The 142,260-nt window shown below is 31.3% G+C and overlaps 7 protein-coding genes, 1 long non-coding RNA gene and 5 pseudogenes across 15 annotated transcripts in view; 8 read left to right on the forward strand and 5 right to left on the reverse strand.

The window, feature by feature from the left end:
- The window catches only part of LOC114170665 (GDSL esterase/lipase EXL1-like), a 1,613-nt gene extending 89 nt beyond the window's left edge, over nt 1-1,524 (reverse strand). The window contains exons 1-5 of the mRNA XM_028056190.2: nt 1,244-1,524; nt 1,000-1,130; nt 659-892; nt 306-561; nt 1-186 (exon numbers count right to left, since the gene is read on the reverse strand). The exon at nt 1-186 is cut by the window's left edge and continues 89 nt beyond it. Of these exons, the coding sequence (XP_027911991.1) occupies nt 1-186; nt 306-561; nt 659-892; nt 1,000-1,130; nt 1,244-1,520 (1,084 nt within the window). The 5' untranslated portion in view covers nt 1,521-1,524. The remainder of the gene's footprint in view (nt 187-305; nt 562-658; nt 893-999; nt 1,131-1,243) is intronic.
- Nucleotides 1,525-7,586: 6,062 nt separating this feature from the next.
- On the forward strand, nt 7,587-19,339 carry LOC114168990 (uncharacterized). Of its 2 annotated transcripts, XR_003600800.2 has the most exons (5): nt 7,587-7,851; nt 8,711-8,784; nt 8,993-9,281; nt 11,192-11,285; nt 11,380-19,339. It is a non-coding gene; the product is annotated as an uncharacterized LOC114168990 (long non-coding RNA). The 2 variants fall into 2 exon arrangements; XR_003600798.2 differs by lacking the exon at nt 8,993-9,281 and having other exon boundaries at nt 7,617-7,851; nt 11,380-19,338.
- Nucleotides 19,340-23,089: 3,750 nt separating this feature from the next.
- On the forward strand, nt 23,090-32,693 carry LOC114169833 (pentatricopeptide repeat-containing protein At3g29230 pseudogene; annotated as a pseudogene). 3 transcript variants are annotated; one of them, XR_014986305.1, is made up of 5 exons: nt 25,084-25,494; nt 25,584-25,760; nt 26,124-26,246; nt 26,479-26,662; nt 26,958-32,693. The product of XR_014986305.1 is annotated as a pentatricopeptide repeat-containing protein At3g29230 pseudogene, transcript variant X1 (transcript). The 3 variants fall into 3 exon arrangements; XR_014986306.1 differs by lacking the exon at nt 26,958-32,693 and having other exon boundaries at nt 23,090-25,494; nt 26,479-26,917; XR_014986307.1 differs by lacking the exons at nt 25,584-25,760; nt 26,124-26,246; nt 26,479-26,662; nt 26,958-32,693 and having other exon boundaries at nt 23,090-25,280; nt 25,433-25,458.
- A 6,269-nt stretch (nt 32,694-38,962) lies between these two features.
- Nucleotides 38,963-42,732, forward strand: LOC114170448 (alcohol-forming fatty acyl-CoA reductase-like). Its single transcript, XM_028055920.2, has 10 exons — nt 38,963-39,054; nt 39,145-39,248; nt 39,316-39,518; nt 40,439-40,518; nt 40,878-41,070; nt 41,179-41,340; nt 41,432-41,513; nt 41,605-41,877; nt 41,988-42,115; nt 42,202-42,732. The coding sequence occupies exons 1-10, from the start codon at nt 38,976-38,978 to the stop codon at nt 42,359-42,361; spliced, it is 1,464 nt and encodes a 487-aa protein (XP_027911721.1). The 5' UTR covers nt 38,963-38,975; the 3' UTR covers nt 42,362-42,732.
- A 3,175-nt stretch (nt 42,733-45,907) lies between these two features.
- On the forward strand, nt 45,908-63,825 carry LOC114168302 (fatty acyl-CoA reductase 1-like). Its single transcript, XM_085669252.1, has 8 exons — nt 45,908-46,142; nt 46,363-46,526; nt 56,197-56,472; nt 62,441-62,602; nt 62,695-62,776; nt 62,868-63,140; nt 63,251-63,378; nt 63,465-63,825. Exons 1-8 carry the CDS (start codon nt 46,026-46,028, stop codon nt 63,622-63,624), a joined length of 1,362 nt encoding a protein of 453 aa, XP_085525378.1. The 5' UTR covers nt 45,908-46,025; the 3' UTR covers nt 63,625-63,825.
- Nucleotides 50,035-55,064, forward strand: LOC114170351 (putative disease resistance protein RGA3; annotated as a pseudogene).
- A 5,648-nt stretch (nt 63,826-69,473) lies between the features above and the next one.
- On the reverse strand, nt 69,474-79,724 carry LOC114169589 (T-complex protein 1 subunit beta-like; annotated as a pseudogene). Its single transcript, XR_014986274.1, has 12 exons — nt 79,598-79,724; nt 78,834-78,864; nt 78,688-78,744; nt 78,461-78,526; nt 78,251-78,362; nt 77,234-77,362; nt 72,935-73,006; nt 72,650-72,765; nt 71,941-72,017; nt 71,172-71,657; nt 70,358-70,673; nt 69,474-69,910 (listed from the first exon to the last, which is right to left on the reverse strand). The product of XR_014986274.1 is annotated as a T-complex protein 1 subunit beta-like (transcript).
- LOC114169588 (pentatricopeptide repeat-containing protein At3g29230 pseudogene) lies at nt 74,175-76,647 on the reverse strand (annotated as a pseudogene).
- A 28,342-nt stretch (nt 79,725-108,066) lies between the features above and the next one.
- LOC114170463 (large ribosomal subunit protein uL2my, C-terminal part-like) lies at nt 108,067-110,295 on the forward strand. The gene is made up of 3 exons (XM_028055947.2): nt 108,067-108,382; nt 108,854-108,948; nt 109,599-110,295. Exons 2-3 carry the CDS (start codon nt 108,870-108,872, stop codon nt 110,114-110,116), a joined length of 597 nt encoding a protein of 198 aa, XP_027911748.1. The 5' UTR covers nt 108,067-108,382; nt 108,854-108,869; the 3' UTR covers nt 110,117-110,295.
- On the reverse strand, nt 109,920-116,469 carry LOC114170462 (epoxide hydrolase 2-like). Of its 3 annotated transcripts, none has more exons than XR_014986591.1 (8): nt 116,162-116,469; nt 115,859-116,073; nt 112,501-112,662; nt 112,178-112,413; nt 111,754-111,958; nt 111,051-111,143; nt 110,757-110,962; nt 109,920-110,194 (listed from the first exon to the last, which is right to left on the reverse strand). XR_014986591.1 is itself a non-coding variant. In XM_028055944.2 (6 exons), the coding sequence occupies exons 2-6, from the start codon at nt 116,229-116,231 to the stop codon at nt 111,709-111,711; spliced, it is 933 nt and encodes a 310-aa protein (XP_027911745.1). In that variant the 5' UTR covers nt 116,232-116,249; nt 116,386-116,436; the 3' UTR covers nt 111,256-111,708. The 3 variants fall into 3 exon arrangements, 1 of the variants encoding a protein (XP_027911745.1); XR_014986590.1 differs by having other exon boundaries at nt 111,051-111,163; XM_028055944.2 differs by lacking the exons at nt 109,920-110,194; nt 110,757-110,962; nt 111,051-111,143 and having other exon boundaries at nt 111,256-111,958; nt 116,162-116,249; nt 116,386-116,436.
- A 2,560-nt stretch (nt 116,470-119,029) lies between these two features.
- On the reverse strand, nt 119,030-119,485 carry LOC146881870 (uncharacterized). Its single transcript, XM_085669384.1, has one exon. It carries the CDS (start codon nt 119,483-119,485, stop codon nt 119,030-119,032), a length of 456 nt encoding a protein of 151 aa, XP_085525510.1.
- A 597-nt stretch (nt 119,486-120,082) lies between these two features.
- Nucleotides 120,083-122,845, forward strand: LOC146881871 (serine/threonine-protein phosphatase 7 long form homolog; annotated as a pseudogene).
- A 6,137-nt stretch (nt 122,846-128,982) lies between these two features.
- Nucleotides 128,983-135,870, forward strand: LOC114170352 (GDSL esterase/lipase At5g42170-like). The gene is made up of 5 exons (XM_028055829.1): nt 128,983-129,259; nt 129,358-129,488; nt 129,594-129,818; nt 135,187-135,442; nt 135,680-135,870. Exons 1-5 carry the CDS (start codon nt 128,983-128,985, stop codon nt 135,868-135,870), a joined length of 1,080 nt encoding a protein of 359 aa, XP_027911630.1.
- The last annotated feature ends 6,390 nt before the right edge of the window (nt 135,871-142,260 follow it).

Raw genomic sequence — 142,260 nt, forward strand, 5'->3', positions numbered from 1 at the left:
AGAATTTATTGATGTTTCTATCAAACACCTCAGAAGAAATTATATTATATGCCTTTTCCGTAGGATGGAAACTGTCCCAAAATATGTAGTTTGACCTGTTTGAACATATCTGGGAAAGAAAATTACACAGACCGCCTACTTCAAAATATCCTGTGCCACAACATCCTTTATCTGCTACTTCAAAACCTAAACCACCAAACACATTCACAATGAGTAATAAGTTAGACAAACCAAAATGTACTAATTAATAAATAGTTAATGGGATTTTACTACTCGTATATAGTATGGTAGATGTGTTTGATTACCATATTTAGTGGCATTTTGAACCATATCCGATAATATTTTGTAAATATCAAGGTAGACAAGTTTAGCATCAGTAAAATTTTTTCCAAGGATATCTATTTGAGATGATAACTTGTTGTTGAAGAGCATTGCAGCCTGGTTTTCAAGATCTGAACATGTCCTGTTAAATCCTCCTCTCAGTGTTCTTTGAGAGGGCAGACACCCTAAATTTGGCAAACCAACTATTCCAATCCTTCTAGCTCCAAGTTCATAAAGATCCTGCATTTCATTCATTTTATGCAAATGTAAATGAAATAAGTTTTGATGATACAAGTTTAGATTAAATTGTTGATCTCGGTAGGTGGTTCACACATACTTCCAAGAATTCTTTAGCTTTTGAAACCATTAAATCTGTGTAAGTTGAAATATTATACTGTAGTCGCCTAAATGGTAATAAAAAGAAAGTATTGGTAATATCATTGCTTCCTGAGGACAAGATGTATATGCTTTTCGATATAATTGTTGTTGTTGTGTTTTCTCCAACCATGTCTTGTATCTTGGTTTTGTATTCCTTGAATTTGTCTAGTTGATCTGATAATGATAGCACTAACTAAGGTAACATATGACAGAAAAAAAAAAAGGTATAGTCAGCGTTAAGAGATATGAAGAGGAGAATGAAAATATATTGGAAGGTTTTAGGTGGGAATAGTTATTTACTGCTATATTATTAGTTAGAGGATCATATCCACTAGCACCAGATGCAAAGCTTACACCTGTGAGAAGATCTTCACGTTTCAAATTTGGATCAAGATACGGAGGCAAAAGCTTCTTGATTTTTAGTTCTGCAGCTGAAAAAGACCAAAGAGAGAAAATTTGTTAAGGAAATTATTAGAACATTTTCATTCTATTACGCATATATATAATGGTAAAAGAATTAAAGAGTAAGGAGTTTTGTTTTTACCAAGGAAGTCTGAAGGGATTAAACCATTGCTGAACCTCCCAGTCGGTTGATTTCCTCCACCAAAATCTTCACCATATGGTGGAAAATTACATTTGAAGAAGGTCTCAATGTAGTCATTGTTACCTGTATCTAAGATGGAGTCCCCAAACACAAACAGTGCTGGAACACTTTCATTGTTTGGTAAACTCACAACACTAACAAGAGATATAATAATAGTTGAAAATGACCAAAGAATGGCTAAAAACAATTGAGAAAAAGGTACTTCACAGAAAAACATTGTGTTTCTATGATCGTATTTTGAATATTTAGCTTTCGTTTGATCATTATATAGAAAACAATCATCTTTAAAAGGTAACAAAATATACTATAGTTAATTGACATAGTATGTTACAGAATTGGTAACTTGAATATATAATATATTTAATAAATTTTTCTTTTAACAAATTTGATGGATGTTAAAATTATTTTATTTTAAATATAGTGTTTAAAATTCCATTTTAACGTCTTAAAATTAATAAAATAGGACACTTCGTCATATATTCAAATATAATAATTGAGTGTATATTAATAGAGTCTTACAAAAGATAGGATTATAAAAATATAACATTTATACGAACAAACTAGAACCAGCAATATACTAAAATGCTATGTGTCATTCTTCTTGCAAAAAGTTGCGGGTACTTTCTGGTGCTCAACTTCCTGGAACTAAAATACTCCAAATCTGCAATGTTAAGATGGTGTTCAGTGTTGTCCTATTTTTGGTCAGCACTAAAACATTTGCAAATCACGACGTTCAACAATACAAACCGGCACTCAATGGTCTATAGCTAAAATACTCTCAAACTTGTACAACGACACTAGAGCTTAGCACTAATTTACCATCGTTCAGAGTTGTATCATATATCAACAAATGAAAATATGTGATTTGAGAAAATGGGACATGTTCAATTGATCAATTTAGTACCCCTCTCTTAATGTTTTGATAAAAAATAATTTTAAAACATTAGGTTCTTAGAAGATAGAGAAAAGTGGTTTCTAGATAAATTATGTGTTTTAAACAATAAACTTATTTATAACAAAACTATTTATACTAAAATTTTTATATATTCTATTTTTATATATTTTATAGATGTTAAAAATATGTTAATTTGATAAACATGAGTTTTTATAAATATTTAATAATTTTATTTAATACGACTCTATTTTTTATTTAACAAATATGAAATTTTTTAAATTTAATTTTTTAACGAAATTGATCGATATAAAAATTTATCCATTTTAAATATATTCTATGTTTATTAAAATAGATTAATTTGATGAACAGAATTTTGCTTAAACATTTAATAATTTTATTTAATTTCACTATATATTTTTATCAATGTACATTTTGAATTTTTAACAAATACTTCGTTAATATTTAATAATTTTTTATCTCTTTTATCCCATCACATATGTCTGTGCAGGTGATAATATCAACACTGAAGTACCCATGAATGTTCTTCCTTAAGTAAAAATGGAGCTACACAGGGTGGCACATGCATTACAAAGATAAAGTGGAAGATAGAAATTACGTGAGATCGTAGAACACGAAACTGTAAAATTGAAAAGAACAATATATAAGAACAAAGAGGCCCTTCAATATTCGGTGTGCTCAGTGATCTTTGTTTAGACCACTTGTTCTGTTATTGCTTTCTTTTCTTATAAAGTGAAAAACGACGAACAATGCATGAATAATAAGCTAACAAATTGAGTTAATCAATGTCAATAAAAGAAAAGCATGACATCTCCAAGAATGATTGCGAATATCATACCCAAACCCATTTTCCAGAAACAATCATATTTTAACAACTTTCTTTGACGTGATATTTTATAAGTAATTTTAAAATATACAAAAATAAAAAAATGAGAAATTATTTGAAAAATGTTATCTTAAATTATAAAAAAAATTGTTAAAATTTAGTGTTAAAAAATCATTTCTTATACAAATATATAATAAGTGATATCGTTTTGGCTCTATGAAACGGAAATATAATAAGTGAGTTAAATAAATACGATTATAAATTTCTTATATTATAATTTTGAATTTTGAACTGAAAGTGATATTAATTTTTTGATGTGGATTGTTGAATTCAGATCATATCTAAGTAATCTCTTTAGTGAACCTTTCAAACAAATCTATTATTATATTCACATATATATTATAAATTAATTTTAGTTTTATTTTATATAACATTTCCAACATATTTCTTTCGGAATGAGATATAAACATCTTATATATAAACTAAATATTCGTAACCGATTTAATAATAATAACTTTATATGTTTATAATAAGTCTTACTAAATTAAACTCTATAATATAATGAGAAATTTAATTTAAATCTAATTCATCTTCACATATAAAACGAAAATAAAAATATAAAAATGTAAGAATTCTCTTCAGCTATATATTTTAGATTAAGTTTGTCTCAAATCGAAGTTAAAATATTCAATTGAGAAGCCAAAAGTGATTTGAATTATTAGCCTTAGAACTTTTAAAAAGAGTAGGGTTTTTACATGTAAAATTCTAGGGATTAATGTTGATGGGTTTTGCAGTTTTTGCATACATGGCTGACCAACCATCTCAAACAATTTAATAATCACGTTTTTTCTTTTTCTGGTTTCATCCTAACTTTTTGTCTCCATTACATTAAATTGTTGTTTTTTCCTCAAGCGAACATAAATGTACTATTTCAAAACTTGATTGTCTTTCTAATGAAAGAAAAAACTGAGAATAAATTCTGAATTTGAGAATATGTTCAAGAAAAAAAATGAGAATAAATTCTGAATTTGAGAATATGTTCAAGAGGAAGAATATATATATATATATATATATATATATATATATATATATATATATATATATATATATATATATATATATATATATATATATATCGTACCGTATGGCCCATCGGACAATCGATGTCCAAAGTAATTTGTATAATCTAGTAAAAGTTTAACAAAATGAGTCAACACGAGTCATCGATCGCTGGTCCTCATGATACACTTTTGAGCGGCACACAATAACTTCCTTGGAAATTAATTGCTCCTGAAGAGGTACGAGCATGTAGAACATATTACTAAAAAAATTAGTAATCAATTTGAGTGACCAAAAGTTATTAGTGACTATACTGACCAATTTAAATACTAATTTAAAAAATAAAAAATTATTGGTTAGTAAAATAGTCACTATTATAAATAAAAAATTATAATTGGTCATTAATTAATTAGAGACCAATTTAGAAACTAAGTCATTTTGGTAACCAAAACCTAGGTAGCTAATTTTTAGTGGCCAATTTTCTTTGGTAGTCAAAACTATGGTAGCTAATTTTAAAGACCAATTTAGTGATCAATTATATTTTTTTATTCATAATAGTGACTACTTTAGTAACTAATAATTTTTTACTTTGTGAATTGGTATAAAAATTGGTCACTACAGTGACTAACAACTTTTGGTCACTAAAATTGGTTACTAATGAAACATTTTCTTGTAGTGTATCATGTTAAAGTGAGGATTGGTTTGGCGTATCAACGAACGTTTCAACAGCCTCAACGACATCACATGACTGGTTCTCCAACCGTTTGGGGTCCAATTGTTGATCATATGAAAATGTGTGTCAATGAGCGATCAGCTGCCTCAGCGACATCACGTGATCGATTCTCCAGCCATTCAGGGCCCAATTGTTGATCATATGAAAATATGTGTTAATGAGTGATCAATTGCCTGAGTGTGCGTCGCGCGAACAATTCGACGGTTAATCAAGTTACAATGTTGGATATATGTAGATATGTTAGACAACGATGTTCGACGTGTAACACTGTATGACATAAAAAATAAACAGGTCCATTGACAATTAAAATTAAACAAGTCAGTAATCATGTTTTAAAAATAATTAGGCCTTGATTAGGTCAATCCTAATCAAATCCCTACATTAAAAACTATAAAAAAAAGTCAAAGGTAAGGTTGTTGAAACTTTTATCTCGCATCTACTACAACATTAATTGTTATTGCCGATTGAACTATTAATGATTTAAGTATTGAAGACCCTTACACCAATATATATATATATATATATATATATATATATATATATATATATATATATATATATATATATATATATATATTTAATAAATTTATCTTTTAACAAATTTGATCGATGTTAAATTTAATTTATTTTAAATGTATTCTATCTTTAGTAAAAATGATAAAAATATGTTAATTTTATAAAATATTTAATAATTTTCTTTTATATGACTCTATTTAATAATATTCTTTTATATGAAATTTTATAAATTTAATTTTTTAAAAATGTATCAATATTAAAAATCATTCATTTTAAATATTCTATATTAGTAAAATGTTAAAAATAGTTTAGTTTGATAAACAGAAATTTTCTTTAATATTTAATAACTTTATTTAATTTCACTATATATGTTTATCAATTTAGATTCAGATGAATTTCTAACAAATACTTCATTAATATTTAATTATTTTTATCTCTTTTATCCCATCAGATCTGTCTCTCTGCAGGTGATAATATCAGCACTGAAAATGTTTAGTAAAATGATAATATCTTAAAGAAATTGATCAATATTGAAAGTAATTCATTTTAAATACATTATATGTTTAATAAAATGATAAACGTATATTAATTTAATAAACACAGCCTTTTTAGATACTGAATAATCTTATTTAATTTTACTGTACTTTTAAACTTAACAAATATAACGTTTAATAAAGTTAATTTTTAGCGAAATTGATCGATATTAAAATTAGTTCATTTTAAATATATTCTATTTTTTAGTGAAATGTTAGAAGTATATTAATTTATTAAACCAAACTTTTTAAATATTTAATAATTTTAGTAAGATTTTAAAAATATATTACATTTTATTTTAGTTTCAAATTTAAAAATAATTTATATAATTTTTCAAATTTAATATTGTTTTATTTATTAGATCTCAATGTGGAACTTTAGCTTGATTCTGCTTATTAAAGTAAAAATTGGAACTTAAAAATATTCATCCATAGTTAACATTTTTTTTAGGTTAAAATACTCCGTTGGTCCTCGTTTTTGTTACAGAATCTCAATTTGGTCCTCGTATTTTTATTAGTCTCAATAAGGTCCTCATTTTTGTAAATTAGTATCAATTAGGTCCTTTCCGTTAGTAGAGAAGTAACACCGTTAAGTGGGTGCCACGTGTCAGCTTCTCATTTTTTTGAATTTTTAAAATTTTTTTTTTATTTTTTTTTTTTATTTTTATTTTTTTTAAAATTTTTTTTTAAATTTTTTTAAAAAAAATATTTATGCCACGTGTCAAGTTTGTAGTGTGCCACGTGTCAATCTAATATGGTGACACATGTCAAATTATTGTATGAATCTCAATTTGGTTATTGTATTTGATTAATATATTAATATTATATGTATATTAATTTATTTTTTCATGTCAAGTAATTTATTTTAATTTCATCATCTCTTACTTCTTAACTCTTAACTAAGGACACCATTAATCTTAAATTTTTTTCTTTTCAGTTTTTTTTAAGCAGTTCTTAGGCGGAAAAATTGTAAGTTCCTTATCATGGTTAAAAACTCGTTAAAAATAAAAGAATTGAGTTTAAAACGCTGAAGTTATAATTATTAACATCTAAAAATCATCACCGAAACTTCATTAAGACTAAAACTCACTGTTTTCTTTCAAAGAGAATAATGTTGAATTTGGATCTTTTACATATTTTTTTAGTGTTGTTTTTCTATTCTGTCAAAATAATATTAATTTTAATATTTTAAATATAATTTTTAATCTATTAAAATTAATATACTTTTAAAACACGATAAGAAACAAATTAAAAATTCAACTGAAAATATGGTTCAAAAAATTAGAATGATGATGAAATTATATTTTTACTTTCATATTTTTTGTTCTTAAAAGAAACTTGGTTAATCCAAGTTTTCATAGGATTTGATTGAGTTATTGGACAATGAAAAGTGTGTTGCGCAAATTATTCCTCTAATGATATGTTATTATTTAGTAATCGTCATCAATAGTATTAATCTATTATGTGTATATAAAGTTAACTAATTAACGTTTTTCTTTCCTTGTACATGAAAGTGATTTATAAGAATTGACACCTTAAGAAACTTGGTTGTTTCTCTCAAGCAATATTTGGCTGTTTAAGAAACGTGTTCTATCCATTTTAATTTATTTATAATTTAACACTACAAAAATAAGTAATTTTATCGGAGGTTATTTAGTTGAGGTTTTAATAACCTCTGGTAAGAAATACATGTACCAGAGGTTTTAGAAACCCTCTTAAAATATCAGAGGTTTTTTTAAGAACCCCCATGAAATTTGGATCTTCTTTTATTTCTTTCATTTTTCTCCTCTTTTATCATTTTTAGTTAAATAACTTTGCCTTTCCTGTTACCTCTTTTTCATCGTGTTAACCTATGAGGAAGAAAATTCAGGCTTCTCGTGCGTCACCACCGTGCCTCCACCATGCCTTCGCGTGTGTGCCTCCATTGTGCCTCCATTATGCCTTCACCATTCTTGTTTGAAGTTCAAGGTAATGAACTACACATAGCAAAAACATACGAGAGTTCAAATTTTCTTTTTCCATTTTTTTCTTTCTTTGAAGCTGCTCCAAAAGATCAGATTCTACTAAGGAAGCTAGGTGCCTTGGATATTCTTCGAGTCTCATTGTAAATAATGCATTTCTTAAGTTCAATTTTGATTTTAATTATTCTCTTTATCTTTATTCATGATTCATTACTTCTCCACTGATCAATTCTTCTTTCTTTGTTTTTCTCATCTAAATTGACTTTGATTCACTTGATTTGATTGACTATAAAATTTCTTGCATTTCAACACTGGATTTGACAGTTAATTTCGTTCATGATAGTTTTTCTCGTTAATTTTAGGTTTTAAATTTTCGAATTCAGAGTTTTACTCAATCTTTTTCTTCATTTTAGTTTCTATACACAATTTATGTTAATAAAAACTATTTTACATCACCAATTCATTCATTGAGCCATTCCATAGCAAAATACGAAGCATGCCTTGCACATTCACACATAAACACTTCACTGTCAAATACCAAACCAATACTGATAAGCAAAATTAGTTTCTGTACATGAATAGTTTAGTTTTTTTCTTTCATGAAAACATCTGAGTATGCTTGACTACTGATTGCAATTTGCATAAGAATTTGATCTACATATCAAGGTTAATTAACATTTAATGCAACCCATAACCAAAAGTATGAAGTAAATTATTCATTTGATCATGGTAGAGTATGGCTCTCTATATGTTTTAGGCATAGATGTTGAACTACACATATCCTGCTTCACTTTGTTTTAGTCATTCCCAATCCTAAGAGCAAAAGTTCCTTTAAATCTAGTTTTTAATATTTTTCTTGTGCACAGAACAATTGGTTTGATCTGTTTTGAGCAAGGTTGTAGAGGAGTTTGACAAGTGAACAACAAGCCAAGGTGAAAAGGTATGACAATTTAATTACTCATAATTTCCTTAGTTTTTAGATAATCGACCTGTCCTGTTATAAGTGTCCTGTTATAAGTTTAGTATATTCCTAGTTGTACTGGTTCTTACTTAAGTTGACTTTGTTGGCAAGTTGTTCTTGATTTTCTTCACTATCTTGTAACTTCCTAAGCAAAAGTAACTTTGATTGATCTTGTTTCTCAAAGCAGTGGGTCTATTGTGGCAGATAAAAGGTAACATAACTAGTGTTTAACATATTCAAGGATCTTCATGAAACTTAAATAGCTATAATTCTTATAACCACACATTTTTCGATTAGAAGAAGAAGAAGATTCATGTGGTAACGAAAAAGAAGATGGAATTCATAAAAGTCAAGTTAATGTTATGGTATAAAAAGAAGAGGATCACATTCATAAAAATCTAGCTGCTAATGATGAATCGCAAAGGCAACTTCTAAAGCAGAAAATGCTCTTTGATGAAAAGCAAAGAGAAATTGAGGTAAAGAATCAATGATGATACTTGCTACATTTAATCTTTGCAATTTCTTAATACAATAGTTAATATCTCATTTATTATGTTATGCTTGCAATTTTCTGAGATGCTTGTTTCCTGCCTCCTATATTAATTTTAGGTGTATAATCACTGAACATTTTAGGCATTAGTTACACTTTATTTACAGAAGAAACTATACTGCTACTTATCCTCCTGATGGATAAATTAATTTTTCTTATACTAGTTATATTTTGTTTATTTGAGTTGCATTAGCCATTGCATGATTATGCAGAAGGGACAAGCTAATACCACTCTTGAATTCGTAGAACAGTGAGAGAGAAGGGAGTAATATGGAATAAAACAATTTAGGAATTGTTATTAATATGAGCATCGAGAAAGAATACAAGAACTCTTCTCCAATCTACAATCAATTAATATATATCGTTAAAAGGAGGACGAGTTTCCCACTGAACCTGGAATCTTACCTGTGAGATTTCCATTTGAGATCACAAGAGGTAGGGAAGACGAGGTAGTACACGATTTTCTACTTCACTTGTCTGTGTAATATTTAAACCTTTATAGCTGTAATCCTTATCACTAGATATTTACTGATAGCTTCTGTAGTGGGAGTTTTTTCATAAATTTCTCTTGCAAGATTCTAGAGAGAATAAGGGAGCAATATAGAAGATCTAATGTAGTAGAATATCCATTGGGAAGATGACTTGATTGCCTTTTATAGTATCTAATGGGTCTTGTGCATCTGCTACTTGAACAATAGAATTATAGAAAAAAAAGGCAAGTATTACTATAATTTGACACAACATTCTTATGGTGAATATACTTTGAAACCTAAATGTAACTAGCAATTCTGCAAGGTGGAGGTCCAAAATCTAATCTATTTTCCTTGTATGTAGTCAACATGCACAAAACAAAATGAAATCCATAAACTTGTATACAAAATTTGAATGTAAGTATAAGGAATATTACTGTTTATTCTGATTGTTTGATACTTTATCATTCCATTGTTTCAATAAATGCCTAGGAAAAGATGAGTGCCTTCTATTAATCAACATGCATAGAAAACATGTGGTGCCCTCATGGGATTCCCTTCGAATTAGGTGAGATTGTCACACCTCTTCCCATCATTGTGATATTATGTAAAACATAATGGTAAAAAAATAGTGTAAACCCCTCACCCTTGCCCTCTCATTTTCACAAGCATGCAACATTAATGGACTTCCTTTGCAGTGCAAAAGTTTGCATCTGTTACACTCACAAGCTTTAACATCTCCAACACTAGGGGCAGTTTCAGCCACTTAAACTCCCAATGGTTGGAATTCTACCATTTCATTTAGGATCAATTCATTCTCCCCTGAATGCCAACTTTAGGTTTTTATGTTTTTCTTGTATTTTTTTTCTTCTAATTGTAGAGTAATTTTTTTTAATCATAAATGAATTTGGGAAACTGTGACTTGGTAGCAGAGTCGTGTTTTTGGGGAAGTCTGATTCTAATAATGAAAGTTGTGTTTCTCGATCTCTAATTTTTTAAATAATATCACATATAAAAGAGAGAAAGAGTAAAACAAACATATTTAAGTCACAATAAATAAAAATAATGAAAATTTATTAACTTTTAAATAATTAATTAAGTTTAAACTTCTAGTAAATTTAAGTACTTTTACTTGAATCTTAAATAAATTCTTTTTATTAAGTATTCAAACTTTTTATATTTTTTAACAGATTTTTTTAATTAAGCCAATATATTTAATTTTTGTGTTAACTATATTTTGTTTAATTATTTGTTTTCTCATATTAAAAATATAATATTTTATAGTTAATATAAAGTAATATTGAAGTTAGTCTAAAATCATGCAAGTCTCTGTTTTGGGTATAACATTATCTTATGTTGGAAATAGGTCCAGTGAATTTCACCCAGACACGAGAAGAGTAAGGCGTGAAGGATCCTACATTTATGAGGAGTTTATGCCAACTGGAGAGACAAATGTTAAGGTTTGGCAGTTTTTAGATTTATGTTGCTTTTTATTCTTTGTTTGAAAAATCATTATCAAGTTCCTAGACTAATGCAATTATCATTTAATTGCAGAGTTGTTACTTAAAATGAAGGAAGATGAACTAAACTCAATTATTGTTGAAATGAGACAGCATTAGGAGTTTCAAACCCCAGACAGGACAGTAGTGGGGGTTTTAAACCCCATGCAGTAGTGGGGGTTTCAAAAACCCCAGATAGTAATAGGGGTTCGAAAATCCTGGGGAGTTATGAGGGTTCCAGAAACCTTAGGCAGTAGTGGGGGTTCCAGAAACCCCAGGCAGTAGTGGGGGTTTTGAAAACCCCCGATAAGTTGTGCTTTTCCAGGGGTTGATAAAAACCCCTGCTAATCTGTTAGCCACGCTGGTTCTTCCGGAGAAATTCCAAACCCCTGGTAAAACCATTAGTGGAGGTTAAAACCCCCAGAAATGCCAAATATAACCCCACTAAAATTAATTTTTTTTGTAGTGTAAGATAGTATATACTTGTAAGAAAATTATTAGTTAAATAAATTACTATTTTGTTATGAAAAATAAAAAGATAATAAATAATAATATTTTTTATACTTAATGATAATTATGCAAAGAAATAAAATTTTATTTCAAAACTCATTGTAGTACATTCGAATACAAGGAGTCAATATACTATATCGTTTAAAATTCAAGAAGGTTTAAGTTGAATAATAAATTAACTAATAAGTTAGAATCATTTTAGTTTTGTCGATAAGTATCAAGCAAGACCGAAAAGTATCAAATAAGGTTAATAAATACGGACAAGACTAAAAAGCACGAGGTAAGGATGAGAAGTGTAACATCCCGACCAGATATTACGGATTTAAATAATAATATAAAATAAGAAAATAAAATCACATTTATTATAAATCCATTTCCCAAAAACGCAGGAAATTTCAAATAATTTATTTCATAATAAAGATAACTCTAAGTTCAAATCTTCTCAAAATTCAATGAAATACCAAAACAGTATCATAATAGATTACATCTTTATTCCAAAACCATAAATGATAAAACTCTATAAAATTGTTCCCATGAGTTTTTCCCGCTCCGCTGCTAAGCCTTACCAGATCCACCTGCAACATCATCTGCTCCCGTGTACCGCGTACACGATCATCGCCAAACACAAGCAGATAGGGTGAGCTAACAAAATAAACATATATATATATATATATATATATATATATATATATATATATATATATGGCACAAATATACCAATCACACAATCACACCAAAGGAATTCCATCCTTTGATATCACATCACATGGCCACCACCATGTTATTTGTGTTCTACATCTTCTAGTGAGTACCTCAAGGTGTCTTGCTGCCATACCTATCGGCCACAACCGATAGAGCACGTGCGGGAAACCATGCTACGAATCATACACCGTAACTCCAGGTGGAGTTCCCATATACGAACATAATCCGTAACATCCCAAGACTACCAAACTCGTCAGTCAACTATTGAAGAGGGTAATCTATCTTGACCCATCCGTACTGGCCACAACCAGCACACTCACACCGGCAACACTCGCCAACCCGAGCTCAACTCAAGGGTTCCTCGTGTTCATCCGCCATCTCGTGCTCAACTCGAGGGATGCCATTCCGAGCTCAACTCGAGGAATGCCACGTGCTTAACCCCTATCCCGAGCTCAACTCAAGGGATACGTTTTGAGCTCAACTCAAGGAACACCAGCAAGCCAACCTTTAAGATATCCTAGAAGCCTCGTAGATCACGCACATCATAGCAAGCATAACACCAATCTGCTGCAGCAAAATCGCCTGGCAGGGGACATGTACCGCCAGGCGCTGCCGCTTCTAGATCGCCTGGCGGGGGACACGTACTGTAACATCCCTAAGGAATATTATGAATTTTTAATAAATAAAAATAGAAAAGAAGATTAAATACCTCATATAGTAAAATATCATTTCCCAAAAACATGGGAAATATAAACAAAAATTATAACTGTAACATAATACAAATGTTCACAATTATTCTATTACAAAATTTACCAAAGTTCAACATAATTAAAGTTACATCAAAATCTTAAAACAAAAACAATGATTTCAAAAGCCCAGGTAGCCCCTGCTCTCCGCCTCTAGACATCTCCTGGCCCACCTGTCAAATCATCTGCTCCCGGATAACGAGTTATCCGATCATCGCCACACACACACAAAAAGGGTGAGCTATGCACAATATATAAAAAAAATACATGAATATAAATATGTTCCCCAACCCAAAATAACATAACTAAAATTCTCATACTTTTCAAATCACCCAGCCATGACCTTATAGTCCTTCATGAGTCATATGCATGAACTAGGCCTTGGGACTTCACTGTGCTCCCACGAAACTAACTCATTCGTGGTCCAACCCTATGAGCCTAACCCGCTTATAGTTCTGCCCTACAGAATCCTCATCTGTAGTAAAACATCCAAGTCTTCTCAACTTAGACCCTGGCACGCACGCAATCACCATACTAAGGACTCCTCGCCCAATAGTAGCTGACGGGAACATAACAGTTCCTTGCCCATCGTGCGCCCGACACATGTAATCACCATACTAAGGACTCCTCACCCATTAGTAGCCGACGGGAACTCAACCAGTTCCATGCCCATCATGTGTCCAACCACCAAGCACATCCCAGACCCCTATTGGACTTAGTCCTTCAAGCCCAAACGCCACACCACATGCATATAATTCCTCTACTTAGGATAAAGTAGCCAAATCACACCCACAAGCAAATACAACATGACAAAATCGCATAAACTCACTTAAGCCAGGGACACTCACCCAAGCTAAGCCCTCAGTCTCGCTTGGGCTAGCTCACCTCGCCCAAGCGAGCTCAAAATAGTAGCATCAACACGTCATCTCGCTTAGGCGAGATCCTGTCGCCTGGGCGAGCCACACATTCGCCCAAAACCACACCAAAACCTCGCCTAGACGAGTATTCAACAAAACACACAAGAACACACTTCGAGAACTCGCTTAGGCGAGCCACTCTCGCCTAGGCAAGAGTGTCTGTCGCTCAAAACTCAAAACCTCTCGCTTGGGCGAGATATTGCGCTCAAAACTCCCAGGTTCTCCTCGCGACCTCGCTTAGGCGAGTGCCTCTCGCCTGAGCGAGTGACCTTGTCGCTCAACCCTTTTCCTGGTCGCCTAGGCGAGAACCACGAACCAGGACCCAATGTGAGACTCTGCAACTCTCGCTTAGGCGAGGTGGACCCGCTTGGGCGAGACTTGCAGGTTTTCGAGTCTGTTTTACGCACTCAAATCACCCAACTTTGCCCAATTTGCACCACCAACAATACCAAAACACCATTAACACATTACCAAGCACAAATAATGGCCACAATCATCTGAACATGTCCTATATCATCCATTCATATTACCCAACTCGAGATTAAATCATCTCTACCCATTCCATACCAAAACCCTCCCTCTAATCACAAAAAAATGCATAGCAAGGCTTTGCACACAATCTCAACCAATCAAATTCTGAATCACAGCACATACCACACGAGTTCCATGACATACAATTTATCCAATGCATACACCTAAAATAACAGCACGAAAATTAGGATAAGCTCCCCTAACCTGGAAATAGTGATCAAAATTGAGAAAGACAGGACCCTTGATTCACAATTTCCTTCTTGCTTTAGCCCTTGCACACCCAAAACTCAACTCACACTCTCAATCCCGTGCTCCTCTCTATACCAGTTCACCATACTGCCAAAACCCTTCCTTTTACCTAAATTTTAGCTTTTATAGGTGCCTTTAAGATGGGTTTTAAAAATAAAACGAAATTGGGCTTAGTGTGGGTTTTAATTCCTCTTCAATGTTAATTATTTGGTGGTTTTCCAACCCTCTTGGCTGCCCCATTAGGTTCTCTCTACCTTTCCACATTCATTCCAAACTAAGTTTAGTAAAAATAAAGGTTAAGTTCTGTCTACCAAGGTTTGAACTCGTGACCCTCCACTCACAATGCCAAAGCACAATACACTCCAATCAATATAAGTTTACATTACCAATTCCATACTCATACATATTATTAAAAATAATTGGCATACATAGGACTCGAACCCAAGTCCTCTCACACAATAAAAGTACTCTTAACCACTTGAGCTAGCACTTTTCCACATCATATTAAATAATAATTAATGCCATAAAGGCACTTTCTACCCTCATTTATTACTTAATTAATTATTTAATTAATTAATTTTTACGGGTCTTACACGTACCACCAAGCGCTAAGCGCCTTAGTCTTCTCTACCACTGCACCTATCGCCTGACGGGACTTCCTCTGTTGCCATGTGCCACGTGCCTTAGTATTTACCGAACTGCAGGCTCCGCCTGGCGCACCCCACCTTACCGCCAGGCGCCATCGTGATTCAGAACCCCCTTGTTTCTATGTTGTCGCTTGGCGGGTCGATCACCACCGCCAGGCGCTACACCAGTACTTGCACAGTACTGGTTTTAGTTCAGGTTCAAGCACACTTCACACAGGTTGTTCTCATTTGCTCACATTCTAGAGTACACCTAATGAAAAGCATTGCCTTCTATAATGTTCCAAGCCTCGTAGCACCTCACATGTGCATTCATCCTCTAGTCATATAAACCATCCCAAGCATGCTTAAACAAAATATAAGCAGCAACACTCTAACAATTTTAAGCACATGATCTTATGCACCAATGCAATTTAATATGGACACCCATGCCTTCACCAAACCAATTCTCCACATGTGACTAACCCAAAGGAACATTCAAATTGATAGAGACATACCATATAACCCAATCATGCTTCATTAGAAGTTACTTGAACTTATCAAGAGGTTATTCATGCATTTTAACGACTCCAAAATCAGCAATATTGAGTAACGTATATCTCTAGCTACTGACCTCGAAATCAATCTCCACCGTTCAAAGTGAAGAACCACATGTTATGGACCACCTGTCAAAATTTCACCTAAATCAGACGGTTAACAAACCGAGAAATGTAGTTTTACGAAAACTGCATGAACTAGAAGAACATGGTAGCGCCTAGCGCCCAGAAGTGAGGATGTGGCGCATGGAGGGACTAAAATATCGCCCGACGTGTGCGCAAAAAGTACGAAAAACAACATTTTTCGTGAACAGAACACCACGTGCATCGCCTGGTATGGCGCCTGGTGGCCAAATGGGTGCCGCCAAGTGGTTCCTGCACCTGAGAACCTTACCCCCTTCACAACAACTCTGATTTCCATCAATTTCTGACTCCATAGGATACGAACCCAGTTATTAGGACTACAGTTCATTCATAACACTTTCCATTCACGAATTCATTCACATTTTCCCCTTAGATTGCTACCACTATAGAAATTCCCAATTATGAAACCCTAAAATGTGAGTATGTCTCATTCCCTCAATTTTTATGCTTATCACGCCCCAAATTTCACAAGTTTTCACTTCGATTTGGTTAATTAATAATCTTATTACACTTCCTACTAGTCCAAATCTGCCCAGAATCCAGAAAAACATCAAAATCAAGCCTCATGGCTCCCGTCGCCTGGCGGTTCAATCAATACCGCCAAGCCCTTCATAAAAAAACTCAAATTGGGTTGAACAACAAGCGTCGCCTGGCGGTCCCATTCGTGCCGCCAGGCGGTTGCCCTTCGCAACCCAGAAATGCAGTTGAAATGGTATGAGTCGCCATCACCTGCCAGGCGGTTTTTGGAAAAATTCCAGAAACACGATTCTCAAGCAATGCAAGGGATAAATCATACATGATGAGTTATAAATCATGCAATTATTCATAGAACTACAATTAAACGTGGTATAACTCCCCTAACTCTCTAATCATTTTGTTTCCTCTGAATTCGTGTTCCTTACAACACTCTAATTTTCCAGTCTAAAAAACCCTTCCAATTGATTTAGTTTGCCTTTTTATTATGGTCCTTAATTGTGGTTAATGGCCAAAAACGAAAATGGCATTAAAATGAATGTAATTACCATTCAAATTCCATTATGAGTTGTTTTTCAGTCACTTTTGCCTGCTCTTTGGCTAGCTAGGGTTCCTATGCCCCTTCACCTTCATGCCACAAGAAATTTTGGCAAAAAGGAAGCTTAAAATGGTTTTACCAAGGTTTGAACCCATGATCATGCTAATACCAACTCAATACACAACCATTTAACCAATTCATGTTTCGTGATGATTAATATAATTCTATGATTATATTATCACTCAACATGATCAAGCATATTATCAAAAATAATAATAACTTAAATAACACACAAATGACATACATAGGACTTGAACCCAAGCCCTCACACATAATTAAGTACCTTCAACCACTTGAGCTAGTACTTTTCCACATCATAACAATCCGCATTAAATCCCTTTAAGGCTCCTACTACCCCGCATTTATTAAATAATTATTTAAATTTCTCGGGTCTTATAAGAAGTAAGTAAGGTCGGAAAGCACCACCTTACTGACAAGTAACAAGTAAGTTGGACGAAGCTTAAAAATATCAAGCAAGAACGAGAAGTGCAACTCTTATCAATAAGTACTAGGCAAAGCTAAGAACACCTCAACACAATGTTTAAAATTATAATAAACATCATAAATGAGCTTTATTATTTTAAAACACATTATCTATCTATAAACTATTTTTTAGAGTTCCTTGACTTCTTTCTTGGAGTTCTCATCTTCTGTTTATTTGTTTGAAGATCGGAGACCGCTAGGGTGATCCTCTTCCTTTTTGTTTGATTAGTTTATTCAATCATGTTAGTTGAATTTCTGCTCGTTTTCCTGTGGGTCTTCTCTGTTCTGGCTCGCATGTGACTCTCCTTTGGTTGCATTTGAGGTTTAAACCCTCCTTATGAGTCTTTGTTAGTAAGTGATCATAATGGCAGGTCCTGATCGTTTTTGTGTCGTTCTTAGATATAAATAGAGCATCGTGGGGAGCTAAGGTGTTTTGATGTTCTTAGAGTTGTTTGAGTCTGCTTAATCATTTTGCCAGGTGAGGGGAATAATTCGTCTTGGTTTTTAATAAACATGTGTTGCATGTTGTAAATCGATCCATGAAATTGGTTGAATTTTTGTGGTGTGTGATTATGAACCTTGGGTACCAAGATTAGGGTGGAAATGTGCTATTTTTGCTCAAGCAAGAGGAATCTCACTTAGGTGACAATAGCCTAGAATTCCACTTTACTCTTTGTTCGAGTTGTCCTTCAAGCGACAACTCGCTCAAGCGATAGGCTTCTCGCTCAGGCGATAAAGCCATTGTGACTTATTTTGCTTCTGTAAAATTTTAGCTAAAGTGAAAATTTTGTCGCTCAAGTGATAGCGTTTGTTGCACAGACGATAATGCTCTAGAGTTTATTCTAGTTTTTGTATAAAATGTCGCTCAGGCGATAGGATCTCGCCCAAGTGAAACCCTGGTTGTTTTAATTTTTTATTTTCCAACGTGATTGAATGTGATATTACTATAATATGAGGTATGACTTATGTATGATTGATTTTGGTATACTGAGACTTGACTTGATATGTATTTGTATAATATGAAAATATGATTATACATGATTGTGAAAATATTATTGTGAAATTGTGATGATAATGTGTTTGTTAATATATACGAGCATTGTATGTGTTTAACGTAATTCCATGAGTCTTATGAGAAGATTTTATGGTGGTGTTATTTTAGTCTATGCATTCTAATGATCATTCATACTCAAATAGAGTATAATGAGTCATGTGGTGAGAGTATGAGAAGGTCCTAGTCTATGACATGATAATGACCTTAGATAATGATGGATTAACGTTGTGTGTGGTACGGTGAAACCCATTGACAATTAATTAAGAAGTTATAAATAGTAAGTGTGGATTATAGATGATATAAAACTTGAATTACGACAATTAAAAATGTCGTAGTATAATTCGAATAATGACAGTTCAAACTGACGCTTTTCACATTGAATTTGTTTCCCACTAATTAAATTATGACGATTTTAGCCGCCTTATTTTACATCCCAAAATTGCCATTTTATACATTGCAAAATATGGCAGTGTGCGCGACAGTTAAATTAAAACAACCACATTTTGCTTTATGGCAACACGAATTACGAAGGTTTTTGAAACAACTACAAACGTAAATTACGGCGGTCAAAACCGTCACATTATACAAAAATAACCACCACAATTTACACAATTTTTTTAGTGAAATTTTTTTATTGTTTGTACCCTTAAATGACTGTATTAATATATTTTAATTTTGTTAACCTACCTTTGAATATTATTATGAAATATCTTATTTTATTAGTTTTTTACCATTAAAATGGAATGTTATAAATATAAATTTAAAGGTAAATACTATTATTATTATTATTTTTTAATTTTTTTTACATGAGATCCGAGTATGTGACGAGTGAATCAATTATGTGGTTACGATGAGAGAGGGGGAATCGATTCTGTTCAAATATTTGAATTTTTTTTAAATGAGAGCATCACTTCTCTCATTCTTATAATTCATTTCCAACCCTAATCTTCATCACTTTTGTCCTTCGAAACCTTCTCCCATAAACCATTGGCACTCCTCCAATACTTATCTCACCAACAATAGGTTCACCGATTGCAAGCTCATAGATACATTACAATTAGAGGATCAAATAAATAATGTTATCTACTTGATGTAGTTTTTCTTTTATCTTCTCACTTTTGTGGGTAATCCTAAGAATAGTTACTTGCAAATTCACTTATTCAAACAACATTGACACTGATCTCCCATCCAAATATAACACGAGTGTTGAAACATTATTGCAAATACCTCCACATTCGATAACATGACCTTCAAAATCCATTAAGATATAGCGGCCAAGACTTTCAAATACATAAACCAAACCCAGAGTCCAAGACTTTCAAAATTGTGAAGTGATCGTGAACAAAAAAATTTTCAAATACCAAGATTAACCATTGTAAAAACAATTTTAACTTTTCAAAAATATTTTTTAAATGAATATACATATTACGTCCATAAATTTAAAAAATTAAGTATCCAGTAAGAAAGTATTGGAGTTGGAAAATAATTTAGATTCTGCTACTATAAAAGAATGACAAAATAAACTGCATTTTTTTTAAAATCACTTATTCACTTAAAAACTTCCGTGACTTATTACATGATTTGATCTTTGTAAGTCATAATAATATCGTATAGTCAATATTTATATCTCAATTTTGTAAAAAAAATATTAGTTTTTTCATTTGTTTATTGCTGCAACCTGTAATGAGTAAGTTAGTCATTTATTTCTGCACCCTGTAATCTCAATCTGTATCCACGTGAGTTGTCTTTGTTTTTTTCCTATGCACTCATTTCTTTCATTCTTCCTTGAATTTTGTTTCTGGCACAATGTCGGATGAAGGGGTTAGTTTCCGTAACTATTTTTGTGTTTGTTATTGTATATATTCATTTTAAAAGATATTTGAATTTTTTATAATTTTAAATTTATTTTAAACTTTGTATACATTTTATATTATATAATTTAATTTTGTTTATTTTATAACGTGAAATTAGAAATTTGATTTTGTGTTTTTAAATGTTCATTACAAAATATAAATTTATATGTATCGAATTATACATTCTAAAACATAAATTTACTTATGTTTAATGTTCTATACTATGCAAAACGCCTCTCAATTACATTGGGAATTGAAACTAAAAATTCCAAACTACATAATGCAATTTAATTTTAAATGAGATTGTACATTCTATAATATCTTCAGATTGTAAATTCTACAACTTAAAAAAAATAAATAAAAAATAAAAGGTAAAATTGTAAGTTTAAAATGTATTGTGGAATGCAGGATGAAAATATGAAAGTTCATGAAAGTGTTAGTTAGAAAATGGGCTTTGTCAACAAAAATGGGCCTATCTGAATCATTTCAGCATTTTCTTCCTGCACCCCACAAAAGTTGTAATTCCCAAACTATTTTTACTACAATTAAAATAAAAATCATTAAATATCATTATTCTTTATACTTTCCATAGTGGGTGTTGTCTCAACTAGCCATGCAAGGGGAAAGGAGACGCAAAGGTAAAATGGAATATTTGAATTTAGGGGGTGCGGGGACAAAAAATGGGGGTGCATGAAGAACAGCCCATTTCAGCAATTTATAAACATCTCTATTCAATTGGTCAAGATGACAGAAAGAACATTTATTTTGAAATCCATTCAAAACTGTTCCACCTATTACCTTTAAAACAATATTATTGAAAAAAAAATAATAAAACTCTACATTTATAATCCCTTCACGCCCACAAGTTTTAACCTTTTCTTCTACTCTTGATTCTTTCTTCAACCTGTATCAAACATATCCAACAATTACGGCACGTGAATGCTTCTATTAGGAAGTTTCACTGGAAAATAATTATGGTTGAATACATTTATTATAAGGAATTGATTTGAAGAAGATTTTTTTTTCTTAAAAAGGTATTTTCAGGTCAATTGGAGAAATAATAGACTTGAATATATATATATATATATATATATATATATATATATATATATATATATATTGATTTGACAGAATTGTTGAGTTTTGATGGTTCTTTTTTTAGTAGCAGATGAAAATTGTTTTTAAAAGTATTTTTTACAATACAAATGCCTTTGTTAGACGGATCAGTTGACAACATAAAAATGGGTTATTTTTTAAAAAGTATTAATAATTTTAAAACTATTTATTAGTTTTTAATAACAATTATAAAAATAAAGAAAACTTCATTAAATATATTTATTTAAAAGAAAATCAAATATTAGATATACAAATGAATTAATAAATTATTAAACAATCTTCACAAATCCACTCATACCTCATTCATCTCATATTATACTTTCTTTTCCAAAACTACTTTTCTACATGTCTTCATAAATTACTAAATCAACTATTCATGGTCCTAACAAATCAACTACTTTTATATGAAAATTTCATATTGTAATTTAAGGATACGGTGATGGTGGAACCTGGAAGTGTAGGAACTATTATTTGCTACATATAGTGTTGGAGTGACAATCCATGAAGTACCCAAAGAAATACGAATACGGATAAGACACAGACACGATAATATATATAAATTAAAAAAATATAAGACACAAAACACGACAAAATATACATATATATATATATATATATATATATATATATATTTTATCAGATTATATTTTATGATCTAATAAATATTAAAACAAACAATTATAAAAGAAACAAAATCTAAAAAAGACTTCTATAGTAAAAATTTATATATAACAATTACGAATCATAGTCTAAATAAATAAAAATTAATATTTATATAAAAAATAGTCTATCAAGTATATTTTATAATCTAATAAAAATCAAGATAAATAATTATAAAAAAGAACAAAATTTAACAAAAAAAAAACTTTTGTAACAGAAATATATATATATATATATATATATATATATATATATGTTAATTATATAATCACATAAATTAATATAATAAAAATTAAATTATTTAAACATTAAAATAAAAAATGTCACAAATTAAAATTAATTATAATATAATATATTATATACTTTTAAAAAATATTAAATTATTGATTATTTAGTGTTATGTTATATTTTTAATTTTAATATCGTTATTGTAAAACAAAATTTAAAATTTATTTGTGTTTCTTAAGTAAAAGTTTAATTTATTTTTCAGTACTCGTATCCAATATAATTTTGGAAGTATTTTCATAAAAACTCTTTCTCTTTCCTTACTTTCCTCTTTCAGCAATCCTATTTCTCTTTGCAAAGCTTCGAGCGTCACTCTCGAAAATGGGGTTTAGAGAAACGGCCGCGTCTTGTTACCGCGTCCAATAACTGGGCCGTGTCTGGACCAGAGAAGAGTGTTCGACACCGGAAGCGCCGTCTCTGATCCGTGTCGGAGCTTCCTATGGCAATGCAAATGCAAGTTCCGGTGGGAGGGAGAGTGCCCACATGGTTTTCTCGCCGGAGATTACTGGAAGAGAAGCTCTGCTACCTCCACAAGTGCACCAACCTCAACCATGTCAACCAAATCCTTGCCCAAATTCTCAAAGCTAATCTCCATCGTGACCTCTTCGTCGCTCCCAAACTCATCGCCGCCTTCTCCGTCTGCCGCGACCTCACTGCCGCCGTCAACGTCTTCAACCAGCTCCCCCACCCCAACGTCCACCTCTACAACTGCATCATCAGAGCTAACACCAACAACCATTCACACCCCTCTTTACCCTTCAACGCTTTCCTCCAAATGCAAAAAAACGGTCTCTTCCCTGATAACTTCACCTACCCTTCTCTCCTTAAGGCTTGTATCGACTCTTCCTCGCTCCCCTTGGTCCGAATGATTCATGCCCATGTTGAAAAATTCGGTCTTTACGAGGATATTTTCGTGCCCAATTCACTCATTGATTCGTACTCCAGGTGCGGGAGTTCCGGGCTTGATGCGGCCATGAGCTTGTTTTTGGCCATGGAGGAAAGGGATGTGGTCACTTGGAACTCCATGATTGGTGGGTTGGTCCGATGTGGGGAATTGGAGTGTGCGTGCAAGCTGTTTGATGAAATGCCTGAAAGGGATATGGTTAGTTGGAACACGATGTTGGATGGGTACACCAAGGCGGGGGAGATGGAGAAGGCATTTGAGCTGTTTGAGAGAATGCCTGAGAGGAATGTTGTTTCATGGTCGACTATGGTTTGTAGGTATAGTAAGGTTGGTGACATGGACATGGCAAGGGTGCTGTTTGATAGGTGTCCGGGGAAGAATGTGGTGCTTTGGACGACGATAATAGCGGGGTATGCAGAGAAGGGGAATGCGAGGGAGGCGAGGGAGTTATATGGGAAAATGGAGGAGGCTGGATTGAGGCCTGATCATGGGTTTTTGTTTAGTATTTTGGCGGCCTGTGCTGAATCTGGAATGCTTGAGTTAGGGAGGAGAATTCACAAGTCTGTGAAGAAGTGGAGGTTTAGATGTAGCGGTAAGGTGTTGAATGCGTTTATTGATATGTACGCCAAGTGTGGTTGTTTGAATGCTGCATCTGAAGTCTTTATTGGAATGATGGCGAAGAGAGATGTGGTGTCTTGGAATTCCATGATCCAGGGGTTTGCCATGCACGGACATGGCAAGAAAGCGCTTGAGCTTTTCTCTAGAATGGTAGACGAAGGTTTTGAGCCAGATAGATGTACATTTATTGGCCTCTTGTGTGCTTACACCCATGCAGGACTTGTTAACGAAGGGCGCAAATGCTTTTACTCAATGGAGAAAGTGTACGAGATCCTTCCTGAAATTGAACATTATGGTTGCATGGTGGACCTTCTTGAACGTGGGGGACACCTAGAAGAAGCTTTCACGCTTGTGCGCAGCATGCCTATGAAACCAAATGCCATTATATTGGGTACTCTTTTGAATGCTTGTCGGATGCATAATGATGTAGATCTTGCAAGAGCGGTGTGTGAACAACTGTTTAAGTTGGAGCCATCAGATGCTGGGAATTACTCCCTTCTGTCAAATATTTATGCTCAAGCAGGATATTGGATGAATATGGCCAATGTAAGGTTACAAATGAAGAACACAGGAAGGCAAAAGCCTTCAGGGGCTAGTTTCATAGAGGTAGAGGAAGAAGTGCACGAATTTACTGTATTTGATCAGTCACACCCTAAATCTGATGATATATATCGGATGATTGATAGATTGGTTGAGGACCTCCAGCAGGTTGGATTTGTTCCAATGATACACCAATAGAGGCTAATGAAATCATTGGTTGCATTAGCATGCACAGCACAACTGATTTGATGCTTCAAGAAATGTATATGATTTTTTAGTCGCGCTCAGCACTTTGCTTGTTTGCCAAAAACGAGTATACAAATCGTGTTATTGGTTGCAACCACTGGTTCTGCAACACAGGCCAATTATTTGTGTACTTGTGAGACATAGAGGTCGGTTGTGGGTTATTATGATTTTCGTTTTTTCATTTCTTGTTACTGATATCTACTTTTCTTCATTTCTCTGATATAACTTACATGTTCATGAAAGTGAATGACACTATTATTACCTATTTTCTCATATGTTTACTATGAAGATTAATCAGGAATTCTTGTTCGATCTTGTTTCCTATCCCACTATCGATGTTGACAAATGATAGATGTAGAGGTTGTTGTTTGTACCTATCATTATACTTGTTTCCTATCCCACTATCACTCATTGTTATAGCTAATGCATACCACTTCTAAAATTTTCAGATCTATAATCTTTGTATAGAAGAAAGTTATGATCCTGCTCACTTTTATGGACGTGTGGAAGCATACCCCTTTGATGATAACCATGTGCCATCTCTTCAAATGATCAGAGATTTCTGTGAAAGTGTGGATTCATGGCTGTCAAGTGACCCCAAAAATATTGTTGTTATTCATTGCATGGTATGAGAGGTCACACTTCTTGTTAGAATATTTTGTAAATTCCAAATAGGATTTAGAATTCATCACATTAAATTTTGGGGAAATAAATAACTCAATAAATATCATAGTATGCTACAAATGGGATTAAGTTGTTATGAATTTCACTTCATCTTCAGAATGAAACCTTCACTTATCTAAATTAGTTTTAAAGTTGTTTGACAGTTTGCCACAAATGGACGTAAGTTCTTATGGATGATTCCAAGATTAATTAGTTTGCTACAAAGAAGAGAATTCTTTAGATGTTAAATTTAAGAGTAAAATACTATCTCCTCTAGCTCATCGAACTATAACTAGTTACATTTTTTTCTTATTTGTATTCTTTAGTATTATGCAGCAGGAAAAGGTAGAACTGGATTAATGGTGTGTGCATACTTAACTTATTGTGGCATGTCAGCAGATGAGGCTCTTCAACTGTATGCGGATAGACGAACAACCAATAATGAAGGAGTAAGTTAAATTAGGTATAGTTCCAACAATTTTAAAAGTAAATCTATCTTCACTAACAAAAGTTTTTGCTAATGTTTTTATCATTTTCAAAAAAGCAATGACTATCCACTAATGGTAAACTGATAAGAAATGAAATGGTTCTGAAAGTGAAAATAATATGTACTTTCTTTCAACTCAAGGAAATTAATCAAAGAATTAAGTTCATTAAATGTTATTGCCTATGTGGGATCAGGTATCAATACCAAGTCGTGGCATATTGGGATAGTCTACTTTCTAATTGTGTTCCAAGAGGAATTGGAAAAGGAACACCACAAATGAAGTTGCCTCAACCGTCTAGCTGAGAATTGCGGCGAATCAGGCTTTATGATACAGTCAACATTGACACTATATTCTTTGTCATCTCAGAGCTACAAGAGGCTAGTTCACCACTATCTATGATGCAACAATGTTTGGAATACTGAATTATCTTTCTAGAATGGTTTATAAAGGACACATTATATTTATTTTCTTGTTGGCATGCTAATTTGGATTATTTACACGTTAATAGTTTGATTTAGGTTGGAATACTTGTACAAAACTGGTAATTGAGCTAATTATTAGTATTTCCCAACACATCTGTAGGATATATGAACATCCCTAAATAATGTATTAGATATAAGACTTGGTTTTTATACTCATCAAGATGGGTTTCCATGTTGTTTTCTGATGCAGGGAAGCACAAATTTAGAATCTATCCAGATTATAAAGAAACCTGGAGGCTCACTGAAGGATTCATTCTTAGATGAAGGGTAATATTGCTGAAAAGTTGGACTATTTTGCAGTTTGCAAATAGGAATTCTTCAACTTGTTGTTGAATCCTTATTGTCTTTTTATATCGAGTTGCACAAGCTGTTTCCAAGAAACTTGTGCAGAGTCGTTGATAGATATGGTATTGTGTACAAAAGGAGGGCCAAACAGACAGTTGAAACAGTTAGAAACAGTTAGGAATGTAAACTGTAACAGACCTATATAAGTCTGTTAAGGGTCTAGGTGTTTTTTTAAGTCTGTTTTCCGTTTACAGAATTGTGGGAAGGGCTGAGAGAGGGTCTCTCAGAGCTTGGTGCAAAGTGTGTGTAAGAATCAAGTTCTTGGGATTTTCTCCCTGTCACTGCAGTGGGAGATATACCCATATTCAATAAAACAGGTTGTTAGCTAAAGTCCAGCAATTACCAATCCTATCAATTGGTATCTAAAGCTGGGATCTTGACACTGTGGTCGCAACGTCACCTGGGTATGGTGAATACAAGAATGGAGGCAAGATTGGATGGATTGGAAAAGTTGCTCCAAGAAATGGCGCAAGATCGTGATAAAACTGATAATGAGAATCATGATCGCTTTCAACGCATTGAAGACTTGCTGCGAGGGGTTTCGGGGCTGGTGGAGAAGATATCTTTGGGAGAGCCAACAGGGCAGTCATCCTCAACAGGGCATTTTCGTCCTCATGATCGTCAGAAGGAGGAAACAGATATGGGGTTGTGTCCGTCGCGCTGGAGGAAACTGGATATTCCAGTTTTTGTGGGGGAGGAGGCCTATGGCTGGACAAATCGTTTAGAACGATATTTTCGATTGAAGGCTGTGACGGAGGAGGAAAAAATGCAGGCGATAATGGTAGCGTTGGAAGGGAAAGCTCTCAACTGGTTTTAGTGGTGGGAAACTTGTCATCAGAACCCTTCTTGGGAAGAGTTTAAAGTAGCAGTGGTTAGAAGGTTCCAGCCAACCATGTTACGGAACCCTTTTGAAATCTTGATAGGCTTAAGTCAGAATGGAACGGTTGATGAGTATATTGAGCAGTTTGAGATGTATGCAGGATTCTTGAAGGGAATTGAGCAAGAATACTTGGTGGGGATCTTCTTGAATGGTCTGAAAGATGACATTAAGGCAGAAGTCAAATTGTATGACCCTGCTACGCTGGCAGATTTAATGCTTAAAGCCCAAATGGTGGAGGAGAAGATTCGCGTGCATTCGAAGGCAGGTTATTCATCTCTGAATAGGTCTACCACTACCTCCAAACCTTATATAGTGACAAGAAGTTTTTCCAGGGAGCCAACAACCTCAGGAAGTTCTGTCAATTTCAATGACGGAAAAGGGAAATCGGGGGAGACTACTAGTATTGCCAGTAACACATCGGGAGGGCAACGTCTTAGAGGAGCACCCTTTAGGAAATTGTCTGAGGTTGAGTTACAAGACAAGATCAAGAGAGGCCTTTGTTTTCGGTGTGATGAGAAGTATGGCCCTAACCACATTTGCAAAACCAAACAGCTCCACATGTTGTTGTTAACAGAGGAAGAAATGACGGGATTAGAGGGTGTTCAAGACAAACCTGAGGCCAATGATGAAATGGGGGCTGCAAAGGGGCAAGTTTTGCAACTCTCCTTGTGCACCATGGTTGGGATCACTACAAAGAAGTCCTGGAAGTTATGGGGTAGTATTGGGTCTGAACGAGTAGTGGTGTTGCTGGATTGTGGTGCATCCCACAACTTTATTTCCTCCAGCCTTATTTCTAGATGTGGGCTGCAACAGGAAGACACACCTCTATTCGTGGTGGAAGTTGGTGATGGCCACAAGGTACGGTGCCAAGGTAAATGCCAAGGATTTTTATTGGATTTACAGGGGTTCCAGGTTCAACAACAATTTTTCGTCTTTGATTTGAGTGGGGCATACATTGTGTTGGGGCTGGAATGGCTGGCTAACCTTGGGGAGGTCAAGGCAGATTTTGGTCAGTTAAAATTAACCATCAGGAAGGGTGATACAGAGAGGCTTATCACAGGAGATCCAACTTTATCAAAATCGCAGTCTTCCTTGAAGACTCTGCTGCACGAATGGCGAAACGAAGGATCGTGTTATCTGCTGAAATTGGGAGAAGAAAAGGAGGGCAACCACACTCTAGATATCCCTGCTACATTGCTTCCAATTTTAGAGCTCCACGAGACAGTTTTTCAAGAGCCTATAGGCTTACCCCCTAGCCGCAATCATGATCATGCTATTCACCTCCAGCAGGGAGCCACAATCCCTAACCTCAGACCCTACAAATACTCCCATCAGCAGAAAAATGAAATTGAGACCTTGGTACAAGAGATGCTTCATGCTGGGATTATTAGACCTAGCATCAGTCCGTATTCAAGCCCCATAATTTTGGTTCGAAAGAAGGATGGGGGGTGGCGATTTTGTATCGACTATCGGGCTTTGAACAAAATTACCATCCCTAATAAATTCCCAATCCCTGTAATTGAGGAATTATTGGATGAATTAGTTGGGGCTGTGCTCTTTTCGAAATTAGATTTGAAATCCGGGTATCACCAAATTTTGATGAGGAAATGTGATGTTGAGAAGACTGCCTTCCGAACTCATGAAGGCCATTACGAATTCCTAGTCATGCCCTTTGGGTTGACTAATGCACCAGCTACATTCCAATCCCTAATGAATGACATTCTCAAGCCCTATCTACGGAAATCAGTGCTGGTTTTCTTCAATGATATTTTGGTTTACAGCCCCACCTTAGAGCAGCATGCAACTCATTTGACAGAAGTTTTGCAGGTGCTGCAACGTCATCAATTGCGATTGAATAAAAAAAATGCAGTTTTGGGCAAGCTAGTTTGGAATATTTGGGCCATATTATTTCTAGTAAATGGGTAGCAGCAAATCCTCAAAATGTTGAGGCTATGCAAACGTGGCCTGTCCCTAAGAATCCTACGTCTTTGAGGGGATTCTTGGGTCTCACAGGGTACTATCGGCGTTTTGTGCAAGGATATGGGAGCATTGCTAAACCTCTAACCAAATTATTAACCAAGGAAGGGTTTCTTTGGACAGCAGAAGCTCAACAAGCTTTTGAGACACTAAAACAGGCTATCACTCAACTGCCTATCTTAACAGTTCCAGATTTTTCCAAGACTTTTACTGTTGAAATAGACGCCTCTAGTAAAGGCTTGGGCGTTGTCTTGTTACAGGAGGGAAAACCCCTGGCCTTTTGGAGCCAAGCTCTGTCTGAAAGAAGCCAGAACAAATTTGTATATGAAAGGGAACTTATGGCGGTGGTTCAAGCCATACATAAATGGAAGCATTATTTGATGGGAAGTCACTTCATAGTAGTTACAGATAAAAAAAGCTTGCGATTTCTCAATGACCAGCGGCTATTAACGGAGGAACAGTTCAAATGGGCCTCGAAATTAATTGGGTTTGATTTCGAAATCACTTACAGACCAGGAAAGGAAAATACAGTGGCAGATGCGTTATCAAGAAAGGGGCATTTCCTCGCTTTATCCAGCTTTCATATTGATGAGTGGGAAGCCTGAAAAAAGGAAGTTCACCAAGATTCTAATCTTACCTCCTTAATCCAGGATCTTATGGTAAATTCGAAGGCTCACCCTGGATATGAATGGACGAAAAACAGATTGTTTTATCAAGGGAAATTGGTGTTACCAAAGCTTTATTCCCGCATCCCTCTTATTATTAAGGATCTGCATGAATCCCCGTTTGGTGGCCATAGCGGCTATTTCAGAACGTTGAAAAGGATAGCAGGTGTGGTATATTGGGATGGTATGTGGAAGGATATCAAAAACTTTGTCATGCAATGTGAGATCTGTCAACGTAATAAAGCAGAAACCTTGGCTCCTGCAGGGTTACTCCAACCTCTACCTATTCCCACGCTTGTGTGGTCGGACATCTCAATGGACTTCATAGGAGGGTTACCTAAGGCACAAGGGAAAGATACCATTTTCGTGGTGGTCGATAGATTGACCAAATATGCACATTTTCCCCCCTTTCTTATCCTTACACAGCAGCAAAGGTGGCTCACGTATTTCTTAAAGAAGTGGTCAAGCTTCATGGGTTTCCTTCCACCATTGTATCTGATCGCGATCAACTTTTTTTAAGCAACTTTTGGCGTGAATTGTTTCGACAGGCAGGGACAAAGCTGAAGTTTAGTACAGCCTACCACCCACAAACGGATGGCCAGACCGAGGTAGTGAACCGTTGCTTGGAAACGTACCTTCGTTGCATGACGGGGACGCAACCTAAACAATGGCCCAAGTGGCTACCTTGGGCAGAATTTTGGTTCAACACCAATTACAATGCTTCCTCACGAATGACTCCTTTTAAAGCTCTCTACGGACGTGACCCCCTACTTCTAAAAGGGACTACAATTCCTTCTAAAGTTGCTAGTGTAAATCAGCTACAACAAGAATGGGATGATATGCTTCAGGAACTCAAAGCTAACCTCTGTAAAGCCCAGGATCAGAATCGGGTTCAGGCCAATAAACATCGTAGAATGGTGGAATATCAGGTAGGGGATTGGGTCTATCTAAAGTTGCAGACCTATAGGCTTCGGTCCTTGGCTAAGCGACCCAATGAAAAGCTTTGTCCTCGTTTTTATGGGCCCTATCAGGTGCTTACTCGTGTGGGTCAGGTCGCTTACCAACTGGACTTACCTCCCCATAGCAGAATACATCCTGTATTCCATGTCTCGTTATTAAAGAAGGCTGTTACACCACTTGCAGTGCCTCAGTCCTTGCCTCCAGTTTTGGCTGACGACTATGTGTTGGAAGTTGGTCCTGAGCACTTGTTGGACGTTAAGCGTACGTCCCAGGGAGATCTCGAAGTTTTAATTCAGTGGAAGGATCTTCCACCCTCAGACAACAGTTGGGAATTAGCTGAGTGCATTTCTAGGGAGTTCCCCGAATTTCACCTTGAGGACAAGGTGAAACTCCATGGAGGGGGTAATGATAGATATGGTATTGTGTACAAAAGGAGGGCCAAACAGACAGTTGAAACAGTTAGAAACAGTTAGGAATGTAAAATGTAACAGACCTATATAAGTTTGTTAAGGGTCTAGGTGTTTTTTTAAGTCTGTTTTCCGTTTACAGAATTGTGGGAAGGGCTGAGAGAGGGTCTCTCAGAGCTTGGTGCAAAGTGTGTGTAAGAATCAAGTTCTTGGGATTTTCTCCCTGTCACTGCAGTGGGAGATATACCCATATTCAATAAAACAGGTTGTTAGCTAAAGTCCAGCAATTACCAATCCTATCAATTGGTATCTAGAGCTGGGATCTTGGCACTGTGGTCGCAACGTCACCTGGTATGGTGAATACAAGAATGGAGGCAAGATTGGATGGATTGGAAAAGTTGCTCCAAGAAATGGCGCAAGATCGTGATAAAACTGATAATGAGAATCATGATCGCTTTCAACGCATTGAAGACTTGCTGCGAGGGGTTTCGGGGCTGGTGGAGAAGATATCTTTGGGAGAGCCAACAGGGCAGTCATCCTCAACAGGGCATTTTCGTCCTCATGATCGTCAGATTGGTGGATAAATTTTGCGTAATTTATTCCTGCCCTGTACTTATTGTTAATTATGTTATTTGAATTTAAGAACACTCTTTCGAAGATATCAAGATTTTTCCTTTAACTTGCATCATACACACCCACTGCTTACAAAAAAAATTATAGACAATATTTATTCTGTTCTGCGAGTTAGTTAGTTCTATTAAAAACTGGTTTCAAATTTGCTTAGCGAGTTAATTACTACTATTAAAAAGAGACATGAATGACTTTTTTGTTGTAGTGATTTCATCGAATGCGCAATGCTACAGAAAACAGAGTAACCTTTCATGAAAGGTTGGGTGAGTTTTCCGGTGGACATTCCAAACAAAATGTGTCGCTGTAAATGTATATTTTATTTTCTGGTATATATATATATATATATATATATATATATATATATATATATATTTTTTTTTTTTCTTGTGAAAAATAGATAATAACGTCCTTGAACGGAAAATCTAATAGATTTGCGAAAAGTCATTGTTTTTGCAATTGCAAAAGTGAAGGAAGTGTTGGACAACCGGTTGAAAATCGCCTTTGAGGGTGGTGTGCGACGTTACTTTTTCTTCTCTGCATTGTTCCTTTGTTTTATGGTTTCCCTCATTACTTCTTTCATTTCCATACTCATCCCCATTCCCACCCTCATCTTCGATATTGTTTAAATCATTAAAATACTCAGTTTTTTAAATAACATTGTAGACACACTACTCACTTTCTATTCTTTATTTGTTCTAATTCTTTGAGTTGTTATGAAATTTATTTAGATCTAAGATACTTATCTTATTATAACATTTTTCAATTATGTTCAAATGATGTATGTCCATAAAATATTTTGTATGTCTCACATTTGAATAATTATTCTCTTTCTTAATTTTTTTCTTTATTGTCTGTGTATTTTTTTTACATAAGAATGTTTAACTCTCAATTTAAATGTTCAATAACATAAACCTTTCATTTAATAGTTAATATAAAAAATTTATCTTCTTTATTATTTTATTATTAATTATTTGTTTTATTTGAAGAACCCTTTTGTTCCACTAAGACAATTTTTGTTATCCCTCTTTTAACCATAAGCTGTGATACCTGAACTCAACCACATAAAGCATTGACACTACTCTCAATCCAAAACCTTAAGACAATGGGTTGATGGGTCTTTATCCTTATATAGTGCTCTACTTTCTCATCTCTAGCCAATGTGAGACTTAGACTCACACTTTAATTCCTAACTGTTGATATTTGAATTTTTTTTTAGATCATAAGATATATTTTATATCATACTCACAAATATACATTTGTTTTCTTTTGTGTGATTTCATTTAATGATCTATCCAATTATTTCTAAGATACATTTGACAATTTCTTTTAATATTTTTATTTGTTATTTATTTTTATCTTGTAAATTACAATTTTGATATTTTTTATATAACTATTTTTAATTTTTAACTCATTATCATAATGTAATTTTATCAATATAATTGTGTAAATAAGTTTTATTTGCTATAATATAATAATTTAATGTAATTGCTATGAATTTGTTTTCAACATATATTCATATATTGAAGTTCAAAAGATGAAACATCTATATTAAATTTTAACTATTATTAGTTTAATCTTTATTCTTTGTGTGATTTTGATCAAGTGATGTATAAAGGGACATTTATTTATTCTTTAAATTTATATATTTGTTTTTTTTTAAATATTTTTAAATTTTATCTACTAAATTTTATTCATATTTGTAAATTTAATAAATCTTTTGATTCTCATAAAATTTTATTTGTTTTTTGAATTTGAAATATATATAACTATAATTTCTTCTCAAATATTTGATATTAAAAAAATAAGAATATTCTTATTTTAATACTGAATATATGATAATATTATGTTTTTTTACATATATATTTTTTTTATAACAATTATATAATTGATATTGAAATATTAAAAAAATAAGTACGATTACATATATATATATATATATATATATATATTACTTGACGAAAATAAAAAAAAAATTGATATTTGTTAAATTTTAATATAAAAATGTAAATGATATTTTTGTTTGAAAACGAGGATTGAAGAACGAAAATTGTCCCGTCCGTATGCCATCCGTATCCGCCGCTTGTATAAAGTAGCGTATGAAATTAAATAAAAAATGTTTAACACAATGCTAAAACTGAACAAGGTAGCGTCACGCAGTGAGAGTTTTAGTGACCACAATTAGGTAAGATGTTAGGCTCGCAAAGGTGATGGATATCCAATTTTTTTGACTTCACTTTATAATGATGACATTGAAACAACTCTTATCACCTCCTTCACACTTTAATATGTGTTTTTGTGATTTTTATATTGTCATATAATTTTTAAATTAATTTATATTTCATTTTGTTGTAATTAAAACAAGTATTTTTTTTTTAATTTAGATTTGGTAATAAACTTAAACAGAATATAATTCTTATTTTATTTTTAAGCAGCAGTTACTTTAATAAAATTAACATGTAAAAATAACTATTCTATAATGGAGTAAAAGATACAAAAATCTTAAAAAGATTAAACTAAACTCAAATTATAAAGAAAAAAGTAAATCAAATCTATTTATAGAAAAGGACATTTAATAAAAGTTAGCCCTCCCAAAATATATTTTCCATAGATAGCCATATCACTGAACTGTCCACTACATTTTGAGATATCCCAATAAACTAAAACTTTTAAGTCTCCTCCATATATGTCTTCGGCAACCACACCAACAAAAGTGTTGCATGGTTTCTGCACAACCCATTACCACACAATCATTTAAGCTCTCAAAAAGAAAAAAAAGGACATACATGCAACCATAATTGCCACATATCAATCCGCAAATACTCTCACAAAAATGTAATAATTCTCATTTGAATAAGAAAAAACATAGGTACCTAATTTTTGATTTCGCCCTCAAAGAATAACTCAATAATTTTCCTTAAACATCCGAGTAACCCAATACAAAAAAAAAAAATCAAAATTATCAATGGACAAAATCTGATGGTAATCAGCTGTCAATAAATTAAAATTATCAATAATATTTCAAAAAAAAAAACATTTCTTAATAAAATGTTTATCGATGAATAAAACAATTTATCAATATTTACCAATAATTACAAATTCATCGATAATTATTTGTTAGTAGATATCCACCTACAATTATTGACAGATTTTGACCATTAATATAATCTTTCAGTAAATATCATGATCAAGTTATTCTTCTTTCTCTCTCTTCCTTTATTTTCTTCTTCTACCTTTACCTCTTCTTCCTCTTCTTCTTCCTACTTTTCATGTTCTTTCTCTTCTTGTTTCCTCTTCCTCTTTTTCTTTTTATTTTTATTTCTCTCACTCATCTCCAATTAATTTATAAACATATTTTCTTTGATTTGTTGAAAAATTTGGAGCCTATTTTACTATTAGATTATCAATAAATTTTAAAAGAATCCAATTACTCAAAAAATTTAAAAAAAATAAGTAATTGATAGATTTACCAATAAATTTTTAAAAAAAATCCAAATATCGACGGATTGACCACGAAATGGTCAATCCAAAATAGAAACCTTGATGCTCATTTTACCAACGAAAAAATTCATTGGTAACAAAAATTATAATTCACTATCAATTTTTACCAATGGATTCATTAGCGAAAAAAGTTTTATCTATAATTAAAATTCTAAAATTTACTGGTAAATTCTGTTTTATTGACGATTTTGTTTGTCAATAGAATCTTGTCGATAGTTAAGCAAATTCTTGTAGTGACTTTTACAAATATCATAACATGTCATTAGTCTAGGTATTTTCTTGTTTTTCATCAATGATTTAATTAGTAATAGTCTCCTCCAAATTATTTCAACTAATAATGGGTATGTCTATACAAATACCTTAAAGATAAAGAAATAATATATATATATATATATATATATATATATATATATAGGAATTGAATTGATATATCTTGAGATTGTCATTATTTATACGATCTCTAGTGAGTTTTTAACTAGGTTGGACCATGTGATCGTTAATTCTTTATTAGTTGTTTTATAACGTCATCAATGACCTAAGTATAGATTAATATGTAAACAAAATTTTCAAGTTTAAAGTTTATTATCGAGTAGATTTTTGTAGATCAAGATGTTTAGAGACTTCTGGTCATACAGATGTTGTCTGTAAAAAAAGACAACTAGTGATCGACCTTAGTTACCAAAAACTAAAGTCACAATGAGTGACCAAACAAGTGACTAATTTATTTTATACTAGTCATTGGTATGTGTTGGGAATCCAAGTGGGTCTAAGTCCCACATTGAGTAAAAATGAAAAAGTAGAGCACTATATAAGAATAAAGACCTTAAAACATTAAGGCATTGAGTTTATGTGTTAAGAGTGGTGTCAATTCCTTATTGGACTCATGTGTCATTAATGTTGTATCTCGCTAGTGATCCTTTCTCGAAAGACCAAACAATGGTATCAGAGCCGATGGTTAGTCTTGGTGACCGGCCATATGAATGCAGTATGGTTCCTATATCGAAAATCTCCCTGTCCCCTTATACATTCTGTTCCACCCGCTATCTCGGGCCACCATCGGACCACCTATTTCTAGTTCCACGCACGAGATGAATATACATCTGCGTGAGGAGTGTGTTGGAAGTTCCACATTGATCAGAGATAAGCCAATTTAATAATATATAAGTGGGGTGCAAATCTCACCTTATAAACTAGTTTTGTGGGGTTGAGTTAGGCTTAAAGCTCACTTCTAACAATTTTTTTTACACTCTCCGTTAACAATGCATATGTCGATAAACGTTTGAAGCTTATGTTTGAATTATTATATTGTTTGACACATTTTAACTTAAATATTAATTTAGAATATTATTTAATACTAAAAAAATTATCATTGAATTAGGAGGACTATATTATTATTTTTAAAATTTGAGATCAAAATATAGATTAAAAACAAATTTTAATTTCAAATTTTAATTTAGGAACTATTAAGCTCTAAAAAATATTTATTGAAAAAAATTGGATAACCCATATGCAAACTATTTCACTGCTTCAACTTATCTCCATACCGCCAGCTGTCAGCACAGTTAATGCATGCTACGTTGATGACCAAGACAAGACTTTAATGCATTTCGACGGCATTAACCATCTTTTCTATTTTTGTCAGTAAGCTTTCATTTCACACCGATCGATATGTTGATGTTTTCATATTATAGAAAAATTCAAGAAAAACATATAAGCATAATAATATTTATTTATATATAATTTTACTAAATATCTTCATGTATCATTTTGGTATTAATGTGTTGCTAATAACTTGTTCAATCCATTATATAATAACCAATTAATTAATTTTATTAGAAGTTCTACGTCGACTAAAAATAAAATCAATTCATAATATATAAATAGGTACAATCTTCATCTTATAAACTGATTTTGTGAGATTAAGTTAGACTTAAAATCCACTTTTAACATATTAGATTATTAAAAAGTTAATTAGTTTATCCAATAATCTTAAATTTCTATATTTTTATAAAAATTATTCCAGAAACATTTATATTGGAGGATTTTAAAAGCTGCTACACCTTCAGTTTCTAATAAGACACAAACGTTTTTCTCAAATAAACAATACAACCAAGGAAAAAGATTTTTTCACACTCTCTTTTAAATCTACATTCACTTGACAATTGATTTTATAATAAAATATTATATTAACATAATAAAAATAAATAAAAATAAAAGATTATATGAAATAATAATATATAAAACTAAAAGTTGAGTGTAAGAGAAAAAAATGTTGAAGTCAAAGAAAAATCACCCTACAATCAATCCAAGATATTTTGTGTATTGCCTACTTTCCAATATATATAGTTAACGCATTTATGATGAATAAAAGTGTTAACTAATACTGTCCGCGTCGATTAAATAATTTTTGTGTCAAATCGAAGGACCTTAAACCTTATAAGTTCCAAAATATTTTAGTAGCTTTTGTACACTACTTATTTTTTAAATAGAAAAAGTGTTAAAAAAATACAGAACTCAAAATAATATATATATATATATATATATATATATATATATATATATATATAATATAATAAACACTTAATTAATATCTCTAAATTTTGTATTTTTTCCATATCATAAATTTATATTATGACGTGAAAAAAGAGATAAAAGAAATAATAGATATTAATTAGATGTTTATTATATACATATATACATGATTCTTAAAATAATTCCTATACACGTGACAATGTTTACCAAACCCTAACCCTGCGTTTTCGCTATTTGGATTCTTTTCTCTCTCTCTATATATAGATAGTTATGGCAATTGGCAAAACCATGAGAAAGCTATACAACACTCTTCAATGGAGTTTGGAAGTGTTCACAACTTTCTAGACGGCAAAACCATTTTAGTTACGGGTGCAACGGGATTCCTTGCGAAACGTATTTCTTATTCTAACTTGTAACATATTTTGTAGAACACAGAATTTAATATTTGTTCAGTATGATTAATCTTTGTTAGTGTTGGTGCAGTTTTGGTGGAGAAGATATTAAGGGTTCAACCAAACATAAAAAAGTTATACCTTCTTCTAAGAGCAGAAAATTCAGAAGAAGCTAGAAAACGGCTGCAGGATGAGGTAGTCATCAAATACTTAACTTATGTTTATTTGTAATCATAACTTAACCTAAGCACATATGTAACAGGTTCTGTCGAAGAAGTTGTTCAGGGTGCTACGAGGTATGTGGGGTGCAGATTTTGTCTCCTTCATATCTCAGAAACTGTTGGCTGTTGGTTGCGATGTTTCTGTTGAGAACTTGGGAATTAAAGACACAAAGCTCAGAGAAATGTTGTTGGCGGAGACGGACATCATAGTAAATGCTGCTGCTACTACCTATTTCTATGAGAGGTTAATTATTATTAATAACATAATTTAGTCATGCGAAACTGATTAGTAATTCATTCTACATCGTCAAATAAAGGATTAAATATGTTTTTTGTTCTTAATTTTAAGTCAAATTTAGAATTAGTCACTTTTCAAGACTTAGATCAAATTTAGTCTCAAAACTTTAGAAATACGTGAATTTAATCTTTTTAATCAAATTGTATTAAGTTGAATCGACGTTGCAAAAGCGTTTCACGATGTTATTTTAATTTTTTATACTATTTAACACATTTTCGTTTCAATATTAGCTAGGAAACATGTTTGAAACGTTAAATAAATTTAACAAATTTTGGTTAAAAGAACTAAATCAATACAATTTCTAAAAGTGAAGACTAAATTGGTCTAATATTTCAAAATAGACTGATAATAATTTTCATTATTAAAAGTTAAGGGAGAAAATCATATTTAACCCCAAAGAAAATATACTTAATTGTAAGACTTAAGTGAAAAAGGGATGTTTGTTCTAAAAATAGATTAAGTGTCTTACAGTGACCTATTTTATAATTGTCCTATACGGTAATTAATACAATGAACTAAAATATGAATTTAAGACATAATTATTATTATCAGTAAAATTAATCATTTTTCTTTTTATAATAAATTGAAAATTTTATTTAATAAACAAAAACGGTAGGAGTAAAACATAAAACGTAAAATAAAAAAAAATCTTAAGAATTTTTTTCTTAACATGTTTATTATTATTCATTAAACTAATTAATTTTTTAATTAGATGAATTCTATAATCGGTCTATAAACAGAAAAGGAATAGGAGTAAAACAAACGAAGAATAAACATGAATAGAATTTGATTTGATGATTTATATGATTATAAAGAAAGAAAATGATTTTCATTATATGTATATTACTTGATTTTTTTCCCCACAGATTGGATGTTGCGACGGGGATTAATACGATGGGTGCTCTTAATATTGTGAACTTCGCCGAGAACTGCAGTATAACAATGAGTAAAAATGTTATTTGATATTATTTGACGATTATTTGACAATTTGTATAAGGATAAAATAGTCTTGACAAAAGTTAACTTTTATATTTTTAGAAGAAAGTGAAAGTAAGTAGTTATGCGAGGTAATGTCCAATGGTAGTAAAAAAAATATATATCAAAATACCAGTATACTAAAAATAAACTTGAAAAAACGTTGGTGATATTAAAAGAATATGTTTATTGATGGGTCTATTTTTCAATAGGATTCAACAGAGAAATTATATGTATGTGTGACTTCATATAACTAAAATCTCAAGGTATTGAATTATTTCTAACATTTATCTTATGGCACATTAACTAAACATTCATTTTTCTTTTCAGCTTATATATGCGGTGAGCGAAAAGGACTTGTGGCAGAGGAGCCTTTTGCTATGGGCGAGACCCTAAATGGGTCCTCAAAATTAGACATCAACATAGAAAAACTGTTAACTGAAGAAAAATTGAAGGAACTTGAGGCAGAAAATGCCAGTGAAAAAACAATCACATCGGTTATGAAAAACCTTGGAACTATAAGGTGATATGTGGAAGTCAAGTAAAAAGTTAATTCATTATTTTTCCTGTATTTTTGAAACCCTAAAATTTTACTCTTATATATGTTTGGCAATGGTACATTTGAATTTAGGTCAAATTTACATGGATGGCCAAATGTGTATGCATTTACAAAAGCAATGGGGGAAATGATTTTGTTGAAGATGAAAGGTGATATACCATTGATCATTGCACGCCCCACCATAATACTCAGCACTCACTCTGAACCATTTCCCGGTTGGATTGAAGGTGTGAGGTATGTGTTTCCAAGAATTATGAGAATGTTTTGGAAAATTAACACATAAAAGAGATAAAGGTGATGAGGATTTTTAATGACGTGAATGCAGAACTGTGGACCTCTTTGTTGTGATGTACGGCAAAGGAAAATTAGGGAGAAGCGTTGGTCGTCGGAGTACAATTATAGACGCGGCAAGTTATCAATTTATTCATTTTTTTTCTTTTTCTCTCATCTTTTTTTATATTAAAATGGAAGAATAAATTGAAATAATTATGCATGCAGATACCAGCAGACATGGTGATAAACTCCATGATAGTAGCACTGGAAGCTTGTTCAAAGAGTTGTTCAAAGACATTGATTTATCATATTGGTTCTTCACTCAGAAATCCATTCAGAATTTCTGATCTTGAGGACTTGGCCCATCAATACTTTACAAAACATCCTTTGACAGACATGTTTGGAAAACCAGTGGCTTGTTCCAAGAAAGTTTCGTGGATGTCTAGTGTGAGTTCATTTCACAGATACATCAACATTCGATACATGCTACCTCTCAAGGTTTGCACTTCAATGGAAATTAAAGCACACATAGTTTTACCTTATATATTCTGGTGTTTTTTCAGATTGAGTCAATTTTTTGTTTCTTATTTTGGTGCTCTACTTTGAAGGGATTAAACGTGATGAACAAAGTGTGCTGCTACAGTCACGAGGCTTTTTACAGTGAAAGTAAACTGAAAGTGAAAAAGATGATGGGAATAATGAGACTTTATAAACCTTATCTCCTCTTTGAGGGAATGTAAGTAGAAAACACTCCAAAATTGATGTTCCAACATCGGTTTTATGTATATATGATATTGTTTTTGTGGATCTTCAATGACACAGCTTCGATGACAAGAACGCAGAAAATTTAAGGATGACAAAAATGAAGGCAAAAGATGACGATGATGTTGGAAGATTTAACTTCGATCCCACAACTATTGATTGGACTCATTATGTGTTAAACGCTCACATTCCTGGACTTGTGAAGTATGGTGTCAAGTAATTAAGGTATAATAAATTTGTAACAGAATAAATATAGGTGGCAACCTAGCTCTTCCATTGCTGAAACTTAACATAGAAGAAAAAAAAAAGGTTAACAAAATTTCAGAATTTCCATAGAGGCTGTGTTTGTTACGCAGTTTCTTTTTCATAACTGCTATGATAAGATTTACTGTCAATAATTCGATATAGAAGGAAAACAACAGATGACATTGTTGGTGCTAGACATCTACAGCACAAGCCTCATTCAAGGTTGTGGTTTTAGAGATATGTTCCACTACCAAGAGTTAACCTAAATGTTTGTGCTAGCAAGATGTACTTGAATCGTAATATATAATATATGATTAATTAGTTGTTATGTTGTTTAGTTTTTTATCTACTTGTTTTAGGACTTATTATTTTAATTTTCTAATCCTAAATTAACACAACATGTCAAATCTGCTTTCTATAAAAGCGTTTCTAATAATTTCTAATTTAATTTTTGTTGGTCCATTATTTTCTTGAGCATTGAGTTTAGTTATTTGACGGTTGAATCATAAGATGAATGACATTTCTGTTGGAATTCGAAGTAGATTTAAGTGTGAGCCTAAATTTTATAAGGAATGAAAATGAAGCGACAATGTTTTGCAAACATTTTTTTGCTTCTTTCTTTCTAAAAACTAAAATCTTAGTATTCCAACTGTTACAAAGTTGCTTTTAATATGTATACCTATTTTAACATTACATGAGATGAAATTTTTCATATGCACTTGTTGTTCGAATCTAATTGAAAGTCATTCGAGAAATTTGAAATATTTTTTAAAATTTGACTAATAGATAATTTATATTAATATATACTAGTATAAACACAGACGCTATCGCATTTGTGTGTACGTATTATTATAATGTTATTAAGTTAATAAACAAAATAAAATTATATTTATCAAAAATAAAGTAAAATGTATAAAAAAAATATGAGAAAATAACTGTTGATAAATAGAAAAAAAATATAAAGATAAGTAAATAATTTTGTAAAAACTTGTAAAAGTAACCGTTAATATTTAAAAATTTTAAAAATAATTATATTATAAAGGGTAAAGTTAAAATTATGAAATGTAAAGAGGGAATCCTATTTATATAGTTAACCGTTAATATTTAAAAATTTAACAAATAATTATATTATAAAGAGTAAAGTTAGAATTATGAAATATGTACACACAATAAGGAATCCTCTTTATATAGTTATAGATTAAAAATATAAATAATTTTCTATTAGTATTATATAAAATATATATTTTTATAATATTCCGTAAAAAATTACATAAATATAAACTATATATAAATCTTATAAAGAAATTATTTTATCTTTTATCAAATAATAATTATTTACTTATTAGTCACGACGTTAGTACGTTGTGGATACGTGCTGACACGTTAATTTATTAAGCTGTAACAAACATGAGGAGTATTTTCATTAACAATATTATTATACTGATTAACACAGGCTAGACTAATTATTTTGGACAGTTATTTTTACGTCAATTTCCGCTAATATTACTTTGACACACATTATAACTGGACAACATACGGTAATAATAAAATAGCCATAAAAAAGTAAATTTATCTATATGTAAAGAAAAAGATAGTGAAAAATAGTCAGATAAAATTAAATGCGTCCAAAAAAGTTTTGTAAAATTTGGTTGGCGAAAGTATCATTACTCATTATTTTATTACTATCCGATTAATAAGGCTTCTCTTTCAAATATCAATTATTCCCACATTTATATTTTTTTCGGATTAATATCAATAAATTTTTACATCTACTTTATATTTATGATTTATTTTTTATTTTCTATAAATACAAAATTATACTTTTTTAATACTATATATTATTCATGAAATTGGATTGTCAGGTAGTTGGTGTCAAAAAAAATCAAATTCCTTTTTTTCTAGTGTCGCTATTTGTAACAAATGAAGTATTAAAGCAGGTAAACATTATTTTATTTTATTTTTGTAACTCAAAAATCATTATTTTCTCAAAGGAATACAAACATTGTTATAAGTTGTGTTGGATGGTGTTTGAGTGTTGCTTGTAAAGATGACGAATGGACGTGTGAGCATGAATATTATTTGAATTCATCCTAATTTTAATAATCTTTATATTGACATAAACAATGGATAATATACAATTAAAAAATTGGGTATGAGATTACTATAATGATAAAAAATAATTTATTATTATAGTTATTATTATAAATAAAAAATTAAAAATACTACTCTATAAATTAAAAATTATTGGTATTCAAAATAATTATTATTATAAATAAAAAATTAATTAGTTTGTGAATTATAATTTAAATTAGTCACTAATTACCAAAATTTTGAATATTAAAGAAATCAATTTCTAAATTGGTCATTAGCTATTATGGTTTTGACTAACAAAATTATTAATTTTTATATTGGTCACTGTTATCTAAATTAGTCCATATGATAACCAATTATTTTTTGTCTCTAAGATTAATTAATATTTAAGATTTATCTTATAGTAGGCAAGATAAATATATACACATTGACCTCATTCCATACCCATCCAATACTCGTTTCTTCTCGTTTTAAATTACTAAATAATTCCTTTAGTTTATAGGATAATCTAAAAATTTATATGAAATTTATGTGTTCTTTAGCTTATAAACTTACTTTAAAGTTACACACGGGATTGTTACACTTTTCTATGACTATTGACATCTATCCGATTATGTAATCCTTTCTTATTCCTATGTTGTATGGAATCCATTATCATTGGATAATACAATAATATAAAGAATTTCACTTCACATCCAAATTTATTCTTTACGTACATTACACCTATTTGCTGTAATTTTTTTTTTCTTAAAATAAATTATTTTATTAATATCTGAAAAAATAAAGAGAAGAGTAAAGACACCATTATATATATATATAATATATATATATATATATATATATATATATATATATATATATATATATATATATATATATATATATATATATATATATATATATATATATATATATATATATATATATATATATACTCATGTTTTATGAGAGGAAGATGAAACAAAAATTTTATATCTATTAAATATGAAACAAAAGACGAAAGGTAAATTTTTACTTTAAAAATATGAATATAGTAAAACCCACACCTTCGTTATCATTCCTGTTGCTCTTCTATTTTTTTTTTACATTAATTTGTTGGAAATATGCATCGAGTGATCGAAGACTTGAGTAAATAAATTTTAAAAGAATTAATGGTAGGGTAATCTCTAGAAAAAAAAAAAAGAGTTGAATTCATCTCTATTCTTTACGTTTCCAGAACATTTTCAAGAATAATCCGAAAATTATTTTTAAAATGGTCATAATTGATATTATTGTTATTCAGAGCACTCACTTGTAGAAAATCAAATTTTAGTATCTTGCATTACAATAAAATGACGACAATTGAAAAAAATAAAAAATTATATAATATTTAAAACCAACGGTAACTTTACCTCTACTCTACCTATATTATTTAACATTCATTTCGTAATTTTATAAGCGTTTCGAATTTCAGGATTTCCTATAGTCACTCTTTCCTTTTTCTCCATTTCTTCATCGATCTTTATTCGCTCGTCGAAACAGAAACACTGATTCGTGATTCACTGTGTATGACGAGCGTTTCAGAGCTATTCCACACCAGAAGTCATCGATTGGGACGAAATGCTATCGATCTAGGGTTCCACACAAAACTCCAAGCCGCCGATTCTTTCCGCCGTCGCCACCACGTGCGTCGCCTCCGTCACCACCTGTTATATTCATTTTCTTTTTTGTTTTTTCCATATTCCACATATCCGTTACTGCAATTGAAAGTTGAAATTCCTGAAGATTTGTATGCATAGTATCGGTTGAATGTTGAATTGTTATTAGGAGCGGAAAGTTGATATGATATTAGTGTTGTGGCTGTGACGGTTAGATTTTTTATGAGGTGATTTTTGTGGTCATTAGGAGAATGCATCTAATAGAGTCGGTGGGAGGTATCGACGGTCTTTCGCAAATGATAGCGTTATTTCTGAAGAAAATTTAAGAGGCAGTCTTGGAGCGAGTACCGGTGAGAGGCTACCCGTGGGTTTTGTTCTTGCTTTAAAAGGGGAACCTCAGTCTAGAAACAGGTGTGCTTTTACTTCTGTGTATGTTAACATATTATCTACATTATGTTATTGCCCCCACATTATCATGTAACCTTGTTAGCATCCTTTTCGTCTATTTACTGATATGTATATTGGATGACATTGTATTAGTCTGTCTTCATTAATCGTGGTCATGATTTTACTTGTTAATTGAGTTCTATTATCCTCGTGATACTAAGATCAAGTTAAATTCTTTGTTGAGATGCTTATTCCTTTACCAAACATTGTCTGATTATTTAATATTGATAAGTGTTACTATGATGTTAATGTGACACTTCTTTCTTGATGTCGTTGCTTAAATGTCCAGTTAACAACCTTTGGGCATACATTGACTTATTTCCTTTGATGAAAAACAATCATTTGGATGTTGAAATAACCATGACCAAGGGTGACACTCTTCACCAAAGGAAATTTGCTTACAACCATTTGGTTGCAATATGATATTTTTATCCAAAGAGGGATTGAATGTTGGTTTTGGAGACCTTTATTGAATTTACGAAATTCAAATGTATTTTTTGTCTAATTTAATTTTGAGGTGGGTTATTACTTCAAATTTTGATATTCGATATTGGTCAAAAAATCAAATGGAATTGGGTTACGTGGGTATCCTAAGTTCAATTGACTTGATGTGGTTTTCAATTTTTATTTTTTGTAAATTTTGCATGTTGTATGTAAAAGTTGTCCCTTTGAAACATTTCATGAATTCTTTATTATTGATCACAAGTAACAATTGTGTCTCTAATTCTGAAAGTCGTTTAACTTGGTTTGATATTCTGTCTCCAATTTTTGAAAGCTCTATAATATTCCTTTTATTCGGAATGCAAATTTCATATGCTTTGCTCATAATTCAGTTTCGAGATGAATGGTTTATTCTATTTATGACAATTTCTTGAGGTTGAATGATATTGAGAGATTACAATTGGAATATTGGATGTGAAATTTGGGTGTGCAACCACATTGAGAGATTACAATTGGAATATTGGATGTGTAATTTGGGTGTGCAACCACATTGAGACAGAGGAAGCAAAATTCGAAATATGTAATCATAGTCAAGATAAAGTATGAGTTTATCTGAGTTAAACTTTGAATCATTTTGCAAGATGAAAATGCTCAATTATCACAAGAAACAATGATGGTTTGTGAGTTTAATTTCATGGGAAATTGTCAAATTAAAATTTGGTTTTATATTGAATTTATGACCAACATAAATTGTTATTGATTTTTGTATGGAGTTGACATCTTACAAATATATTGTTTTATTCGCTCTTGTCAAATCTGAGTTCAAATTGTGGCTCCAATTTTGAAAACCCTATAAGTTAAGTTGGGCGCTTACCCTAAATGGAATTGTTGAATAACACTTTGTTTTCTTGGTTCACAGTGCAAATTTCATAAGGGTATATTTTGAGTTGTCCCACCAGGATTTATCGAATCGCAGTTTGATTTTCTTGGTTCATTGTTGAAATTCCATATGGGTATATTTTTAGTTGTCCCGTAAAACAAATTATCAAAGTGCACTTTGACTGTCTTTGTTCACATGAGAAAATTTTGAGTTGCCTCCTTGTATTCGGATTGCTGATGAATTCTTTAGCTATCTTTTGATGCATTGTTGGCCCAAAGTGGAATGATTCTGAATTATAATCTTCATATTTATTGACTTTGTAAATACGAGTTACATTGGCATTCGAAATATAGTTGATAGAATTTGAATAATTTTGAAAATTTTGGATGACTATATCTAAGTTGACCCTTATAATCTGATAATATGACATTTCTATCCAATAAGGGATATACAGTTGGTTTTCGCCCCTTTATTGGATTTGAATTCATATTTTTTTTCTGTCTAGTTTAATTGAGTTGAGTTTGTACTTCAACTTTTGATTATTGGTATTGGTTAAAAAGGCATATGAAATTTGGTTAGGTGGGTATCTAAGTTGACCCTTTGAAATGTTTCATCAAACTTTTGGTATTGATCAAGGGTAACAATTGTGCCTCTAGTTTTGATAGTCCAATAACTTGAGTTGGTGTAGTCTTCCAATTTTGAGAGTCCTACAACTTGGTTTGATATTGTGCCTCCAATTTTTGAAAACCTTAAAAAGTGCTTTTATTTGCAATGCAAATTTTAGATGCTAATATTTTATTTGTTGCTCATAATTCAGTAGTGAGATGAATGCTTTATTTTATTTATGACTATTTCTTAAGTTGAAATGATATTGAGAGATTACAATTGGAATATTGGATGTTTAATTTGGGTGTGCAACCACATTGAGACTGCGGAGCAAAATTCAAAATATGTATTCATGGTCAGGATAAGGTTTAAGTATATCCGAGTTAACATTTTGAATTATTATGCAAGATAAAAATGTTTAGTTATCACAAGAAACAATAATGGTTTGAGAGCCTAATTTCATGTGGAATTGTCAGATTACAATTTAGTTTAATATTGAATTTATGGCAAATATATATTGTTATTGATCTTTGTATGGATTTGACATGTTATAGATATATTGTTTAATTTGCTCCTAGAATTTGAGTTGAAATTGCGGTTCGAATTTTGAAAGTCTTATGACTTAAGTTGGGCATACACCTTAAATGGAACTATCGAATAATACTTTGTTTTTTTGATTCACAGTGCAATTTTCATAAGGATATATTTTGAGTTGTCCCACTTCAAATTATTGAATCACACTTTGGTTTTCTAGTTCATTGGGTAAATTCCATATGGATATATTTTTAGCTGTCCTGTCATGAAAAGAATTATCAAAGTGTGCTTTGACTGTCTTTGTTCAGATGAGAAAATTTTAAGATGTTATTCAGATTGCTGATGAACTCTTTAGCTATCTTTTGCTGCGTTGTAGGCCAAAAGTGGAATGTTTCCAGATTATAATCTTACTTCATATTTATTCATTTTTGTAAATATGAGTTACGTATGCATTCTAAATGTAGTTGACAGTTTTTGAATATTTTTGAAAATTTTGTATGAATATATTTAAGGTGTCCCTTATAATATAGTAATAGGATATTTTTATTCAAATGAGGGATAAAATGTTGGTTTTGTCCCTTTAATTGAATTTACTTGATTCAATTTTTTTTTCTATCTAGTTTAATTGAGATGAGCTTGTACTTCAACTTTTCATATTTGGTATTGGTCAAAAAGTCTTTGGTGTTTGGGTTGATGATCATGGCCGAATCATTTCTCTTCAGCATCGTCGATTCACTCATAGCAAAGCTTGTGTCTCAGCTCTATGAAGAAGCTTCTTGGGTGATGGGTTTGTACCACCATCTACAAGAGTTTACAAGAACTCTCTCATTAGTCAAAGTTGTGTTGTTGGATGCTGAGCAAAAGCAAGAGCACAACCATGAGCTGCGGGAATGGCTGAAGCAGCTCAAACGTGTCTTCTCCGATGCCCAAGATGTGCTCGATGAATTTGAGTGCCAAACGCTGCAAAATTAAGTTGTCAAAGCTCACGGTACCACCAAAACCAAGGTTGGTCAATTCTTCTTAAGCTCTAATCCACTTGTTTTTCGTTACAAAATGGCCCAACAAATTAAAGATATCAGCAACAGACTAGACAAGGTTGCAGCTGATAGGCATAAGTTTGGTCTTCAAACAATTGATGTTGACACACGTGTTGTGCATCGAAGAGAGATGACACACTCCCATGTGAGTGTTTCAGATGTGATTGGAAGGGAACATGACAAAGAAGATATCATACATCTTTTGCTGCAGCATTAGTGTTGATAAAAGTCCCCCTATTATCCCTATTGTGGGAATGGGAGGTTTGGGAAAAACCACACTTGCAAAGTTTGTGTTTAATGATGCCAGGATAAACGAGTGCTTCCCATTAAAGATGTGGGAGTGTGTTTCAGAAAACTTTGACATTAAGCAAATGGTTGTTAGAATTATCAATTCTGCTAACGATTCTGCTTCACACTCTCATGCTCCTGGTTTCCAAAAGAATTTGAACATACTAGACATGGAGCAGCTGCAAAATCAATTGAGAAACAAACTTGTTGGTGAAAAGTTCTTACTTGTCTTGGACGATGTATGGAATGAAGACCGTGTTAAATGGGTTGAGTTGAGGGCTTTAATATAAGTAGGTGTTGTTGTAGGAAGTGCATTTCTAGTGACCACTCGTAATCACTCCATTGCATCCTTGATGGGCACGATTTCCTCTCACATTTTACAAGGTCTTTCTTTGGTGGATTCGGTGCTTCTGTTTGTCAAATGGGCATTTAAAGAAGGAGAGAGGAAAATTATCCTCATTTGATAAATATTGGCATAGATATTCTGAAAAACTGCAGAGGGGTTCCTTTGGCAGTGAGAACTATAGGGAGTTTATTATTTTCCAAATTTGAAGCAAATGAGTGAGAGACAGTGAAATTTGGAATTTACCACAGAAAAAGAAGATATTTTACCTACACTCAAATTAAGTTATGATCTTATGCCATCCTATTTGAGGCAATGCTTTGCTTTGTTTTCCCTTTACCCAAAGGATTACGAATTCATTAATGTTCCTGCTAAGTACAAATATACTTGCTAACACTTGATATATAGGAGATATAGGAGCCAATGAACCTTCAAATGCACATGTCCACCTTACTTCAATATCCAAGTCCGCGAGCCGAAATATCCCCTTCCGATGGTAAGTCCTGCTGGTGGCGGAGCCTCCAAAGTCACTTTGACGCTCAAGTCAGTGTCAGGACAATAAATGATAGTAATAGTAAAAAATAGCGTGATCCTCGTACCTCGTGAATAGTGCCTTTTATAGTACTTTAATGGGCCTAACCCTATGGACCTAGGGTTTGCCGTATTTAGTTGGTTTTAGGTTTTATTAACTATGTTTAATTAGTTTAATTCTCCTTTTACCATTCTATCTTCCAGCACGGATTCGTATAATCCTCACTACTATATATCCGAAACATTCTCTGCTCCTGTGCCGAACTCACTTCAACTCTCTCTTTAGCTGATCACCGTATTGTAACCTCTTTGCTTGTTTCCACGTTGCCTATTTATGTAACTAGCGCTCACCATGAAGGTTCCTGTGCTGGAATATACCCGAACTAGCTAACTGGAGTATACTCGGACTAGTTTTATTAATGCGTCAGGTCTACAATCTACACTGCTTACTTTGCTCAAAAGGCTGGAGTGTACTCTGCTTTTTAGGCAGCAGCCTATTTAGTGGTTTAGAGCACCTTTTTGCCTATCACGTACAATTAATTTTGAGTTAGCTACTCTTTGGGGTGCACTCGGACTCCTTGAGTCTCTGAAAAAGAATATGACACAAGAAGATGTTGTTAATCAGTATTTCTATGAACTACAGTCAAGATCTTTTATTCAAGATTTTGTGAGCTATGGGGCAATTTATACATTAAAAATACATGATTTGGTGCATGATCTAGCCTTGTTTGTTGCAAAAGATGAGTGTCTACTTATAAATTCCCACATTCAAAGTATACCTGAGAGTATTCGTCATCTGTCATTTGTCGAGAACGATTTGGATGACAAATCAATCAGTTCAAAATCAGTAGGTGTGAGAACCATTCTCTTTCCTAAGGATGGTGTTGGTGCCAAGAGTGAAGCTTTCTTTACATTGGTTTCAAGGTACAAATACTTGCGTATTTTGGATTTAAGTCATTCTTCAGTTGAAACTTTGCCTTATTTCATTGGGAAGTTAAAACATTTGAGATCTCTCTGTCTTTATAATAATAAGAAAATCAGGGGACTCCTTGATTCTATTTGTGAGCTTCAAAGTTTGCAAGTGTTGGACCTTGGTGGATGCATGGAGCTAGAAGCATTACCCAAAGGATTAAGAAAATTGATCAGTCATCGAGATTTTTCCATAACCACACAGCAAGCTGTTTTGCCCGAGAATGACATTGCAAACTTGAGCTCTCTTCAGTATTTGACTATTCATTGTTGTGATAATGTGGAGTCTTTATTCTTAGGGATAGAACTTCCTTATGTGAAAGCATTGAACGTTAGTAGCTGTAAGAGGCTAGAAGCTTTGCCACTTGACAGTAAGCATTTTCCTGCATTAAAGACGTTGTGGATTGGGAACTGTGACCAATTGGAATTGTCTAAGGGTCATGAAGACCAGAAGTTCATCTTAAAGTTAAAAGCAATAGTATTTGCTTCAATGCTACAGATAGAGACATTGCCTCATTGCGCTTCAAGGATCTATTAAAACACTACTATCCTTGAGACTAGAACACTGCCACAATCTTGAGGTGCTTCCTGATTGGCTACCAATGGTAACTTGTCTGAAAGCACTTGACATCAAAGATTGCTCGAAGTTGCGTTCTCTTCCAGATGGCATCAATTGCCTCACTGCCCTTGAACGTTTACAAATCATAAACTGTCCTGAATTATTCAGAAAATTTACGCTGTAAGCAGTGTTATTAAATTTCGGCCATGGCGGTGCCATGGCGGAAACCGGTAACGATTTCCAGGCCTTCTGCCACAACAAGGCTGAGGCGAATCTGTTTTTTCATGGCGGCTCATGGCGGCCGCTTTTGGCATGGCGGGTGGCGGTGACACAACGGTTGTGGCGAAAAATTCGGTCCCAAAAGCAAAAACCATGACCGAACAGAAGGGAAGAATGGTGAAGAATGGTGGCAGAAGAATGATGGCGACAACAATGTGGGAGGATGAAGAAGATAAGTAGAAACCCTAACTTATACTTCTTAATAAATTGGGCCTGACCCATTAAAATACAAACCTCTTCTGATTTCTTACAATTCACTCTCACTTTTACCCTATTTTATTATTTCACTTACTTACTGCAGCCACAGAGCAGTAAAATTTATTTACCCTAAAACTTTCCTACTTTTCTTTTACCCAAAAGTTCAAAACACATTATTCCTTCCCCTGCAGCCACCACCCCCAGTTGCTGTCATCGTCGGCCGCCGTCAGTTCCCACCACCGGCCGCCACCCCCGGCGGTGGCCACTGCCAATTTTTTTTTTTTTTTCATTTTTTTTCTATTTCTCTACTTTCACTATAATTATTTTACGAATAATATACCTATTTACCAACAATGGCCGATGATCATGATACTTCTAGAACATTTCATAGAAGTGACATTTGTTGGAAACCTTATAAGTGAATGAATCAAATTTAAATGCAAATTCGTAGGTGTTAATGATTTAAATTACAATACTATTATATATTTATACATTTAAAATATGTAATCTAAAAAATTAATCTTTTTAATTATTTTTATTTTATTTTTTTTTTTAAAACGGGCCAGGACGGGCTGGCCCGTACTTTGGCCCCGTCAAGTTGACGGGCTGGACGGGACGAGCCAGAACGGGCTGACGGGTTGAAATCTTCAACCCAGCCCGTTCCTTTTAGCACGGGCTGATGGACTGGCTCGTTGGGCCCAACCCGTTTTGCCACCCCTACATGGATCGCACTATGGGTGATTGCTTGATGTAGACCATGATGATGACATCTCTTCTATGTTACTCTTGCCTATTTTTTTCTAGTATAGAAATTTAGATTTCAATGAATGGACGGTTCATTTTAGAGCCTCCTTGTCACTTATAGTTTCTAAATCTCTTAATCTTGTGAATCTTATACTTTATGATCCGTCTTTCATTTTATTGGGAATTTAAGTTTGAGTCTAAGTTCCACAACAAGTAGAAATAAGAAAGTTGAATACCTTATAAGAAAAAAGATCATAAGTTCATTTTCTTTTGGTTTTGAGTTAAAAGTAGTATCAATCTCTTATATGGATTAGACTTAGATCACATTTATATAATCTTTTCCTAATGAATTTTCTCTTGAAAAAAAAGAAAACATCAATGGTATAAGAACCGGTCTAGGAAAATGGAATTATAAATTTTAGAGTTTTAAGCTGTTGCAATTGCATGTAGGTTAGAACCTCAATATGGGATATGAAAGAGAAATTTAAGTTACCAATCCAAAAACAGGTATATAAAATTAGAATCTTGTGGTGATAAATGTTATTAAATGAAGCAAATCACCATGAGCAATTCCGATTGGATAGCATACACTTTAATTCAGTGTTTACTCATGTATGCTTCTCTAGCATTTTGTAATTGCAAAAACAAAGTACAAAGCCAGAGGTAACGGAGAAAAGCATGAGCAGGAGTAGTTATATATGTTATATTTCCCATGACGCTTATGTCTCTTTTTTTCACATATGAAGAAAATTGTTTATAATTGTATCTAATTGATTTCATCCCCTTTATTGTCAAGCCTGTTAGAGCCTGTTAATGAATTAAATTTTGAATAACTAGAAATATAGTTATAGATGAATACATCTCAAACATTCACTTGTCACTCAAGTATAATTCAATTCATATAAAACAGAGTTTTGCTATTGAAAAGTTTGGTTTGCTTCTAAATTATCATTGTTGGCATTTTAAAACTTCTTTCTTATTAAAAAATACTTTTGCCATATCAGCTAGAAAAGGTGAAAATTATATTCATGATTTAATTACTTAATTATTTTTCTTTTCAAATGATATATCCTACTGTGTTGATATTTATATCTTTCAGAAATATGTTATAATAAGAGATACCAATTTGGACAATCCGTTATAGCAAGTGTTTTCATATCAGTGTTGTTAACCTATCTGGAAACGTTTCGACATTGGGGCTTTGTTCTTCATGGTACTTCCACATTTCCAACTCCAAATTACTGCAGGCATGAACAATCAAACTTTCTAATTTAGGACAATTTTTCCATCCAGCAACAAAGACTTAAGACTCTGAGAGTTCGAAACGCCCAATGTTTTAAGAACAGGGAATTCCTACTTGTATTTCTGTGATTAATAATATCTTAGTTTGATGTTGAGAGATCTTGAATAGCAAATTATGTTAGGGGAAAGATTTCTCCATTATACTTAGGGGAATGAAAAATCAGAAGAAACACAAAATTAGTTCCTCCACAAGTTAAAATTAGTTTATGCATTATCTAGTTTACAGAAGTTGTTTCCTATTTGCTTTTTCAAAATCTGACTTTTAATTCGTATATGATCTGATTTTAGCTCAATCATTGTTTTAAGGTTTTCGGGTGGTGGTATTTTGGTTTCTTATATGAATTTGTTTATGACTTAATGTAAAAGGAACTCACCTTTGAAGTTTTTTCCATCGAAGAACCATAGAAAATCTACTTTTATCCTGGTTTTGATTAGCATATGAGCACGAACTATTAGTGAGATCATGACTGAACTTCACCATTCACATGATATATTTCTTTACACTAAGGTAAATCCCATTCTTCAACGATATATGTTACTTTTTTCCATTTTCAAAATTTGTTGCCATTATTAAAAATACAACTTTAATTTATAGGCAAGTTTTAGTCCAACATGGCTATAGTATGGTCAAGTCCAAACCCTATCTGTATATGATTGATTAAATTTTATTTTCTTAAAAGAATAGATTGATTAAATTTTATTTTCTTAAAAGAATAGACTTATTATTGTTTGGTGTAAGACAATGACACTGCAAAATATCTTTTCTCGACTCTAGTCAACAATGTAAGACGTGTAATCCCTCAAAGGTCAAAAACAGTTTCCATCGACTTAACCTCTTCAAAAATTTCAAACACTGATTGTCCAGAAAATCTCTTCCACCGTTGTGATTTCTTGATAACCATGGCTGAATTACTCCTCTTCAGCATCGCAGAATCACTCATAGCAAAGCTTGCTTCTTGGACATACGATGAAACTTCACACGTGCTGAGGTTATACCACCATCTGCAAGAGGTTTCACAAACTCTCTTGTTAGTCAAGGCTGTGCTGTTAGATGCCGAGGAGAAGCAACAGGAGAATTATGAGCTACGGGAATGGCTGAGGCAGATCAAACATGTCTTCTCTGATGCCAAAAATATGTTGGATGAATTTGAGTGCGAAACATTGCGAAAACAAGTTGTCCAAGCTCATGGAAGCACCAGGTAGCACATTTCTTCTCAAGTTATAATCCTCTTGTTTTTCATTATAGAATGACTCAACAGATCAAAACAATCAAGAAGAGATTGGACAAGGTTGCAGCAGACAAACATAAGTTTGGTCTTGAAAGAATTGATGTTGATAGACGTTTTGTACATAGGAAGGACATGACATGACATACTCCTACGTTATCGATTCGGATATTAGACAACATGACATGATCCTTCATAGTTGAAACGTAAGAAGGAAACAACAGGGTGCTGGCAAAAGGACGTGAAAGCAGAATGATGATCAGAGAGAATCGTTACATAGCATGAAGTACTAGAGGAACAAAGTTCCTTATATACAGAAAAGGAAAAAGAGTAACAGCGGGAAAAACAAAAAAGCTGATTATTAGAATCTAAAACAAACAAAACAGAATTTTAAAATAGATTCTAAGACCCCCTACAAGTTGGCAATATATAGAGATTGCCAAGCTTGGAGTTGAGCTACGTGAAGATTCCAGGAGGAGAGCCTTCGTCATAATGTCGACAAGCTGATGGTTGGTCCTGACAAGGAGGAGTTTGACCAAGCCTTGCTGAATCTTTTCTCTTATAGTGTGACAATCGATTCTATGTGCTTAGTACGCTCATGGAAAACAGGGTTATTGGCAATTTTGATGGCAGAAGTGTTGTCACAGTAAATAGTTGTAGGTTGTGGCATTATGATATTCAGATCGTGCAGCATATGAGTAAGCCACTGAACTTCACACACAGTTTGTGCTAAAGCCCGATACTCTGCTTTAGAGGAGCTCCTAGATATAGTGGCCTATTTCTTTGATTTCCATGCTATGAGGGTGTTCTCGAGATAGACCAAAAATCATGTTACCGATCATCATGTGTCAGTGCATCCAGCCCAGGCTGAATCACTACAAGATTTGAGATGAATATCACTCTTTGCATCAAGAAAAATCCCTTGTCTGATGGACCCATTTAGATAACGAAGGATTCTGAACACAACTTGATGATGGTTCGTAGTTGGTGCAGAGACATATTGACTAAGATGATTGACAACATAAGTGATGTCGAGCCTTGTGTTGGTCAAGTAGATGAGTTTCCCAATGAGTCTACGATAAGCTGTGGGATTAGGAAGGACTTCACCATCTGCATGATACTTGATAGAAAAATTCATAGGAGTGCTCAGGGAGAGAAATTTAACGTGCCAGTTTCAAACAAGTCAATAGTGTATTTTCTTTGAGAGAGAATTATTCCTTTATTGCCTCGGGCAATTTCAAAGCCAAGAAAGTAGTTCAGATTTCCAAAATTCTTTATTTTAAATCATTGATCAAGCAAAGCAGTTATCTTGATTTTTATGAATGAACTAGGAAGGATCAGTAGATGATTGTTTAAAGTTGTGACTAAGAAGAAAAGATGATAGTTGAGCATACCACTGACGACTAGCTTGTCGTAGGCTATATAGAGACTTGTGTAAAAGACATACCTGCTAAGGATCTGTTTTTGTCATTCCAGGAGGCATATCCATATATATAGTTTCATCTAACTCACCATGCAAGAACGCATTATTGACGTCAAGCTGGATTAATTGCTAATTTTTAATGGCAGCCACAACAAGAATCATTTGTACTGTTGTAAGTCTGGCCACATGCGCAAAGGTGTCAAGAAAGTCCATCCCTTCAAGTTGAGTGAATCCTTTTGCGACTAAGCGGGCTTTATATCTCTTTATAGAACCATCACCTTTATGTTTTAACTTGTAGACCCATTTATAGCCTATAGAGGAGCAGTTGGTAGGGAGTTTGACTAACGTCCATGTCTTGTTTTGTTCAAGAGCTTTTAACTTTGTATCCATGGCAGCTCTCCAATTGGAGTCTTGAACAACCTTGTTGAAGGATTTTGGCTCATTGTGACTATCAATGCTGAGGGTGACCTGTTGGAAATGAGTAGACAATCTAGATAGAGAAACATATGATTGGATGGGGTATTTTGAAGACTTGACACAAGCTAAATCTGTACGATAATCTTTCAAATATGTAAGAACACTTTTAGTTCTGTGAAATCTTCTATGACCAATGTCAATAGTACTAGATTGTTCAGAGTTGTTACCTTGGTTACTGATTTCAGAATGTGCAGAATTATTAGCTTGTTCACTAATATCAGACTGTTCAATTCCAGAAACAGTATCATTATATGCATTATCAGGCTGATCAAAAGTAGACTTGTATGATTGATTAACAGGAAAACATATATCAGTTTTGCTAACAACAGAATCATCAATGTTAGTGCAGCTAGGAAAAACATCTTCATAGAACAAGACATTACGAGACACTTTGATGTCATGATGTTTCAAATCAAACACTATGTACCCTTTTGTACTAGACGGGAAACCAAGAAAAATGCCAGTTTTTGCACGGGGATCAAACTTAGAACGCTTAGCAGATATGGTTTGCATATAGAACATACATCCAAAGATTTTAAGATTTTTAAAATTATAAGAATCATCATATAATTTTTCATAGGGAGTAGAATTTTGGAGAAAGGGAGTAGGGGTTATATTAATCAAGAAAGCAGCATGTGTGAGGGCATAAGACCAAAAATGTGTTGATATTTTAGATTGAAAAAGTAAAGCCCTAGTTACATTGAGCAAGTGTTGGTGCTTTCTCTCGGCAATCCCATTCTGTTCGGGAGTCTCTACATAGTTGGTTTGATGTATAATGCCCTTAGAGCTAAAGAACTCATTCATTTTAAATTCATGGCCATTGTCACTCCTAATCACTTTCACTTTGGTTTCAAACTGATTTTCAACAAAGTTAATGAAATTAGTGAGATGTGTTGTGGTTTCAGATTTATTATGCATGAGGTATATCCAAGAAAACTTACTAAAATCATCAATGACATTTAAGAAATAGCGATGTCCATGTAAAAAAGGAGTGGGTGCAGGACCCCATATGTCAACTTGAATGAGATTAAAACATTTATCAGCACGAGATTGACTATTGGAAAAAGAAAGTTTCTTTTGTTTTGCCATATGGCATACATCACAGTGTTCATTTCTGATATCTATATAACCATGTTTACTTTTCAATATATGTAACCTTTGGTCAGATAAGTGGCCAAGCCTTCTGTGCCACGTATTACTACACGTAGAATTAACAGAATTCTTGAAATCATACAAAATGTATAGTCCTTCATGGAAGCTAATTGAACCAATCATCTTTTTGCTCACTTGGTCCTGAATGAGGCAGCCAAAGTTAGTGAAAATAACATGTACTTGAGAATCTGCTATTAACTTTAAAATAGATATCAAGTTATAGTTGAAATCGAGTATAAAGAGAACATTATGCAGCATAATACCATTATTCAACTTTATATCTCCTTTGTGAGTGGCATTAATACAAATACCATTGGGAAGGTTTATTTTGACATGGTTAATCCTTTTATACGAAGCAAAGGTGTCAAGATTTATGGCAACATGATTTGTAGCCCCTGAATCTAGAATCCATTTCTCATTATTGTGAAAGAAACTACTACAATTAAAGATATTACCTGGTTTAACAACGTTAGAAGAAATGCTACTGATGTGACTTTGTTTATGGGTGATGTTATCAAAATCACCCCAGGTTTGATCAAAGCCATCAAAGCTTGATACTACTGTTGAGTAAATTTCACCTCCTGGTCATCTTCATCATTCTTGAGTTCATTGGATTTGGCTTTAGCACTAAAGGTTTTATGACCGACAGGTGGGAATCCATGCTTCCTATAACAAACATCCACATTGTGGCCATTTTTGCCACAATAGGTGCAGACACACTTTCCTCCTTTATTATTAGGAAAACCATTCTTCTTGTAACTAACAGACTCAATATGACCCCTTTTCCCGCAAAAAGAACATGTTACTGAAGTATTGGCAGCGGCGACAATCTTATTTTCTTGATTACTAATCACATGATTCCCAAACAATTGTCTTTCTTGCTGCATCACATAGGAAAAAGTTTTCGAAATAGGGGGTAAAGGATTCATTAATAGAACATGTGATTTGATATTACCGTACTGCTCATTCAAGTACTGCTCATTCAAGCCTCTTAGGAACTGCATCGCATGATATTCAGATTTCCTTTGGGTGATTAATTCTGAAACCTTGCAAAGATCTTTGCAGCTACAAAAAATTGGATCTGGACGGAAGTTCTCAAGTTCATCCCAGATGACCCTTAATTTTGTGCAATACTCACTAAAAATTTGGTCCCCTTGTTTTAGCTGTGACGCGTCTGATTAGAGGTCTAAAATACGGAGTAGATCACCTTGAAAGAACCGAACCTTGAGATCTTTCCATATCTCTTCAGCGTTCTCAATCCACATAATATATTGCCTAATTTGTGGTGAAACAGAGTGCATAAGCCAAGAAACGACCATATTGTTGCATCTTATCCAGGCATTATGTGAAGTTTTTCTGGTTCAACAGACGAACTGTAGTTTGTTCTTTGCACTCAGGGCTGTCAACATAGACCTGCTCCACGAATGGTAATTTCCAGGATCTAATACAGGTGACACGAGCAACCGCTGGACTTTCTCCAGGATGTAAGTATAGGTGACTTTCACTGGTGATAGACATCTTTTCAAAATTCTCTTCTTTAGTCATGACGGAGGAAGGAGAAGACAATACAGTGAAAGAAAAAGGAAAAGAACAACAAGAAAGGTGAAAGAATCAGAGTAAGCAAACCAGGCGCAGCAGAGCTCTTCAATCGAAGAGCTCTGATACCATGTTAGACAACATGATCCTTCATAGTTGAAAGGTAAGAAGACAGCAGGGTGCTGGCAAAAGGACGTGAGAGCAAAATGATGATAAGAGAGCACGAAAGCATAAACGAATGTGAAGACTTCTATTGTTAGTGTAAGATAAATGGTTACGGAGCATGAAGTCCCAGAGGAACGAAGTTCCTTATATACAGAAAAGGAAAAAGAGTAGAGTGGGAAAAACAAAAACTGATTATCAGAATCTAAAACAAACAAAACAGAATTTTAAAAATGATTCTAAGAGGATGTCATAGGAAGGAATCAAGATAAAGAAAATATTATACAGCTTTTGGTGCAATAGAATCCGAATAATAATGAAAAAATGAAAAAAAGGCTCTCTGTCATCCCCATTGTGGGGATTAGAGGCTTGGGAAAGACCACACTAGCAAAGATTGTGTTCAATGATACGAGGATACCTGAGTTGTTCCTATTGAAGATGTGGGTTTGTGTTTCTGCTCACCAACAAAATTTAGACAAAGTAGATATGGGGTACAGATTTTGTCTCCTTCATATCTCAGAACCTGTTGGCTGTTGGTTGCGATGTTTCTGTTGAGAACTTGGGAATTAAAGACACAAAGCTCAGAGAAATGTTGTTGGCGGAGACGGACATCATAGTAAATGCTGCTGCTACTACCTATTTTTATGAGAGGTTAATTATCATTATATAATTATATATATGGTAAGGAAAGAAAATAATCTTCATTACGTATATTATATTTGTTTTTTTCCTACAGATTGGATGTTGCGATGGGGATTAATACGATGGGTGCTCTTAATGTTCTGAACTTCGCCAAGAACTGTTGTAAATTACAAATGCTTCTTCATGTATCTACTGGTACGTGTAATAATAAACTTGCAAAACCTTTGATGATACTATTAAACTAAACTTTAATTTGTTGTTTAAGCTTACGTATGTGGCGAGGGAAAAGGACTTGTCGCAGAGGAACCTTTTGAAATGGGTCCTCAAGATTAGACGTCAACTTAGAAAAACTGTTAACTGAAGAAAAATTGAAGGAACTTGAGGCAGAAAATGCCAGTGAAAAAACAATCACATCAGTTATGAAAAACCTTGGAACTATAAGGTGATAGGTGGAATTCAAGTAAAAAGTTATTTCATTTTTCCTGTATTTTGGAAACCCTAAAATTTTGATCTTATATATGTTTGGCAATGTTGTAAATTTGAATTTAGGTCAAATTTACACGGATGGCCAAATGTGTATACATTTACAAAAGCAATGGGGGAAATGATTTTGTTGAAGATGAAAGGTGATATACCATTGATCATTGCACGCCCCACCATAATACTCAACACTCACTCTGAACCATTTCCTGGTTGGATCGAAGGTGTGAGGTATGTGTTTCGAAGAATTATGAGAATGTTTTGGAAAAATTAACACATAAAAGAGATAAAGGTGATGAGGATTTTTAATGACGTGAATGCAGAACTATGGACCTTCTTGTTGTGATGTACGGTAAAGGAAAATTAAGAAGAAGCGTTGGTCGTCGGAGTACAATTATAGAAGCGGCAAGTTATCAATTTATTCTTTTTCTTTTTCTTTTTCTCTCATCATTTTTATTTGAAACCGAAGAATAAATTGAAATAATTATGCATGCAGATACCAGCAGACATGGTGATAAACTCAATGATAGTAGCACTGGAAGCTTGTTCAAAGAGTTGTTCAAAGACATTGATTTATCATATTGGTTCTTCACTCAGAAATCCATTCAGAATTTCTGATCTTGAGGACTTGGCCCATCAATACTTTACAAAACATCCTTTGACAGACATGTTTGGAAAACCAGTGGCTTGTTCCAAGAAAGTTTCGTGGATGTCTAGTGTGAGTTCATTTCACAGATACATCAACATTCGATACATGCTACCTCTCAAGGTTTGCATTTCAATGGAAATTAAAGCACACATAGTTTTACCTTATATATTCTGGTGTTTTTTCAGATTGAGTCAATTTTTTGTTTCTTATTTTGGTGCTCTACTTTGAAGAGACTAAAGGTGATGAACAAAGTGTGCTGCTACGGTCACAAGGCCTATTACAATGAAAGTAAACGGAAAGTGAAAAAGATGATGGGAATAATGAGATTTTATGAACCTTTTCTCCTCTTTGAGGGAATGTAAGTAGAAAATACTCTAAAATTGATGTTCTAACTTCGGTTTTATGAATATATGATATTGTTTTTGTGGATCTTCAATGACACAGCTTCGATGACAAGAACGCAGAAAATTTAAGGATGACAAAAATGAAGGCAAAAGATGACGATGATGTTGGAAGATTTAACTTTGATCCCACAACCATTGATTGGACTCACTACGTGTTAAACGTTCACATTCCTGGACTTGTGAAGTATGCTGTCAAGTAATTGACCTGTAATAAATCTGTAATAGAATAAAGGTTGATGGAACTTGGAAAATAAAAATAAATAAAATTCAGAAAGAATAATTGAGCTAAAATAAATTTGTAATAGCTACCCTAATAAATGTTTGTGCTAGATGTACTCGAATCCTCTATCAGTAATATTTTCCTCGTCATCAAGTTCTTCATTTGTTTTCCCAACGATTAATTACTCCTCTCATCTTTATCTATAATAATCTATGACAATATATAAAGGGATTTTTCTTTTTGTATCCACTTTTCAAAATATCGATTATACCCTTTAAATATAATAAGTTATTAAATTTTTAAAAATTGATCGTTACTTTTACAAACTTTTTATAAAATCATATGACTCTGCTTCTTCTTTTCTTCTTTATTTATCAATGGTTATTCTTTTATCTGTTCTGATATATTTCACTTTATTTTTAATAAATATATTTTTAATATATATATTAACTTAATAACATTATAATATTATTATCTACTAATATAATATCATGTATATTTAAAAAATTATACACATAGACGCGATAGCGTCTGTATTACGCTAGTAATATATAAAGAGAATTCTCTCTTTTGTATCCACAATTTATAATACCTATTCTACCTTTTACAATATAATTATTTACTAAATTTTTTAAAATTAATGATTATTTTGAGAATGAGAAAATAGAGAAATAAAAACTATTTAGAAAATATCACCTAAAACTGTAAGAGAAAGTTGTCAAAATTTAATAATCAATAAATTATTTTCCCTATTTTAATTTTCTAAGCCTGAATTACCCCCGAGACGTCAAATCCTCCTTCCATAAAAGGCATTTCTAATAATTTTTAATTTAGTGTTTGTTAATTTCTAACGTAAAACCCACTTTTTTTTCTCGTCTTTATCAATTATTTGATGTTTGAACATGAATAACGTCTCATCAATTATCTTTCAGTACAAAAGTTGTTTTAATATGACACTTTTTAAAGTAATCACTTCTTAAATTATAATACGATAGTTATTAAACCATCATATGTTCTTTAGTCATCTTTTAAATACACACTTAAAAAAAATAAAATTGATATCACAAATGTCATAATCGGTTGAAAACTGATGAAATTCATCGATAACTTGTAATTTTTGAAGGATTATCGACGACATTTAATTCATTGATAATTTATCCGTTTGTAAAATTTTTTTATCAAATGTATAAAGTCTTTCGATAATTATCGATGATATATAAAATGTCAACAATTTGATATTATTGATGGATATTTTTATCGGTATTATAACACATTGATTTGTAAAATTATAGACACAAAAATATGTTAATAAATTGTACACTTTAACATGCGTAGAAAATTCATTGTTAATCGGAAAATATGCAACAAGTACATGTGTTTTATTCTCTGCACCTAAATAAACCTGCCAATATTTGTATACAAATAGAAGACAACCCCAAGACAAACTTGTAAATATTTCTAACCATACAGAGACATGCAATACTTGTCGTATATTAATTTACAGCATCGTTTTTTGAATTGAACTTTTCTCATGGTTGTTCTTTGTTCAAAGTGGGTTTTTTTTTTTATTTGAGGATCAATTTTAACTTTAATTTATAAAAAAGGGTCTGTCTAATTTTTTTTCGAAACAGGGTCAAGTTGTCAGGATGAAAAACGATATTAAAGGTGAAATTGTCCTCCATCCAGCCGATTTTATTCTTTTTTTTTTAAAAAACAAAGTTGTTAGAGGAAAGATCAATTTTTGTTCATGTGAACAGTGAAGTCGTCTTCACAGATGATGACTTCACTTTTAGGTTTTTTTTAACAATAAGTGGTAAAAAAATTGGAATAAAAATAAACATTAATATAGTTTAACATTATTATGTAATTTTTATTATGTCATTTTTATTATCTAATATTTTTAATTAAATTAATTTATTGTACCAATAAAAAATAATTACCAAAAAAATAAATATAATTTGTACTGTTAACAAAATTTTAAAAAAATAATGAGGACGGACCCTATTTTAGGGGTATCACTAGGGAGAACAAACACCAATGAGACTTGAGTCCAACCACATAAGGAATTGACACCACTCTCAACCCAAAATCTTAAGGCAATGTGATGTGGGACTTAATTCTTATATAGTGTTCTACTTTCTCATTTCTATCCAATATGGGACTTAGACTCACACTTAGATTCCTAACAAAAACAACCCAAAAATACAAAAAAAGCCTTCAAAGTACGTACTCACTTTAAGTCCAAAAATTTAGGGTTAAAATACTCCGTTGGTCCTCGTTTTTGTTGTAGAATCTCAATTTGGTCCTCGTATTTTTATTAGTCTCAATAAGGTCCTCATTTTTGTAAATTAGTATCAATTAGGTCATTTCCGTTAGTAGATAACTAACACCGTTAAGTAGGTGCCACGTGTCAGCTCCTCGTTTTTTTAATTTTTTTTAATTTTTTTTTAAATTTTTTAAATTTTTTTTATTTTTTTTTTAATTTTTTTAAAAAATATTTATGCCACGTGTCACTTTTGTAGTGTGCCACGTGTCAATCTAATATGGTGACACGTGTCAAATTAATGTATGAATCTCAATTTGGTCCTCATATTTGTTAAATTGATTTGATTTAAGTCCCAATTTTTTTTTAAAAATTTCAATTTTAGGCACTCCAAATTTAGACCAAATTTTACTTTTATATAATGTGATGATTATTTTTATTAAAATTGATATTTTTATTAAATATTTTAATAATATTAATTATATTTAATATTAAAATTTTAAATATATTTATTTTAATTTTTTATAAAATTATTTTAAAATTTTACATTTGAATTTATAAAATTGTTATTTTTAAGCCAACTCTAAAATATTGTTAATATTGAATATTATACAAATATTCCGAATATAAATTTATTAATCTATATATTTATAACTTTAAAATAAAATTTAAATAAAGTTTAATGTAAAATATAAATTTAAATAAATTAAATGTTGTTAAAAATATGTAATAGAAATATCACTTGTAATAAAAGTATCATCATTATATTTATAAAAAAATTAAATTTGTTCTAAATTTGGAGCACATGAAATTAAAATTATTTTAAAAAAATTTGGGACTGAAATCAAATCAAATTAACAAATATGAGGACCAAATTGAGATTCATACAATAATTTGACACGTGTCACCATATTAGATTGACACGTGACACACTACAAACTTGACACGTGGCATAAATATTTTTTAAAAAAAATTAAAAAAATTAAAAATTAAAAATAAAATAAAAATAAAATTTAAAAAATTCAAAAAAATGAGAAGCTGACACGTGGCACCCACTTAACAGTGTTACTTCTCTACTAACGGAAAGGACCTAATTGATACTAATTTACAAAAATGAGGACCTTATTGAGACTAATAAAAATACAAGGACCAAATTGAGATTCTGCAACAAAAACGAGGACCAACGGAGTATTTTAACCTAAAATAAATTACTTGACATGAAAAAATAAATTAATATACATATAATATTAATATATTAATCAAATACATTTAAATCTTATTTTATTTCTTATCTCTTTTATTTTTGTCGAATCTATTTTCACATTTCCTTGGTACATAAACAAATGGTAAGTTTAATCTATAATTTAATGATATATAAACTCAATTTAGATCAACCAACTATTTTAATTTGTTTAACAAATTAAAAGTAAAAAATATTTAAAATTTAAATCTTGTATCGTAGGGTTGATCAACATCTCTAACCAAACGGCCCAAGGATAAGCGGCCTTCGGCCGCTCGCTATAAGCGGACAATCTAAGTCGTGACTCGTTGATGTGACAATTTCTTCATAGTGTTATTAATAGCTCAACAACCGAACGACCCAAGAATAACTGGTCGAAGGCCGCCCGTAACGGCTAAACGACTTTGGCATTGGAGCCTAATTGACAGGTATTCCGATCGTCTGGATGATCGAATGGGAAAAAGAAAGAATACCGAGCAGGAAGAGAAAAGAGGAATCGAGTGACAATAAAGAAAAATAAGATTAAGCGAATATTTTAAATAGACGCTCAGTCTCTGTACCCGAAACAAACCTCAGTAATAGAATCAAATTTTTTTATATTAAATTATTTTATACAGTTTAATAAATCAGTAATTTTTCAATTATATAATTATTAGTTGAAAAAAGAGTCTGACCCACAAGTCTACGAAGTAGACCAACCTAGATTTATATATAAAACAAATATCTTCAGAAAAAAAAGAAAAAAACTTTGACAGCGAAAGTGTGTTAAAGGGATAGAAGCATTTGGCAAGTTGGTTAGAAGCACGTTTGCATATAGTTGCTGCCAAATGCCAATTGTACATGTATTATTAGCAAGTGGCTGTCATGCCATTTCACCAACTCACCAAACTCAACTTGCTTTATACCAAACTATCTCACACTTTCACTCATATCTCAAACTACAACATTCTATAAAAACATTCTTAATCCACTCACTTCACTTTTTTACTTTCATTCAATAAACTTTCATGTGCTGCACATTCTTTATACACTATCAACTCTACTTTATTATTTTACTATTATATTGCATCTGAGGATAAATAAAATATGTATAGATTAAAAAAAATTGGAGTGATTCTCCATTGAACACAAATCATGCTTCAGGTTTCTAGTAAAAAAATATTTATTGTTTCATATCGAGTAAAGTGAAATAGTTTAGTAGTGATATATAACTAACGGTTAAATATATTTGTGTCCCTTATTTTTTAGTGAAAATTAGAATTAGTTTCTCTTCGAAATTTTAGGTGAATTAAGTCTCTCAATTTTATAAATACGTGAATTTAATCATTTTAACAACATTTTGTTACGTTTATTTCACGTTTCAAATGTGTTTCATTATAGCATTTCAATTAACATTCAAGCGAAAATGTGTCAAACAATGTAAATAACTTAAATGTGTTCATGAAACACGTTTGAAACATCAAATAAACTTAAAAAAATTCAGTTAAAATGACTAAATCAATACATTTTTAAAGACGAGGGACTAAATTAGGCAAAAGTTTTCAAAAGGGACCAATTCCAATTTTCATTAGAAGTTAAGAAATCAAAAATGTATTTAACCTTATAAGCAATAAAACTGAAAAATTTATCACTTTAATATTTTTAAATAAAAAGTGACGTTAATATCTTATGTAGATTAGACTAATATTTCATTAATGTTGTATTTTTCTTTTGATAGGTACTGAAGCCTTTCTTTTACATAAAATGTCCGAAAATTTTATTTTTTTTCAGTTGATTATGAAAATGAAAGAAGTAATGAGGGAAACCATAAAACAAAAGAACAATTCAGAGAAGAAAAAGTAACGTCGTACACCACCCTCAAAGGCGATTTTCAACCGATTGTCCAACACTTCCTTCACTTTTGCAATTGCAAAAACAATGACTTTTCACAAATCTATTAGATTTTCCGTTCAAGGACGTTATCAACTATTTTTCACAAGAAAAAAAAATAAAGTATATATATATATATATATATATATATAAAGAATAGAATAGAATAATTTAGTTTGAATGTGCACCAAAAAATAAAATATACGTTTACAGCGACATATTTTGTTTGGAATGTCTACCGGAAAACTCAACCAACCTTTCATGAAAGGTTACTCTATTTTCTGTAGCATTGCGCATTCGATGAAATCACTACAACATAAAAGTCATTCATGTCTCTTTTTAATAGTAGTAATTAACTCGCAAAGCAAATTTGAAACCAGTTTTTAATAGTACTAACTAACTCGCAGAAGAGAATAAATATTGTCTATAATTTTTTTTGTAAGCAGTGGGTGTATGATACAAGTTAAAAGGAAAAATCTTGATATCTTCGAAAGACTGTTCTTAAATTCAAATAACATAATTAACAATAAGTACAGGGCAGGAATAAATTACGCAAAATTTATCCACCAACCTGACCCTGCCACCCACCCCGATCCACTAGCATGCGACTGGGGTGCAAAACAAATAAAAAATTTACCTAACAAACTTTTAGCATTACAAACAGTTTTTCCAATCACAACCACCGTATCAAAATCACAGCACTCGCTAATGGTACGTCAGAAAATGCCAAGGTACCTTCACCATATTTTACATTCTATCTTCTCTTCTCCTTGGAGCACACGTGATTATTTCGTCAACTCTGAGGATCATCTCAGCTGCCTCTGTTGAAGATAGCAATACAGCTTGTTTGACTTTGAATGCTTCGCAGATACCCCGTTCAGCCATGTCTCCAACCTTCCACAAAAACAAAAACATAGGTAAAAGTAGAACAAAAATGCAGACAATTATACATAAACCAATGTAAAATCCTGCTCTTACTAACATGTTAAACTTGAACACACACTCGTTAATGACAAGTCCTAACTCACCCAGCATTAGGCACATACCCTCCGTGAACATATACATATATTTTATATTTTGATGGGGCACATCAAAATAAATACCAAAAATCAGTATATGAACCTCAAAACCCTTTAATCCTAAACCAGAAATCAGTGAATGACCAGTGAAAAGTAAAGACGATCAGCTACCCATATAAATAAAGATGACAATAAAGCATTACATTACAAAATGAAATGGATCTTCTGACAAGAGTGCACTTCATACAACAGAAGCAAGGCAATATCCTACATCATAATAATCACTCAACAAATTCACCAAACTCTTGGTTTCAATACTTACAGAACCAGAAATAACGTCAATTCCTGCAGTACAGCCCTTCTTTTGATGCTCTGCACGGAGCTGAGAAATCAACTCAGCACTGTCCAAACCAGCATTATCAGCAATTATTGTTGAGATAGCCAAAAGTGCACGGGAGAATGCCTCAATAGCAAGAGACCTCTTTCCTGGAGTTTTCTTAGCCAATGCATCCACTTACTTTGCCATCACCATCTCGGGCCACCCACCTCCAAGCAACACTCTGCTATCATTTACAGTCTGTGATAGCACACACAGGGCATCATGCAAAGACCTCTCAGCCTCATCGAGAACATGGTGGCTGCCAAAAAAGCAGATGCATCAGACTTAAAGTTGCACATACAAACAACATTTGTTCTAGTTTGTTTAAAAAAAGGATCTATTCATACAAATAAAACAATCCTGAGCATGTCCAGCTCACAATGCACTGACTGAAATATAATATTGGAACAGCACTACATAAAGGCCTAAATTCATTATGATGACATGAAAACATTAAGACACCCAAAGTAGCATTCAGAAATCCAGCACTTGGTAGTTAAATCACCGTGTTGCACAATTCTAGGTGTGAAATTTCAGCAAGTCATCAAGGAAACAGCAAAAGATTATAATCTACCACAAATAGTTAATGATTCTGGTCAAGGTTGATAGAAGCAGAACATCACAAACAAACCCTATGGCCAAAATACAAAAAACTTCAGCTGACAAAATTTGATGTAGCATATTATCAAGACTAAATTGCCTAACTATGTAAAAGAACACTGGAAAGGAATTTTGTAATAACAAGAATAAAATGTACCTAGCACCTCTCAGAACTATTGTACAGGCCTGCCCCATAGCAACACCAGAGAAATGAATTAGTTTATCCTCACCAATCATAATCTCCTCAATAAGGTCACAATGTCCAAGCTTAACAGACTCGGGATTGTCAAAGGTTGATGCAATTTCACCGCCAGTTACCAGAGCCAGACACTCAATACCATCAAAATCAGCATGCTCAATAGCCAATATCCCCGCATCGGCAAAGAGCTCCTCTGGAAAATTGTAAATCAACTGCCTGTTAACAAAACAGTTGATACCATGACCTATTATCTTCTGCACCTTTTCTCTCATTTTCTCTTTCCCCGCTGTTTCAATCTGAGCAACTCTAGCCATAGAATCAACACGAACACGTGCACCGTATATCTTCACTTTATCTATATCCATGGCAGTGTTGGCCACCAGTATCTTTGCATTCTCGATCCTTTTGGGTTGTCCAATACCGATTTTCTTGTCAAGAATGAATCTGGCAAAAAATATGAATTCAATTAAGATAGCTTACACTTTGCCGGAGCAATGCAATGTTAAGCAATGCTTATAAGAAAAAGACAAGATTGCTATCACAAAATCCTTCATTATGCAGGAAATTGCAGAAGTTGATAATATCTTTTTTTATGAGCATGACTCTGCACAAGTTTCTTGGAAACAGCTTGTGCAACTCGATATAATAAGACAATAAGGATTCAGCAACAAGTTGAAGAATTCCTATTTGCAAACTGCAAAATAGTCCAACTTTTCAGCAATATTACCCTTCATCTAAGAATGAATCCTTCAGTGAGCCTCCAGGTTTCTTTATAATCTGGATAGATTCTAAATTTGTGTTTCCCTGCAGACAACACCATGGAAAGGATGGATATAAGATGAAAGAATGAAAAGACATACTTAATCAAAATATAGCTCAAACTAATAAAATAGATATTGAAGCATAATAAACATTAGTTTGCACTGTAAAATCAATATTACAAAATTAACAAAACAACCGAAGGAAACTTCCTATTTTAAGACCATCTAGAAATGGAAAAATCACTACTCGACATGAAAAGCTGCCATAACCCAGCCAAAAAAAAAATAGTTAAACAAATAATTTGTGAGTTCCTACAGAGTATTCCAAATTCACTATTATGAAATCGTACCATAAGTATATTGTTATTTATGGATTGGAATACATTTGAATAGCCACATTTATACTATAAGAAGTTATTATGAAGCAACACATATTCTTATAAAAGTAGTTATGTAATCCAACTTTCTACTAACACGTTCAAGAAAGGTTCAAGAAAGTTCAGTCAAGTATGTGGAAAAATAAATTGATTAAGTTTGAATCTGGTGTATCAAGAATGGAGTTCGTCTGCTGTTCAGAAATTGTCTAAGGGAGAAAATTTGGCTAACAGAAAGACTCTATATGCTATATCTATTAAAACTGAAAACCAGTATTCAGTAGGATACGCACGAATTTACCTTTAGCCTCATTACAACATCCACATCTAAATTAGCAAAATGCTCCTTGTCCTGTGAAAGAATCTTGGAGCTCAAAGTTGTCATTGCGATGTTCAGTAAGTCTGACCCGAATTTCTCTGCACATTTCAGTAAATTATATCAATATATCAGATAACACGACACAAGAATGCCTAAATACCTGGCTCAGACCTTCTAACATGGGATAATAACAACAATGTTTAAAAGGCAGTAGAGACAATTATAAAACTGAAAACAAATCCTACAAAAAAGTGGGAGAATCAATACCAGAATCAGCTTTGTTGTCCACAACCTTCTCTAACAAAGCATTTCGAGCACACTCTGCTGCCATTCGGAAACCTATAAACCATATTGAAAAATAAGTACATATAGGGAAGCATTTGAAATAAGGGAAATAAAAGATTGACAATGGAAATTTCATTGACTACTTATATTACCACACCTCTCAATAACAAGCATAAACATTAATTCTTACTTTAATTAGAAAACAAGCACAAAAATTTTTTAACACTAGGTTTTGCATTCCCTGCTTAATATCAAGCTTCAAAGGAACACTAGATGATGTTAGAAATCAACGAAACACATGCTATTCAAAATACAATTTAAAAACAGATGATGCACAATAAGGAAGATGTTGCTTTCTTATCCAATACAATTACTTAATGAATATATTGTCTTGTATTCAAAGTGTGAATCACTGAAGTTGTCAGTAGAAAATTCATTAATATGAAAACATAACATTTTCAGGATAAGAGCAGTTGAGTGATTGTAGAAAAGAAAAGAATTGAACCTGATATTATAGTCATTGGATGAATCTTGGCTGCAACCAGCTTTTCTGCCTCCCTTAAAAGTTCACCAGCCAAAACAACGACAGAGGTGGCTCCATCCCCAACTTCATCATCTTGTACTTTTGATATGTCTAACTTATATTAAGGATGGTTATCTTAAGATTTAAACATGAAAAATATACCCACACTAAAGCTCTCTAATAATTGGATGGGTACCATAAGGACGACCGAACACACAAGGTTCCCACCAAGTGGGATCTGGGTTGGGTATGCACACAACATTATATCCCACCCTCAACATTCAAAACTAGAGAGGTTGCTTCCAAGACTTGAAACTGTGAAATATAACTGACAAGGAAGCAAAATTACAACTGAGCAAACACTCAACCTTATCTGAATGGGTGTTATGCAACAAATTGCTTGCCACCTTAAAGATAAATATGTAGCATATAACATTACCACTAGTTAAAATTATTCAAAAATTGACCATCCACTTACAGATTCTACTGTAAAGGAATTTTTGAGTTACTATTTTGAGAAATTTGGAGACCCTTCTCTGCTTCTGTTCACTTATCCTGCCTCACATAGTACTTTTGCATCGCCTTTGCAGATTCAAAAAGGAGATAAATGTATTCTAGTCTGGGTCTTTTAAAATTGCAGGTTCCTTAAATTAATGGTGGCCTTTAAATATCCAAATAGGTAATAATAGTGTCATTCACTTTCATGAACATGTAAGTTATATTAGAGAAATGAAGAAAAGTAGATATCAATAACAAGAAATGAAAAAACAGAAATCATAATAACCCACAAGCGACCTCTATGTCTCACAAGTACACAAATAATTGGCCTGTGCTGCAGAACTAGTGGTTGCAACCAATAACACGATTTGTATACTCATTTTTTGCAAACAAGCAAAGTGTTGAGCGCAGCTAAATAATCATATACATTTCTTGAAACATCAAATCAGTTGTGTTGTGCATGCTAATGCAACCAATGATTTCATTAGCCTCTATTGGTGTATCATTGGAACAAATCCAACCTGCTGGAGGTCCTCAACCAATCTATCAATCATCCAATATATATCATCAGATTTAGGGTGTGACTGATCAAATACAGTAAATTCGTGCACTTCTTCCTCTACCTCTATGAAACTAGCCCCTGAAGGCTTTTGCCTTCCTGTGTTCTTCATTTGTAACCTTACATTGGCCATATTCATCCAATCTCCTGCTTGAGCATAAATATTTGACAGAAGGGAGTAATTCCCAGCATTTGATGGCTCCAACTTAAACAGTTGTTCACACACCGCTCTTGCAAGATCTACATCATTATGCATCCGACAAGCATTCAAAAGAGTACCCAATATAATGGCATTTGGTTTCATAGGCATGTTGCGCAGAAGCGTGAAAGCTTCTTCTAGGTGTCCCCCACGTCCAAGAAGGTCCACCATGCAACCATAATGCTCAATTTCAGAAACGATCCCGTACACTTTCTCCATTGAGTAAAAGTATTTGCGCCCTTCGTTAACAAGTCCTGCATGGGTGCAAGCACACAAGAGGCCAATAAATGTACATCTATCTGGCTCAAAACCTTCGTCTACCATTCTAGAGAAAAGCTCAAGCGCTTTCTTGCCATGTCCGTGCATGGCAAACCCCTGGATCATGGAATTCCAAGACACCACATCTCTCTTCGCCATCATTCCAATAAAGACTTCAGACGCAGCATCCAAACAACCACACTTGGCGTACATATCAATAAACGCATTCAACACCTTACTGCTACATCTAAACTTCCACTTCTTCACAGACGTGTGAATTCTCCTCCCTAACTCAAGCATTCCAGATTCAGCACAGGCCGCCAAAATACTAAACAAAAACCCATCATCAGGCCTCAACCCAGCCTCCTCCATTTTCCCATATAACTCCGTCGCCTCCCTCGCATTCCCCTTCTCTGCATACCCTGCTATTATCGTCGTCCAAAGCACCACATTCTTCTTCGGACACCTATCAAACAACACCCTTGCCATGTCCATGTCATCAGTCTTACTATACCCACAAACCATAGTCGACCATGAAACAACATTCCTCTCAGGCATTCTCTCAAACACCTCAAACGCCTTCTCCATCTCTCCTGCCTTGGTGTACCCATCCAACATCGTGTTCCAACTAACCATATCCCTTTCAGGCATTTCATCAAACAGCTTGCACGCACACTCCAATTCCCCACATCGGACCAACCCACCGATCATGGAATTCCAAGTGACCACATCCCTTTCTTCCATGGCCAGAAACAAGTTCATGGCCGCATCAAGCCCGAAACTCCCGCACCTGGAGTAGGAATCAATGAGTGAATTGGGCACGAAAATATCTCTGTAAAGACAGAATTTTTCAACATGGGCATGAATCATTCGGACCAAGGGGAGCGAGGAAGAGTCGATACAAGCCTTAAGGAGAGAAGGGTAGGTGAAATTATCAGGGAAAAGACCGTTTTTCTGCATTTGGAGGAAAGCATTAAAGGGTAAAGAGGGGTGTGAATGGTTGTTGGCGTGAGCTCTGATGATGCAGTTGTAGAGGTGGACGTTGGGTTGGGGGAGCTGGTTGAAGACATTGACGGCGGCACTGAGGTGGCGGCAGAGGGAGAAGGCAGCGATGAGTTTGGGAGCGACGAAGAGGTCACGGTGAAGATTAGCTTTGAGAATTTGGGCAAAGATTTGGTTGACATGGTTGAGGTTGGTGCACTTGTGGAGGTAGCAGAGCTTCTCTTCCAGTAATCTCCGGCGAGAAAAGCATGTGGGCACTCTCCCTCCCACCGGAACTTGCATTTGCATTGCCATAGGAAGCTCCGACACGGCTCGGAGACGGCGCTTCCCTGCTTCCGATGCGTTGCGGACGCGGACACTCGTCGGAAGTACAACGCGGTTTCGGACACTCTTCTCTGGTCCAGACACGGCCCAGTTATTGGACGCGGTAACAAGACGCAGCCGTTTCTCTAAACCCCATTTTCAAGAGTGACGCTCGAACTTTGCAGAGAGAATAGGGTTGCTGAAAGAGGAATGTAAGACGCTCGAACTTTGCAGAGAGAATAGGGTTGCTGAAAGAGGAATGTAAGGAAAGAGAAAGAGATTTTATGAAAATTCTTTCAAAATTATATAAAATTATATTGGATACGTAAGTACTGAAAAATAAAACTTTTACTTAAGAAACACAAATTTTAAATTATGTTTTACAATAATGATATTAAAATTAATAGATATACCAAAATCAGCTTTGTTGTCCACAACCTTCTCCAACAATGCATTTCGAGCACACTCTGCTGCCATTCGGAAACCTAGAAACCATGTGGAAAAATAAGTACATATAGGGAAGTATTCGAAATAAGGGAAATAAAAGATTGACAATGGAAATTTCATTGACTACTTATATTACCACACCTCTCAATAACAAGAATCAAAAAATTAATTCTTACTTTAATAAGAAAACAAGCACCAATTTTTTTTTAACATTAGGTTTTGCATTCCCTGCTTAATATCAAGCTTTAAAGGAACACTCGATTATGTCAGACATCAACGAAAGACATGCTATTCAAAATACAATTTAGAAACATATGATGCACAATAAGGAAGATGTAGCTTTCTTATCCAATACAGTTACTTAATGAATATATTGTCTTGTATTCAAAGTGTGGATCACTGAAGTTGCCAGTAGAAAATTCATTAATATGAAAACATAACATTTTCAGGATAAGGGCAGTTGAGCCATTGTAGAAAAGAAAAGAATTGAACCTGATATTATTGTCATTGGATGAATCTTGGCTGCAACCAGCTTTTCCGCCTCCCTTAAAAGTTCACCAGCCAAAACAACGACAGAGGTGGTTCCATCCCCAACTTCATCATCTTGTACTTTTGATATGTCTAACTTATATTAAGGATGGTTATCTTAAGATTTAAACATGAAAAATATACCCACACCAATGCTCTCTAATAACTGGATGGGTAGAATAAGGATGACCGAACACACATGCTTCCCACCAAGTGGGATCCGGGTTCGGTATGCACACAACATTATACCCCACCCTCGCATTCCAAACTAGAGAGGTTGCTTCCAAAACTTGAAACTGTGAACTATGAACTATAACTCACAAGGAAGCAAAATTACAAATGAGCAAACACTCAACCTTATCTGGATGGGTGTTCTGCAACAAATTGCTTGCCACCTTAAAGATAAATATGTAGCATATAACATTACCACTAGTTAAAATTATTCAAAAATTGGCCATCCACATCCATGATTCTAGTGTAAAGGAATTTTTGAGTTACTATTTTGAGAAATTTGGAGATTCTTTTCTGCTTTTGTTCACTTATGCTGCCTCAGATTGGTGGGTGCCATATAGTGGTGAACTACAACATAGTACTTTTGCATTTCTTCTGCAGATTCAAAAAGGAGATAAATGTATCCTAGTATGTCTTTTAAAATTGCAGGTACCTTAAATTAATGGTATCCTTTAAATATCCAGATTGTAGTCTGTTTTTTAGTTTTGGCTCCATGAAACTAGGAGATTAACTTTACGGTGATTAGAGACTTCCATGAAACTAGGAGTTTCGCATCTGCTTCAGAAATTCAAAATCACGACTTCTCACTTTGGATTTCATTATATTACGCATTTTCCATGGTTAAAAAACTATTCATCAAGTAACTATCAAACCCTTAGATAACATGAATAAGAATTTCACATTAGCTCTCTCTAAAATCCAACTTTTCTAAGCTGGTTTCACCACAACAATAAAAATTAATAAGGATACCCACAAGGACTTTAGCAGCTGGGTTATCAATATGGAGGGACTTCAAGATTGTAGCCCCATCATTAGTGACAGTAACTTCACGTCCTCTACCTGTAGACTGCAAAATTTTATCCTGCAGTAATCACATCCAAGATATATGAATTAGCTAAGAGTAGAAAATAAAGCATTTATCACCACCACTTATCAAAATGAGCCAAGAAGAAATTTTACCATTCCCTTTGGCCCTAAGGTTGTCTTGACCAAGTCAGCAATAGCCATGGCTCCAACAAAAGAAGCCTGCACAAAACCAAATCATTCAACATAGATAATTAGAGTAAACCAAATATTCCTAGACTCGTAAAAATAATAATGCACGGAAACATTCACTGATATAGATCATAAACATTATACTATTCTCAAGAAAACAAGGCACAAACATAAGATCATAACATGCTAACCATTCTGGCTCGCTCCCCTTTTTCTTCACTGGCTTCATCTTTAAAAATTCTATCAATCTATAGCATTCACCACAAAAGAAATCCTCAGATGAAGTAAAAAAAAGGTAGGTATAGAAAAATACAAAATTGTATAGCATGTAACTTACCGCCATTACAGGAAAAATCAAATGCAATCACCTGAATACAGAATCAAATATTGTCACGTAATCAATCACAGAAAAAAAAAAAAAACATCTACGTTTATATGAGAGGATCAGGCCAACTGAAAAAGAATAACAACACAATCACGTAAAAAAAAATGCACCCTAAAGAAGCACTGCCCAATAGCCCTATGCATATATAGTGCCAGATTACATTGTTCCTTCCACCTTACACAATAAACCAGCCTCTTATCATGTACATCACTCGGGTTACGCTTAAAAAAACTATACATATAGTAGTTTTTACCATCAAACTACTAAAATAACACAGATCTATCAAGAGAACAGGAAAAAAAATATACATCCTGTATATTAAATAAAATTAAATAATCCACTATGTCCAAAGTCCACACAAGAAAACCTCAATCCTTTGTGTCTAGTTCTAGGTTACACACTGCAAATGCAATTCTCACTTCTATCAACTAAGTCATTCTCAAGTCTTAATAAAATTCAGGTCTACCTATTCCTCTACACCATCCTATGAAAAAATGAAAGAATCAGGGTTTGGCTCGGACAAGAGAAAGCAGCATAGATTTACTACGCGAAGGTGAGAAATGGAAAAAGAAAAGAAACGCGATTTGAAATGGAGGTAGAAGTTAAGAAGCTGATGCAGAACACAACATAAAGGAGCTTGCGAACCGAAACAAGAACGAGAATCAAAAGGCATAAAAGGTTGAACACTTCGAGTACAGAGAACGCGAGAGACTGACCGCGGAAGAAGGTAGGGTTGGGGCGAAGCAAGTGAGAGAGAGTGAGTTGCGATGCGAATCGAGAGCGCGAGGGTTTTGTTTAGGTTCTGTCAAAATATGGGTTTATACAACCTTCTTTAATTTACACACTCACTCTTTTCATTTTTCTTTGTTTTTCATAAATAAAAATGTTGTTAATTTAAATTAGACATAAATAAAAGATTGGTAAACTTATTATGTTAAGAGATTTGGTAATTTAATTTACAATGTTGTTAAATGGACATGTAATAAAAAATAATTTCTCTCTTTGATAAAACAAATAATTAAGAAATTTCACTTTATTTCAAATAATTGAATAATTCCCTTTTTTAAAAATAACCGTCCTATAATCTTTATATATATATATATATATATATATATATATATATATATATATATTATTTTTATATTAATTAATTGTACGAAAATTTAATAAAATTATATTATTTTAATATAATAAAGATGTAGATAACACGTGTTTTTTGCTGGTGTAAATTGTGATTTTACAGATAATAACTTTAATTTAATATAGTTTGTCCATTTTTTATATTAGTCGACCATAAAATTGACGTTGTTCTGTGTAATATGAATTCATTAGTAGATGTATAGTACAAAATATAACTTATCATACTATTAATAGTATAAATAGAAGTAATTTTTCATGTGAAAAAGTATAAAAAAATAGAATATATTTAAGAAATTAAAATAGTAATTATTATTTTCAAAATAAGTTAAATCAAATATGAAAAACTAATATAAGATGAGTTACTTACGAAATTTTTTCTATGGAATTTGAAAAAATACTTTTCAAATTTCACTTTGATATTTTTCATAAAAATTAAAAATAAGTTCTAATATAATAAGATATGATATTTACTTTGATTTAGTACATAATAATTTTTTAACTACTTTTTAAATCCTGCAGTTTTATATATGGTTATAAAATAAAATGAACTAACTTACTTGATGCATAAAAAATCATGTAAGTTATATAGTAGTATGATATTTATAATTTATTTATTTGTCAACAGTCAAATGATTTAAATTTACTATCAATAGACATATAAAATAAAAATACAAAGTGGGGAAAATGTTTAAATTGAGGGCGTAATCAAGGACGGGTCTTATAAGGAAGGAGGAGGTTATGACCCCCAATTTTTTAAAATTAGATGTATAAATATTAAAATAATTTCTTTTTTCTATTTTTTAAAAGATTAAATATATTTTTCATCTCTCAAGTTTTAGTGAAATTTGAAAATAGTTCATCTTCAAAACGTTTGACCAATTTAGTCATTCATCTTTAAAATTGTGTGAATTTAATCATTTTAACCAAATTTTATTAGGTTTATCTGACATTTCAAGCGTATTTCATGATAGTATTTGAATTGTTTACACCGACACATTTTTGGAACAATGTTAACTCAAATATTATAATAAAATGCATTTAAAATGTTAAATAAACTTAACAAAATTTAATAAGAATGACTACATCCACATATTTCACGTATTTCTAAAGATGAATGACTAAATTGGTATAAAGTTTCGAATAAGGACAAATTCCAAAATTCACTGAAATTTAAGGAACCAAAAACATATTTAACCCTTTTTTAAATTATATGTAGTGTACATTGATAACTGATTAAAATAAATAAATATAATCATTTTAACCCAATTACGTTAATTTTTTTTAAGTGTCGAACACAGTTCATGTTAATATTGGAGTTGTTTACACTGTTTGACAAATTTCTCATTCAATATTTGTTGGGAAATACGATCGACACAAGTTAATATAATTGGATTAAAAAGACTATATTCATCCATTTGTAAAGTTTAGGGACCAAAATGTATCGAAGTTTCACACAAGGACGAATTCTAATTTTGGGTTAAAGTTCAGGACTAAAAACATACTTAATCCTTAATTTTTTATTTGTATATAAAAATAAACATTAAAGAATATTTAATTATTAACTATATTTTAAGCTTTCAACTGATTAATTAATGTTTTTAGCCCTTAAATTTTAACATAAAATTAAAATTTGTTTTTGTCTTTGATATCTTTTCCAAACTTTAAAAATAAATAAATATAATTTTACTATTTTTTTTATATCTTAGATGACATTTTAAGTCGGAGTTTGAGAATTCAATTTAAAATGTGATTTAGCACAAAAATAATTATATTTATTTAATTTTAAAGTTTAAGAGATAAAATATAACAAATTATAATTTCTTATCCAAATTTAGGAATTATAAAAATATCTAATTTTTAAAATAATTATTACATATATAAGTTAAATTACTCTATTATAAACTTAATCTCTAATCATTAATAATTTAAGTTATAAAATTATTGAATATTTTCATTTTGAAAAAAGAATAATATAAAATAGTTTATTTTTTAAAATATTTTTATCTAAATTTTTAATTAATAAATATCAGTGGTTTAGGTTATTCCGGACCGTAGTTGGATGGGCTGAAGCCCAGTCCACGGAAGGTGGCCCAATTTGCGATCCTCAGAAGAAAGCGATGTTTTTCTTTGTCGTACCCATTATAATAATGGGACGTACAGGAAGTAATTTCTTTCTATTTGTTTATCATTGGATAGGCATCATTGTATCTCAATTTTTGGGCTTTGGCATTTGATGTTGTTAAACTGATACTAATGGATTGCCTTCTCCTTATTGCACCACCATAATTCCTCCCTGCTCCTTTGCGAGGTATGAGAAAAGTTTAAATTCTCTATATATTTAAATATACGTGATGTGATATTATATTAGTAGATGATAATATTAAATATTATTAAATTAATTTATAAAATAAAATTATATTTATTAAAAATAAAATAAAATATATAAAAAATCAAAAAATAATATAAATAAAATAAAATATATCAAAAATTTAATAAATAATTATATTTTAAAAGATAAAATTAATATTTTAAAATATGGACATAAAAGAAGAAATTTTTTTTATATATTGTTATGATGAAAATATTTCAATGTACAATATATTTTCAAGTTATGTAACTTAAAACAAAAATTCAATTTGAAAATATATTATGGACCATTTAATTCATATTTCATAATATTCTTTTATTACAGAATTTATAATATATTTATAAATTATATAATTTGAAATTATTAAACTTATGAATTGTATAACTCAAACTATATTTTTGAATCGTGTATTCCAAATGTGAATATGACTTCTGGATTAAATCTAAAATTATATTTTACATTTTACAATCTGAAAGTCATAATTTATATTTTTGACTGTGTTTTATGGAAACAAGCAGTGGACTCTACAAATTGTAAATTAAAATTACAACTTGGATTGTACAATTTAAAATTGCTCTAATGTGATGTCCTTCTTGATTGTGAATCAACATGTTAATTTATTATTATTACAAATTAAATAATCCAAAATGTTACGGTGGACTTCCGAATCATATGACCTCTGACTTTACCAAATCTGAAATTATCATTTTGGATCATTTAATATAATATAATTTCATATTACATAATTTTAAAATAAATCAAAAATGAATGTCAAATCTATTGAAAATTTTCCTTAACAATAAAAGATACCAGTGAATAAAAGAGAAAGTTGAAAACAACAGGTGCAGAAAGAAATTATGGGTGTGTAAGAAGAAGGAACCCTATGGATTTTTCTTACCAAATATGTGTGGGAGAGGGTTTACACTTTCAAAGTGCATTATTTTGCTTCTGAAGAAGTTTCTGAATACAACCTCAAACTACTAATTGAAAACTTTGACTATTACTTAGTCAAATATTCTGACTTGTGTGTTTATTCTTCTACGTACCTTGAAAACTTCTTGAGGCATGTGAAGTTTCTGGAAGGTCCAGCAATTATTCTGGACCGGGTCATGAGAATTAGGTATACAAGTAAAGGATGTCATAAGAACAAGAATTTTCTTAACTCTCAAAGTGTTTTTCTTTTGATTCTATAATTATTATGTTTAGTAAATCTAGTCAAACTTTGGAAAGTTAGTTGATAGTTGACGGATCAAAATTCATGAAATTGAAACATTGAATGGTTCATGTTTTATATATTCATTTCATAATGTAAAATAATTTATATGATACATTTTTTTAAAACTAAAGTTTTATGTTATTAATAGAAATATACAGAGATGTTAAAATGCGTTGAAACTCGTGAGTCAACCTGGCTCACCACGGGTTCAGGCTGGATTGAGTTGAATTTTTTTTACAAATTTCAATACGGGTTTATTTTTAACCCGATTCACCTAGAACCCGACTCACCCGAGTTGAATTTATGGTAAACTAGGTTGGTGAGTCAACCTGCAAATAAATGATCATACAATGTTTTTTATTAAGTTTGGTTTTGCATTTCAGTCATGTTAGATTTTTTTAGCCAACAAATAGATAATTTGTATTTTTGTGATTTTACTTTGTATTTAGATTATATTAAAATTTATTTAGATTTTAATTATAATTATAATTTAGTTTTGACTGAAAAAAGTAAAAAAATTGTATTTTTTGTGAGTCAATTTGTTTAATCCATCGACCTGTGGTGAATCTAGTCGGATTCAAATTTTGTTGATTCGCTAATAAGTGAGCCGGATTAGGTTGACTTATTAAGTGATTAACTCATGGTGAATCAAATCGAATTTGACCAAGTTACCCGTTTTGACAGTTTTAAAAATATATTTTTCTTCACTTTTCCATTTTTAACTTCTTCCTTCTTTTCTTTCTTAACTAGCTTATATTATTCGATGAACTTGCGCCACCATTATCTGTAATATAAAAAAAAATGAAAAATATATAAAAAAACCTCAACTATCACATTAAAAATGTTAAAAAAAAAACAAACGGTTACAAAACTATCTCCCTCGGGGATAGATTTTACAAAACTGTTTCATCATCAATTGACACATTTTATTGTTATCTATTAAGTATACTGCCACTGTTTGAAAACAAAACAAAACAAAACATGTTTTGGTTTTCGAGAACAGTAAATTTAGATATTTAGATATTAATACAAGTAGATCTTATGTCTCTGTAGCAAAAGATTCAGAGTCATCAATGACGTCATTTTATTTGTTCTCCCACAATTGCCACTGGAAGACATTAAAGTCAATTAGTATTGGTTAAAGAGTGAATAAAATAATAATATAATACAATCAAAAGTTGGATATTTAGAAATATAAATATAATATTGCTATATCCGAAATAATGAGTAAATCAAATATGTTTGGTTATGAGTAGCTTCACGATATGGATTGCAATACAACTTTCAAGATATTAAGATATGAACAATCTATACAACAAAATATACATTGCTCTCAACAAAAAAAAAAAACTTCATTTTATTTTATTTTGCTTGACAATTTCCACTACCTAAAATGAAAAGAAAAAGAAATAACGTAACCTACTTTTTTTCACTATAAATATATGAAAGAGACACCCTTTAGATATTTATGGTTCATTAACAATAAATTTCTTTTTTTTTTCTTGTTTATATTATTTATTTTATATTATATATATTTGGTTAAAGAATATATTTAACTCTTAAATTTAAATAAAATTAAAATTTAATTTTATTCTACATTTTGACGTAGTTTATTATCAAATTTTAAAACTCATAAATATGATTTTTATAATCTAAATATATAAGTTATTATTGATATATTAATCTATGTTTAAGTCGATGTTTGAGTTGGTTATACATTTTAATTAAAATATTATTTAACATATAAATTTGACGTATTAAATTAAAAGGAATATTTATTTAGTTTTAAAGTTAAAAAAATTAAAATAAAAATAAGTTTTAATTTTAAGTTTAAGTTTAAAAATAAAAATTATATCGGAGATAAGAGGATAATAATATGTGTCTGTCAGTGTCGCGCAGGAACGTGGTTTGATTTGAAGTGACAGAGCAATTCCCATGAGGAACTCCCTTCACGTGACCCTACCAACCTTCAAATCAAGATCAACAAAATCACACTCATTCATTGTTAGTATGAGATCACTGCTGAAACCATTCTCAACATCAACCCCAATTTTATAATTATTTAAAACGTGGAAAACATGTTCTATCAAAATAATCCACTGCTACACCCTTCATTTTCCACAAACTACTGTCACCACGCATCACCCTTCATTTCTCCACACTTCAAATCATGTTGGAATATAGACGCTCCAGCTTTAGACATTCTTTGTACATATGATTTTGACCAAAATTCTACATCAGAATAAACATAAAAAAATATATTATAATTTGTAGTTTTTGACTATTATATTTTATTTCTTAATAAATAAATATATATATATATATATATATATATATATATATAACACATGTGTATTATGATAATAACAAATAAAAACAGTATTAAATTTTAATTTTTAATTTAAAAAATAGTTAAGTTTGAGAAATCATACAACCAAAAGAGACAGTTAACATTTAAAAAAACGGTCACTTAAAAGCAAAATAAGTAAGATAATTATTTTAATTAAAAAAATCATATAAAAGATTAAATTAAAAAACAAATGTGAACAAAAAATCTTTATAAGTATGGATTAGTGAAATATTATACTTTATGATAGCGATAACAAAGGAATAAATAAAGCATGACTTTAACTCTGTTTATTGTAATCACCTTTTAACAATAAAATTTCCAACTTTAGAATAATAATTAAAAATCAAAACCTCAAACACCTTCACCACCAAAAATATAATTTGATAATCAAATAACAACAACATACTAAAATAAAATAAAAATCATAATCCAGTTAACTTAACAATACACTATAAGCATGAAAGTTAGTTTTTCTTAAGACTCGAGATATTCACAGATTCATATACCCTATTCACATGAAAATATCATCTTTCTCTCAAAATCTCGACACTCTTCAAATAAGATCTCTTCCAACTTCAAAAGTATAATAATCAAACCAAAAATAGTTACGGTTTAACCCAATTCACCATACAAACTTAAAGACAATAAAAATAAGAAGAAAAACAGTAATGTTAGTTGATGCATTCATCTTACTCTTTTGGTATTTCTTTGTTTTCTTTTGAAACTCAACCATTAAGTATTCGGGTTTTTTTTTTTTTTTTACTTGCCACAATTGTTATTAGGGTTAAATATGTTTTTTGTCTCTTTAGATTTGGTGAAATTTGAAATTAATTCCTCGTCGAAACTTTTGACCAATTTAGTCATTCATCTTTAGAAATGCGTGAATTTAGTTCTTTTAATCAAATTTTATTAAGTTTTTTTTTTAAGTTTCAAATGAGTTTTATGATAATATTTGAGTTAGCATTTAAATGAAAATGGGTAAAACAGTGTAAACAATTCAAATATTATCATGAGATGCGCTTGAAATGTTAGATAAACTTAACAATATTTGATTAAAAGGACTAAATTCATACAAAAGACTAAATTGGTCAAAAATTTCAAAGAGGGACCAATTCTAAATTTTACTTAAACTTGAGAGACCAATTCTAAATTTTACTTAAACTTAAGGAACAAAAAACATATTTAACCCTTTCTATTAAATTGTTTTTGTTAAACATTAGCCTCACGAGCCTAATATGTATAAAGACATACAATATTTTAATTTCACTTTTTAATAACAATACATCATAACATCAAAAAACATCTCATAATTTCTAATAATATTTAATAATATATAATAATATTCAATAATAACTCATAATATCTAAAGATATTTCATAATATCTAAAAATATCTAATGTATAATCATAAAATATCTAAAAACATATCGTAATTTCTAATTATATTTAATAATACTATTGAAACACATGCACGCACATGTGTTCATAATTTTTAATAATAAAAAATAATAAAATTGTTATTATTATTACTATTATAATTATAAAATTATTTTTTTAATTGTAAATATTTCTTATTTATTTTGTAAATAATTTTACAATTAAAAAATAATTGAATTAAAAAAAAGTTCAAAAAATAATTAATTTTAAAGAAACGAAGACTTAAAATATAAAATTAATAAAATAATTATTTTAATTTCTAAAAAACATTTATTTAAAAATAATACCAAAAAACAAATGTAAAGACAAAACATTAGAATATTTAAAAGTATTTCATAATTTATATTAATACATAATAATATTTAATAACATCCCTTAATATGATATCTAATATCTTTTTAATTGAATAATTATTTATTAAATCTCATCGAAAAATATTTTAAGTAAAATAAATCTTCAAAATTAAATAATTAATAAACTATTAATTTTTTAAATCATATCACCTATTCATTTTATCAATTACTTAATGTTTAACTTTGTTTATCTATTTTCATAATTATTATAGTTTCCAGAGCCTCACCTATATACCCAAATAAAAAACACATGGCTAGTGAAAGTAACTAAAATTCCTACTACTTTTAGGCAGTGTTCGTTTGCACTGATTTTACGAATCCACTGATTTGCGCAGATGGATTTTCGTTACTTTTCATGTTCCATTGCACCGATTTAGAAGCATGTACCAAGACAGATTTAAGGGATTGAACAAAACCTTCATCCCGCTAAAATGCGAAGATTTACAAAAGTAATAACTAACTTTACCATTTTAACCTCTCATATATTACTTTTCTTTCACAATATTTCAAATATTAATAATTACACACTATATTATCTTTAAATTACAATTAAAATATATATTATTAATAATTATATATAATTATTGTTCTTATTATTATTTTATTATATATAAATATACGTAACCGTTTAATATTTTTTTAATTCGTATTAATTAATTATAATTATTTTTATAACATCAAATTACAAAATCATTCTCTTTTTTCGTTAAGGGTATTTTGGTAACTTTCTAATTCTATCTATTTTTACAATTTATTTTATTTATCACATCAAACAAATCTTTCACTAACTTTCATAAAATTTATCTCCAAATCTACTCACTTTAACCTCTAAATCCACTCAAAAAAACACAAAAATTCATCCACCCAAATCTACACAAATTCATCTTTACACTCTCCCCCATATCCATCCTATCAAAGGAACACATAGGAAAAATCAATTAACTTGTGATTTGGATAAGACTAAATCTATCCAAAATCTTTATGTGCAGCAAATTTTGAATGAAATTTTCAAATAGTCAAGATAGGACAGATATCCAATTCCAATATTAGTTTCACAATATTTGGATTTTATGTTTATTGTTTGTTTATATTTAAGTACTTCCAGAAGTGAGATATATACTTTTCGAAATTAATAATTATAATTTATACACATCATTTTCTCTTAATTCTTTGAAACATGTTTTAAAAAATGATGGCATAATTAAAAGTGAGTTTTAAATAGTAACGTAACATAACATGCTTACAGTTGGAATATTATTGACGTCGAGTGTCATACTAAAAAATAATGATCGAAGTTACTCTTATATCTCAGTTTTTTATGTGTTTGTTTTACTATATTTTAAATTCACATATTAAGGATTGTAATTAGAGATGGCAAATAAACCCGTCCCCGTGGGTATTGCCCGAACCCGTCCCCGTTTTGACGGGGAATCCCCGCATTGACTGAGTATGGGTATGGGTATGGGGAATCCCCGACTTTTTCAGTTGGGTATGGGGATGGGTATGGGGATGTACATATACCCGCCATAATACCCGTCCCCGCCATATCTCCATTCTCGTTTAAATTATTAAAATATTCACAATTAATCAAGTAACCCCTATATATATATATTTTTTTTTTCTATTTTTTATTTCTTTTAATTATTTCATTTGTCATGAAACTCATTCTCATCTCCAATATATTTTTTATCTTATCATAACCTTTATGTAATTATGTTAAAATGATGTATGTTAATTAAAAAAAAATTATGCCTCACATTTGAATATTTATATTATTTTTTAATATTTTTATTTATTATAAATTTTTCTTTCACATGAGAATGTTTATACTCTCAATTTAAGATAATATAAAAAAAATTCTTTACTTATTATTATTATTAATTTTTGTTTAATTTGAAGAACTCTTTTGTTTCATTAAAATAATTTTCGTTATTTTTCAACCATTAATTATATGTTAATATTTGAAAAGTTTTCTTAATTCTCTAAGATATTTTTCGTCTTATCATACCTTAGTTATACATTTGATTTCCTTTGTGTGATTTTTTTCGATAGTCTCTCAAATTATTTCTAAAACACACATTTGTTAGTTTTTTAATATTTTTATTTATTTTTTTTATTTTCATCATGTAGAATAATATTTCGATATATTCTATCTAATTATTTTTTATTTTATAACTCATTATTAATCATAATGTAATTTTTTCACTTTAAATTCTGTTTGAAGTGGTTAAAATTATATATATAATGATATTTAGGAATAGTATATGATAATTCACTACAAGAAAAACATGAAATGGTGACTGATTTAGTCAGTAACCCATATCAGTCACTATTTTTCGTCATTGGTGGTAGTAGTTGATTTATTGTCTGAATCAATGACTAAATTAGTGACCGATTCAATGATCGAATCTGTACTTGATTTAGTGATCAATTTAATTACTAATTTATATGTAATTTAATGACAAATTTTTTGGTCACTAATGATATTTCTATTTAATTTTAACCACTTCAAACATAATTTAATAATTAGTTCTGTAAGGTATTTTTCATTTTATCATACCTTAATTATACATTTGATTTCCTTTGTGCGATTTCTTTCGATAGTCTCTCAAATTATTTCTAAAACACACATTTGTTAGTCTTTTAATATTTTTATTTATTGTTTATTTTCATCATGTAGAATAATATTTCGATATATTCTATCTAATTATTTGTTATTTTATAACTCACTATTAATCATACTGTAATTTTTTCCACTTTAATTGTATAAATAACTTTTATTTACTACAATATAAAAATTTAATGTAATTGCTATGAATATTTTTTTGTCACTATCCAACATATATTGAAGTTCAAAAGATACAAAATCTATGTCAAAATTTTATTATTATGTTTATTATTTGTTCTTTGTGTCATTTTGATCAAGTGATGTATTATAACTTTTATTAGTGTATAAAAAAGAGATTCATTATAATATAAAAAATTGAAGTAAACAAACATTTAAAATATAATTTAATTTGAATATTTGTTTTCCTTTTATTATTATGTTTATTATTTATTCTTTGTGTCATTTTGATCAAGTGATATATTATAACTTTTATTAGTGTATAAAAAAGATATTCATTAGAATTTAAAAAATTGAAGTAAACAAACATTTAAAATATATTTTAATTTAAATATTTGTTTTCCTTTTATATTTTTTTGAAATATTTTTTAATTTTATCAACTAAGTTCATCAATGTTGTAGTTTGCAAATTTAACAAATGTTTTGGTTCACATGAAATTTTATTTGGTATTCTAATATAAAATGTAAACAATTATAATTTATTTTAAGGTATTTGGCATCGAAGAAAATCCTCCTAATATTGAATATTTCATAATATTATGTTTTCTTTACCGTAATTTTTTTTCTTTTATAAAAATTAATATTGAAGTAGTTAGAACACGGGTACGGGTATGGGTACGAGATTATACCCGTTACCCGGTGGGGATGGGAAAAAAGTTTGATACCCGTTGGGTTTGGGTATGGGGATGGAGATGAATTTTTTATGCGGGGATGGGTATGGGATAGCGAAACCCGTCCCTGCTCCGTTGCCATCCCTAGTTGTAATAAAGAAATATTTGTACACACTTACCTGCTTTAATATGCTAAATCATATTTTAAAAAAGAAACTGAAGAAAACCCTTAAATTTGGTAATATTTTTTCATATAAAGATAGTCCTTAATGAAGTTATCTTAATTTCCAATTTCTTTTTTAAAAAACGCAATATAATAATTGTTGTTTTGTCTTATATGACATATTATTCTTCGTTTGTCTCTAAGGTATTTTTCATCTTATCATACCTTAATTATACATTTGATTTTCTTTGTGCGATTTCTTTCGATAGTCTCTCAAATTATTTCTAAAACACACATTTGTTAATTTTTTAATATTTTTATTTATTGTTTATTTTCATCATTGTCAACACCCAATTTTGTCCGGGTAATACCTTTTTTTTTCCTTTTTTCTTTTTCTTCTTATCTTATTATTATTCTTATTTTATTTTTATTTTTATTTTTGTTTTTAAATTTAATTTTTTTTTTAATTTTGATTTTAATCATATTTTGTTTACTTTTTATTATTATTATTATTTTGTTTTATTTCAAAAAAATATGTATATAAAAAAAAATGAAACAAAAAGAAAACAACAAAAAAAAAGAGGAAAAAGGGAAAAAGAGAGGTAAAGTAAGGTCTCTCTGTTATCAGACCCATGTCTGCTATGCTATCATGGTTTGGTATTGGGAATGACCTGTAACATGGTAATGAGGACTGAAGGAGCAGGAAGCAACATCTGCTCTCAACCTTATCCCAAATTTCAAGATTGGAAGATGTAGAGAGAAGTGAACAGAACAAGAAGCAACGAGAACGGGAGGGTGAGGAACTTCAAGAGGACCCAATCTCTATTGCTTGCTCGGTTGCTCTGCTCATGACCCAGTCTATATTGCTTGCTGTTTGAGTGACGAAGAGGGAACATGTTTAGACATCAACTCATCCCACACGATTCCTGTTCTTTTCTCTTCCCCTTCCCGGTCTCCTTCACCTGTGCTCGCAAGACCAAACCTGTGTATGCATAACCCAAACCAGTTCGACCCAAAGCCCCAACCATTATCTCATTTCATTCTCCTTTAACATCAAGACTCCGTTTCAACCTGCATCTAGAGGTCCACATACACACACATCACCATTATTTTCTTTGCTTCACCATTGTTCACAGACTCATCACCCATCCATAGCCATAAATCATGAGCTTCACATTCAACTTTGATCTCTCCCATTCGTAAAACCACCGTCCCTCCAAAATCACCGCCATCACCATTAGGCTTCCATCTCCACCCTTCTCTCCATTCAGAACCTTCATCGTGCTCACAGCCCCGCAAGGAATCATTCACGCAAAGAAACTTCCCCTCTTCATATTCTATACACCACCGTCACACACTCTTCCACCATCAATTAATCTTTTTTCCTCATCTTTATCATTCACCTGCGCAAAATCAAAGAACAGATCACCACTTCCAATCGAAACAGTGAAACAGAGAAGAGAGGACAACGCCGGCGGCATTGCCGGCGACGAGCATGGTCACGTGACGTTGGCGGATCTAGTCGCAGTGTGGCTGGCGCGGTGGTGGCGAATCACAGAGGCTATGACAGCCATCTCGCGCGCGGGAGGAGAAACGAGAAAGGAGACGATTCGTGGAGTTGGGTTCTCGCCGGCGATGCTTCCGTTGGTGGCTGGTGTCGACGGCGGCGTGCCTCGCCGGCCGTGGGAGTTGCGGCAGCGGCATTGGCTCCTGGAATCGTGGTGGCTCGAGGCAATGGAGAAAGGGTCTCGCGCATAGAAGAAGGAGGAAAAAAGGGGCGTGTCGCCGGTGAGTTGTGATCGGCGTCGTCGCCGGCGTTCCCGACCCGCCGGCGCGATGGAGCAGTGGTGAGGGCGGCGTGTTGGTAGGCAGCGGCACTCGCTGGCGTGGCCGGTGGCAGCGTGTTGGTGTCGAGAGAGATGGAGAGGAGGCTTTCTTTGAGCAATTAGGGTTTAGGTGTCTCATATGCCACATCTCTTTTACTTCATACACCCCCTTCTTCTTATGCCTGCACCTCCTTTTATTTGAGCTAGACTGTTTGATTATTTTTTCTGCGCACCCCTATATTTGCTAACACCACACCCCCTATTTTGTTTTGGACTCGTTTGTTGTGCAGCTCACATTCTACTTCACACACCTCCAATTTTATTGACTCCACCACTCATTTGTATTTATTTCTTATTTTGGGCTCTTTTTATTTTACTTCATATACCTCCCACTAATCACTCACACACCCCCATGTTTTGTTTTCCATTTTCATCCTTCTTAATTAATTTGTTTATTTATTTATTTATTTATTTACTTATTCATTATTATTATTGATTTTCGTTTTTTTATTTTTTATTATTTCTAAACAAAAACAAATATTTGAAAATTATTAAAAATTACAAAAAAATAGGAAAATCCAAAAAAATGAAAAAAAATATTCTCTTCCACTTTATTGTGTCTGTCCGGTCGCTCGCATCGCGTGACACTCATTTTCAAAAATACCAAAAATAGTTTTCTTTCCCTTTTAGTGTCTGTCCGACCGCCTGCGTCGTGTGACACATATTTTCAAGTAATTCAAAAAATACAAAAAAATATAAAATTTTCAAAATATAAAAACATCAACATTTTCAAACAAAAGCCTTCTTAAGAACTACGTGATCCTTGATTCTCCCCTGTGAGATACGTAGGAGCAAGGTCAGTCCTTGTCAGGTTCACCTCTAAAAAATCAAATCTTTTTCTCAATTGTTTTTTTCAAATATCTTTAAAGAACTACGTAACCCTGATTTCTCATTTTTAATGAGAATACGTAGGACCAAGGTCAATCCTTGTCGGGCCCAAAAAACAAAAAAATTAGTTTTGTTTCTTTTAGTTTTTTTTGTCTTATTATTTTTTTGGGAAAAGTTAATATTTTGAAAACCACATCAACTTTGCATTTTTTAATTAAAGGTACCGCCCTTGGGCGGGCGCGATAGGGTGCTAACACTTTCCCTACGTGTAACCGACTCCCGAATCCAAAATATGGTTTTTCGCAGACTTGTCTTATCTTTATGGTTTTCCATAGTTTTCCAGAATAACTATGGTGGCGACTCCTAAATCTTTTTTAAACCCGTTTTCCTTTTCGGTTCGCCTTCCCGTCGCGATTCCGGTTGCGACAATCATGTAGAATAATATTTCGATATATTCTATCTAATTATTTTTTATTTTATAACTCATTATTAATCATACTATAATTTTTTCATTTTAAATTATGTTTGAAATGGTTAAAATTTTATATATATATATATATATATATATATATATATAATGATATTTGGGAATAATATATGATAATTCACTACAAAAAAAACATGAAATAGTGACCGATTTAGTCAATAACCCATATGAATCACTATTTTCCGTCATTGGTGGTAGTAGTTGATTTATTGACTGAATAAGTGATTAAATTAGTTATTGAATCGGTACTTGATTTAGTGACCAATTTAATTACTAATTTATTTGTAATTTAGTGACAAATTTTTTGGGCACTAATGATATTTCTATTTAATTTTAACCACTTTAAACATAATTTAATAATTTGTTCTCTAAGGTATTTTTCATCTTATCATACCTTAATTATACGTTTAATTTCCTTTGTGTGATTTCTTTCGATAGTCTCTCAAATTATTTCTAAAACACACATTTGTTAGTTTTTTTAATATTTTTATTTATTGTTTATTTTCATCGTGTAGAATAATATTTCAATATATTCTATCTAATTGTTTTTTATTTTATAACTCATTATTAATCATATTGTACTTTTTTTACTTTAAATTATGTTTGAAGTGGTTAAAATTATATATATATATATATATATATATAATGATATTTAGGAATAATATATGATAATTCACTACAAGAAAAACATGAAATATTGACTGATTTAGTCATTAACCCATATCAATCACTATTTTTCATCATTGGTGGTAATAGTTGATTTATTGTCTGAATCAGTGATTAAATATTAGTGATCGATTCAATGATTGAATCAGTACTTGATTTAGTAACCAATTTAATTACTAATTTATTTGTAATTTAGTGACAAATATTTTGGGCACTAATGATATTTCTATTTAATTTTAACCACTTCAAACATAATTTAATAATTTGTTCTCTAAGATATTTTTCATCTTATCATACCTTAATTATACATTTGATTTCCTTTGTGCGATTTCTTTCGATAGTCTCTCAAATTATTTCTAAAACACACATTTGTTAGTTTTTTAATATTTTTATTTATTGTTTATTTTCATCATTTAGAATAATATTTTGATATATTCTATCTAATTTTTTTTATTTTATAACTCATTATTAATCATATTGTAATTTTTTTCACTTTAATTGTATAAATAACTTTTATTTACTACAATATAAAAATTTAATGTAATTGTTATGAATATTTTTTTGTCACTATCCAACATATATTGAAGTTTAAAAGATACAAAATCTATGTCAAAATTTTATTATTGTGTTTATTATTTGTTCTTGGTGTCATTTTGATCAAATGATGTATTATAACTTTTATTAGTGTATAAAAAAGAGATTCATTAGAATTTAAAAAATTGAACGAAACAAACATTTAAAATATATTTTAATTTAAATATTTGTTTTCCTTTTATATTTTTTTGAAATATTTTTTAATTTTATCAACTAAGTTTCATTAATGTTGTAGTTTGCAAATTTAATAAATGTTTTGGTTCTCATGAAATTTTATTTGGTATTCAAATATAACATGTAGACAATTATAATTTATTTCAAAGTATTTGATATGGAAGAAACAATCATCCTCCTAATATTGAATATTTGATAATATTATGTTTTCTTTATCGTAATTTTTTTCTCTTATAAAAATTAATTAACATTGAAGTTGTTAGAACACGGGTACGGGTATGGGTACGAGATTATACCCGTTACCCGGTGGGGATGGGGATGGGACAAAAGTTTAATACCCGTTGGGTTTGGGTATGGGGATGGGGATGAATTTTTTTTGTGGGGATGGTTATAGGATAGCGAAACCCGTCCCCGCCCCGCCCCGTTGCCATCCCTAAGTGTATCCTACAAATTTGTACTCTCCCTCTCTCAAAAATATATTGAAGGGAACATAACATGTTTTCGCACATATGTTCCTCCTAATCATTTCAAACAATAAATCAGCTTAGACGAATATAGCGTAAAACTTCACAAGATTCAAATTTTTCATTTTACTTTTTTATTAACAAAAAGTTTTAGTAATTAAAACATTAACTTTGATTAAGAATATGTAAATTCACAACTTATCCTTCATTTTCACACACTTCACTCATTTTCCTTCATATACAAATTACTGGTCAAAAAATTTACCAACGAAATTTATAACTATAATTACAATGATAAGTTATGGACAATAATAAAAGTTACAATTTTTCCACCGACAATGTTAAAGAACTTTTGTTGTTGTAATTTATTGACAAAACAATCATTTGCTAATACTAATTATATTTTATTAATTGATTTTTATGAAGAAGTTGGGATTAACACAAGCGTTATCACTAAATTAAATTGTGAAATTCATAAGAAAAATTGGTCGAGAATTTTGAATCGGAAATGAAAATACAAAGTTTGAAGTGAAGTGTGTTTGAACAATATTAAATAATTTTTATTGTTAATATAGTGTTTAAAACTATATTTTAAATTAATGTGGATACCATAAGACAAAATCGAAATTTAAATTCAAAACTAAGTCACCTTAAATCCAATGGTTTTTAGAAAGATTCTTGGGATCGAAACATATTACCATGAATGTTTGATGTTCTTATATTTAATGTTATTTCTTCCTCCATATTAATATATTGTTTCTGTTAAAAGACCATTTTCTTTACCAATGTAAATTAGACATTTTTAATTAATATTTATTGTGAATTTTTTATTAATATTTTTTGTATTTTTAATTATGAGTATTATTTGTTTAGTTGCTTAGGATTTGTTTCATGACATTTTAGACATAATATTAATTAGAATTATTTTTCATCAATGTTAATTTCTATCAATGCTGATTAAGATAAATTTTGAGAAAAACTTTTAATAAGTATTGGTAAAATTTTATAAATGAAAATTTCAATCGTCAACTTTGTAAAAACATCCTTAATAAATGTTAATTTAAATAATTATGCTTGATATTAATTAAAAAATTATTTCAGTAAATATCAAAAGAAAAATTGTCAATATATACCTTTAATAAATTTCGGAAAGAAATTTTTGAATAACTTGTTTTTTAAATAATTTATATTATTGAAAACAATTTCAATATATATATATATATATATATATATATATATATATATATATATATATATATATATATATATATATATATATATATATATATATACTTTACTAAAGTTATCCATACTTCAATAAAATTTTCCAAAAGCTGAGTATTGTAGCTTGTAATTGACTTTTATAAGCTTAAAAATCATTTCAAAATTAAAGGTAAAAACAAACTAAATTTAAGGATAAAACACGTTGTAAATGTTTCTTATAATGTTGAATAAAAGTCTTTAACAAGTTTATAAAAGTTTAATAAAAGTCTTAAGGGTGGTAGACCAAGATAATAATAGAGAACACCTTTTATTATGATCTTTGAAAATATTGTTTATATCTCAGCTGAAAATATGCCATTATGGTATTAATTTTTAATTGAACATTGGGATTTTGGTATCAGAACTTTTTTTACACTTATTTAACATTATTTCTCATTATTTTTCAATCTCTCTTTTTCTTTAGAAATACAAAAGATAATTTTTGCTAAAACTATCTTATTTACAAAACTTGTTAAATGACGTAAAATATTTTTTTCTTTTATATTTAATAGATATACGAGAAAAATATTATTAGAATTTGTTTAAAGAATTTAAAGTGAAAATAGTATACGGATGTACAAAATTAAATAAAATAGATTAATAATTCAAATCTATAATACACTAATCCCTCACAAAATTATTCAGTGAGGAAATGAAGAGGAAATATTATATATTAAACCTTAATTAATCAAGTTATTAGTTTCTTTAAGATAAAGATAGAGATTTTATATTACGAAGCATTTTTGTTTCTAGGGGTCCACAAAAAAAATTCATCCTCATTCCCATACCCAAACCCAACGGGTATTAAACTTTTGTCCCATCCCCATCCCCACCGGGTAACGGGTATAATCTCGTACCCATACCCGTACCCGTGTTCTAACAACTTCAATGTTAATTAATTTTTATAAGAGAAAAAAATTACGATAAAGAAAACATAATATTATCAAATATTCAATATTAGGAGGATGATTGTTTCTTCCATATCAAATACTTTGAAATAAATTATAATTGTCTACATGTTATATTTGAATACCAAATAAAATTTCATGAGAACCAAAACATTTATTAAATTTGCAAACTACAACATTAATGAAACTTAGTTGATAAAATTAAAAAATATTTCAAAAAAATATAAAAGGAAAACAAATATTTAAATTAAAATATATTTTAAATGTTTGTTTCGTTCAATTTTTTAAATTCTAATGAATCTCTTTTTTATACACTAATAAAAGTTATAATACATCATTTGATCAAAATGACACCAAGAACAAATAATAAACACAATAATAAAATTTTGACATAGATTTTGTATCTTTTAAACTTCAATATATGTTGGATAGTGACAAAAAAATATTCATAACAATTACATTAAATTTTTATATTGTAGTAAATAAAAGTTATTTATACAATTAAAGTGAAAAAAATTACAATATGATTAATAATGAGTTATAAAATAAAAAAAATTAGATAGAATATATCAAAATATTATTCTAAATGATGAAAATAAACAATAAATAAAAATATTAAAAAACTAACAAATGTGTGTTTTAGAAATAATTTGAGAGACTATCGAAAGAAATCGCACAAAGGAAATCAAATGTATAATTAAGGTATGATAAGATGAAAAATATCTTAGAGAACAAATTATTAAATTATGTTTGAAGTGGTTAAAATTAAATAGAAATATCATTAGTGCCCAAAATATTTGTCACTAAATTACAAATAAATTAGTAATTATATTGGTCACTAAATCAAGTACCGATTCAATCATTGAATCGGTCACTAATATTTAATCACTGATTCAGACAATAAATCAACTATTACCACCAATGATGAAAAATAGTGATTGATATGGGTTAATGACTAAATCAGTCAATATTTCATGTTTTTCTTGTAGTGAATTATCATATATTATTCCTAAATATCATTATATATATATATATATATATATATATATAATTTTAACCACTTCAAACATAATTTAAAGTAAAAAAAGTACAGTATGATTAATAATGAGTTATAAAATAAAAAACAATTAGATAGAATATATTGAAATATTATTCTACACGATGAAAATAAACAATAAATAAAAATATTAAAAAAACTAACAAATGTGTGTTTTAGAAATAATTTGAGAGACTATCGAAAGAAATCACACAAAGGAAATTAAACGTATAATTAAGGTATGATAAGATGAAAAATACCTTAGAGAACAAATTATTAAATTATGTTTAAAGTGGTTAAAATTAAATAGAAATATCATTAGTGCCCAAAAAATTTGTCACTAAATTACAAATAAATTAGTAATTAAATTGGTCACTAAATCAAGTACCGATTCAATAACTAATTTAATCACTTATTCAGTCAATAAATCAACTACTACCACCAATGACGGAAAATAGTGATTCATATGGGTTATTGACTAAATCGGTCACTATTTCATGTTTTTTTTTGTAGTGAATTATCATATATTATTCCCAAATATCATTATATATATATATATATATATATATATATATATATATATATATATAATTTTAACCACTTCAAACATAATTTAAAATGAAAAAATTATAGTATGATTAATAATGAGTTATAAAATAAAAAATAATTAGATAGAATATATCGAAATATTATTCTACATGATGAAAATAAACAATAAATAAAAATATTAAAAAATTAACAAATGTGTGTTTTAGAAATAATTTGAGAGACTATCGAAAGAAATCGCACAAAGAAAATCAAATGTATAATTAAGGTATGATAAGATGAAAAATACTTTAGAGAACTAAGAAAACTTTTCAAATATCAACATATATACTCAATAGTTGAAAAATAACGAAAATTATTTTAATGAAACAAAAGAGTTCTTCAAATTAAACAAAAATTAATAATAATAAGTAAATAATTTTTTTTATATTACCTTAAATTGATAGTATAAACATTCTCATGTGAAAGGAAAATATATAATAAATAAAAATATTAAAAAATAATAGAAATATTCAAATGTGAGGCATAAAAAATTTTTAATTAACATAAATCATTTTAACATAATTACATAAAAGTTATGATAAAATAAAAAATATATTAGATATGCGAATGAGTTTCATGACAAACCAAATAATTAAAAGAAATAAAAAATAGAAAGTATATATATATATATATATATATATAGTTACTTAATTAATTATGAATATTTTAATAATTTAAATGGAGATGGAGATATGGCGGGGACGGGTATTATGGCGGGGATACGTACATCCCCATACCCATCCCCATACCCAATTGAAAAAGTCGGGGATTCCCCATACCCATACCCATACCCAGTCAATGCGGTGATTCCCCGTCAAAACGGGGACGGGTTCGGACAATACCCACGGGGACGGGTTTATTTGCCATCATACACTTCTCATTCCATTTCGTGTAGAGAAAATTTTTGGGAATAAATTGATTTTTTACCATAACAACATTCCTACATGTATTTATAGCGAAAAAACAAATTCATACATTTATTAACATGATTAACATAGAGACATTATGTAACTCATGTATTTATGTTCTTACTTCAATCATCTATAACAATATAGAAAGGGGATTCCCCTTTTTGTATCAACTTTTCAAAATACCGATTTTACCCTTTAAATATAATAATTTATTAAATTTTTAAAAATTGACCATTACTTTTACAATTTTTTTATAAAATCGGATGTCTATGCTTCTTCTTTATTTATCAATAGTTATTCTTTTATCTGTTCTGATATATTTTACTTTATTTTTAATAAATATAATTTTAATTTATATATTAACTTAATAGCATTATAATATTATCACCTACTAATATAATATCACGCATATTTAAAAAGTGCATACACAGGCACGATAGCGCCTGTGTTACGCTAGTATCGATTACGTAATTAATGCATTAAAATGAGCCCCTTATTTATTAGGTAATGATGAGAGTTAATTTTCTTTTATAGACTCATATATCTTTATAATAATTAATAATATTGAAAATATAATATTAATATATTGAATAATATATATATATATATAATTAAATAATAATAGTAATAATATATATATATATAGCAATTAAATATAACAATAAATAATAAATATAATTAATAATAATAATATTTTTTATTAATAATAATTTCAAATAATAGTAATTATTGTAAAAAATTATAATAATTTAATATTATTTAACTTTTTATTAATTTTTTATTAAAATTTATTAAATAATAGTTTTTAAAACTTAATATTTTTAACTAACCTGCAAATTATTTTATATACTTTATCACCAATGGTATTTTAGTATTCATTAAATTCCATCTATTATAATTTTTTATTTTATCTATCACATCACTCAAATTATTCATTAACTTTTACAAAATTCATACATTCATATCCAGGCAATTAACCATTTAAATTCACAAAAAAAAAACACATATTTATCTACCAAAATCTACACAAATTCATCTTCACACACTTTCCAAAGACATTTATTCACGAAAACATGCCCTTAAGATTGTCTTGTTATATTATCTTATCTTTAAATTATATATGAAATTAACTTTAACATTCACACTTTAATAGTTTTTAATTGTTATTTTAATGTTTTCATAACTAAAAAAGTTAAATTAATTACACAAATAAATATATTTCCACTTTTAAGTCACTCTTAACCATAAATTTTATGTCGCTGATAAAAAATAAAAAAACCATAAATTTTATATCTTTGCAACTTTCTTTCTTAATTCTGCGAGTTACAAAATATTGATGCAATTCCACTTTCAAAACATTTCAATGTACTTGAGATCGAAACAATATTAACTTTTCTATTGAATTAATTTGGTTAAAATACTCCGTTGGTCCTCGTTTTTATTGCAGAATCTCAATTTGGTCCTCGTATTTTTATTAGTCTCAATAAGGTCCTCATTTTTGTAAATTAGTATCAATTAGGTCCTTTCCGTTAGTAGAGAAATAACACCGTTAAGTGGGTGCCACGTGTCAGTTTCTCATTTTTTTGAATTTTTAAATTTTTTTTTATATTTTTTTAAAAAAATATTTATGCCACGTGTCAAGTTTGTAGTGTGCCACGTGTCAATCTAATATGGTGACACGTGTCAAATTATTGTATGAATCTCAATTTGGTCCTCATATTTGTTAATTTGATTTGATTTCAGTCCCAAATTTTTTTAAAATAATTTTAATTTCATGTGCTCCAAATTTAGAACAAATTTAATTTTTTTTATAAATATAATGATGATACTTTTATTACAAGTGATATTTCTATTACATATTTTTAACAACATTTAATTTATTTAAATTTATATTTTACATTAAACTTTATTTAAATTTTATTTTAAAATTATAAATATATAGATTAATAAATTTATATTCGGAATATTTGTATAATATTCAATATTAACAATATTTTAGAGTTGGCTTAAAAATAACAATTTTATAAATTCAAATGTAAAATTTTGAAATAATTTTATAAAAAATTAAAATAAATATATTTAAAATTTTAATATTAAATATAATTAATATTATTAAAATATTTAATAAAAATATCAATTTTAATAAAAATAATCATCACATTATATAAAAGTAAAATTTGGTCTAAATTTGGAGTGCCTAAAATTGAAATTTTAAAAAAAAAATTGGGACTTAAATCAAATCAATTTAACAAATATGAGGACCAAATTGAGATTCATACATTAATTTGACACGTGTCACCATATTAGATTGACACGTGGCACACTACAAAAGTGACACGTGACATAAATATTTTTTAAAAAAATTAAAAAAATTAAAAAAAAATTAAAAAAATTAAAAAAATTAAAAAAAAAATTAAAAAAAAATTAAAAAAAATCAAAAAAACGAGGAGCTGACACGTGACACCTACTTAACGGTGTTAGTTATCTACTAACGGAAATGACCTAATTGATACTAATTTACAAAAATGAGGACCTTATTGAGACTAATAAAAATATGAGGACCAAATTGAGATTCTGCAACAAAAACGAGGACCAACTGAGTATTTTAACCTTTTTTTTATATTCAGTAAGGTAGCAGATGCTATTAACGACTCGGTGCCTATTTAAAGCATATGAAGACGGTTTCATGAAGTTAAAATCGTCATTAAAAGTAACTTAAAATAACAACGGTTCAAAAAACTCATAGTCAATTTTAGAATATACCACGACGTTTCAAAAGTCGTCATTGAACACACTATGTACTTGCAACTGAAACAGAACTTTTGACCACTAATGACGATGGTTATAATCAAAATCGTTGTAGATGTATTTCAAATTAACGACGATTTATGTTATAATCGTCATTAATTATAGTTTTTTTTAAAGGCAAATTTGATTTATGTCTTAACCTGAACCTGTAATTCAAAAAACATTCAACAAAATTCGAATCCAAATAGAGTTCCAACAATGCCAACAGAGTTCCAATCCAAACAGTTTAAACAATGTTACAAATAACTTATATGACATAATAAGCCTAAAAATCTAAGTCTGACTAAAGCTAACTCTTACTAACTCTAGATAGAAAATACTTTGCCTACACTTTTTGAACATAAATTATTGCTCATGAACCCATCGGACTTGGGTCATTGAATTTCTGCAAAAGTGTAGGAAAAGTTAAAGCAATACATATGTAAATCAGTTCAAGTTAAAATTAGTACATGAAATAAGTTAGTATATTACCGCATCCCAACCAATTTCATAATTGCCCTAAACAATTGTTGTCATCCATTGCATCACATAATAGCCACACTCAAAGCTCTCAGTTTGTTTATTACACTACACTTATAGTAATTGTATTTAGTTATAAATACACATGACAATACTAAAGTAAATGAATGATAGATAGCGTATAAGTACCCAAAGGGAAATCCAAGTGACCCTTTTAGTATTGGTAGTCGATCTACCACTCTATATACTTTATCCATTAAAAGCACTAAAGTTAAAATTATCAATGTTAGAAAACATGACATTATATATTCAAGATTAAAGTATAAATGAAGACATTTATTGAAAAAGACTTACGTATCACTTATGTTCTTCATATAAGGGGTTAGGAAGTCTATGACAAGAGCAAAACCATAAAGCTAATACAACAAGCAGTTGCCAATGACAACTGTAATGAAAATTAGCGACGGGTCTTAGTAAAACCGTTGTTAATTTTGAGCTTATAATTACCATAATGCCACCGCACTTCTTTCCGCTACGTCTGTACTATAGCCGTTGTGGTTAGGAGTCGTTAATGATTATTTGTACACTAGTGATTGTATGAATAGGTTTAATCATTAACAATGTATTTCCTAACAATTTTAGAGATAAATTATTGAATAGTGTTTTAATATTTATTTATGATTTTAAATCCTATAAATTCTATTGAAGTAAAAAATATTAAGAATTTAATTATGAGTTTAAATTTTATATTATATTAAAATAAAAATATATATTCATTAACTCTTGATATTATGTGAATTATATTTACATTACTCCTAAAAAACTTGTCTATAATTAAGTATATTTATATAAAAATTGTTCTTACCATCCCCGATAATTCCATATCGTTTAAGAGTTGTAGCTTAAGGCAGTTTTGAATACGTCTTCTTCCTCCCACTCTCTTAGGTACCTTTTAAGAACAAATATGTGACGAAGCTCCAATGATATATTTATATAAAAATTGTTCCTACTACGCCTAATAGTTCCACATCACTTAAGAGTCGAGGCTTAAGGTATTTTTACATACTTGTTTCCTCCTTCCACCATTTGAGGCGCCTTTTAAAGATAAAATTGTGATGAAGTTCCACGTTCCAAAATGAACAATACCTTAGATGCATGGTGATTGACCTTAATGATGTCACTCAGTGGACTTGGGATCAGAACATTGGTACCCACCGTAAGGTCGATAACGAGGTTCTAAGACGAACCATCAGTTCCCTTATGCTCTCCCTTAGGAATGATCTATCATTCACATTAGATTTCGATTGGGGGCTTATGTTCCTACCACATCAAATAGTCTCACATCGTCTAAAAGTCGAGGTCTAAGGCGGTTTAAATACTTTTTCCTCCTTTCACTCCCTAAGGCGCCTTTTAATGACAAATTTGCGATGGAGCTCCACGTTCCAAAACGAACAATACCACATATGCATGACAATTGACCTAAAGGATGTCACTAGATGGACTTGGGATCAAAACATTCGCGTCCACTGTGGGGTCGATAACGAGTTTATCAAACGAACTAGTGGACCCCTTAAGCCCTCCATTGGGGATGATCCATCAATCCCGTTAGACCTTGACTGGGGGCTTATGTTCCTACCACAATCGACAGTCTCACATTGCTTGGAAATCAAGGTCAATGCAGTTTAAATACTCCTTCTTCCTTCCACCCTTTGAGGTGTCTTTTAAAGACAAACCTTGACAAAGTTGTTGGGCTGATGAAAATAATACGTTTTGAAAAGTCCCACATCGCCTATGATTAGCTAGGGAATGGGTGTTTGTGACTGTATAATGAACTATACGTCCATGGTGTTTCTTGCCCCAGTCAAAGACATTTTAAGCTTGTATTTGACTTTTCCTATTTCTTATACTCTTGTAGTATAGTGTTGTGAGGTTGGGTTAAATTCTTGCTTTGGAAAGTGTGGTGTACTTGGGGTCAAAGGGCATGAGAGGGCAATCTATGTGTTATACAAATTTTGACAAAGTGTTATTTTCTGGTTGTCATGAGACAACAATCGTCATTTTTTTTCCATATTTGGAGTTTTCACGGTATATTCTTGTGTTCCTTGTTTTTATCTTATTTCTATGTTAATAGGGTGATGCTTAGAGGTAAAGACGGTAATGTTCTTAATTGATGATGCGTTTTTTCCAACAGGAGTTTCACACTCCAAAACAAACAATACCTTGGATGCATGATGATTGACCCTAACAATGTCACTCGACAGACTTGGGATCAGAACATTAGCACCTATCGTGGGGCCGATAACGAGGTTCTACAATGAACCATCAGTCCCTTAAGCTCTCCATTAGGGATGATCTATCATTCCCCTTAGACCTCGAATGGATGTTCCTACCACACTCAATAGTCCCACATAGCTTAAGAGTCGAGGCCTAAGGCTATTTAACTGTCCCTTCCTCCTTCCACCCTTAAAGCGCCTTTTAAAGACAAAACTGTGATAGAGTTTCACACTCCAAAACGAACAATATCTTAGATGCATTATGATTGGTCTTAATGATGACACCCAACCAACTTGCGATCGGAACTTCATCCTTATTAATAATTTTAATTTTGATGAAAAATCGTTGATCTATTTTAAGAAATTTACCAAAAAGGAGCAAATTGTATTAATTTTTCAAAATTCGATATCAAATTGAGACTAAAACAAAATTAGAAAAACAATTTGACATTTTATAACGAAAATAAAGATAAAAAGTACACACTTTTTGATAATTTCTCACTTCTTTATTATAAAATTTTTGTTAAAATTATAATTTATTATTTTTTTAAGAACAACCATACTGTCTTTTTTATTATTTAATTTTATAAAAATATACTTAATTGTGGACATTTTTTCTAGCTGTAATAAACACTAAACAACATACATTAATATTTATGATTTTTGAAAGGCTAACCTCAAACATGTTGAAAACCTTTATTTTTTACTTTTACTTGCATATATACATAAGTGAAGGTTCTTTCTTTTTGGTAAACATTTTTTTTTTAATTTTAAAAATTAATGATTTTTAAATTAAAATAATTATTTTACTATTTTTATTTGTTTTTTGTATTTTTTAAATGATTGTTATTTAAATTTAACTATGTTTTAAATTAAAATAATTATCTTATTATTTTATCCTCATAAGTAATTATTATTTCTTAAATTAAATTAATTACTTGTGATATAAAAAGGAAAATACACGTATGTGTTAAGCTCATATGTTTTACTAATAATCGATAAAATTAATGTAATAAACATATTAATTAATCATGCGAAATATGAATGAAACTAAAACTAAACAATGCTTTATTTATTTTTTCATTAATGTTAACAATTTAAGACAAATATAATGTTACCAACTAAACTAGGCATTAATCTTAATATACTAACTAATTGAATCTTAATTAAAAAGGATTATCAATTTTTAAATACCATTTTGTTGTTTTTAATTTCAAAGGACAAGAATATCGTAATCAATCTATTTAAAAAAAATTAAATAAATTATAAACCTCTCTATATCTGAGGGAAAAAGCCTATATAAGCGACCCTTCTCCCATATAATGAATCAAACAATAGACAACCCGGGACATACACAGGGCTCAGTTAACAGAAGATCCCTTTTGTAATCTTATAAATCTAAAATTAGAGAAACGCTGGGAATATATCCTTTACTTTTTATAATTTTTCATAACATTTTTTCTTTTCTACAATTAACTCCACTTTAATCCCTAAAAGACTTGTTAGGGAACAAGAACTTCGGTTCGGACCGGGTCGATATAGATGTAAACGGAGCCTCGTAAAAGTTCTTCATCTTCCCCAATAGTAAAAAACCTAGATTGACACAGCTGGTTCGTCATTCTTCTTGGTCACAAATTTCTCATTCGTTATAGAAACATATCGCCTCCTTTCCAGGTAAGCTCGTAAAGCCCACTCTACTTTCACTCATTGCACGATTTTGCCAAATTCCTTTGTTTGAATACCTGTTTCGTTGTACATGTAGAGTTTTTTTTTTTCTAATGTGTCATCTTATATATTATCTGATGAAACTGAAAATTGTCTGTACTTGATTACTGGTAGCATTTGTATCTTCTTGTTCACCTGAAATCCCCACTTTATTTGATATTCGAGTTTTTGGTAGTATGGTGCTTTAGTACGCCAACTGTTTTTCATTACACAACTGAATCAAAAGAACACATTTTTTAATCCAAACTTGTTTCTTGAGAAATGATATCCTTGTAAAATCACTTTTCAAGGTTTTTTTTATGTGATTATAACCAAATCTAAACTTCTGCTTAACATAAAACCTTTATAAATGTCAATTTTGCTTTACATAATTGACAATCAATATTTGTAAGCATAAACAAATGGACACTGAATTTGTAGGCATTGCATTTTTGAAATGGCTGTGTCACTGTGGAGAAGTCGCGCAGCTTCATCACTAAACTTGTTTGCCAATACTCTTCGTGGATTCTCTTCTGGTACATTCATTTCTCCTTTAATTCTCAGCGATAAGAACATTTGTTTCGTAGTATTTTGTACAAATGGAGCAAGATGGGGAAAATAATGAAAAAGTCTCCGTTGCTTTGGGGTTTCTTTTTGTGACTGCTTCAGTTTAGTTACACATAGCTTTGCACAAATGACTTGATTGCTTTACACCTTATCCTTGTACTAATAAAGCCGTATTCGGTTCAATGCTGTTTAGTGGTTGCTTAAGAAATTTGTTCATGCTCTACTGCAAAATAATGTTGTTTTAGGTTAAGCATACTAATAAAGCCGTATTCGTTTCAATGCAGTTTAATGGTTGCTTAAGAAATCATTTATCTTGTATAAACACTGTCAAGTCAAGTGATAGCCTTGCTCATGCTCTACTGCAAAATACTGTTGTTTTAGGTAGAGCATTAGGTACACTTGTTCGAAGAGTAACCAATGAAAATTCATATGGGTTGCGTTTTAAAATTAAAGAAAACGGAACATGGGCTGGGAAATTTGTACATTTTATTTTTTCTATGGGTTAAATGATATCTTAGACCTGCTAAATCCAAAATTGAAATCATGGCTTCTATGCTGCCTTTGTTGCTTCTTTCTCTATCATTTAGTTACGTGTAATTGTTGTCCTGCCTTTCCACAGAGGTGACAAACACCAGTTCCCAAAGAACACGAGAGAGTATGATGAATCAAATGATGTATTCTGACATAAACTCACGAATTGGAAGTTGCATGCCATTGTCTGCAATGCGAATTGGAACAATCATTCACAACATTGAATTGAACCCAGGGCAAGGTGGCAAGCTTGTCCGAGCTGCAGGAACTAGTGCAAAGATCTTGAAGGAGCCCACATCAGCATACTGTTTAATCCAGATGCCCTCAGGTGTTAAAAAGTTAATTGACTCTCGGTGTAGGGCCACCATTGGTGTTGTGTCTAATCCAAGCCATGGGGATCGCAAGCTTAGGAAGGCCGGACACAGCCGATGGCTTGGTCGAAGACCTGTTGTTCGAGGAGTGGCTATGAATCCCGTAGATCATCCTCATGGGGGAGGAGAGGGTAAAAGCAAGAGTAGTGGAAAATGGGGGAAAGGATCTCGCACTCCTTGGGGCAAGCCAACCAAGAGTGGCTATAAGACTGGACCCCTGAAGCGCAGAAGGTAGTAGTAGTACATACAACATTCACTATGCTTCCGATGCTTCCTCATGAGATGCTTGTAATAATTGTAGAAGTTGTCATTCCTGTTTAGAAAATTCATGGGATTGATTAGATTCAGTCAATGTGTCAATTTTCTGGGTTCAAATTTCACTATTGCTAAAGTAAAAGGTTTTTGCATTTTCTCTGGTCTTTGAATTCAGCTTATTAGATCTCCATTGTTCACACTGAGTTTTTCTTGTCTGCCTATTTTTCATTTATGAATTGGTTTGGATTGATTTTGTTGACTTGCTTAAACGAGACAGTGCTTTTTTGTTTCTTTTATCCTTCTGTTTGGTACTGATGGGAAGAAAATAGGTTGATGCTCTTACTTTCATAATGTTCTTGATGTAGTGAAATAAATAAATTTTAACATAAAGCGGGAAAGGAGGAGGGAAAATGCTATTTAGGGGTGTTATTTATTTGTACGAGTCAGAACAAATTTTAGTGTGGGTTCACAATTATTTTTCTCTCCTAATTTTTTATATGTGAATGATAAAAGGGAATTTCTTTTTATTAAAAGGATGTGTATTCCCTGTAATTTCCTTTCGACAACTTTTCATTTCTATTAAACAAAGTCTAACATGTGTGACACTTCTATCTCCTTACCTTGGTGATGCTTAAAGCGTCCAAAAGACCCACAATTTCATGAACTAAATCAAACATGGTTTCCTTTTCTGGCTCCTGCTGGTTCCTCAGAGAGTCATAACCTCTAAAATCAAAAGTAATAGATAGCCCAATAACCAGCGTTTGCCACAACAATCATCTGGTGCCTCCATGTCTACCAGATCTCTAGGAATCCATTGCCTTGGAGCCTTCACAAACACAAAACTGATTAATATGAAGAAGATGCAAATGACTATTAGACAGTATTCGAAGAGGGCGTTGAAGGAATTAGCTTACCCGTTCCAAACTCAGCCACGTGCAGCTTCAGTCCCTTCCCTTCCCTTCCACCTCATTGTGCTGGATCTTCGCCATCATACAAGGAGGGGCTTACTGCAAGTCAACGGCACTGTCTGAGAAACACAGTGGAACATCAACGGAAAGATGTCTCAGAAATATAGTGAAAGAGTGAGGAAATGGATGAAAGTAAAAGGAACACAACGAAGTGTCGAATATAAGATCACGTGATAGGTTAGTAAACAAAAAAGTTGTATAGCAACGACTCTCCATTCATGATTTTACAATCTCGGTAACAGTGTGACATCTAGATGTCCATTTTGTTGTTCATTACAGGGCAGAATTTGACTATTTCAGACGAGTATTTATGATACTATCGTACTATAGATGTGTTTTTTTTCCTTTATTTTTGAATTTTTTTTTTCATATTTTGTCTTTGGTGGTACTTAAAGTTTTGCAAGCTTACTGAAGAGTTTCCAGAGGTTAATAAGTTTAGGTTGGGCCTGAAACTGATAAATGACTCTAAGTTCTTTATTATCTCTTTATACCCTTCTTCATGAACTGGAGGTATCAGATCCAGATATTATAGCGTGCGTTGGATTAAGCAGACTACAAATTACACAAATCTTAATGGAAACATGTTTTTGGCCGTAGAACAGATTCAGATACTTTGTTTGTCAATGAACTCAATGATGAGCTGGTTCACCTTGTCTGGAATTTGTTCATGCACAAAATGGCTTCCCTCCGGAATATATGTGATTTCCAAGTCCAGCGCAGCATTTTTCACTGCCCCACTTCGGATATAGTCCTCCGTACCTGGAAACTTGAAAACATAATCTTTCTCACCCATGATGAGAAGTGCTGGATTTGTAACCTTCACGTCCCTTGAGCCCGTTTCCACATTGAGACTCCTGCATAAAATTGTCCAAATTCAATGTTACTGAAATCTGATGTTTATAAATAACATTTTATGTTTTCAAGTAACTAGGAAAATAAAGATCTTGTATAAAAATAATTGTAGTTGAGAAAGATATCTAGAGTAGCATTACAGTTTCACTTTACAATGAATTACAATTTACACCTTTGCAGTTTTGAAAGAAGGAAGGAAAATGGGAATATGTTGTGTTTACCTGTAAGGAACCTGCAATGTGTATCTGAATCCAGATTTTTCATATAAAGATGCATAGGTTGAAAGGTCTTCCTCAGAGAACCATGGTGGTAGAGGGGTAGACGGGTCAAACAAGTCCATGATTTCTTGATCATCAGCTGCTATTGGAACCTCACTTTTAGAGAAGAGAGTGTAGATGTTCCTTATCACTGATTTCACAGGAAACCGGCCAAAATCCGCTTCTGCTCTCCCAGGCTCCTGTAAATCGAAATTAGTGAGTGACTACTAACTAATATTTAAAATTGGAAGGATTATAAAAATTATGATGCCATATTGAATTCGTACTTGCCACCTATTAAAGTAGTAGCCTTTGGGGAGACGGTGGTTTTGGGTAGCATAGGAACCAGGAGGAATGCCTAAAGTTATTACAGCACCAAATCTTTCTGGGTGCACAGCTGCTGTACGATATGCAACGATTGCCCCAAAATCCTTGCCAACAAGGAAAGCCTGATGATATAAACAATTGTAACGGAGCAAGAAATTAGTTAATCTTTCTTTCAATATCAGGGACATGAAATCATCATAAAAAGGAAGGAGGTGCTGTTTCACTCCAAACAAACCAATATGGTGAGGAGGGTAGTTTGATTCTAAATAATAGAAATACTATTAGGTAAAAAAAAAAAAACTAGTTAACCTTTTCAACTAAGTGAGGTTCTCTTCTTTTTTCCTATCCTCGGTCACCAGCCTTAAACCAGTTAATTTTGTGAAAACAGAGTATAATATTGTAAAAGGGTTTCAATAATCTGAGTGCAAAATCTCAGCAACATTTTCTTCTTTTACACGTAAAATCCTTGTGATTTCTTCTCCGGAATGTAGCAGATCTGTTGTTATAGGTTGTGGAGAATGTTGCTGCAGTTTTGGAGTGCTTCATCCCTAAGTTGCTATCACTTCGGTGATTCCTTCTCTTAAAGACCATGGATTAAGGAGACTAGGAGCTTGTGACTGTGTGGAACAAGCCTCTCCTCCTTATACATAGATCACTTTCTTCTCCTCCAAAACACACACCTTCGCACATTCTCATATCTTTTTCTCACTTCTCCTCACCTTTTATAATCTTGGGTACCTTGTTCTTTAGAGTTTGTTACTAATTCTGAGTTCCTCGGTGTTACCTGAGAAGTTCTTATTGTATACTAGAAAACTTGCACAACATATATAAATTCTTAAGGGTAGTAATCACCCACGCCTTAGGAAACCCATCTTGTCTGTGTTCTTGTCACCTTTCTTACAACAATCTTGAGGACTTATAGTTGTTGGCATGGACATCAACAACAACTCTATATCGGAGAAGCCAAACAACATTTCGGAAACATAGAATGTCTTTGAGAAAGCACTCCTAGAAATTTTGAAAATTTAAGTTTTCATTGGTCAAAACTTTCAATGCTAGTAGGAACGTGTGTCTACTTTACTAGACATGTATAGGGTTGATTTCACTCTTACCACTTCCAAACTCGACTCTGGACACCTGTAAAACACATTGATGATTAGGCTCATACAAATAAGGTATATCGTCACACTTTTCTTAGCACATTATCTAACGATTTGTTCAATGAGTATTGCTTTGATAATCTTTGAGGAGAAGCACTTCTTATGACATGTTTTTTAATAAAATGAGATACCATATAAGAAAACTAGTAAAATACCCAATGAGTTGTTGAAAGCTTATCAACGTAACCTTAAATACCCAAGAGTGTGGAGGTGTCTAGCTAAAATGTTACCTCATCCTAGGAAAAGAAAAATAGGTTCTAAAGTTTTTGATTGTATGTTTTTAGGCTATACAAAACACAATGTTGCCTATAGTTTTCATTTTCTTAGAAGTGATGTAATCGAACATAATACTATAGTAGAAAAAAAAATGTGGAGTTCTTTGAACATGTTATTCCTTTAAAGGTTAGTGAGACATTTGAATAGATATTAATGGTGATGCCATGTGTGAGGATTTGAGGAAAAGTAAAAGACAGAGAAAGGAAACTTTCTTTGGAGATGATTGTTACACTTATCTAGTTGAAAATGATGCAACTATCTTTTATAAGCTACTAGTGTTCTTGATGCAAAACATTTGGATAAGGCCATTAAGATTGAAATTGACTCAATAAAAAAAGTAATACATGATTCTAGTAGATTTTCCTAAAGGAGAAAATTCAATGGTTGTAAGTAGATCTTTAAGAGAAAGTATCATCCTGATGGATCTATTAAAAAATATAAGACAAGATTATTAGCAAAAGATTTTACTCAAAAACCTAACATATATTACTTCGATACTTTTATCCCAATGACTAGAATTTCCTCTATTGAATGTTACTAGCTTTAACATCTATCCATAAATTAGTTATTCATCAAATGGATGTTAAGATGGCCTTTTCGAATAGTAAACTAGAGTAGAAAATTTATATGACTCAACCTTAAGGATATGTAGTTCATGGTCAGAAAAACAAAGTATGCAGACTTTTAAAATCTATATATAGACTGAAATAGATACTAAAACAATAGCATGAAAAACTTGATAGTGTTTTACTTTGTGATGATTTTTCAACTAATAATGTTAATAATTGTGAGTACACTAAATTTGAAAATGGTAAATATGCTATTATATGTTTATATGTGGATGACATGCTATGTACATGCAATGATATAGTTTCTATAACAAAGTTCGTTTTGGGATCTAAGTTTAAAATAAAAGACATGGGTGAAGAAAATGTGATTTTAGGAGTTAAAGTCATAAGGAAGAGAGATAATATATCACTATCCTAAGAACAATATACTAAGAAACTTAGGAAGTTTGACTATCAAGACTTCAAACTAGCAAGATCAACAATGGAATCAAAGTTTATTGTTTTTGAAATGACTCGAAGTGAAGCCTAGTGGTTGAAAAACATTTTAACAAACATTATAGTAGGAATGAAACCAATCTTATCTATATCAATACATTGTGATTGTCATAACTAAAAATAAAAACTTACGATGGAAAGAATAAATATGTATGATTAAGACATAATTTGATAAAGCATATATTAAAGCGTGGAACAATTTCCATTGATTATGTTAAGGAAGGACAAAATCTAATAGATCCTCTTATGACACCCTTAGAAAAAAACATGAATTTAGAGACATCACGAGAAATGAGACTCAGACCACTTACAAATAAATAAGTTATGGAATCCAAACTTTGTGATCGAAGATCTGTCGATAAGGTTCATATACTTAAAATCAAGTCACATATTAGTTTTTCTGGCACTAAAATTTATTTTAAATAAAATTTGTTCATTCCTACGATGTGCGAAAGTTCTAGATAGTACAACACTGGTGGAAGAAACAAACCATCTCCTAGTTTTTGTGTGCGCTATTATTGTACTTCCTTATCTATTTTGTGGCTGCTTATTGAAGATTACAACTCTGATATAGAAATTCTAGCTATGCATTACATAATGGTTTACTTTATACGCACAAACTGACAAATATTCTTAAAACATGTGTGATACATTTATCTTGGAATCCAGATTCCTATCGAATGTTTTGATCCTAGTAAAAATACATTATGTTAATACTTTAAAAATCTTTTAATATTTTAACACTTCAAAATCACCATCAAAACAGATCAAAACAGATAAACCATAAGCAGTGGAATCCAAATTCTTGATCTCCTTACCTTGGTTATGTTTAAGGCATCCAAAAGACCCACTATTTCATCAATTAGGTCATACATGGTTTCCTTTTCTGGCTCAGCTGGTTGCTCAGAGAGCCCATACCCTCTGAAATCAAAAGCAATAGCCCTATAGCCAGCGTTTGCCACAGCAATCATCTGGTGCCTCCATGTGTACCAGATCTCTGGGAATCCATGTAAGAATAGCACTGCCTTGGACCCTTCACATACACAAAAATTATTAACATGAAGAAGATGCAAATGAGAATTAGATAGTATTCGAAGAGGGTTTTGAAGGAATTAGCGTACCAGTTCCAACCTCTGCCACATGCAGCTTCAGTCCCTTCACTTCCACCTCACTGTGCTGAATCTTCTCCATCGTACAAGGAGGGGTTTACTGCAAGTCAACAACACTGTATAAGAATAACACTGGAACATCAAAGAGAAGAGTGTCCGAGAAATATCAATGTCAAATCATAGTTGTTCGCGGAATCTTTTAGTTTTCTACTGTTTAAAATAATTATGTTCTATACTAAAATAGCGAAGCATCTTAAAGAAGCAAAATGGTGTCACAGAAGTCATTTCGCTAGGAAGAACTGGGTGAACTCCTAGCCAATTGTAACATTTGCTGCACTCAGGCCAATCGTATGTGTTCTATATTAATATTATGATACTTCTATCATAAATTTTAAGTATGTAATTAATATTTTATTTAACATTTACTTACTTTTTAAGTTGACATTAATGTCCTTTACAATTATTTTCCACGGGCTTGGACAACTTCTATTATGTTAGTCTCAATAACAGCGTGATACCTCTCCATGCATATTGTCTTTATTGGGTAACTTAATTTCGGACTTTGTGAATATTTAGCAGTATGCTATGATCGTGGATGGCAGTTTATTGGTAAGATTGGATTGGGGTCGGGTTTAACCTGTTTGATTCAGCATAATTTATATTTTATATTTTAAAATCCATTTTGACTGGTTACTATGTCGGTTAATTACGAATTCGATTTTATTCGGTGAGTTTATCCGGTTAAATCATGACTGGATTTAAAAAAAGAAAAAATAGAATAAAAATTTTCAGAAAACAGTCGGAACAATACATGAAACATCTAGAAAAAAAGCAAAATATTAAACTTAATAAACCAAAATTGCAAAAACAGCAAGAAAGAAATACATGTATGAGTTTCTTCATTGATTTTTTTTCAATCTAACACAATTTATTTTATGTTCAGAATTCGGTTTTCGTGCAACCGAATTCTGCACTTCTATTTATATTTCTTTTTTTATTTCAGTCAGAATTCAGTTCCAAAGATTCTGTACTATTTTTTTTAAATAATAGAAAGATAAAGTTTTCTTAAAATAAATATAATTAATTTTTAAATTAAAATAATTAAATAAATTATTTTAAAAAATAGAATTATTAATGTATAATTAGGTATTAGAAATAAAAAATAATTTTATTTATTTTTGAATTTGTTGATTTTAAAATTGATATAATTATTTTTTTAAAAAAAATAGATAAGAGTAAAAAACATTTTAAAAAAAATAGAATTAGTAATGTGTTATTAGTTATTTGAGGTGTTATTTGAAAAAATAGTAAAATAAAGAATAATGTTTTGTGTTTATGAATTTGTAAATTAAAAAAATGAATTTGTATTGTGTAGTAAGTGATTTTATGTGTAATTTCAAAATATAAAATTGAATTTAATTTTAAATTTTGTTTGTGAAGTATGAATTTTTTTTAATATGTCTTAACAAAAATTGAAATTATAGGCTTCTTTTAATTTTGGATAATTGTTAAAAATTTTATATTATAAAAATTGTAAATTTGTCAAAATTAATTTAGAATTTGAAGGAAATAATTAAAATAATTTAAAACGATTTCATTATTGTATATGAAATTAATTTTTTATATGTTTTTGGTTTATGTAAAATAAGTAAGAATAAAAGATAATAAGAAAAGATGTGTCATTGAATTGAATGAATTTTATATTTATTGAAGACAATTCAAAGTAGGGTTTGATGCAGATCATGAAAGTGTAGGGTTATTAGGACAATGATTTCTTGTGTGTCCTTCAGTTCTACAATAGAAACACTTTCTTGATTGTCTTCCTCCCTAATGTCCATCTCAGTCCTAATTCTACTTGATTTAGAACGACCCCTCTCAGTCCTTTTTGTGGCAGGATGAGGCCAAACCAGTGGCCCTTGGTATGGTGGCCAATATTCTTCATGTCTTAACTCGCCAAATAAATTGTCATATACTTTGATGATTACATCCAGCCTGTAATGTGGACTTATGTACATGCTGAAGTCGTGATGTGCATGCTTGCAAGCTGCAATAAACATGTGAACATGGTAGATGTAGTTTTTAAAACTTTCCACAATCGCACCACCTTTCATCTAACCTGACTACAAATTTTCCTGCCGGACTAACCTCTCTAGGATTCACCATCTCCTCCACTCTAAATCTTTGGTATTTCTATCAAATTCAACGACGTGGTGCGTGTTGGACTTAGAGTCCGCATCTTGTAGGAAGTTCGTCGCATATTCAGAATACACATGATCAACATTGAGCATTGCAGTTATTTGTCTACCTCTTTTGGTAAAGTATGTGTTGCACCTAGTGTACGTGGCCAATACTATGGATGAAATTGGCAAATTCCTTGTCTTCTTCAGGACAAAATTTATTGCTTCAGGTAGATTTGTTGTTACATGACCCCACCTTCTTCCTTGATCATATGCAAGACACCATTGTTCCCTTGGAATTTGGTCAACCGAAGTTGCTGCTTCTGGGTTGTCTTCTCTAATGATGTTGTAGTAGTAGTTACAGCGTGGCTCCGTCAATGCGTACGCTACAAATATAATTTTAAGAACAATTTATGATTTAATATTGGGTGTGAATAATTAACAGCCAAAAAAATGAAAAAGACATATTTACATGTAATAACTTACCCATGTTGACGAGGTCCTTTTTCAGAGTTGTATTCTTGAATCTTTTTGTAAAATTTTGTGCAGTGTGTCGAATACAAAACACTTGCACGCAGTTCCCTTGAGTCCAGCCACTACTGGGTCTGTTGAATGCTGCACTGATTGAATTGTGGCGGTCTAACATTAAGCATAAATTTTGTTGAGGCGTGTCGTGTGTCCTTAGGTTTTTAAGGAAAAAAAATCAAGTTTCAGCAATTTCACCCTCTACTATAGCAAATGCAATGGGGAAAATGTTATTTCTCCCATCTTGTGCAACAGCTACTAGAAGGGTGCCCCTATACCTTCCGTAAAGGAAGGTCCCATCGACTTGGACTATTGGTTTGCAAAATGAGAAGCCATCAATGTATGGTTTGAATGTCCAGAACACCCTTCGAAAGTGTTGTTGGTTTTGTAGGACGTCGTCCCCATTTGTAATTAGACTGGTTTTCAACTTGTATACAAATCCAGGCAAATAAGTTTGCATGGTTTGTAGTAGGCACAACAATCGGTTGTATGACTGTTCCCAGTTTCCGTACACATCTTCAATTGCTTGTTGTTTCGCCAACCATGCCTTTCTGTAGGTTGTGTTATATCCTATAGAGGTCTGGATGGAAGAAATTATTGTTGCAATTGGTGTGGATGGGTCTGACTTCACCATCCCTATTTTACAACTAAGCACCTATTGTCTTTGCACATTAATCCCTTGTCAAATTCACATTAATGACCCTTTATTAGTACTGAGCACCTATTCTGAACCTAATTTATGTAAAATTAAATAAAATATGTTGGTATTCACAAATATTTCGTTGTTTGGGCCATAGTTCTGAAAAGGTCTTTGCATTGTGTAGTCACCATCATGCATGCTTTAGTCAACCTCATGCAGGCTTTAGTCACCATCATGCAAGCTTTAGTCACCAACATCGGCAGGCTTTAGTCACCATCATGTTGTGCAGTAAACGTGTAAGGAATGTGATTTATTTGTGTAATCCAACGGCTAACTTTTTCTTTGGCAAGTGTTGAGTCGTCTATAAGTGTTGAATGTTGTTGTTTTCAATTCAAGCTATCGTCACCAAATTTGCAAAGTTAATCAAGATGTTGCTATGGAAACAACAACAACATAGGGCTACATACATTTCTGCTCGGGTATGTTAATTGAATTTTTAATTTACAGATGTAATTATTAAAAATAATCACATCTTTTATTTTTTTGGTTTAGGACACGGAAGGGAACATTGTGTCATCTTACTGTCACTCAATGTCTGAACCTCATCCAAGTATTGTGCCTGTAATACAAGAAGCAGAGTTTGGCTGTGTGGCTAAATTGCGACATCTAAAGGTTGACCATGGTTTAGTCACTGCCTTGGTTGAAAGATGGAGGCCTGAAACACACATATTTCATTTTTCAATTGGAGAATGCACCATAACCTTGGAAGATGTGTCACTTCAATTGGCTCTTTGTGTTGACGGACCCCCTATCATTGGTCAAACTATGTTGATTGGGAGGAGATGTGTGATACCTTATTAGGTTTAAGACCAATAAAGGGGGAATCCATTGTCGGTTTTATGATAAAACTGAAATGATTAAGGGATAATTTGTTGCCTATAGATGAAAATTCTAGTATTGAGGTCATTCATGCACATGCTAGGGCCTATATATTAGGAATGATAGGCGGTGTTTTAATGCCCGATAAAACTGGGAATAAAGTACATTTAATGTACTTGAACTACTTGAGTAATCTTCGAAGAACCAGTAGATATAGTTGGGGTTCAGTGTAACATCCTGGTAAGATATTACTTAAAAAAAATAAACAAAATAACAATTTATATAAATAATACCTCATTTATTATCAATTCATTTCCCCAGAAACATGGGAAATTTCAAAAATTTAAAGATTAATAATATACTATAATTACTCAAAATATCCAAAAATTCACCTTTAAAATTTAGAAATCCAAAGCCATAAAAACTGAAATTAAATTACAGGAAATTAAATAAATGTCTTTATAAACAAATCTCTTGTACTCTGCTCCCACTTTCCTCTCCTAGGCATCTCCTGGCCCATCTGAAACATCATCTGCTCACGGATAACAAGTTACCCGATTATTGCCACACACAAACAGATAGGGTGAGCTATGCACATATGTAAAAATAAATATGAAAGTACTCTCACCCGACAATTCATAATAATTGATTTATTTAGAATAAAATTTCCCTTTTTTTTCCCACTCATAACCATTATGAGTCCATGCATGCACTCTAACTCTTGCGATTTCATGTGCTTCCATGACCCTCCTTGCTCGTGGTCCAACTTACGAGCCTATCCCGCTCGTAGTCTTGCTTCACGGACTCTCACGCCCGTCATACCAGCTCAAACAGCACACACAAGCATAGAATTCACAGCATTCTCGCTTAAGCCAAGGGTCTTCACCCAAGCTAGTCCATCGGCCTCGCTTAAGCTAAACCACCTGGCCTGAGCGAGTATGAAACAGTGGCTTCACCACGTCATCACAACTTCCCCTAACATGGGATCCTTGCACAAAAATGGTAGCCTTTGAGGGTTGGTTTTTTTTCAGCCCCACTTGGCTGCCCCTGCTAGGTTTTCGCTGCCCTTTCACATTCAACCCAAAGCTGCTTTTAATATAAGGGTTAATTCATGTCTATCAAAGTTTGAACCCGTGACCATACCAATGCCAATTCATTACACAATCATTCAACCAACTCATATTTAGTGACAATTATCAAAATTCTATGATTATACTATCACTCAGTAGGCACAAATATATTATCAAAAAAATAATAATAACCCAAACAACACATAAATGGCATACATAAGACTTGAACCCAAGTCCTCTCACACAATCCAAGTACTCTCACCAGTTGAGCTAGTACTTTTCCATGTCATACCACTTAACATTTAATGACATCAAGGTTCCCACCACCTGCATTACTTAATTAATTACTTATTTAATTAATTAATTTTCAGGGGTCTTACATTCAGCGTGTTTGGTTGTCTTGTACAAGGAGATGTGCAGAGCAACCGATGCACCTACAAGGACTATGGGTGGATGTGCTTCGTTGTTACAATCATGGGCATGGTTTCACATGCCTTTTCTTGCACCCATTTCAAGAGTTCCACCAACATTCTCGCTAGTTTGCCAATGGAGCAGTGGTCAAGTACTGAACTACAGAAATGTCCCCCTCTAATGATGTTGTAGTCGGATACCGAACAAGGATAGATCACATGCAACAAAATCAGGTAACATTTTAGATTTGTATACCGATAAATGGTTGTAACTTAATGATTGACATTTTCAATGATTGTTGTAGTTTATTTGGGTTCCTTATGAGGGATTGGGCCCTATCATTGATGTTGGAGCATATCGTGACCAAGCAATATGGACTTCATGCACAAGTTTAATTTTTTTTGCCATTGTCGAATGGCACCAGTCCGACAGGGTCAAGTTACAATTTCGCCTATCACAGGAGATCCCTGAAGAACCCAACAACCTTAATCATTTACATAAATTAGACATGAGGGGGCGACAAGATGAGAACTGGGTTACTAGACATGCGCAATGGATACATGTATGGAATAACCGGCATGACCTTACGTTGACTGGAGTACCGATGCTTGGGCCACTTCAACACACAATGGAATACATGTCATGGTATACTTCAAACTCATGTTTATATTTGTCAGTTCCACAAATGTTAAATGATCCTAGAATGCATCGTCAATCAACATCGACAAATGTCCCTCCACCACCACAAACTACGCATGACTTAAACACTCCTCCTCCACCACAAGATATGGAGGGAATAAGGAATTCAGTTTCACCAAACTCAGAACTAGGCATACCAAGTATGTTTGCAACTTATGCTAAAACACCACCTTCTGCACAACCGTGGTTGCATACATATCCCCAAAGTCCAAATTTCTTTGAAGGTCTGCATCAGTCGCAACAAGACTCAGTTTACTACGTCCACAATCCTTACAGGTATGGTCCCATCAAATGACTTCTTATGATGATGCGCATATGGTTAAGACTAACCCCATTTGGAATTCTACATAACGAGAACCTTCCATCTTCGAAATCAATAGTAGCATTAAAGGAATTATATGCATTGAGCTCCTCAAATAAAACCATTATTACTTGTTATACTAGAGCACTCCACAACTTTCAAACTAAGGAACCACAACCTTAAATAGAACTTACTACCTTCACCTGCATAGCCTGTCAAGAAAGCAATTTACTTTGACCACTGTAAAAGTTAACGCAAATTTGAAATAATTGGCCTGACTTGCACCTTCTCATTATGACAAGACTACTGAACTTTATTGGGAGGTGTCAAAGCTGATGTAGTATATTACTGCTCTTAAAGGGGGCAGATACATTAATTGGGATAACATGCTAGTTAAAAAATTTAATGTAACCTCTGTAAAAGCTGACGCAAATTTTAAATAAGTGGCCTGACTTGCACCTTCTCATTATGACAAGACTACTCAACTTTATTGGGAGGTGCCAAAGCTCATACAGTATATTAATGCTCTTAAATGTGGTAGATACATCAATTGGGATGCGTGCTAATTAAAAAATTTACTTTAACCACTGTAAAAGCTTACGCAAATTTGAAATAATTGGCCTGACTTGCACCTTCTCATAATGACAAGACTACTCAACTTTATTGGGAGGTGCCAAAGCTAATATAGTATATTACTCCTCTTAAAGGTGGCAGATACATCAATTAGGATTTCGTGCCAATTACAAAATTTACTGTAAACATTGTAAAAGCTTATGCATATTTCAAATAATTGGCCTCAATTAGACCATGTAATTATGACAATAATTGTCAACTTTATTGGGAGGTGCATTCATTAATGGTATCACATGCAATCTAACACTATGAGAATATGTGTGCACTTTATTGGGATACCAGGTCATGTCAACCTTATTTGAATCCATACCCAGACCCACATCTACTTGCCTTATAAATACATCAACTCGAAAAACAACTTAGTGTCCTCTGCTACTGCATAACAAAACAACCTACTACCAACTCAAACCACTATCAAAATATCAACACATCCAATTCTTTGACATGGAACACTTTGGCATCAACACCCAAGAGAACTATTCAAATTCCTATCTTGTAGCCTTGTTTTCCAATGGTCAAATGATGCAATGTGAAGATGGTGTGAAGTTCCAATGTGAAAGTCCAAAACTCTTTCGCATACCAGAGAATTGCACACTCAACATTTTGACCCAAAAAGTGTGCTCAACTGTAGGGGTTCCAAGCACGACATTCATCAATAAGTTGTATTTCAGAAGACCCACAGTCAACGAAGATGGAGCCATTATGTATGATGCTATTCAAATCTCAACAGACGATGACGTTGCAGAAATCATTCGTTGTAAGTCTCATCTACCCATTAACACAATAATTGAATTGTTTGTTACCTTGATAAGGTTTGTTGACGAAATACTTACTCTTCTACGACCAACTCCCTCATCCTCTTCCATAGTCCCAAACCCTACTCCGCGTTCACCAGCAAAGTTATATTATGGAGGACCTCTAAGAAGGGCAGACATCACAGATAGCCCATATGGTTACGGGCTATACTTAATCCAACACTACTGTTATGATGTCAATCCCCCACAATTTCACCTTTGATGACCTTCTACAAAAAATAATGCAGAAAACACATCGTGGGACTCGTTTCTTAATAACTCATATTATCTACCTTCGTCCCATGAAGATTGTCAACAACAGACTTATCCATGACACGACTCAAATCAAAACAGATACTGATGTTGCACAAATGATCCATGACTCGTTTAATAATTACATGTCTTAATTTTTTTATTAGATTATGATTAATTATTTTTTAGTAATATTTACAAAAAAGGTATATTGATAAAGAATGGAAGAATAAATGAATCATTTAAGAGTGATGAAAAGGAAATTATTGACTAAAACTAGATTCTACCTATTCACATATGTTGAAGTATTATACTAATCATAAAAAATGTTCAGTTAGAGAAGTCATTTTTTGAAGCATTATACTAATTATCGAATCTAATGATCTCAAAATTATATTACTTTTGCCTCTCCAACACTTTTTGTCAAGATCTGTCACTGGTTAAAAGATTAAATTTATTAAACGTTATATACGTTAAATTAAAAATAAAAAGTAGTAGAATTAAATAAAATTATTAAATATTTTAAAAAATTGTCTTTATTAAATTAATACATGTTTAACGTTTTACTAAATGTATAATAATATATCTAACATGAATTAATTTAATAAGATCAGTTTGTTAAGAGAATTAACGAAAATGATTAGTTGACTATTGTTACTCTCACAATAGAGAATTATTTTAGGTCATTTGAGAAATAGAGTCATAAACTCTAGGTATTGGTTTAGATGTTCATTGTTCACATAGAGAGACAAAGTTTACGTTTATTTTTCGTCATTTGGAATAGTTATAACTATTTTTTTTTTTAATTCTTATTAATATTTTTATGAAAGAAATAAATCTTGAAAAAAACTAATACGCTTCAAATCAACCTAAAGAACATAAAGATTTAGAGTCACAAGGAAAGTGTTTCAACAATTTCAGCTCACATGAATTAGCAGTCTCATGTTCTTCTTTCCATTTAAATGAAACTTTTGTAAGAGTGTTCTTCCTTGCAAGAATTCTAAATGAAAGTCCTCTAATCCAAGATGTAATATTGTTAGTTACATAAACATAAACACCAATAATGAATGAAAAATAAATCTATCTAAATTATAAAAAAGTGAAAAATGAAAATAAAGTTAAGATAAACGCAACAAGTGTTTTAATAAAAATAATTGATAAGTATTAATATAAGTATAAAAACTTTTAGATTATTAACACATTATAGTAATTATTATAATAATTGTTAATATAAATCTTAATAATTAATAAATAGTGCAAAACACAATGTAAGATCTACTTCTTTTATCATCCTCTTTTCTTTGTTCTCTCCCTGCTAGATTTGCATGGTAATTAAGGTTGCAAAATAACATTTAACACTTTCTACATGCATTAAAATTGAAAAATTTATTGAATTATTTTAAACTATTAATACACGACTTCTTTTTATCATAAAAATATTAATAAGAATCGGTGTAAATATAACTATGACACATTTTTTAAATATAGATAATATTACATTAGTAGCTAATATTATAATGTTATTAAGTTAATATATATAAAATAAATTTATATTTATTAATATTAAAGTAAAATGAATGAAGATAAAAAAATAATTGTTGATGAATAAAAAAAATAAAAATTTTTATAAAAAATATGTAAAATAAATTATTAATTTTTAATAAATAATTATATTATAAAGGTTAGAGTTGAAATTATAAAATACAAAAAAAAAGAATCGTTTCTTTTATATAGTTATAGATTAAAAAGAAAAAGAAAAGTAATTATAACTAATTCAAATGACGAAAAATGTAAACCTGTACCAAATTGTCTCCATGTGAACAATGAATATCAAAACTTAATACATAGAATTTATGACTCTATTTTTCAAATGACCTAAAATAAATTTCATACCCAATACCCACCTCACGTGCTTGAACAAAACAAACAAAATCAAAACCAAAAAATGAAAGGTAACACCACGTTAGGGAGGAAATAAAGTTGTAAGATAAACGGTAGTCAACTGATATTTTCGAAGAATTAAATGCAGTAAACGTTCAATCTAATATATAAAAAAATAGTCAAATTAAATAAAATAATTAAATACTAAAAAATTATTTTTATCAATTAATACATTTTTAACATTTTACGAAACATAGAATATATATTTAAAATGAATTAATTTTAATATTGATTAGTTTTGTTAAAATATTGAACTAATTATACGTTATATTTGTCAAATAAAAACATACAGTCAGATTATATACAATCATTAAATATTTAAAATGTTGTGTTATAAAATATTTTTATCAATTACTACATTTTTTTACATTTTACTAAACATAGAATATATATTTAAAATGAATTAATTTTAATATTGATGAGTTTTGTTAAAATATTGAACATATATAAGTATAATAACTTTTAGATTATTTACACACTATAATAATTGTTAGTATAAATCTTAATAATTAATAAATAGTGCATAACACAATGCAAGATCTACTTCTTTAATCATCCTCTTTCTCTACATGCATTAAAATTGAACAAATTTATTGATTTATTTTAAACTATTAATACATGACTTCTTTTTATCATAAAAATATTAGTAACAACAGGTGTAAATACAATTATGACACATTTTTTAAATATTGATAATATTATATTAGTTGGGATGATATTATAATATTATACATTTTTTAAATATTGATAATATTATATTAGTTGGGATGATATTATAATATTATTAAGTTCATATATAAAATAAATTTATATTTATTAGTAATAAAATAAAATGAATGAAGAAAAAATAATAAATACAAAAAAAAAGAAAAAATAATATATTTTATCGAAAATATACAAAATAAACTATTAATTTTTAATAAATAATTATATTATAAAGGGTAGAGTTGAAATTATAAATCTTTCTTCTATATTGTTATAGATTAAAAACAAAAAGAAAAATAATTATAACTGATTCAAATGACAAAAATGTAAAGTTGTACCAAATTGTCTCTATGTGAACGATGAATATCAAAACTTAATACCTAGAATTTATGACTCTATTTTTAAAATGACCTAAAATAAATTTCATACCCAATGTCCACCTTGAACAAAACAAACAAAATCAAAACAAAAAATTGAAAGGTCACAGGATGTCATCGGGACGGGTAGGGTACGGTTCTCTCGTACTCTATGTGTTAAATAAATATATGTCTCGTACCCTTATCCATCTCCGTCGAGTATCTGTTATGGGGTACCCGCCTAATTTTTTAATATCCACGGATATCCACGGGTACCCACGGATATTTACAAAAAAATAAAAATAAATATTTAACAACATATTTTAATCATAAATTTAAATAAAATACAATACATAATATTCATAAATTTTAAACAAAGATCAAATAACCCATTTAAATGGTGTTGAATGATAGTTTACAAAGAAATGAATTTTTTTTAAAACTAATTGATAAAAAAAATAACTCATTCAAAATCAATATGTTAATATTTTTAATCATGTTTTTTTTTTGTCAATTTAAATTAGAGTATAGCGAGTAAGGATATCTACTAATACGGATACTATGATACTCGTACCCGTCCCGTTAATATGCTGGTATTAAAAATACCCATACCCATTATCCACGGATATCTATTTACAATATCCATTTTCTACCTGTTACGAATTTTATATACATATACCCACGATTACGAATTTTTTAAACATCTTTAATCAGATCACGTTAGGGAGGAAAAATAAAGTTGCAAGAGAGACATTAGTCAATTGATATTTTCGAAGAATTAAATGCAGTAAACGTGCTATCTAATAAATAAATAAATAAAACAGTCAAATTAAATACTAAAAAATATTTTTATCAATTAATACATTTTTAACATTTTACGAGACATGGAATTTATATTTAAAATGAATTAATTTTAATATTGTGAATTTTGTTAAAATATTGAACTAATTATATGTTATATTTGTCAAATAAAAAATACAGTCAGATTATGTACTATCATTAAATATTTAAAATGTTGTGTTATAAAATATTTTTATCAATTAATACATTTTTAACATTTTACTAAACGTAGAATATATATTTAAAATGAATTAATTTTAATATTGATGAATTTTGTTAAAATATTGAACTATACGCTATAGTTGTCAAATAAAAGATACAGTCAGATTAAATAAAATCATTAAATATTTAAAATGTTGTGTTATTAAATTAACATATTACTAACATTTTTCTAAAGATAATATTTAAAATGAATTAGTTTTTATATTGATGAGGTTTGTTAAAAATTAAATTTACTAAATATACTATATTTTTCAAGTTAAACAATTTCGTAGCATATTCTGTAAATTAAATATAAATATATTTTGTTATCTTTTGAAAATGATTACTATTATAATATAATAAAGATCAAATGAATACTAAATATTTACCATATGATCATAGAAACACAATGTTTTTCTTTGAAGTGCTTTCTTCTCAATTGTTTCTAGTCATTGTTTGGTCATTTTCAACTATTATTACATCTCTTGTTAGTGTTGTGAGTTTACCAAACAATGAAAGTGTTCCAGCACTGTTTGTGTTCGGAGACTCTATAGTAGATACAGGTAACAATAACTACATTAACACCATAGCCAAATGTAATTTTCGACCATATGGTAAAGATTTTGGTGGAGGAAATCAACCAACTGGGAGGTTCAGCAATGGTTTAACCCCTTCAGATTTCATTGGTACAAACAAAAATTCTTATTCTTGAATTCTTTTACCATTATATGCTGTTCTAATCCATTTCCCTGACAATTTTTCTTTCTTTGGTCTTTTTAATTAGCTGCAAAATTTGAAGTTAAGAAGCTTTTGCCACCGTACCTTGATCCAAATTTGAAACGTGAAGATCTCCTCAGAGGTGTAAGCTTTGCATCTGGTGCTAGTGGATATGATCCTCTAACTTCTGAACTAGCAGTAAATAATATTTCCCACCTAAAACCTTACAATATATTTTCATTTCTTCTCAGCATATCTTAGACATTAACTATAATTTTCTTTCGTTGTCATATGTTATGTTAGTTAGTGTTATCATTATCAGATCAACGGGACAAATTCAGGGAATACATAAAAAAGATACAGAACATGGTTGGAGAAACCACAACGACAACAATGATATCGAAAAGCATATACATCTTATGCACAGGAAGCAATGACATTACCAATACTTACTCTTTTAGGCGGCTGAAATATAATATTTCAACTTATACAGACTTCATGGCTTCACAAGCTACAAAGTTCTTAAAAGTAAGTACCTATGAGCAATTTAGTTTACATTTTGCGAAGAATGATTTAATAAAATCTTGTCTAAAAGGTTTCTTGACAGTTAGACAGTGCTAAACTATCCCATATATTACAAAGTTTATATCATGTTTGTAGATAGTCTCACAAAACCGTCTACATGGTGAAATCGTCAAATGACTATTTAGTTTTGTTGTGAAAAGTATTGTTCAGGTGTCTTCCTTGTTTGTTTGGTGCATTTCATGTGTGTTAGTTATAACAAAGTTTACATTATAAACAAGATATTTGTATCTATATATGGAGTTAACCTCCGAGTTGTAATTGAATGAAAGTTTTCTCAAAGTCATACTCATAAGTTGTACCACTAACACAAAATACATTTATTATGTCACGTGATTTACGTCCGATCATTAAATGTCAGACACAAAAAAATACACGGTGACATTTTTGTAAATAATTTGTCAAAATTTACGTCTGACCTATTTGGTTAGACTTAAATTTATGTCGAGTAGATAGAAGTCAGACGTAAATTTACGTATGACAAAAAAGGATTAGACGTAAAAATCAAATTTTATGTCTGATCTAGAGGGGTCAAACCTAAATCCCTCAAGTCACTTTCATTTTCACTCTCTCCTTCAAAACAATGCCAACAAACACGCACATGACCACTGCGACCATTCCATTGGTGTTTGTTCTGTTGTTTTTTCTTCTTTTAATATCAAACTCTCCTTCTCGCCACTTATGTTTTCCCTCTCTTCTTCACAACTTGTGAAGAACTTGCAAACCACCATCTGAACACGCCGTAAGCATTGTAAACCTTAGAGGGCCTCCATTGTGTTGCAGATCTCGACGCGATGGTTCACACGGCTTTGACGATGCAAATATGTTTGGCTATTGCTCTTTGCGTTTTTTCAGCAAAAGGGAAAGATGCGGTTTTTCGATTTGCTATGTTGATGTACAACTCAAAGGTCTCCAGCATGGTGCATGGATGACGACGAGATTCAGTGGATGTCATATCTGTTGCTGGGTTCCAGCATCGCTTGCGTGGTAGGTTTTGTGGGGGGTGTTGGTGTGATGGAGGAGTTATTCCGATTGCAAATCTGGTGATGGTTCGCGTTTGAGTTGCAATGAGGATATTCAATAAAGTTGGTCAATAGTTGTTCGACGAGTGTGCTTGATGGCCTAAAGAACAATGAATTTTTACGTCTATTATGTTGTCACCAAATGTAAATTTATGTCTCTTGAATCTATGTCCGATTTAGACTAGACGTAAAAAGCTAAAAATGTTGGACGTAATAAGCCCATTTTGTGTTAGTGTACTTTACGTGATTTAGTGAATTTTTTTGTGGATGTAGATTGCAGTTAGTTAATACTTCAATCGAACCACGTTAAACTTTATATATAGCAACGAGGTAGACTATTTAACAGTGATAATAGAGGAGGCAGAATAAGGTCAAAGGTCAAAGACAAAGAATAGTGGAAATACATCATTTATTAGATGTTAACATTGCAATAAGGAAGGACACACTAGAAAGTTGTGTTTAGAGAGTTAGAAGACAACTATAACCTTGACAAACTGTTTAGGTTTGGCAAACAACTTGATTAGAGGTGTCAAAATAGGTTGGAACCCACGAGCCAACCTGGCTCACCACGGGTTCGGGTCGGGTTGGGTTAAAAGTTTTTTACAAATTTCAATAGGGTTGATTTTTGACCCGGCTCATCCGGGTTGAACCCGTGGTGAGCTGGGTTGGCTCACCAACCCGTAGATAAAATGGTCACACAAGTATTTTTTATTAAGTTGGGCTTTACATTTGGGTCATGCTAGGTTATTTTTTTTAGCCAACACATAAATATTGTGTATTTTTTTTTTATTTTGATTTGTATTTGGACTGTATTAAAGTTTATTTAGATTTTAATTAGAATTATAATTTAGTTTTGAATGAAGAATAAATAAAAAAATTGTATTTTTTTTAATTAAGTGAACTCGTGAACCAACCCGTTTAACCCTTAAACCCATAGAGGGTCAGGTCGGGTTTGATTTTTTTTGGCTCGCTAAAAAGTGAGCCGGGTTGAGTTGGCTCAGTAAATCATTAACTCGTGGTGGGTTGAGTCGGGTCAGGTCGGATTATCCATTTTGATAGCTCTAAACTTGAAGGGGGTTTAGCTCTTCTTGATGAGAATGAGTACTCTTGTAAGATAAATGGAGTTGGAACCAAAAAGTTTTGTTTGCATTGTGGAACTAATAGAGTGCTTGAAGAAGTTAAGTTTGTACCTAGCTTGAAAGACAAGGTTAAATCCCCTTATGAGATAACGAAGAAGGGATATGCATTTAAAGATGATAAGGGGTGTTGAGTCAAGACATCATCTTTAATGAAACTGAAATGGCTTGTAAGCCAAAAGTTTCAAAATTAAACTCGGAGGTAAGAAGTGCTTGATTTCTTACAAGATCATGTGTTAGACAATTTTGTATATGATAAACAAGAAGCTTTTAGTGTAGAAAAATGATATGATGATTACATGTTTGCCACATATAGAATGAGGAGAACAATAAAAGCTCTAAAGATAGTAAAGATAGTAAACTAAAAACTGGTCAATAAAATTTCAAGGCAAGATTGGTGGCTAGAGGCCTTACTCAGACAAAAGGAGTTGATTATAATGATGTGTTCTATCTTGTAGTAAAGCACATATATCCATCATGATGTTGTTATCCATGGTTGTTAAGTTTAACCTTAAGATGGAACATATGAATGTTAAGATTGCGTCCTATATGGAGACTTAGAAAAGCATGAAACAACCAAAAGGATTTGAGGTAGGAAGCAAGAAAAATTGTGTTTATAAGTGAAACAAATCCTTGAATGGGTTGAACAATCTTGAAGACAATGGAATAAGTGCTTTGATGATTTCATTGCAAGTATTGGTTTTGAACGTATCGAGTTTGACACTTGTATCTATTTCAAGTTTCTAGTAGACAATTAGTTCATTTTATTTATATTGTATATAAGTGACATTCTTATAGCAAGCAATAGTAAACCTCAGGTGTAGAAGGTAAAAATTGAGTTGGACAACGAGCTTGAAATGAAAGATTTTTAAGTTACTAAGAAGATATTGGGGATTGAGATCATAAGACTATGTGAGGTTAGACCAATCTTAGAAAATTTCTTGAGAAGTTTGGTATGACAAACTTGAAAATTGCATCCACACCTCTTGCGTCTGATTACAAGATGAGTGATGAACAATATCCTAAGACTTTTGAGGGATAATTTTATGTGGACAATCTTTTATGTGCCAATATTGTTAATGCCATTATGTATGTGATGGTTTGCACATGCCTTGACACAAGTTATGTTGTAAGCATTGTTAGTAAGTTTATGTCAAATCGTAAATGAGCCCATTAACAAGCTCTTAAGTTTAGGCTTCATTATTTGAAGGGATCACGTGGACGAGTTTTAGTTTATGGCGGAGCTAGAGGATCTACTAGAGATACTCTCGCAGAAAGGTTTATTGACTCAAATTTTGTTGGGTATTTGAACATTAGAAAGTATCTCATAGGATTTGTGTTCACTGCTTATGACACGATTATCTGTTGGAAGGTTAATCTTCATAAGGCATTGACTTCCTCTATCATTGAAAAAGAGTTTATTGTCATGAAAAAAAATAGTGAATGAAGCCTTATGGTTGAAAGGTCTACCAAAGGAATTGAAGGTGCATAGTTTCATTGTCTACTATAACAGTAGAAGTGTGATACAATTGTTCAAAAATCAAGTATACCATGAAAGAACTAAGTACATCGGTGTTAAGCTACATTTCGTAAGAGAGGATATTGTACGAGGGCCTATGAAAATGATGAAGGTCTCAACAGATTATAATGACTTTGATATGATTTTGAAGATTTTTCCAGGTAACTAGTTTTTTCATTGCTTGGATTTGATCAAGTTGAGTGGTGATTAAGCCTCTAATGGACTGAGAATGACATACAACAACTCTTGCTTATAAGATTAGTAAAATCTTATCCAAAATTCCTAGATCATTTGATAGTGCTAGATTGTCTAGTGTGTTATACAACTTCTATCATGTTGGCAAATGGTCTTAGTTGACCTTTTAGTCTCTTAGGATCTACTAAGCCATGAATCGTCTAGTGAAACATTGTATGAGAATTTTGTTTTGTTTGAGGAGCATTGTTTGTGTATTTGTTGTTAGACTATGTGTGTAGACATGTCAAAATGAGCCAACCCGGCTCATACGAGTTTGCTCACCACAAGCCGAGTTGAAAATGAGTGAATCCAACCCGGCTCACTTTATGGTGAGTCAGAAATTTTACAACCCGCCTCAACCCACCACGGATTGGTGGGTTAAGTGAGTTGACTCATCAACCAACAAAAAAGAATTATTTATGTATTAATTTTTAAGTATTCAAATATTTAAATAATTTTTTAAACAATCCATGAGATGACAATCACAATAAAATCAATAACCAATGTTTTCATCATGCTCACCACCAATATATGATGAATTGTTTCCAAGAAAGTATCTATATAGTTCAAGAAAACATGGCTAATATTACACATTTTCTATCATGTTATTCAATAAAATATAAATAAAAAGACTACACATTTTTGTCATACTAATTTAGAAAAAATTGTTTATTAGACGGTTGCTTAAGTAATTTACCATAAAGATTATAGTTAAAGATGAAAGTATCAACATATATAACTTAACAATCAAATTAATTACACATTCAAACTATTCAAATATTATTGAGAAACATTCTAACATTTAAAAATATAAAATTGTGAACCTATATAATTAGAAGTAGTAAATAATTATTAAAAAAATATTGTAAAAAAATGTTGGTGGGTTAAGTGGGTCAACCCACTCTCAACCCGGCTCGAACCCGTAGGTTAAGTGAACCGAGTTGAGTTCAATCCACTTTTAAAAAAGTTGAATTTTTCTTAATCCAACCTGGCTTGAACCCGGATTGGCTCACAAATTGAAACTCATTTTGACATCTGTATATGTGTGTAAGTTATAAGTATTTGCACTATAAATAGCACCCTTGTATCTTCATGTGAAGGTTTATGTTGTAACTAGTTATGATTTATATGTGATTTAGTGAATTCTTCCATAAAAGTAGATTGAACTTCGTTAATACTTCAATTGAATCACATTAAATTCCATATTTGTGATTCTTTGTTCTTCTTTAACTAGTGTTTACCTTCTACTGCTTAATTTTGCTATTTCTTTATTATCGCTATTTGTGTAATAGATGCTCTGCAATAAATTTGACCAAGCTAATTCCTAATAAAACTTGTATTACTAAAACTTATTTCGTACATCTTTGCAAGATGGTACATAATCTTAAATGAATAAAATGCAGGAACTTTATGGACTTGGAGCTAGAAGAATTGGAATAGTTGGTTTGCCAATTCTAGGGTGTGTGCCCTTTCAAAAAACAATGAGAGGAGGATTTAAGAGAGCATGTTCAGATTCTGAAAATCAAGCTGCGATATTGTTCAACAAAAAGCTATCATCCCAAATAGATATTCTTGGGAAAAATTTTCCTGAAGCTAGACTTGTCTACCTTGATATTTACAACCCATTATCGGATATGATTCAAAACCCCTCTAAATATGGTAATCAAACACATCTACCATATTATATCTATTATATAAACCAAAATTGAGTAAACAACCATTTTAATTCCTAGAATGGTAGGTGTTATCACATTTAAAACTAAGAAAATTTTTAAGAAAAAAAAGTCTCATGAAGTAAAATAAGTCGCCAAACGTAACTATTTTTTTATTACTTTGTTCCTAAGTATATATTGATATTATGACTTTATATTTATTTGAATTGGTTTGGTGTTTTAGGTTTTGAAGTAGCAGATAAAGGATGTTGTGGCACAGGATATTTTGAAGTAGGCTTTATGTGTAACGCTCTTTCCAAGATATGTTCAAACAGGTCAAACTATATATTTTGGGATAGTGTCCATCCTACGGAAAGGGCCTATAATATACTTTGTTCAGAGGCGCTTGACAAAAATATCAACAAATTCTTCTGAGTTTTATTTGGTTGTACTCTTACTGATATGAATACAATAACAATATATTTGTCTTGTGCTAGAAAGTTATAAACTGATTTTTTTTATATAACTTCATTAATATTAGATACTTAAATACTTATAACAATTTGAAAAAAAATACAGTTTTTAAAGTTGGTCATATATTTAGCATAATTAAAAGTGTCATATGGAAAGAAGTTTAACCATTATTTTACTAGTTTAGTGTGACATTGGTTGGTACCACAAGGGTAAACCCTAAACCCTAAACCTTAAACCCTAAACCTGTGATGCATAGATATGATACGTGTATCCGATACGATATGTGTATCGGATACAACACGTATCTGATACGTCGATATGTTTATTTTGAAAATAATAGGTTATGATACGTAATAGATAGCGATATATGAATATTGAAAAAATGTACAATAGTTCTTAAAAACATAATAAATATATGATTGTTAATTATGTGAATCCAAATTAAAACTATATTATTAAAGTTGTCAACATAATAAATATAAAGTATTGTCATCATAAAAGTACTACTACAAGAAAATTTTTAAATAATGACCAATTTTAGTAACAAAAACTATGTTAGAGACCAATTTTTTAATTAAAGACCAATTATTTTGGTAGCCAAAACCTTGGTAACTAATGTTAGTAACCAATTTAAAAACCAATTATTTTGATAGTCAAAACCTTGATAGCTAATGTTAGTGAACAATTTAGAAACAATTCATATTACTTATCAATTTAGAGACTAATTATAATTTTTAGAACTATTTTAGTTGTCAATAATTTTTAGTTTTTAAATTGGTATCCAAATTGGTCACTATATAGTGACTAATTATTTGTTGTCACAAAAATGGGTCATTATTCAAATATTTTTTTGTAGTTTACTACGATTTTATAAAGTAGAAATTTCATTGATAAGTATCGGTAAAATATCCTAAATATCGAATACGGATACATGTCGAACACGGATACGTGACCCAAGTTGAAATATTGGTGTATCATGTATCATAGGGTAATACTAACTCTATGTTGCTGAAAATAAATAATTGTTGTTAGCTCTGATAGAAGGAATTACTCTAATTAAAGAAAAAAGGAAAAATAATTTTTTTTTAAATAAAATAAGTTGTTCAGATGAAAATATTAAAAAAACATTGAAATCTAAAAATATTAAGAAATAAAATTTAGAATTTACTAAAAAAAAAGAAATTAAAATTTCACTAATAATCACTATTATTTATACACATTTTATGCACAAATTGGAAAAAAATTAATATATACTATTTAAATTTTGAAATTTAGCTAATACTTTTTTGTAAATTTTATTTTTAAAATAAATATTTTTGAAATATAATTGTATCTAAGATATTTTAATTACTAAAATATTTAAAAAATAAAGAAAATTTAATTACCAGTAATTTAAATCTAATGTATTTCAAACTTTTAAAATTATTGTTAAGAGATAAGAATGTCATTGCCATGCATGAGTAGATAATTACAGGATATAAATATAAAATATCACATTCTTACTTGCACATTGTCTTCTAATTTGTTGAAATTCACAACAAATTCCGGAGACAAAGTTCATGAAGCACAACCAGCGACCTAATTTGTGTTTCAACAAATTTAACCTATGTTATCAATTTTTCGGATCAAATTAGTACTATATTCTATTTTTATTTACTTTTACGTTTTCCAAAATATATTTTTATCTATTAATTCCCAACTAAGTATATTTATTTTTATAATTTTTTCCTAAGCATTGAAATGGATTTTTATGTTAGATTGAACCATGTAGTTGATTGGCCGACTTACAGATATATTTAGAAAAATTATTTAGTATAAAAATTATTTTCTTTACTCCGAAATAGTTATAGTTTAAAGTTTCGTTTTCATAAAAGCTATCACTTTCAATCATTGCGTTACTTATATGTTGCAAATATAATGAATGTAATTTATTTTAAGGTAAATTATTGAAATAGAAAATAAATATTTCATTAAAATTGAGAATAAAGTTAATTTATATTTTTTCTAAAGACTAAAACTACAATGATTAGGCTTTGATATAGGTTTTTTAAAGATAAATATCAAACACTTTTAAATACTTTTTTTATTTTCAGTATTCTTCTGTTTGAAATATTTAGAAAATACTTGTGCTATTGGTAATAGATAAACTTTTGTTGGACTATTAGTAATATAGAAAGGATTATAATATTTTGATCTATTTTTTTTATGTATTTTTAATCTATCAGTCTACTTATTATTATATCATGACATTGCACCATTAATAAAAATCAAAATAGATAATTGAAGGAGATTGTAATATCATTATTGGAATGGTTTACAGTATTCTTCTAATGTATTTCAACCATTGAAGAGTTTTTTTGAAGACATGTTAAATCTTTTTGCTAAAGTTTTTCAAGTCTGGATAATAATTTTGGCTTAAATATTTTACTTTCTATTTTCTTTCAATTTGAAAAGGATAAAATTGTTCTATTTTAAAAAAAAATTGAGACTAAATTAAATCAAAATAACAAATATGAAAACTAAAGTGAATCAAAATAACAATATAAGTATGAATTGAATCAAAATAACAAATATAAAAACTAAATTAAATACAACGTAATAACATATTATACTGATACTGACACATAACACTGACATTGCTATGTGATATGATGTTAACTTGACATGTAAAAAATTTTTTTAATTAAGAAAAATTTTAAAAAGTAAAAAAAAATTAAAAGAAATTCAAAAATAATTCAATTAATTAAAAAAAATCAAAAGATTAAAAACTAAAAAACCATGAACTGACATGTGTTATACATCCTTCACAATCTATTCACGATTTAAACATCATTATCAAAAATGACAAAATTAACCAAAATTGATGAAAATTGTGATTTTATTGAACAAAAATAAAAGAATCACATTTGTCAACACTCAATTTCGTCCGAGTAACAATGATAAAAATAATAATAGAAACAAATTAATTAAAGTTCAATGGAGAAAAATAAATAAATAATTAATAAAATAAAAAAGGTAAAAAAATATATTTTAATTTGAGAAAGAATAAATATGTATGTTTATTTTATTTATTATTATTATTATTTATTTTATTTTAATTTAATTATGATTTTTTTGTTTTGTTTTATTTATTATTTATGATTTTTATTTTATTTAATTTTTATTTTTATTATTTTATTATTATATTATTTTGTTTTCTTTTATTATAAGTTCCATTTTGTTTTATGTCTCTCATTCTAGTTTAGTAACAAAAACGAAAAAAAAAACAAAACAAAAGGAAAAAAAAACAACAAAAGAAAAAGAGAAGGAAAAAGAAAAAAAGAGAAATAGGAGAACTACAGGTTGGCGTAAGATCTATGTTATCAGCGTACCTATCTCTTATATCATTGTTTTTGTACTGGAAATTGCGTATAGTAGCTGGCTAGCCTTATCCCATATCTCAGATATTGGAAAGGATAAAAGAGAAATGAGCGAAACAAAAAAAGGGAATTACATAATAAAAAGAAGAAAATCTATTAAAAAAAGAGGATTTTTCATTACAGAGGAGAAGAGAGTATGAGACAGAATAGAGGAGGAGATTCTGTAAACAAAAGAGGAGAAGGAAGCATGTCGGGAAAAGAAAGAAGTTGTTAGTGAATTAACTTTTATTTCCAAGGTAAGTGCCCTTAACTTCTTAAGTCATTCCTTAACACTGGTGCTTATTAATATATGAGTGGAATGAATGTATGGGGTTGGTCTTTAGTTAAGCATCATTCATCTTGTTTTTCATATATTGTTTATACCCTCTGCACTCATGATCGTGCTTGTCGCCTTATCACTCACATCTTCTACCCGACAAAATAAAAAACAAAGCACCAAAATAGTTTCCATCATCATCGTATCATCATCGTAAGAGCCATAATTTCTTTCCTCAAAACCCTGCACAACCATCATGCCCAACCACAAGAACAAAAACACAACAATCCAAACTCCGAAAATCAAAACAGTAAGCCGTCGACGAGTCGGAGTTCGAGCTGAGTGATAGCGGCTCCGATCACAGTTGGGGGTGCGACAGTAAGGCTCGATGGTGTAGCTTCCGAACCCGGTGTGGCTCGTGCGAGAAAAGGTTCAAGAATCTTGGAGCACCGCGGAGGCCGGCGAGGGTTCTGGTAGGGTTTAGCGCTGTCGCAGGTGGCTCTAACGGACCGGGAAGCTGGTGTGGTCGTGACCTTGGGGCTGTAGTGGTGGCTCGCGTGTTGGGAAGGTGAGAGAGGCACCATATTGTATCGTTCTTTGCCGACGATTGTGCTGTGGTCGACCGAAGATGGTGGCCATTTTGTCGGAGGTGCGTTAGAGGGTGGTTCTCCGTGGGAAGAGGTTCCAGACGTGAAGGTTGAAGAAGAACCTTTTTTATTTGAAGAAAGGGAATGGGATAACTTAGGATTTTCTATTTTTGTTAGAAGAAGAAGATGGGCTTACCATCTTTTTGCACCTTGCACCCCCGTAGTTGTACCTTGCACCTTCAATTATTTCACTTTGGGCTAGAATATATTTTACTCTACACATCCCATTTTTCTTTATCTTGCACCCCTATTTTAATTTCATGCTGCGAGCATCCCCTGATGTTTACTAACCTCACACCCCTGCCACACTTGTTTCATTTTTACTATGCGCACCCCTTTTTTATCTCACACCCTTATTTTAATTTTATGCTGCAAGCACCCCCTGATGTTTACTAATCTCGCACTCCTACCACACTTGTTTCATGTTTTACTCTACGCACCCCCTTTTTCTTTATCTCGCACCCCTGTTTTAATTTTATGCTGTGAGCACCCCCTGATGTTTACTAACCTCGCACCCTTGCCACACTTGTTTCATGTTTTACTTCGCGCACCCCTTTTTTCTATATCTCGCACCCCTGTTTTTATTTTATGTTGCAAGCACCCCTTGATGTTTACTAACCTCGCACCTTTGTCACACTTGTTTCATGTTTTACTTTGTGCGCCACCATAATTGTTAATCTCGCACCCCGTGTTTTCTGTTGGTCTTGTTTTGGGTCTGACTGTGTTCGTTGGCTGCAGCCTAATTTTCACAGTTTACACCCTTCTTGTATTTTTACTCTATTTTCAAATTTTTACTCATTACACCCTACTGTGTTTTATGTCTACACCCTTCATGCATTTTTTTTTATTTTTTACCTTCATTTTATTTTTGTCCCATCTTTTGTACACATGTGTTTTTTCTTTCTTTCTAAAAAAATATTTGGAAATTATAAAAAATTACAAAAATAGAAAAATCTGAAAAATGAAAAAAAAAATGTTCTCTTTCACTTTATTGTGTATGTCTGGTCGCCTGTACCGTGTGACACTCATTTTCAAAAAGTACCAAAAATAATCTTTTTTTTTCCTTTTTCTCTTTTAGTGTTTGTCTGACCGTTCGCGTCGTGTGATACACTTATTTTCAAATAGTTCAAAACACAAAAATATATAAAATTTTCAAAATATAAAAATATCAACAATTCCAACCAAAAGTCTTTTTAAGAACTTCGTGATCCTTGATTCTCCACTGTGAGATACGTAGGAGCAAGGTCAGTCCTTGTCAGGTTCACTTTCAAAAAATCAAATCATTTTCCAAATATCTTTTAAATAACTATGTAATCCTGATTTCTCACTTTAAAGGAGAATACGTAGGACCAAGGTCAATCTTTGTCGGGCCCAAAAATCAAAAAATATTTTTGTTTCTTTTTAGTATTATTTGTCTCATTATTTTTGGGGAAAGTTAATGTTTTGAAAACCACATCAACTTTGCATGTTTAGTTAAGGGTACTGCCTTTGGGCGACGTTGTAGGGTGTTAATACCTTTCCTACGCGTAATTGACTCCTGGATCCAAAAAAATATGGTTTTTCGCAGACTTTCTTTATTTTATGGTTTTCCATAATTTTCCAGAAATAACTATGGTGGCGACTCCTAATCTTTTTTAAAACTCATTTCTTTTTTTAGTTCATCGTCCCGTCACGATTCTGGTTGCGACAACATTGAATAAACTCGACAAAAATAGAAACCAAATAGTATTTAAGCCATAATTGGATGACATATTTAATTGGATTCCAGAAGCATTTGGAATTCTAAATCAAAATGTTGCAAGAATTTTTGTTTTTTTTTTATTGCAAATTTTGTTATAAAGGATGGGGAAGATTAATTTGGTCTTCTTGTCTAAAACATTGATCTTTTTGGAAGCTATTCCAAAAAAATATCTTTTAATAAGGACGTACAATATAGAGGGGATGGTTTTGTGGGAAAAGAGGAGCATATTTACCATTTTTTTTCATTATAATACTTGCATTTGGATAATTTAATCACCTTTTTCAAATC

This window comes from Vigna unguiculata, chromosome 11 (genome assembly GCF_037176805.1).
Source record: "Vigna unguiculata cultivar grain cowpea cultivar isolate G323 ecotype 2 chromosome 11, ASM3717680v1, whole genome shotgun sequence".
Classification (NCBI taxonomy): Eukaryota; Viridiplantae; Streptophyta; class Magnoliopsida; order Fabales; family Fabaceae; genus Vigna; species Vigna unguiculata.

What these genes read in the sequence shown, in the direction of transcription:
- LOC114170448 (XM_028055920.2), top strand. Translation starts at nt 38,976, where the DNA reads ATGGAGTTTGGAAGTGTTCACAACTTTCTAGACGGCAAAACCATTTTA. An exon ending in ACTACCTATTTCTATGAGAG is followed by an intron (nt 39,519 to 40,438) that starts GTTAATTATTAT and finishes TTTTCCCCACAG; the next exon opens with ATTGGATGTTGCGACGGGGA. An exon ending in GGAGTACAATTATAGACGCG is followed by an intron (nt 41,514 to 41,604) that starts GCAAGTTATCAA and finishes TTATGCATGCAG; the next exon opens with ATACCAGCAGACATGGTGAT.
- LOC114168302 (XM_085669252.1), top strand. Translation starts at nt 46,026, where the DNA reads ATGACGAGCGTTTCAGAGCTATTCCACACCAGAAGTCATCGATTGGGA. An exon ending in GGTTGGATCGAAGGTGTGAG is followed by an intron (nt 62,603 to 62,694) that starts GTATGTGTTTCG and finishes ACGTGAATGCAG; the next exon opens with AACTATGGACCTTCTTGTTG. An exon ending in GATACATGCTACCTCTCAAG is followed by an intron (nt 63,141 to 63,250) that starts GTTTGCATTTCA and finishes TCTACTTTGAAG; the next exon opens with AGACTAAAGGTGATGAACAA.
- LOC114170463 (XM_028055947.2), top strand. Translation starts at nt 108,870, where the DNA reads ATGGCTGTGTCACTGTGGAGAAGTCGCGCAGCTTCATCACTAAACTTG. An exon ending in TCTTCGTGGATTCTCTTCTG is followed by an intron (nt 108,949 to 109,598) that starts GTACATTCATTT and finishes GCCTTTCCACAG; the next exon opens with AGGTGACAAACACCAGTTCC.
- LOC114170462 (XM_028055944.2), bottom strand. Translation starts at nt 116,231, where the DNA reads ATGGAGAAGATTCAGCACAGTGAGGTGGAAGTGAAGGGACTGAAGCTG. An exon ending in ATGCCTTAAACATAACCAAG is followed by an intron (nt 112,663 to 115,858) that starts GTAAGGAGATCA and finishes TTATATCATCAG; the next exon opens with GCTTTCCTTGTTGGCAAGGA. An exon ending in ACTACTTTAATAGGTGGCAA is followed by an intron (nt 112,414 to 112,500) that starts GTACGAATTCAA and finishes TTCGATTTACAG; the next exon opens with GAGCCTGGGAGAGCAGAAGC.
- LOC146881870 (XM_085669384.1), bottom strand. Translation starts at nt 119,485, where the DNA reads ATGGTGAAGTCAGACCCATCCACACCAATTGCAACAATAATTTCTTCC.
- LOC114170352 (XM_028055829.1), top strand. Translation starts at nt 128,983, where the DNA reads ATGTTTTTCTTTGAAGTGCTTTCTTCTCAATTGTTTCTAGTCATTGTT. An exon ending in AACCCCTTCAGATTTCATTG is followed by an intron (nt 129,260 to 129,357) that starts GTACAAACAAAA and finishes CTTTTTAATTAG; the next exon opens with CTGCAAAATTTGAAGTTAAG. An exon ending in AAGCTACAAAGTTCTTAAAA is followed by an intron (nt 129,819 to 135,186) that starts GTAAGTACCTAT and finishes AATAAAATGCAG; the next exon opens with GAACTTTATGGACTTGGAGC.